The sequence below is a fragment of the Panthera leo genome, chromosome B4 (genome assembly GCF_018350215.1).
Source record: "Panthera leo isolate Ple1 chromosome B4, P.leo_Ple1_pat1.1, whole genome shotgun sequence".
Taxonomy (NCBI): domain Eukaryota; kingdom Metazoa; phylum Chordata; class Mammalia; order Carnivora; family Felidae; genus Panthera; species Panthera leo.
In genome coordinates this window covers 43,518,605-43,662,783 of record NC_056685.1, presented here as the reverse complement: position 1 = coordinate 43,662,783, position 144,179 = coordinate 43,518,605, and the positions used below count along the sequence as shown (strand labels likewise).

The 144,179-nt window shown below is 38.7% G+C and overlaps 4 protein-coding genes and 1 long non-coding RNA gene across 8 annotated transcripts; 2 read left to right on the top strand and 3 right to left on the bottom strand.

The window, feature by feature from the left end:
• Positions 1 to 21,984: 21,984 nt before the first annotated feature.
• LOC122225560 lies at positions 21,985 to 28,508 on the bottom strand. Its single transcript, XR_006205237.1, has 3 exons — positions 28,421 to 28,508; positions 24,464 to 24,676; positions 21,985 to 22,082 (listed from the first exon to the last, which is right to left on the bottom strand). It is a non-coding gene; the product is annotated as an uncharacterized LOC122225560 (long non-coding RNA).
• An 18,676-nt stretch (positions 28,509 to 47,184) lies between these two features.
• Positions 47,185 to 59,716, bottom strand: CLEC12A (C-type lectin domain family 12 member A). 3 transcript variants are annotated; one of them, XM_042945781.1, is made up of 6 exons: positions 59,537 to 59,716; positions 54,437 to 54,535; positions 53,952 to 54,140; positions 52,874 to 53,025; positions 51,383 to 51,489; positions 47,185 to 49,066 (listed from the first exon to the last, which is right to left on the bottom strand). In XM_042945781.1, exons 1-6 carry the CDS (start codon positions 59,625 to 59,627, stop codon positions 48,889 to 48,891), a joined length of 816 nt encoding a protein of 271 aa, XP_042801715.1. In that variant the 5' UTR covers positions 59,628 to 59,716; the 3' UTR covers positions 47,185 to 48,888. The 3 variants fall into 3 exon arrangements, with proteins under 3 accessions (XP_042801715.1, XP_042801716.1, XP_042801717.1); XM_042945782.1 differs by lacking the exon at positions 59,537 to 59,716 and adding an exon at positions 58,671 to 59,256; XM_042945783.1 differs by lacking the exon at positions 54,437 to 54,535.
• Positions 59,717 to 71,206: 11,490 nt separating this feature from the next.
• On the top strand, positions 71,207 to 81,570 carry LOC122224229 (early activation antigen CD69-like). 2 transcript variants are annotated; one of them, XM_042945779.1, is made up of 5 exons: positions 71,208 to 71,391; positions 71,920 to 72,009; positions 76,803 to 76,990; positions 77,942 to 78,048; positions 81,410 to 81,570. In XM_042945779.1, the coding sequence occupies exons 1-5, from the start codon at positions 71,316 to 71,318 to the stop codon at positions 81,522 to 81,524; spliced, it is 576 nt and encodes a 191-aa protein (XP_042801713.1). In that variant the 5' UTR covers positions 71,208 to 71,315; the 3' UTR covers positions 81,525 to 81,570. The 2 variants fall into 2 exon arrangements, with proteins under 2 accessions (XP_042801714.1, XP_042801713.1); XM_042945780.1 differs by lacking the exon at positions 71,920 to 72,009 and having other exon boundaries at positions 71,207 to 71,391.
• A 2,373-nt stretch (positions 81,571 to 83,943) lies between these two features.
• On the top strand, positions 83,944 to 102,777 carry CLEC2A (C-type lectin domain family 2 member A). The gene is given in 7 exon segments (XM_042948274.1): positions 83,944 to 84,013; positions 86,939 to 86,983; positions 86,986 to 87,027; positions 94,399 to 94,473; positions 98,387 to 98,556; positions 100,468 to 100,571; positions 102,346 to 102,777. Coding segments are annotated over 7 exon segments (615 nt in total). The 3' UTR covers positions 102,455 to 102,777.
• A 6,208-nt stretch (positions 102,778 to 108,985) lies between these two features.
• On the bottom strand, positions 108,986 to 123,816 carry KLRF2 (killer cell lectin like receptor F2). Its single transcript, XM_042948416.1, has 6 exons — positions 123,680 to 123,816; positions 120,341 to 120,439; positions 116,420 to 116,467; positions 112,317 to 112,465; positions 111,935 to 112,050; positions 108,986 to 109,377 (listed from the first exon to the last, which is right to left on the bottom strand). The coding sequence occupies exons 1-6, from the start codon at positions 123,741 to 123,743 to the stop codon at positions 109,260 to 109,262; spliced, it is 594 nt and encodes a 197-aa protein (XP_042804350.1). The 5' UTR covers positions 123,744 to 123,816; the 3' UTR covers positions 108,986 to 109,259.
• Positions 123,817 to 144,179: the final 20,363 nt, after the last annotated feature.

Sequence of the window (144,179 nt, the reverse complement as noted above, 5' to 3'; positions counted from 1 at the left end):
GAGAGAGGGCGCGCGATCCAGGGAGAGGCAGAGAGAGAGAGAGCGACAGAGGATCTAAGGCAGCTTCTGTAATGATAGCAGAGAACCCAATGTGGGACTCAAACTCATGAACCGGAAGCCAAAGGTGGACACTTAACCAACTGAGCCACCCAGGCCCCCCACAGTAGGTTCAGCTAACACATTCATCACCTCAGTGGATGGCTCTTTCTGCAGTGTTAGCAAAATTAGTTTGGTTCGTGCAGGGCGAATTGGGTCAGGACAGGTCAAAATTGGGACAGAAGTAATTACAAACCTCAGCTATTTCATTTTTGTGAGCTCGTCCCACAACTCTTTAATGAGAAGACTGGTTGGGGTGGTCAGGATAGACAGGTAATATGCCATTTGCTTTATCTGGCTTGGTGGACATACTCAGTTTAGCTGTGCGCTGAAATTATACTGAGAAGCTTTGAAGAAACACTGATGCCTGAGATTATTCCACCTCTTAGGACTCTGATATAGTTGATCGGGGGTGTGATTAGGTTATGGAAAAAAGAATTTAGGCTGCTCTTAGGATTCTAATTTTCAGCTAGGGTTGAAAACCACTGGACTGAGATCATTCTAGCGACCATTTTGTTGGCGTAGGGCTACCATATTGGTAAAATAGCCAGACGTCCATTATATATGAAGAGAGAAGGTGAGCTAGTCCCATTGGTGAGGAGTCCATGGCCTTGGGACAGTGGGCATGGTGACTGTGATCGGAAGCTAGGGTTGTTGGTATATTCGAGGCTGTATACTGATTGCCCTAAGTGAATCGTGCTTGTTATGTTTGCTTATGTGTGGAGAAAGATGAAAGGGCACATTATTAACACTATTTTCCTCAGGGCAGGTGTGATAGTAAAACTAGACAGGAAGAGGATAGAATTAACTTTTAAAATTGAGAATTCATTGTGAAGCAGAGGACTGAAGAGGTGGTCAAATTTAACAAGACGATCCTGAAGCCAATGGAATTCTGTTCCTCAGGTATGTTAGTCTTGCTGAACAAGTAACTTGAAGAGCTGACATGTTTTTTCCCCCTCTCCTTCAAGGTATATAATATTATCAAGATAATAAAGTGCATCTCCCCTCAGTTTTCTCTAAATATATCTTAGTATGTTTTTCAATAATCAACAAAGACTGCTTGAAATGTACTGGTTCACCCATTAAGCCATTTTTTTTTAAGTTTATTTATTTTTGAAAGAGAGAGAGTGTGTGCACGTGCACCTGAGTGGGGGAGGGGTGGAGAGAGAGGGAGAGAGAGAATCTCAAGCAGGCTCTGCACCATCAGCACAGAGCTTGTCACAGGGCTTGAGCCCACAAACCTGAACCGGAATCAAAGATTCAGATGCTTAACTGACTGTGCAACCCAGGCACCCCCAATAGGCCATTTTCAATGATCTCACAGATCATTTCTAATGTTGTTCCATATGAATAATCTACATTCCTCTTTCCGTTTTCGTAGTCATGGGGTCTAATGGCCTTGAAGCAACACCTCTACCTTGATGCCTATTATGTAGCTCCCCAGCGATTCTGGAAAACATTTGACATGAACAGATATTTTTGGCTATCTTGAGGACCAGAAAAACATGATGTTTCTGTAGGCGATTTTCTTCCATTCTCTGTCTAGAGTATGGAGGTAGAGAAACTGTTCTCTTCACGTTCAGGTTCACAGTTAGAGGTGAGAGTGCCGTGTGTCCTCTCAGTTGCTCAGCCAGCTGTAAGACACGGCGAGAGGTGTAATACTAGAAATAGCGAATGAGTGCTATATGTGGAAATACTGAAGGAGTGGTAATGTCGCTTTGGGTCTATTTACCCAAAAGCTGCTCTGTGTTTTCTTCATGTTCTAATTACCTTCTTTGGGTTAGGATGCATGTTCTACTTGTATACTCAATTGTAATTTTATTTATGGACAGAAGTCAAATCTGTGTAAATAATAAAATACGCTATAGCTGATCTTCATGCTTCCCAGATCTGTTTAGACTGACAAAAATTTCTTAAAATTCCTAAAAGAATCGTGTAGGTGCCTCTGAAACGAATTGTGATGACGACGATAATAATTAATTATAATAACAATAAAAAATATTCAAATCCTCTGAGGAAAAGGCCATCTGTGAAATCAGGGGACCCATTCTGAGAGAGGACGGGAGGATTAAGTTTAACGTCCTGGTTTGGGCACAGGGTTGGTTGGTAGAATAGTCCACGGCATAGGTGGACGTAACCTTGCAGTCTCTCTGCCCTGCCCCTGGGACCTGGAAAGTGTCCCTGAATAGCACTGTGAGCTGACAAGGTAAATCTCCATTTTAAGGGCCAAAATAAGTAGTTTCTGGGAGGCCAAACATCTGTTTTTAAAAAGGCACACCTGGCGGCTCAATTAAGCGCCCGACTCTTGGTTTCAGCTCAGGTCATGATCTCGCAGTTTTTGTGGGTTCGAGCCCCATGTCAGGCTCTGTGCTGACAGTGTGGAGGCTGCTTGGGATTTTCTCTCTCTCCCTCTCCCTGCCCCTCCCCTGCTTGTGCTCTCTTTCGCTGTCTTAAAATAAATAAACTTTAAAAAACATATATATATATATATATATATATATATATATGTTTTTACATATATGTTATATATATATTTTAAATATAAAAACATATTTTTAAAAATATTTTATATATTTTTATATATTTTAAATATTTTTTATATATTTGAAATATAAAAACATACATATGTTTTTATATATTACATATATATTTTTATATATTTTAAATATTTTTATATATTTGAAATATAAAAACATATATATATATATATATATATATATATATTTTTTTTTTTTTTTTTTTTTTTTTTTTTTTAGGTGGAGAAATTCAAGTCATGAAAGACCAGAAGAGGCTTCTAGGCTGCACCAGCAGGAGGCAGCAGACTATCAGTGAGACGGACAGGTACGCACCAGCTAAGGAATTTGAAATTTTTGTTGTCTGACATTCCGGATGTTTCTTCCACTTTTAAGGGATTCTCATAATCGGAGAGAGGAAGGGGTTGTGGGATTTTCTTTCAGCATAAACCAAGATTATAACAAAAACAGCCATCTCCAGACTATTAAACTAACAGCCAAGGGGAAAACTTACAGACACTATGCGCTGTTTTTAATCCGAGCCCTCAAACTCACAGTACTGGGCAAAGGTAAATTATAATTGGCATGATAGAAAGAGCATTTGAATTCTTATTGGATTCGTTTGGTAATGATGACAAGTTATGAATTTCTGGTCTATCTCCTTGATTCTCAAGTCTTTTATAATTGTTTTTATTACAGGAGTAATATTCCTTAAGTGCTTTGCTCCATCATTCAATCAAGTAATTCATAGTGGAATAATCAAAATAATCTACCCTCACAAAATCGGATAATTCTCCGTAAGTACAAAACATGTGGGTACTTAGAGGAGGCCAATAATTCCTTTGAAAACATAAGCACATATCTTTGACTCAATTCTTCCATGATATTTTGTGATTTTAATTCAGAGAATAGAACTTAAAAATATTTCAATTCATGAACACAATTTAAAAACTTGGTTGATAACTTGCAGATGTCATAGTGTTTTATTTTGTTCATTTCTAGGTAATAACTGTAGCAACAACCGCAGCCTGTGAGATAAAAGATTTTTTTAGAAATAAGAGAAATTTTTAAAAATTCTTTTTATTGAAGGAAGAATTGTGATAGACAAATTTTAATATCTGTGCCTTAGAATTTTGGCTGTTTAAATATGGATATTACCTCAGCCTTAAAAAAAAACCCCTAAAATTTACATATAAATGTGGTTTACTGCATTATTAATTCATCTTTTAGTTTAGTGTGTGTTTGAATAGAGATTCAACCTAACAGACAAGTATTTATTTTATTCTATGGATCCAGATCTGAACTTTATCTTTTGGCAAAAAGTGGTTGGTCCAAGTTGTGGACATGCGACCCAAGCGAGGTAAATCTGAGTTCATTGATGAATATTGAGGAGGGCACCTTTTGGGATGAGCACTGGGTGTTGTATGGAAACCAATTTGACAATAAATTTCATATATCGAAAAAAAAATCTGAGTTCATGAGTTGATAAATGGAAGTTGAGAAATAGATTTTTTTTTTAAGTTGCGGTTTTTAGTTGGGTTTGCTACTTGTTGCCGTAACAATCCTCCCTGGAGAAGGTTAACTACAGTAAGCGAGCAGAACTCAGATTCAAACAGAAGCAGAGAATAGCACAGTGCAATTTCATCTGCGGAGACCTGAAATCGGTAGCTCTTTCTTCAGTTTTCTGTACCACCTTAATCACCTTCCCCTCTGTGAGATAACAGATGCCTTCGTTTGTCTAGGCTATTTAAATGGACTCAACTTTCTATTAACCATAACTAAAGAGACCTGACCAATAAACAATTTTTTTTTTAGTGTTTCTTTTTGAGAGATAGCGAGAGAGAGAGAGACAGAGAGAGAGAGAGTGCCTGTGCAAGTGGGGGAGGGTCAGGTAGAGGGGGACAAGAGGATCTAAAATGGGCTCTGTGCTGACAGCAGAAAGTCTGATTCAGGGCTCGAACTCAAGAACTGTGAGATCATGACCTGAGCCAAAGTCGGATGCTTAACCGACTGAGAAACCCAGGTGCCCCCTGACTAATACAAATAACAAATAATAACATACAAATAACAAATAATAACAAAACTCTAATAACAAAACTCTTTCCCAAATTCTATTGGAGCAACATTTAGTCCAAATCTACCTCATCCTTCAAAGATATGTAGGGATTATTACCAATATCAAATATTTTACTACATTCTATAGCCCTGTGGTTATATTACACAGTTATATTACAGTGTTAACATATACATAGCTTTCTGTCTTCTATTCCCATTTAGATGACAGTGGGGTTGTAATTCATTTGGCAGAAATCCAGCATACTGTGAATCTTACATCTGTGCTCTAACTTTAGAAATTCTGACGGCAAGTAAAGTATGAATATAGCTTTTCTTCTGGTTTTCTGTGCCAGAAGAGAAAGTAGGCCTTAGGAGACAATTACATATCAGAATAGCCAAGACGTTACATGCTTAATCATGAGATGAACGAAAAAGATCACAGAAAATGTCTTCTGAGGTATGTGTAGATGTCTTGATTGTAGGTATTCTAACAGCCCCAACCTCACCTCCAAAAATGTTCCCAGGAAAGCACACTTCACATTCTGCATTTTCCCAGAATTTGAAATCGAATGGACCAGAACTCAGTCTCAGGCACTTTGTAAGAAGAGAGGTAAACTAGCGTCGTGCCAATGATTATCATCATGGCCAAAATAACCTTAGTGTTCCCATTATTTTCATAAAATATAATCTGTACACAGAACCTTCTACTTATTCAGAGGACTAAATAGCAAATCTATTTTACGACAACAAACCATAGTGGTTGAGAGAACAGACTGCGGTTCAAATCACAGCTCAGCAGCTTACTAGCCCTGTGATCTTGGGGAAGTTACTTAACATCTGTTTGCTAATTTTTTTTCATACTCAAAATAGACATGATAGTAGTTTTTTTTTTCTTTTACAAGCTTGTTAAGATTAATTAATATTAAGCTTTGAGAAAATTGTCCAGCAAACACCAGGCACTATGTATACATAAATACATATATATTATATAATATTCATACACAAACATACACAATTAGAATGTGTATATATATATATATATATATATATATATATATGGCGCATACATATGACACAATTGGCTCAGAAAATACCATTCACACATGCACACCCACAAACAGTTGAAAATAGAATTTGTGTAATTCGCTCCCCCCCCCCCCCCCCCCCCCCCCCGCCCAGTTCTGTGTATAAGTTTTTTTGTCCCCTAAAGAAGAATGTTTTGTGAGGCTGGAAGTTCCCAAGAAGCCGATGTCCCTTTAAAATATTTCGGTTTTAGAAGGGCCTGATTTCTCTCTCTAGCTCTCTCTCTCTTTGTGCTTCCTCTCCTCTGCCTCCTTTTCTTTCGCCAGGGACCCTGGGGAGGGCAAGGAGCAGGAGAGGCATGATCTTGGGAGAACAAGGCATCTGCCTTATTCCAAGCCCTGTCCTACATGCACAGTTGGGCATGCACCACTGAAGGCAAAGCTGGAGGAAGTAGGACTGCCTGCCGGAGTAGAGGTTGGGGGTTGGCTGCGGTATTCTCCAGTAAGGAACTCCCGAAAGCCCTGGTTGCTAGAGAATCGCAAGAGCCTATCAGGCAGCAAGTTCAGATAGGGACAAACTATTGCCACTTTGCAGCTGCCAGCTGAGAATGATTTTCAGGGGGTAGGTCCCCTCCACCCCGGAGGCTATGCAGGTGGTTGTGATTGGGCTCTACCTCCATAGGTCTAGAGGGGCCCTTGCTTCCCAAGGCCTACTGAAGGGGTGCCATTTTTCCCCTATGCCTACTCTGCCGTGCAGTTCGGTGTGGCCAAGGACCTGGAATAAGACAATGGTCAGGAGAGACTGGGTCACAGGGGAAGGCTTTTGAGGGATGAGGTGCATACCTACTCCAAGCCCCAATCTACCCAATGGAGAATGTTCCCCCTGAAGACAGAGTTCCAGTTTACCCAACCCTTTTGGCCAAGAAGGGCCAGGTGGAGTGACTGGTATAATCACCTGTCAACTTAAAATGGTCAGAAAGGCAATAATTAAGCAAAAGTGTTTATCTGGGATCATAAGCTGCAATTCAGGGTACACGAGTTTGGGTAGCAACCCACATAGTGTCTACTAGGGGGTGAAAGTCAAAGATGTTTATAATTTTTTTTAATGTTTATTTATTTTTGAGACAGAGGGAGATAGAGCGTGAGTGGGGGAGAGGCAGAGAGAGAGGGAGACACAGAATCCCAAACAGGCTCCAGGCTCTGAGCTGTCAGCACAGAGCCCGATGTGGGGCTCGAACCCAGGAACTGTGAGATCATTGACCTGAGCTGAAGTTGGATGCTCAACTGACTGAGCCACCCAGGCGCCCCAAAAGCCAAAGATGTTTAAATACAAAACAAGAATGCTTATATACATTGCTCAAATAATTCTTTTTTTTTTTTTTTTTTTTTTTTTTTTTAGAGAGAGAGAGAGAAAGAGAGAGGGGCACCTGGGAGGCTCAGTCAGTTAAATGTGTGACTTCGGCTCAGGTCATGATCTCGCAGTTGGTAAATTTGAACCCCATGTCAGGCTCTGTGCTGACAGCTTGGAGTCTTGTGCCTGCTTCGAATTCTGTGTCTCCCTCTCTCTCTGCCCCTCCCCTGCTCATGCTCTCTCCTTCTCAAAAATACATAAACATTAAAAAAGTTATTAAAAAGAGAGAGAGAGCATGCCCAAGAGTGTGAGTGGGGGCGAGGCAGAGGGAGAGCAAGAGATAGTATCTTAAGCAGGTTCCATGCCCAGCTCAGAGCCCGACATGGGGCTTGATCTCACAACTGTGACTTCACGAGCTGAGCCAAAATCAAGAGTCGGTCGCTTCACTGACTGAGCCGTCCGGGCGCCGCTGTTCACAAAGAATTTTGGTCACAAAGAATTTTGATGGACTCTGGCAGCAGAAAACTAATCTTGACTAAAAGGTGGCTAGGGCTTTTGCCAAGCAAAAGTTGTAGCAAGTTGCAGATTGTTGTGCAGAGTCCTTGGAATATTTGCGGTTTGGCCCAGTTCAGAAGTTCGTGGTTCCACTTGAGGAGAACAGTGAGGACGTGCATGAAGCCCACATCCTTAATGGCCTCCCAGGTCAGTTTCAAAACCCCTTGACATAAGTGATTCCATTTTATTTCATCTTACACACACACACACACACACAGAGAGAGAGAGAGAGAGAGAGAGAGAGAGAGAGAGATCTGGGAACCCTAGTTGCTGGAGAAGCCCAGAAACTCCATCAGGCAGCAAGTCCAAATTGGGACTGTCACCAATTTGCAGTCACTGACTGGAGTGATATCCAGGTGGGGTGAATGGGAGGGGCCTCAAGCACGCCGGAAGCTATCTAGTTGTTTGGGGGTGGGCCTTAGCTCCACAGTCTAAGAGGTCTAGGCTGCCCAAGGGCTACTAAAGGGGTGCCTAATGCACATGCAATTGCAGCACAGTTCGGCTTAGCCTGTAACAGGGCAAGGGTCAGGAGAAGCCTGGTCACAAGAGGCTTGGGAAGAAGGCATCTACTTAATTCCAAGCCCTACGCTACAAAAAGTGTGCCTATTCCCCAGGAAGGCAGTGCTGGAGAATGCTGGACTGCCTGGCTGGGGTCCTGGCTGGGGTTTCCTTTATATTAAATTTCCAATTCTGATGAATGTATCTACTCATTTCTAGCTGCTGGCATGAGTTCTTGGGCGTGCACTGAAGAGTTGATTGAAGTTGGGGGCAAAATTTGTCTTCTGGGTAAACTTCCCGATTGTTGGAAATCTGCTTTTCACATAAGAGACTGTTAAAAACTGAGAACAAACTGAGGGTTGATGGGGAGGGAGGGGAGGGTGGGGGATGGGTATTGAGGAGGGCACCTTTTGGGATGAGCACTGGGTGTTGTATGGAAACCAATTTGACAATAAATTTCATATATTGGAAAAAAAAATAATAATAAAAAAAAAGGAAATCTGCTTTTCAAAACACAAGATACATCTCCCGTCTTCAACCTTCTCGGGCCAGGGGTATTAGCAGCAGAAATAATAAACTTTAAAAATAAACCGCAACACTTTATTTCTTAGGGAAGTTTTAGCTGTAGAGGTTGATCCTGCCCTAAATGGTGTCTCACACTTCCCTGGGACCCACGGAGCACCGAGCCAGTAAGAAGCACCGGGCAGAATTAGCAGAGAAGGGCAGTCACACACTGCAAGGTGGAGGACATTGCAGAGGTGACAGGAAATGAACAGTGGAGCGAGAAATGGCCATGAAGGCCTCCTGAACAAATCCTCAGACCTATGAAAACTCTGAAGTATCCAAAAGCTACAAAAATATCGTCATGTATGTTTTCATTATATCCTGATTCAGCCAGAGGAAGGGTTAGCATTTAGATCCTATTTAGGGAATAGGATCAATGTTCACCAGCTGAAAAGTGAGCCTTCAAAAATGTATCCATCACCAGAGCTACCAGTACATTTATAAACTAGCACCGCGATAGTTTGTGATTCAATCACTAATTTCATTATATACTTGTATTTTAAAAAAAAAGAAAAAAAAAGAAGATAGTCTCAGAACTCATGGATATTTCATTTTAAACCCCTTTGGCATTTAGCAGACATAACACATGACCAAAACATATTGCTTTTGAGATAAGGAACCAAAGAAAGAGAAACAAAACAGCAAGTAATGTTTAGTTTCAGCTTCACATCAGTTCTGGTTAATCTATGACAGGTGCTTAAACCACAAGACCTGTGAACTTAAAATATTTTAGGAAAAATCTTTCCTTAATAATTTAACTGATGGGGGCGCCTGAGTGGCTCAGTCGGTTAAGCTTCCGACTTCTGCTCAGGTCATGATCTCACCGTCCGTGAGTTCGAGCCCCGCGTCGGGCTCTGTGCTGACAGCTCAGAGCCTGGAGCCTGTTTCAGATTCTGTGTCTCCCTCTCTCTGACCCTCCCCCGTTCATGCTCTGTCTCTCTCGGTCTCAAAAATAAATAAACATTAAAAAAAATAATTTAACTGATGAAGAGACATCAGCAGGATGGCAGAATAGGAGGTTCTTTGTCCCTTAACAGCAACACTAATTTGACGACCATCCGCACATAAAAACGTCTTCACAAGTGCTGTAGATTCCAGGGTGAGAGATTATAGGAAGGAGCATGGATATAAGAAAAGATGCATTGATGGGAGTAAGGAGGACAGCCTCACTTTGTACACATCAGCCTTCCCTGTGCCCAGGAAGTGCAGTATAAGAGAGACCCCCTCCACCTGGTAAAATACTGGTAATCACCTCTAAAGAAACAGAGATATCCAAACTACCTGGCGAAGAGTTTAGAAGGGATGGGAAATGTTTTTAAACATCGTGCATTTGGGGCACCTGGGTGGCTCAGTCAGTTGAGCGTCCGACTTCAGCTCAGGTCATGATCTCGTGGTCTGTGAGTTCGAGCCCCGCATCGGGCTCTGTGCTGGCAGCTCAGAGCCTGGAGACTGCTTTCGATTCTGTGTCTCCCTCTCTCTCTGCCCCTCCCCTGCTCATGCTCTGTCTCTCTCTGTCAAAAATAAATAAACATTAAAAAAAAATTTTTTTAAACATCGTGCATTTGGTGAGAAAACTACCTAACAGAGAAACTGGTTTTTGAGAAATGTTTGATTGGTGGAAGCTACTCAATTCCCTGATGTTGTTCAGATGAACTGTCATTCTCTTTAAGGAGCCTTCCTTTAATCTTCTTCCCAGAAATTTGTCGATTACATTTGGGGTTTCCTACCCTGGACCAGTTCTCGTGGATTTTCCATTCCTGGGCCTGTGCTCCCGGAAACTTAGATTCTCTGTATCCATTTTTCTGTCTCTTCAATGTACTGTGTAGTGACCTGTGACCTCAGTTCCCTCATGGATTAAAGAAGAGCTGTTAATTTTTAATTTATTTAGCTTTTTTTCTTGTTGTGTGGATGGCAGTGATCATTTCTGAGCTCCATATTTGCCAGACCAACACCCAGAAGTCCATTACTAATTGTGTAATCTCAGGCATAATCATTTCTGCAGTTAGAACAGGCTCATTTATTGAATGGATGGACACTGAATAACTAAAAGAGTGAGTATAGTAAGAATTAAGTAAAGTGGAAGCAGCTAGAGTCATGACGTGACAGAATGTTTTTATTCCCCTAAAAACAGCATTCAGTGGATCAACAAAACAATCGCTTTAGTTCGTTTTTTTTTTTTGTTTGTTTGTTTGTTTTTTAATAAGTAGGATTCGTTAGGAAATAGACTCTGAAATTCTGAGATTTCTGGGTAGAAGCTTTAATGCTAAATGCTTTTGGGAATGAGAACACTGAGGGTAAGGGGAGCCACACTGGGTAAAGGAAGAAATTGTGCATCCACACAATGTAGTTGCAACAGAGGTCCCAGCTGATCCCATGGGGGAATTCTGGGACTTGGCTGGTCCTTCCAAGTTGCACTTCTTGAAATAAAAGGGCTGGGTCTGCATACCCCCCCTCCCCCAGCTTAACCAGTCATTTGATTTGGGCTGTCCTGAGAGGGTGACTTTCTTTGGCAGAGAGCAATTCCCAGTAAGAGACTCAATTGAGAGAATTCATTTGCCAACACTCCCAGGAGCTTGGGAAGTAAATACCTCAGTCCTGAAGGGGGTATTCGGGCAACACACTAGAACATCTACTGCAACCTACTCTTGCACTGTTTGGATCTGCTTGGCTAGTATAAAAGTGTTCCATGACTAGCTCCTCCAGCATTCTAGTCAGTCTCTTTTCTTGGTGAAACTTACTAGTGAGACAAACTCTTCACCCTGTCATTGCAACTAACATTTACTACCTTCTTACCTCACTACCCATTCTAGACGCCGCTCACCCTTGACCGTGCTCTCAACTAGTCTAGGTGTTTTACCTAGTGGGGTGACCATGATACTCATTGCTAAGGTATCTAAGACTCTGGCTGCCAACTTCTTCTCAGATCACTTCTACTGAACTTATCTATTAACTGTCAAAATTTAGCGGGGAGCTTGCAAGAGATATCCTAGTGGGTCACCTTGATGACAAACATATGCTTCACCTTCCCTCTTATGCAACAACAGCCCTACATTCTCCTGGTAATCAGACTTAATTAACTTTGTCAGGATTGTGACTCATTGCTTTTCCTGCTGGGCTCTTGGCATAAAAACCCCAGACTAGCAGCCATAGTTTACGCTTTAATGAGATTCTGATTGTTTGCCTGATGAAAGTGCTCCCGGGGTGGAAACCAGGGCTTTCAGACCTGCATATCTTAAAGTTGAGATTATGTAAACACAAATTCCCCAAACCGATGGTAGCAGTGGTAAACAGGGTCAATCCTATTTCCACCATTGGTTCCCAGATCTGTGGATTCTACCTACTGAGACATAGAAACATGTAATAATTGTTGATTGAGAGTGTTTTCTGTTAATCCGATATTCCTCATGTGACTCATGAGTCTTTAAAGACTCTAAAACTATTGAGAAAGGAGGTGACCTTCTAAGTAAATAACCCACATTAACAATTGTAACAGCAATAATGATATTTTCCATACTGAGTTGTGATAGCTAATTTTATGTGTTAACTTGAGGACCATGGGGGCACCCAGACATTTAGTTAAACATTATTCTGGGTGTGTCTGTGAGGGTGTTTCTGGATAAGGTTAATAATTTAATTGGTAGCCTGAGTAAAATAGATCTCCTGCCCTAATGTGAGTGGACCTCATCCAATCAGTTGAAGACTAGAATTTTTTTTTTTTTTTTTTTAAAGACTGAGTAAAAGGGAACTTCTCCTGCTTGATTGCCCAGCTGGAACACCAGCCATTTTCTACCTTTGGACCGAAACTTACAACATTGGCTGTCCTGGGTCTCTAGCTTGCCAACTGCATATCTTGACACTTTTTTAGCCTCCATAGTCATATGAATCAATTTCTTGTACCTATCCTATTGGTTCTGTTCTTCTAGAGAACCCTGAATAATATAGGTTTTGGTACTAAAACTGGTTAAGAGAAACAGAATGTTGAGGATAAAGTTTCTGAATTAGTTCTGGAGTTTCTGAAATTGGCTCTTGATTTGATTAGATTTAAAGACACTAATGACTATTTCCAGTTGTAAAGGGGGCATTGATAGTCCACGGTGTGATGTGGCAATGGATATACAAAAACATCACCACTGGATACTCATCATCAACCACTTAAAAAAAAAAAAAGAGGAAGCTGGGGGACCATGAGACTTTCATGTTTTTTTTTTCTCTAATAAAACTAACAAATATAACAAAACTGGTTGGTTGTTTGTACTGGATAAAGTGGAGAAAGAAAAGGATGAGCTCAGGGATTTGAACTTCCAACTCAACTGCTGCATAAATGATCTCAAAACTTTATGTATGCCATGAAGGACACCCTTATATTCTCCACACACAGGGTCGAGATTGTTGAAAATCCAACCTAGAATCTCATCCTATGATTATTGAATTACTACAGATATTGAAGTCCCAGCTTCAAAGAGTATCTACTGTTAAAGAGAGAGCGTTGAGTGAGGAAGAATGGAGTCCTGAAAGTTGGAATGGGGACATGTGGGAATATCCTGGTGAAGCTGGGGATATTGAGCCTCTAAATTCTGATGGATCTTATTTACCACTGGAAGAGATCTCCCCATCCCCAGAGGGAGCAGCCTTTCACCCTCAGTGGGAGCAGCCTCTCTATCCCCTTCTGAGAGGATTAACCCTACGATGCTGAGGACACTGTACAGACTCCCTGAGACAGCTGCTCAGCAAGACAATTCTGAATATCCTCAGGACCTCCCTTTCACTCTTCCTTACTTCTAAACTTATAACAAGACTCAAGTCCCAGAAGGTGCCTAACGGTACAAAGTAAGATCCATGAGAAGGTGAGCTCTACTTCAAAAAAACAACTGGAGTTTTCTAATTTATGCAGATGAAAATCTGGGAAGCATGTGTGGGAATGAATACTAAGGCTGTGGGATTTTCCCATTAGATAAAAGGAACATGAAGTTGGATTGGGTCAAATTTATTAATATGAGGTCACTAAGCAGAGATTCTGCATTTAATATTGCAGTTTGGAGAGTTAGAAAAGACTCTAACAATTTGTTTAGTTGGTTGACTAAAATATGGACCAAAAGGTGGCCTGTCGTGAGAACATTGGAAATACTAGAGCTGTGTTAGTTTAATGTAGGAAAAGCTGAAGGAGGTTGGAATGTTAGAGTGGATTTGTTATTTAAAACCTACTCACCCACACTGGGAGGGTCTGGAAGACATACATACCCTTCACCATGAGAGATAAATTTGTGAGGGGAGTCCCTAGCATCCTTGAAGGACGCTGAGATCACTCTTCTCTGTAAACTAGACTTACTGTAGGAATTGCAGTCACTGAATTGGGAATAAAAGCAAGGAGGCTAATTGGATCCAAAGTGGCAGTGGCCGAATGGCAACATTCAACTGCAAAGGAAAGCTGAGTGTTGTTACTATAACGGACAGCACAGCCAAAGCAGCCACCAGAATACTCTGACTCACATAGACCTGTGGCCTTGCACAATTAACTAAGGTGTTCCTAGAAGTGAAACAGATGGGAAGCCTACTAAGTCGTCACTCGATCAGTATAAGCAGAAAAGTTCTAGGTCAAGTGAACCAAAGTCTACCTGGATCATTAAAATATAGAGTCATGGTTCTTCAATCGATTTCCAGACTTAAGCCAGTTTACAGACCCAGAATGAAAAGGAGGACCGGTCCCCATGAGGAAGGGTTTCGGTATATTGCCTAAAATTTATACTGTTAATCTTTTCCCCAACCTTCCTCAATGAGACCTACAGCCTTTTACTAGGGTAACTGTGCACTGCGCAAAAGGAAATAATCAGAACTTTCAAAGACTGTCTGTTGGACACTGGCTCGGAACTAATTCCAGGAGACCCAAGACATCACTATAACCCACCAGTCAGAGTAGGGGCTTATGCAGATCAGATGATCAATGGAGTTTTAGCTCAGATCCCTCTCACAGTGGACTGGGTGGGTCTCCAAACCCTTCCTGTGGTTATTTTCCTTTTCTGGAATGTACAATTGGAATAGATATACTCAGCAGCTGGCAAACTCCCCACATAGATAGGTTCCTGGACTTGTGGAATGAGGGCTATTATGGTGGAAGCTACTAGAACTGCCTGCACCTAAGAAATAGTAAACCAAAAATAATACCACATTCCTGGAAGAATTGCACAGATTAGTACTACCCATCATGAGGGACGTAAAAAATGCAGGGGTGCTAATGCCCATCTCATTTTTCCTATTTGGCCCGTGAAGAAGATAGATGGATCTTAGAGAATGACCAGAGGGTTTTGTAACCACCTGGGGATGATTATTCCAATTGGAGTTGCTGTACCCGATGTGGTTTCATTGCTTCAGCGAATTCAATACACCCCTGGTGTTTGGAATGCAGCTACTGACCTGGCAAATGCCATTTTCGCTCTTCCTGTCAATAAGACCAATCACAAGCAGTCTGATTTCAGTTAGCAAAGCCAGTAATACACTTTCACTGTTCTTCCTCAGGGGCATATCAACTCTCAAGGTCCATGTCATAATTTAATGTGCAGAAACAATGATTACCTTTCCTTTCCACAGATATCACACCGATCCATTACATTAATCACATTACATCATTAAGTATAAACATTTCTAATCTGTAAAAAAGAAAAGAAAGTAAAGAAAAAAAAAAGAAAAGAAAAGAAAAGAAAAGAAAAGAAAAGAAAAGAAAAGAAAATTGCTCTTTCCAATCTGTTGTATTAAAACTTTGTAGTTTTAATACCCCAAAGAAAATTATTTTGTTCACTTACTGTATTCGAAAGCAATACGAATTCATTTCCAAAAATTTGTGTACATATTCCCTTTTAACCTAGCCTTAAATATTTGTTCTCCTCTCTACTTATTCTAAACTATATACAGACAAAATTAATATAGTTGTTATGAGAAAACGACTGAGTCATCAAAGGCGTCCTCTGTGCTAATTCCCCCAAATTTCATACTACCTTGAGTAAGTGTCTTAACCATCCTTTGAGAAACCACAAGTATTTCTAAAGGATTCTGCTAGACTGAGTGAGGCAAACATATACCAAACATTTCCTGGACTGAACTTAAATGCATGTTCTATGTTTCTCTCTCTTAAGAGTTCAAGTATTAGCAACCTAAATTGTATCTAGGTATTTGTTTATAATCAGCAAGCAGCTTGCCTGAAGTGGATGGAAGGAAGATAGATATGTAAAATTAAAATACATAAAAATCTTCTTTATTTAGAAACCAAAAGTGAAATATAGCATTTTTTTTTCTTTCTGTTGCTGTTGCAAAGGTCATCACTCTGTTTCTTCTCTTAAGCAGTAACAATGTGACTTAAGTTTATTTTGATTGGCTACAGGATTTCGAGATGTTCCAATACCATTAAATCACCTTCGCTAGGTATGGAAGGATGATTAGGAATTAATCAGGAAAATATCAACATAATATTAAATATAATATGTTGCAAGGAGCAACACAGACAAAGGCTTGGAGGTAAGATATCTATTTGGTGGGTTTTAGAAAAGCAAGCATGATAGGAACTTACATTATGAAGCCATGTGGTACATGATAGCATTGGGGATTTGTTTCTTTCCCATATGATTGAGGGCTTTATATGCAAGATATGCAGAATATTCTGGGAGAGGAGACAAAGGGATGGAAGACATAAACACTAATGTTTTTAAGTTTATTTTTTTTAGTAATCTCTACACCTAACATAGGGTTCAAACTCACAACACCAAGACCGAGAGTCACATGTTCTTCCAACTGCACCAGTCAGATGCCTCAGCATCAAAACTATTTTACGCGAGGAGCGTACGTGGGAAAATAGGGAATAACTGAAAACATTAAGGAGGTGTGAGTTATCTCAGACGAATGGTTTGCTATGCAAATAGTATAAAGACATTAAAGAGTAAGAGGGTCATGTGTCCAGATCGTGGACGTTTATATAACTTAATATGCTTAGGCATAGTTCTATGTATTGATGTCATGGTATATAATTAAAGTCCTTATAAAATATGCTAAAAAGCTCATTGACTAGGGATTTGAAATTTTCTCATGTTCTATAGAAAGATTAATCTAATAAATAGGAGTTAGGATGGCAGAGATATGGAAAACCGCATTATTGGTGGTAAGAGGATTAGGACCTAGAATGAGCTAACATGGAGAATAGAATAGAATAGAGTTAGAATAGAATAAAGTTCCTAAAATGGAAATTATTTGGTTTTACTAGAGGAGGGGGTATTGAGGTAGGAAGCACAATGCTTCTCATATTTCTACACTGATATATAGGAGTTGGTATAACACATTTATCTTTATTTTGTCTTTTTCTTTTTTGTGATTAATCAGAGAAAACTGTTCAATTGGATAGATAAAAAGCTTGCTCTAGAGGTTAGGAGTGAGGTCTACTTGAGATAATGATGTGGCCTTCATTCACATTTAAATAAATGTTAATATATTTGGCATATGAAGAAAAGGGCATATGTAAAAAGACAAAGGTCTAAAATAGAACTTCAAAGAAAAACATTGGAGAGAGAGAGAGAGAGAGAGAGAGAGAGAGAGTCCAAAGAGATAGAAAACTAGTCAAGAAGCAATATGACCACAATGGGGGAGGTTAAAGATGAGAGCATTTTCAAGAGGCATTAGATATCTATACTGTAAAATGCTCCAGGACTATAAATTGCCTAGTTAATTGGCAGTTTATGATCAATGGTGACCTTAAGTGTGACTGAAGTCCCTTTACTGTTACTTTTAAGAATTTTACAATTTTTAGTTAGCTTTTAGTATTTTTCAGATTTTTATGCTAACATAGCCTGTCATTACTAAAAACTGAAAGTGTCTTTAGAGACCTTCAGTTTGTTAATGCACATTTTTCATGAATATTATTTTTAAGTGTGATACTGTGGTTTAAAATAAATATGTATTTTGGTCTTCCATCTACAGTTTCTGGCTTACAGCTCCTAAACTCCTTGGAATTTCCTAACTGATAAATACAATGGGAACATCTTTTATTATAACTTTTGGTCTCTGGTCCTCAATTCCTGAAATCAAGCCACTTCAGAGCCCTAAAGGTAAGATGGGTATTTTGTTATTTGTAACAAGTTCCTTTCAACCAGGAAGGCTTGACAGAGTTTATGTTAATGAGTTGTCTTGAGGAAATCCCCAAGCCTGGGGGGGGGGGGGTTGCCAGGGAAACCAACCACGAAATGAGGGTTGGAACTTTCAGCCCCACCCCTGGACTTTCGCAGAGGAGATTGAATATACCAATGGCCAATGATTTAATTAAGCCTGCCAATGCAGTGAAGTCTCTGTAAAAACCCAAAAGGAAGGAGTTTGAGAGCTTCTGGGTTGGTAAATCAGAAAGTTTCTACCTGCCATTATGCCTGGCCCCAACCCCAAATGCCACAGGAACAGAAGCTCATTTGGTCGGGACCTGGCCGTATGCATGTCTCCATCTGGCTGTTGATTTGTATTCTTTAATATTCTTTGTAATACACCAGTAATCTAGCAAATAAACTGATTTCCTGAGTTCTGTGAACCCCTCCAACAAGTTTATTGGAAGCCAATAAGGGGATTGAGGCACCCTTTGATTTATAGCAAATCAATCAGAACCACAGGTAACAGTCCAGGCTTGCAATTAGCATCTGGAGTAGAGGCAGTCTTGTGGGACTGAGCCCCTAACCTGTGGGATCTGATGATACCTCAGGACAGTGTCAGAACTGAGTTAAAAAAAAAAGAAAAGAAAAGAAACAAAAGAAAAGAATTGAGTTGAACTGTAGGACACCCAGATAGTGTCCAATTGCTTGGTGATATGGGGAAAAAAATTCCACCACATTGTAATTGGTGAGCAAAATCGTAATAAGTATGTTATATTTTTGTGGTTATTATTATTACTATTGTGAAGGACACTTCAGTAGTCCTGAAGATAAGAAAAGTGTTTTGTTCCATCACAGGTCTTGTAGTAGAATCATTTCTATGAATATATTTTCTAATAAATTGTCCTAGCATGACTAGAATAAAGCACGTGTGATAATATCTTAGTCTTCTATGATTCTGAAGGGTTGCATTTGCAAATGCAGCAGAATCAAATTTTCACTGGAACAAAAATCAAATGTGTATGTGTGAAAATACATCTTTCATTTACCTATAATTTAACCTACCTTTCAAGTCCTTATTCCCCTAAAATACCCAGAAAATTCAACTATGCCAATTTGCCAGACAAATCAGATTATATCTGGCCTGTTGTCAGTATCTTACCTCTCATTGGCATATATTCAGTAAATTCACAATTCTCTCATTTTTTCCTTATGACATATCTCACCAGGCAGGTATAGTCAAATACTATATTTTAATATCACTTAAAACAATTCTTATCTTGGTGTTTATGCTGCAAAATTGGTATATATTTATTATTTACTTTAGTTTGGTGCTTTTTTTCTTTAGGAATTGTTTTTTATTTATTTTTTGTTTATTTTTATTTATTTTGAGAGAGACATAGAGAGCAAGTGGGAGAGGGGCAAAGAGACAGAGAGAGACAGAATCCCAAACAGGCTCCTGCTGTCAGTGCAGAGCCTGATGTGGGGCTCGAACTCACGAACTGTGAAATCATGACCTGGGCTGAAATCAAGAGTCAGATGCTTAACCGCCTGAGCCACGCAGACACACAGGAATTGCCCTTTTATGGCTTATATAAAATATCTGTAGGTCTAAAAAAACCAAAACTATCATGTAAATCTAGCTTTTATTATTTCTCCTATCCCCTTCCTTCATTAGTTGTGGTTTACCCTAAAATTTTTTTTATTAAAAAACAATTTTTTAATGTTTATTCATTTTTTCAATTTAATTTTTAATTTTTTTTAATTTACATCCAAATTAGCATATAGTGCAACAATGATTTCAGGAGTAGATTCCTTAGTGCCCCTTACTCATTTAGCCCATCCCCCTTCCCACAACCCTCCCTTAACCTTCAGTTTGTTCTCCATATATTCATTTTTGAGAGACAGAGACAGAGCGTGAGTGGGAGAGGGGGAGAGAGAGAGAGAGAGAGAGAGAGAAGGAGACACAGAATCTGAAGCAGGCTCTAGGCTCCCAGCTATCAACACAGAGCCTAATGCGGGGCTCGAACCCACAGATCTTGAGATCGTGACCCGAGCTAAAGTCGAACATTCAACCAACTGAGCCACCCAGGTGCCCCTATAATTTTTTTCTTCTAAAAATTGTAAGAAAATTACCCATAAGTATGTGTGTATGCAAGTATGTATTTAAATTGTAGCCCTCCCCACAATTTCCTAAGCAAAAGGCTATCTACTATAAATTTTGTTCTCCTCCTTGCTGTTTTCATTTAATAATATCTCTTGAAGACGATCTATGACAATATAAGAAATGGGCTCTTATATATCATTTTTAAGTGGCATATTACTTTACATTATGAATGTACAGAGTTTATTCGATCAGTCACTTATGGGTGCACATTTGGGTTGCTGGTACTTTTCTTATGGCAAAGAACCAACAATGCTGTTAGGAATAGCCTTATGCATATCTTTTTGTTTGTCACTCTACTTTGAGTATAAGATTTTTGGTTTGTCATTCTATTTTGGGTATAGATTCTTAAAAGTAGAATTTCAGGGTCAAAGAGTAAATGCATATGTCATTTTGCAAAAGGCTCCTCACTGGGGATCTCATCATCTTTCAGTTCTACCAGTCACGTATGAATTGCCTGTTCCTCCATAATCTCACCAGCAGAATATTTGTAACACTCAGAAGATTTGTTACACACAATTTTCTTATTAAGTGTGCAATTAACTTTTTTCATATGTAAAACTTAATTGTCATGAATCAGTAAGGATATTTTCACCAAAAGAGTAAGAAAGAAGATAAGGGCTAGATCATAAATTCCTGAAGTATCAGCTTTATTATCTTGAGAAAGCTCTCATAGATTTCTCATTGATGGAAATATGTAGCGGTCTGGGGAAAAAGGTTGATTACATGATTATAAAACATAGCACACCTCAGATGTTCACTTTTATTTATTAATTGAACTTATTTTTAAATATCAGAAATAACACATGTTTACTGTAGAAAATGGTAGGAAATACATGTGATGTTAATGAAACTAGTCCACTTAGCCAGAATCAACATGGGACTACATCCAAAAAGAATTCAATTTTCTTATACATAAAAATTGAAAAAGTAATATTAATTCTAATGGATGTTTTCCAGAATTTTTATTTTGATTACATTTAATTTATTGATGAATATGAGAGGAGTAATACGTTTAGACACTGAAATTTCTATCTAAGAATAAATTACGTTACTCCTTTTGTTCATCTTGCCATCTTTTACTACAATTTTAAATCTTCATCATTTCATGTCCCCTATTAAATTTTTCATCTGAGTTTTATATATTTGTTATGTTGGGCAATACCTTTTCTCTCATTGGAATAATTTGCTTTTCTAACAGTTTTTCATTTGTGTATAATAAGGTATATGTCTTGGATATTTGTCATGAGATTGGCCAACATAACTTTCAGTCATTTTTTTAATGTCACTTTTTCTACAAACCCACAATTAATATTTTGTCATTTATAATCAATTGTCACTAATCTTTTAACTTTTCTCCTCTTCACTTGCTAGAATACTGGGGCAATGTAAATAAGAATGGTGATAAACACATTTTAGTGAGTACAAAATATATAAAATCATCATTTTGTTTCATTTTTGACAATAATTTTATTCTTTTATTTTTTTATTAATTTTTTTATTATGAAATTTATTGTCAAATTGTTTTCCATACAACACCCAGTGCTCATCCCAACAGGTGCCCTCCTCAATACCCATCACCCTCCCACCCTTCCCTCCCACCCCCCATAAACCCTCAGTTTGTTCTCAGTTTTTAGGAGTCTCTTATGTTTTGGCTCCCTCCCTCTCTAACCATTTTTTTCTTCCCCTCCCCCATGGTCTTCTGTTAAGTTTCTCAGGATCCACATAAGAGTGAAAACATATGGTATCTGTCTTTTCTCTGTATGACTTATTTCACTTAGTGTAACACTCTCCAGTCCCATCCACGTTGCTACAAAAGGCCATATTCATTCATTCTATCTCATTGCCAAGTAGTGTTCCATTGTGTATATAAACCACAACTTCTTTATCCATTCATCAGTTGATGGACATTTAGTCTCTTTCCATAATTTGGCTACTGTTGAAAGTGCTGCTATAAACATTGGGGTACAAGTGCCCCTATACATCAGCACTCCTGTACCTCTTGGGTAAATTCCTAGCAGTGTTATTGCTGGGTCATAGTGTAGATCTATTTTTAATTTTTTGAGGAACCTCCACACTGTTTCCAGAGCAGCTGCACCAATTTGCTTCTGCTATCTTCATGTCACATCCACGAATCCAAGCATAAATGAAATACAACATCTGAAAAACAAATGAGGAAAGTCTATTAAAGATGTGATATTGACACACACATATGCATAATAGATATGCACTGATATACTATAGATTAGTATATATATCAGAATTTACAATCATTTGCATTACATATTGAAATGACTAACAGAAGTTATATATTGAGTGAGATGATTGCTTACAATATGAGAGAAGGAAGAGACTGCAATCTGAAATGGAACGGGATTTGGATCTGGAATACTCTGAAGACAGAAGGAAAATCATAGTTATAGATGAAGAAAAATGATGAAGGGATTATTAAAAACACTCAGAGAAAACTTAAGTATGTTTGGAAGGCTGCAACAAGACCCTGGTCCATTGTATTGTATTGTATTGTATTGTATTGTATTGTATTGTATTGTATTGTATTTATTATTATTTTTGTTGCGGAAACCCTATCACTTCACTGTTTCCAATGATCTTTCTATAAGACTCTATTTTAAGTGGTCCAATATTATTCTGTAGCTTTCAGATTAAAATTCAAACTCTCCCCATTATTTATGGGAATACTCATGACATTCTAATTTTATCCATTAGTTTATTTAGCTCCCTGTCAGCCATTCACTTTGAATACCTTGAATTTTCCGAGCACCCCCTGCTATCCCTCACTAATTTTATTGCAATATGCCTCCTCTCCCGGCATTGAATACTATACACCCATCCAGTCTGGACTGTTTTCTCCAACTATATTGTTTCTTACACTATATTTATGCTTACAGGCACTTATTACACTGAATTATAATTTTTTGTTTACTTGTCTTCTTCTTATATCATGTGTTACTCAAGACAAGGGATAGTTATAAAGGTTATGCATAAAACTTTATATTTTCAAAGGTGTGTTGACACATAGAGTGAAGTGATTTCCTTTATTCCTTTTTTTTTCTTTTAATGAAAGAAGGTAAGAAAGGAAACAGTGAAGAAGAGAGGGAAGAAAAATTCATCAGAGGTTATAGAATTTTCAGGAGAAGAAAGGATATGGGTCCTCTCAGAGTTTCTACTGTGATTACTTGTATCACCCTTTATATTCAGCCTCATTTGAAAAGGAAATTTCATATACTCCATCTTTGTCTTCCACCCTTAAAATATCCTGACAGATTTCCCACTTTCACAGAGATCTAATGGAAACACTATTGTCTTAAATAACAGTAGAGTCAACCCACCCCAACTGCCTTATTTCTTCTTAGCAAGGATCATAAGGTATATAAGAGCCCCAACACATGAAATATAATTTTTATGAAAAAAAAAGATGATGAAAAAGAAAGAAAGGAAAGGAAAGGAAAGGAAAGGAAAGGAAAGGAAAACAAAGGAAAGGAAAAACTACCTCCTTTCTCCCAAAAAAGAATTTAGGAAAGAGGAGAGTGGTATTTTAAAATACTCCTCTAATTAATATACTTAGAGGACTCCAAAAGATATTATCTATGTAAGGTACAAACAGGATGCTACAAAAACTAGAACTCTCAAGAATCATATAAGGGTTTATCAGATTAAAAATATGATTGTTGAAATAATAATCAGTAGAAAGATTTTAAAAAACAATCTAAAACCTAAAACAGACAGAAAATACAGAGAAAAGATGCTAATCTGCAAATCTTAATATTTGAAAAAGAGAAGTCATGGAAAGAACAGGAAATAGAGTGGAGGAAAAATAAACCTATAAGTCACAGAGTATATTTTTTCCTAAATTTGAAAGACAAACTTTCAGATTGAGAAGGCCAGAGAGTGCACAGCAAATAAATGATTAAAAAGCACTCATACCCAGAATATCTTAAAGTTTCAGCTCCCCAAATGAATAAAATATCTTTAAAAGCTAAAATCAGGTCATTTTTATGGCATGAAATTACACTGGGAGCAGACTTCTCATCAACAACATTGTTTGCTAAAAACAGTGAGGCAACTCTTGTCATACTCTCTAAGAAACTAATCTTTAACCTTTGAATTTATACCTAGCCAAAATAAAGACCTTTTCAGACATGCATGAAGACAGAACATTTATCTTCCATACACCCAGCTAAATTCCATTAGAGCTAAACTCCATTAAAGTGTGAGTGTAAAATGTGAGTGTAAAAAAAGGAAGAAGGAATTGCAAAAACAAACAAATGGAATCTAACCCAAGAAAGAGTGAGGAAGAAGGAGAAGGATTAGTTTGATAAAAATAATAATTAAACACATAAAGAAACTAAGTCATAAAAGACAAAGAAATACTTTTTTAATAGAAGAATGTGTAAATGATTACAGTATTTTCATGTTTTCTTTATTTCAGATATATTCCAAGATTTTGAACCCAGTAAAGATTAGAGGGGAAAATGGAGAACCCGGTTACTGAGGAGACTATATGAAACCATTTCACTCACAATTTTCCTCCTCCTTTAAGTCTTCACAGTATTTTGCAGTGAAGTTGTTCAGCTTGTGTAATGTGTCTTCTGTCATATTTTTGAAACTGATATGCTCATTTGAGATATTATTACATATATTCATGTATAGTGTTACATTTTTCTCCCATTGTTGTATTATGCTTTGTTGAATGTAATCCACTGTTCTGTTGCCAAAGATGAGTTCTTGGTAATCTATAATTTATATCAGGAGATTAATAACTTTAACATAGTCAAATTTTTCTTGTGACATTATATTAATGTCACAATAACAATTTAAAGTTTAATGGAATACTCCTATTAAAATGATACCTATATATGTGTAAAATACTTAACCATATGTACTTTTAAGATTAAAACTCATTTGAGGTAAAAAATGTTTTATGTTACTCAATGGAGAACTAGTTCCTTGTTTAAGGAAATGCCTGAATAAGCTTAAAAAGAAAAAAAAAATAAAGATTTCTGTGAAGCAGAGATTTCAAAATAAGAGATGATGTAATTCTGTGGTTAGTTTATAGAAATGGACATCACACTTTTGAAATGAGGAGGCGCCATAATATATTGGTGAGTCTCTGTTGTAGTTTGAGTTTCTTGGACAGATATAACCATAATTTAAGGGTGGAGAATTGGTAAACAGCAGTCTCAGGATTAAAAAAAAAGTTCAGAACCCAGGGATCATGTCTCTAAGAACATCAGAAGAGTCAGAAAACTTTATAACTTCTTCATTTTGTAGACTGTTTTGGCATATTTTGGCTTTTCTATGTAGACCAATGTTAGTTTACCTGGGAACCCTGCAACTTAATAGAATCTTTAATTTTTAATTTGAGTTTTATGAGGATTAAATTAGATAAAATCACAAAGAATGGATGCTCAAGAAATGTTAGCTATTATTATAATCATTCTCTCATTTCCTCAAGATGCCTTTGTGCTCACTATTGTAGGAGGGAAAAGCATCTCCTACTAGCATGCAGGCTTGGGAAGAGATGCTCCCCACATATGGAGTGCTTAAAAGAACCTTTTAGGGGCGCCTGAGTGGCTCAGTTGGTTGAGCCTCTGACTTTGGCTCAGGTCATGATCTCACAGCTCGAGAGTTCGAGCCCCGCGTCGGGCTCTGTGCTGACAGCTCAGAGCCTGGATCCTGCTTCGGATTCTGTGTCTCCCTCTCTCTCTGCCCCTAACCCGCTCGCATTCTGTTTCAGTCTCTCTCAAAAATAAATAGACATTAAAAAAAGGGAAGCTTTAGTTATCAAATAAGTAATTAATAGATGTTTAAAGAAACAAATTATCATAGGGTTTGGGAGTTTAGTCAAAAAATAGAAGAAAACACGATCAATGTAGCAAAGAACAGAAACACGAAGGAAAGGTAAAGGGACATTAAAACCATACAGTGTAAGATCAAACGATAGACGGATGATCAAATATTCCCTCCTGGTCACTTCCAGACTACACAGAACTGGAAAAGTACTTAGGGTTCTCTGACCCTGGAAATTAAAGGTAAACATAATCATTCCATCATCAGCTATCACTTTTGGACTTGCCCCTAAAATTCCCTTTACTTTGAGGTCTAATTAATTGCTTGTATATCTGGAAATTGTCTTCCAGGTTTTTCTCAGATGAAGTATATGACTTTTTATTTTGTTAGGATGGATGAATTATATCTTTTCTGAAATTCAAGATAGACAAATGGTAGTTATTTTCTCTCCATACGTATTCAGTACTAGAGGATGTCTAATTATTCTTTAATTATATCTTTGTTTAAATCTGTTCTTTTTTTCTCTTTATGAACTCTTATTACTTACATAATAAATCACTTGGATAAGTTATCCAAGTCTATTATGATTTTCATATCTCTTTAATTTTGAATAATTAAATTTTAATTTCTTATTCAATTTTAATTTCTTCTGTATAATCTTCCAAAACATCCAGTTGGGCCATAATGAGCTCCACTCTCTCTTTTAACTCATCTACTGAAGTCATTGCGGTGAAAGTCACATTGTTTCAATTTAAAATTTTTTGATTCCATAATTTAATGTCTTACCTAATCCTATTATGCTGGTTGTTTAATTTTGTTATCTTTCTCTTCCAGGCATTCTATTTTACTAGTAGCTATCTGTTTGGGGCCTTTGGATTTTTCCTCCTTTGGCCTCTGGGTCCTCTAAAATCAATAGCTATTTTTATTTTCCCTTAGTTTTATTTACTCTGGAGTTTGAGATCAAGCTTTGGAATACTTTGAGAAGTGTCAAACCTACGTGTAATGGAAGTCACACTTGTTCCGTCCGCTATATGTCAATGGCAAGCCACGTGACAAGTTTTAATTCTATGTTCCATATAAAGGGAGACACCTGGTCCAATGCCTTCTCAGACACAAGGTCTAGTACTCTGTATGATTTAGAATTACAGGACCTTTTGTGCATGCCAATTCAGCTTATATACAAAACCTTTGAGATCAGAGAGATGAGCGAGTCCTTGAAGACAACACAAGAAGGTTGGTACAAACTTTCTGCCATAGAGTTCAATAATCTCAAGAGACTAGGGACAAGAGAGGAACAAGAGTGGAGTAAGAGAGCCCTATCTCTTCCCCTAAGTCTTTTTTGTTTGTTTGTTTGTTTGTTTTCTGTGAAAGAGCCAGGCTCTTAACTATCACAGAAGTAAACAAGTACATCACCTCCTTTTTACTGGAACCTTATAAGAGTTTTGGACATAGACATATTTTTTTTAAGTGTTTTTGTTTGTTTGTGTTTTGTTTTGTTTTTTTTAGAGAGAGAGAGCATGTGTGTGCGTGGAGGAGAGGCAGAGGGAGAGGGAAAGAGAGCATCTTAAGCAGACTCCGTGCCCAATGTGGAGCCTGACATGGGGCAACTGACATACTTTCAATGTCTTTTCTATTTCTAGCTCCAGTTAGCGGAGGGACTTGATACTAAGAAATGGGAAGGAAGGGCAGAATAAAAGTGAATTTGGACTATCTGAGATGTTAATGAAAAATCATTGAAATTGATCATTACAGATAGATCTCATTCTTTTACCTTGTTTGTTTTTGTTGTTGTTGTTGTTGTTCTAAAAATTCTAATAAAATAAAAGGAGGATAAAGAAGGCATAGATTCACAATAATGAGGAGAAAGGAAACCATAGAAATGGCGTTTTGGAAGGTGGATAGCAAAAGCTACTGGTAACTTCATGGGCTTTGGGAAAGTGAACCAAAGTCAGCAGTGAGAAAACAGAAAAAAAAAAAAAAAATGCTGACCCTCATTTAAAAATCCCAAAAGCTCTATGAATTGGTGACAAAGTCATACTTTATTATTCCAAGTGGAGGTGTGGGGAAGCCTGAAAACTGGAAAAGTACCTGAGTGTCTATAGATGATTCAGATACTCCTTTTGCCCCATATTTTCTCCCCTATTTCATACAACCGAGTTACCCTCTGTGAGATAATAGGATATATATCTAAGTCTGTATCTGTATCTATACCTGTATCCCTCTATCTGCCCTATTTTCTGTCACAGAGCTTCTAAAGCCCTGATATTTTCCGAAGTAATAAGAACATTAGGAACATCTCTTATTCTGACATTTGATCTTTGACCCTGCCTCTGACATAAGGATCTTAAGTCCTTATAAATTCCCAAGTGATAAAAGCCCTAGGAACATCTTTTGTTCTAATGAAGTGACTCTGAGCAGGCTCATGGAAGCTGGTCACTGGAAAGAGCAAGCCATGATAAGAAGCTTGGAAGTTTCGGCACTCTCCCACCCTCTTGAGAAGGGAGACGGGCTGAAAAGGGAGTCATTAACTCCATCCATCATGCCCATGGGATGAAACCTCCATAAAAATCCCAGAAGTATGGGGTTCAGAGAGCTTCCACACTGGTGAACATAACATCCATAAGGTGACATAACCCCGGCTCCATGGGAATAGAAGCTTCTGGGCTCAGGACCCTCACACGCCTCACCTTATTATCTCTTTATCTGGCTGTTGCCTTTGTATCCTTTATAATATCCTCTGATAAAATGGTAAACCTAAGTGTTTCTTGGAGTTCTATGACCTACTCTAGCAAATCAATTGCCCCTGAAGGGGTAGTTATGAGAAACTCTGTTTTGTCGCCAAATCTGACAGAAGTTGTGAGTAATCTGGCCACCTACTACTTGCCATTGGCATCTGAAGTAGGGTGGGAGCAGTCTTGTGAGACTGAGCCCTTACACTGTGGAACTGGACCACTGTCTCCAGGGAGACAGTATCAGAATGAAGTTGAATTATAGGGCATGCGGGTGATGTCACAGAGAATTGCTTGATGAGGGAATAACCTACAACAATTTGATGCCAGAAGGTCAGAAGTGAAGTGTTCTTTGTGAGTGTAAAGGAGACTCACAGGGAAAGAAACTCATGGTAAAGAAGAACTGTTTGTTTGTTTTTTCCTACAACAGGTGGAAATAGAGTTTTCTCTCAATACCCTCTCTTACCCATTCCAATGAAAAACTGTCTGGGGAAGAGTATTGGACGATTCCTCTTCCAAGGAACTAATTGGCCCAAGAGGGGAAATGAAAACAAACAAACCAATGCAGATATTGACAATTGGGTTCCTCAGTGAAATGCCCAAGTCCACAAACTCTACGTATGCACCGACGTCCCACTCAGTTGATCGGGTATCACACTCTTAAATGAGTATGGGCAACCAAAGATCACCAGATATTTGAAAAAAAGCTGCTACCGTGAAAGACTGAGAAAAAAATATAACACACATAAAATGGATGAAGAAGAAGCAGAGAGAACGCAATGAGAATACTCAACAAGTTCTGTAAGTAAACTAAAACTCTCTTAGATTTCTGGGGGCACCAGGGTGGCTTGGTTGGTTGAGCTCCTGACTTTGGCTCAGGTCATGGTCTCTCAGTGTGTGGGTTCTAACCCCATGTCGGACTCTGTGCTGACAGCTCAGAGCCTGGAGCCTGCTTCTAATCCTATCTCCCTCTCTGTCTGCCCCTCCCCTGTTTGCACTCTCTCTCTCTCAAAAATAAATAATAAACATTAATTTTTTTTAATTTTAAGCTCTTAGATTTCTGATGGAAGTATAAAAATAAAAAACAAAGTTGAAAGTTTCTTATAGTTAAACGTACCCTATCCAACCCAGAATTGTACTCTTATGTATTTATCTGATAAGATTTTTACTTTTTTTACTTTTTTAAAATGTTTATTTATTTTTAGAGAGAGAACACAAGCAGGGGAGGAGCAGAGAGAGAGGGAGAGAGAGAATCCCAAGCAGGCTCCATGCTGTCAGCACAGAACCTCAGGGGGGGCTCGAAGTCACAAACCAAGAGATCATGACTGAGCAGAAACCAAGAGTCAGAAACTTAACCAACTGAGCCACCCAGGTGCCCCTACTTGATAACATTTTTTTAAATGTTTATTTATTTTTGAGAGAGCGAGAGCAAGGGAGGGGCAGAGAGAGAGAAAGAAAGAGGAAGGTGAGGGAGACACAGAATCTGAAGGAGGCTCTAGGCTCTGAATTTTCAGCACAGAACCTGATGCAGGGCTCAAACCCACGAACTCTGAGATCAGGACCTGAGCCAAAGTCAGATGCTTAACCAACTGAGCCATCCAGGTGTCCCCTGATAAGATTTTAAAAAAAATATGTCTACATAAAGACTTGAACATCATAGTAGCTTTATTTATATTAGCCCCAATCTGGAAGCCACTGAAATGTCCACCTACAGGTGAATGGATAAACATTTTGTGTATTCATACTATGGAATACTACTCAGCAACGAAAAGGAATTAGCTACTAATAACACATAATGTGAGTTAATCTCAAACACATGCTTAATGAAAGGAACCAGTCATAAAAACCCATTTATATAAGGTTCAAGAGCAGGCAGAATAGTGCAGGACGACAGAAAGTAGATTAGTGATTACCAGGGGCTAAAGTTGGTGGTGATGGCGGTGGGGGTAACTTTGAAAGGGAAGGTTTTGTGTGTGTGTGTGTGTTTCATCTTTTGTTTACTTTTGGGGAACCCTGATTAAGAAATTTTATTATAGAAAATCAATGCATCTGATGTCTCCAAATAAATTTGTAACAATAGACACACAGGAGACACAGACAGTAGTTGCTATATCATAGCCTTGTTCCTTCCAAAGGATAAAACGTCACTCAAAAATGGGGCGAGGGGGCTGAAAGGGAGAGAGGTGGTTAGAAGAAGTAGGTACCAGCCTTTTTTTTTTTTTTATTTTTTTTTTTTAACGTTTACTTATTTTTGAGGCAGAGAGAGACAGAGCATGAACGGGGGAGGGTCAGAGAGAGGGAGACACAGAATCTGAAACAGGCTCCAGGCTCTGAGCTGTCAGCACAGAGCCCGACGCGGGGCTCGAACTCACGGATCGTGAGATCATGACCTGAGCCGAAGTCGGCTACTTAACCGACTGAGCCACCCAGGCGCCCCGCAGCCTTTTGATTAAAAGTCACACAAAGTGGGGAGCCTCTGTGGCTCAGCTGGTTAAGCATCTGACTCTTGATCACGGCTCAGGTCGCAATCTCATGGCTCATGAGTTCAAGCCCCACATCAGGCACTGCGCTGACAGTGCAAATCCTGCTTGGGATTCTCTCTCTCTCTCTCTCTCTCTCTCTCTCTCTCTCTGTGTGCCCCTCCCCCACTCACACACACACTCTCTCTCTCAAAATAAATAACTTTAAAAAAAAGCACACCAGGTATCTTTTTGAATTGGCAAAAATATTGTATATCTTGATTTTGATGGTTACACAGGTTTATGTTTGTTAAATACAATGAACTATACACTCAAAGTGGGTGGGTGTATTATTTTGTATTTTAATTATACTTCAATAATGTTGAATTGAAAAGACAATTTTTAAAACCTCAGAGAAGTAAGATATGATTTTGTACCTACGCCCAAGAATAGGATGTGATACAAGAAGACTTTAGAAAACAACAAACGTTTATTGAAAATGAATGATGCCAGGAACACATTTTTGAATAGGAAAATTAAAAGATAATTTTAAAAATCATCCATGAAACAGGACAGAAGGATAAAATGAGGCAAAACGGGAGGAAATAATATTATAAAATAGGAGAAATCCGGAAACAGATGAAAATGCTGGGGGTGGATGGAGAAAATAATAAAAAAGAGATGATTTCCCGTAAATAAGGGATATGAGTTTTATCACCTCTTGCTTATCCTCCTTAGTTCCTTTCTCAGATGCTTCCCATCTTGTATCTTTAAAAATAATCTTGAATTTTTATGCCCTACTGTCTCCCACAACAATGCCCAAATTAACTTTCTCCTTGACACAGTGGCTGCCTTTATTCCCTGAGGGCTTACCTGCCTCAGCTCTGCTCTCTGCCAGCCCAGCTCCGCTCTCAACTCCCTCTGCTTTATTTTCAGTTTCACCATCTATCGCCATTGCTGGCAATTCATGGTTATCTTTTCAGGAAAAAAAAAAGGGGGGGGGGAAGGGAGGTCAATTCTCTAGTCTTCTTTTTTTACTCTCTAACTCTCCAGACATTCCCAGGGTCCTTGGTCTGATTCTGATTCTGATGACAGATATATATATTTTTAATTTAAACATTAAAATATTTTTAAATTAAATTAAAGAAAATAATCAGTGAAATTAATTAATTAATTAATTAAAAATAATTTTAAAAGGGCTATATTGGTTTCAGGAGTAGAATTCAGTGATTTCATCACTTACATACAACACCCAGTGCTCATCCCAGCAAGTGCCCTCCTTAATGCCCATCACCCATCTCCCCCATCTCCCCACCTGCTCCCCTCCATTAACCCTCAGTTTGTTCTCTATCATCAAGAATCTCTTGAGGTTTGTTTCCCTCTATCCTTCTCCCCCACTTCTGTTATTCTGTTTTGTTTCTTAAATTCCACATACGAGTGAAATCATATGGATGAAGCAGATGCGGTATATGTACACAATGGAATATAACTCAGCCATCAAAAATGAAACCTTGCCATTTGCAATGATGTGGATGGAGCTAGAGTGTGTTATGCTAAGTGAAAGAAATCAATCAGATAATAGGTATTTTATACAAATATCTTTTATAAAAATAAAATTAAAGTAACATACACAGCTGCATACAAAGGGAAAAAATTATTTTATAACAAACCGCATTAGAGAATATACGACAGAACATAAATTACATCTCCAGCTTTATAAGCAGCTCAAGCCAGTTGCCTATTATATTTATTGGATAGCAAGGATGTTATACTTCTCCTCAGTACTTATAGTGGGTTTGTCAACATCATAGACACAGAGAAGAGGACTGTATTTGGGGCACCTGGTCCTTAAAACATTATCCACAAACCTGATGCCTCAAATTATATAACCAGAGATTTGTTCACAGATATGATTTTTTCTTCCTCATTTGAATATAACATACTTCAGGGTAAATTCAAAAATTAAAACTTCCACACACACATAGAAAGTATCATTTTATATTAAGATCAAAAAGTCTTAAAAACAAATACAAAGAATAAAAATAATGTAAATAACAAATTATTAATAACAAAAAGCAACCCCAGGGAAAGCATAAGAAACCACGTATCCTATAGCAATAAAAAAATTTCAGTACATATGATCAAACGATCTTTCTACTGTTCCATTGTCACCTAACTTTCTAGGAATTGAGTTGCTGGAGGAAACAGACTGGAATTAAGCAGCCTGGGATGATACCATGTAGAGATGAGGAATCTTCAGCCTTGTTCCTTCTCCGCAAGAAGCAAATGTTTATCACATCATCACTGACTAGGATCCCTGGGTCCTATAAATCTCATAGCATGTGTCTATTTTATGTCTTCCAGCAGTTAAATAAAAATCCTGGATAGTTACGTTCATGCTAATAGTGATTTTCCTTCCCATAAGAGTCTGCATGTGAGATCATCCTAAAATGCCTAAAAAACAAGAAATGCTCTTTTGGTGACAGCAGAGACCTGGATTTCCAGAGGCCTAGACCACCATCCTTTTTTTTTTTTTTTTTTTTTTTTTTTTTTTTTCCCCACACACTGTGTACAAAACTAAGCTCTGACATCGTAACTTCACCGTGGACTGGCACTCCGTAACGGGAATCCCTGGAGTCTGGCGGCCTTGAGTTGAAGGCAAGAACTCACCAGTGTAGGTAAATAGTTCTCCAGTGTGTCTGATCCTGCATAGAGGCTCTTACCGGTTCTCTTGAGACGGTAGCTCTCCTGGAATTTCTTCTTCTTGGAAGGATCTGGAAAGTGGAGACTAGCATTAGTCACTTCTTCAGGCACTACTGAACAAATAAAGCACAATCACCGCGTGCGGTGCATCTCACACTGAACTTCACAGAAGCGACTCTTACGGCGTGATCTACGCATGCAGAGGCCAAGTTCAGCGATCTACCTTCGTAATAAACACCAAGCAAAAATACAGTGTCAGAAAACAGACTGTGTCACTGAGAATTTCAGAATTGCTTTGTTCTCACCTGCACGCACATCTCTTTCTTTTCTTCACTTCCTCTAGTAAAATACCAAGTTGAAGCAATGGTCCGGAGAGAAAAATGTGGGTTTTAAATATAAACATTCTTTTTTTTTAATTTTTTTGTTAATGTTTATTTTCATTTTTGACACAGAGAGAGACAGAGCATGAGCGGGGGAGGGGCAGAGAGCAAGAAGGAGACACAGAATCCGAAGCAGGGTCCAGGCTCTGAGCTGTCAGCACAGAGCCCGACCTGGGGCTCGAACTCACAGACTGCGAGATCCTGACCTGAGCCAAAGTCAGGCGCTCAACCGACTGGGCCACCCAGGAGCCCCTCTTTTTCTCACCAAAACTTTGTCTCCTGCCTTTTTCCTTCCTATTTTTGTGGATTGGAAAGGGCTCTTGGAAGTTAAGAGCAGAACAGTGACGGAGTAACACAAAATCAAAAAAGTGGTACTAAGAGCAGAAAAAGCTACATTTGAGCTATGCTAATATTGTCTCCCACGCCCCCGCCCTGCACACAGAACAGCCGTTGAAAAGAAGGGAGGTATATTTTAGAAGCCACAGTTCTTTCTTCAGACTGTACCCATCGGGTTAGGACCTGAATTCTAATAACTTGAGTTTGGGGAGGAAGGTAGGGTATATAGGTATATTAATCTAGTTTATAGATTGGGGAGTCATGCCTTGGTCACAGTCCAGCAGAGATTAGTCAGTGGCGAGCATACTCGGTATCCTGAATATCTAGCGTAGCAACAAACCATAACAGATGTTGTCAGTGCCTTTAGTGGATAAGTTATTAACTCATTCAGAAATAATCACAGCATTGCTCAGTAAAGGGCAGCAGTTACATACCGGCATTAATAAGAACACCTTCATTGAGTTGTAAGAAAGATCGGGATATTGTGCAGTAGTCTGACATAACCACCTCCCACAGAGTTTCTGTTTGTTTGTTTGTTTGTTGTTTTTTAACTATGTAAGAAGTACATTTAGGAAAGAGAGTGTTGGGCAAATTGGTACTAGGAAAAAGACACTGCCTTATACCACAGAGTTTGAAACATATTTTTTAATGTTTATTTATTTATTGAGAGATGGGGGGTGGGGAAGGGGCAGAGAGAGAGAGAAAGAGAGAGAGCGAGCGAATCTCAAGCAGGCTCTGAGCTGCCAGCACAGAGCCCGTTGTGGGGCTTGAAATCACGAAACCATGAGGTCATGGCCTGAGCTGAGATCAAGAGTCAGAGGCTTGGAATCCCGACTGGAGGTTGAGGGTGGGGGCGGGGATGGGGCAGGAAATCTGTGGGTAACACGAGCTTTAGTGCTTTCTCTAAGATGAAGCAAATCAGGGGAGTCTCCAGGCCTCACTTATCCAAGACTAAACACATCGACCTAAAGCTTTTGACCAATTTGTCCAAACTTTGACGATTCTCTTTCCAAGAACGAATGTATTTGATCCTCCTTCTGAAGTCTTAAAACATACGTACATTCACTTGGAACCAGTGATCTCACTGTCTGGACCCCGACACAGAGATAAACAAAGATCTATGCACTTGGCACGTTGATCACACTGTTATTTGTGCGTGAGAAATGATAAAAGAGTTAAATACTAAGCCAAGGGAAAAATTGAAATTCTTGATTATTCAGGTAATGAAATCAGACGCCCAGTGGATGTTTTGTGCCTCTCAACAGAAGACATTGCACAGTGTCTGGATAAAAATGGGATAAAATAAAAATACTACAAAGGTAGAAATTAAGGACTATTTTCACACGGTGTTGAGAAGGAGAAGGTATTTTTTTTTTTTTGGAGGAAAACCACATTCCAATGTGTAAACTTTGATAACGTTAGAAAGCTCCAAGACTCCCGCCGAGATGCTCAGAATTCTCAACGGCTTTAATTTGCTCTGGAGCAAACAGATGTTTCTCCCATCCTCACAAATGTGCTTGTATTCGTAAGCAATTACCTGAGGAAAAAAATCATCCACTTTTCCAATCGTCTTGCTGAAACCTTAAGTGGTAATATATCCCCTGCATCTTCGAGGCTCAGATCTCTTCTCACAGGTACAGACTCTCATCCCCGCCCCAACCTGGTCTCATTGTACTTGGTCTCCAGAAATAGAAATGCAATGCAGTTGATTTCTTAGGTAGGTTCTGCCTCTTTCACTCTGAAAAATAAAATAAGTATTTTTACCTGGGAGTTCAGAAATGTTAACTTACTTATGTATTCGCTTCTTTATTCAGCTAATTAATTGAGTATTTACTGTGTGCTATGCATTATTGCAGAGCGAATGATGGACACGTTTTCGTCCTTAATGTGGCTTACATTCTACAACTCACTTTTTGTAATATGCTTTTATGTTGATGTTTTTACATATTTATTCATGGATGAGTAGTGTGACGTAAAGTAGTGACAGTGCTCAGGACAGGAATAAAGCTGGGAGAAAGGGTGGCAGAGGAAGGAGAGAAGGTTTGTGTTAAACAGGGAAGCCCTCCCTGCAGAGGTCTCATTTGGCACAGAGGACAGAGAATAAGTACAGCAAAAACATTACTCTCTAAAATATGCTAATTGAATACTATAGTATTTACTGCTTTAGGTATTGAAATCATGAGTCGGAATAATTTTTTATTTTTTTTAATTTTTTTTAATGTTTTATTTATTTTTGAGACAGAGAGAGACAGAGCATGAACGGGGGAGGGCCAGAGAGAGAGGGAGACACAGAATCTGAAACAGGCTCCAGGCTCTGAGCTGTCAGCACAGAGCCCGACGTGGGGCTCGAACTCACGGACCGTGAGATCATGACCTGAGCCGAAGTCAGACACTTAACCGACTGAGCCACCCAGGTGCCCCTCGGAATAATTTTTTAAAGTAACTTGTCTGCTCTTTCAGCTTCCAAGTTTTCAGTATTTTTTCTAATGTTTGTTTATTTTTGAGAGAGAGAGAGAGATTGTGAGCAGGTGAAGGACAGAGAGAGAGAGAGAGAGAGAGAGAACCCCAAGCAGGCACAAAGCTTGACATGGGGCTGGATCCCACAAACCATGAGATCATGAGCTGAGCCAAAATCAAGAGTAGGGCGCTCGACTGACTGAGCCACCCGGGCACCCCTAGATTTCAGTATTTTTACATTTCCTCTTTCTTTGTAGTTTCATCATAATATGTTCCCTCTTTTCAATTTCTGGGCCAAACTCAAACCCTTGCCAAATCTGACCAAGGCAGGAAATACGTCTATACTGTGTCGTCATCTGCTCTAAATAGGAATTAATTCAGTTCTCCATCTCTGGACCCACTGGTCTAGTCCCAGGACCTCGATACACATTTGACTTCTTGGGTGTGTTTCACTACCAATAATGCTCTGTCCTGAAACCCCAAATCAGAGCCCCTTCATCACCACTTATACCCAAAGTGCCCAATTCATAAACAAACCCGAGAGGAAAAAAATGACAACAGTCGAGCAAAAGAAGTCAGAAAACGAAACACTGACATATGTAGAATCTGGCTAACTGTAGACAATACTCAGGGGAGTAATGACAAAACGTCCCGGGATGAACGTCATAACAGCTCTTGTATAATGCTAGGCTGGAGACTGGGAAGGAGGGCTCTGAGAGAAAGGGAGGTACCGCAGAAAATACAACATGGCAGAGAATCCAAAAATCTGGAGGATGTAATATACATATTTTTTTTTACAAGTTGGAATGTTAGGTAAGAAGAAAGGCAATTAGATTGTCCAAAGGCAAAAGCAAGTCACTGTAGGATGACTATGTCGAAATGTGGGGCAAGCAAAAATTTGGGACTTGAACAGTCAGTGGTGCAAAATAAGAGATTTCCATTTGAACTTTGCGCTGAGAATATGGTCCTTGGAGGGGCACAGCGAGGATGGAGAGAAAGATTCGTAATTATTACAATGGAGTTAATCGTTATCCAATCATAATATGGTAAAGCATTTTTAAAGTTTACTCTTAAAACCAACCAGTGGTAAAATCATGAAATAATTATGGCTGTGGAATGTATGCACCCTTCAATATTAGTAGTGTAAAAGTAAAGGACCAAATGACAGAGATTACGAAAGAGCGAAACGAGAAGAGAGAGGTGGAGAGCAAAAGAAATAGAAGGAAAGGCCTTAACACCAATCTCCACCTCCTATGCCATGGAGAATTTAGAGATACACTCTGTGGTTGTTTAAATAAGAAGCAAAGGTTTATATTAAGGGGTGAGGGAAAGGAAGTGAGACAGAGTAGCCTTAAATTATATATCAAAACAGGAGGTCAATAGATAATTTCTCTTTTTTTTTTTTTTAATTTTTTTTTAATGTTTATTTTTGAGACAGAGAGAGAGTAGGGGAGGGGCAGAGAGAGAGGGAGACACAGAATCAGAAGCAGGCTCCAGGATCTGCACTGTCAGCACAGAGCCTGACGCAGGGACTCGAACCCACGAACCGTGAGATCATGACCTGAGCTGAAGTCGGCCGCTTAACTGACTGAGCCACCCAGGCACCCCTAGATAATTTCTAAAGTTGATAAATCCACATGGAGTAGTACAGACATATTATTTAGAGATATAAAGATGATCACCATAAGAAATACAAATAATTGGAAAACCATTGCCTTTAAGGAGCAAGACAAGCCTCTGAGGAGAGGTGTTTTTATCAACTGATAAACTTTTCTGGATAACTATTTTGTTTAAGTGTGTACATATATTACTTTGAAAAATGAAAATAATAACTGTGTGACTTATGGCTATTCATGTCGTATGTATTCATGGCTATTAACCAACGTTTTCTCTCCACTTTCATAATTTACCTTCATTCTGGCCCGGTCCCAACTGTTTATTATGGACACTGCCCTCAATTTAAAACCCACTGATTCACATATTGTACTTCCTGCAAGTGAAGTATGGACGTAGATTATAAATTTTATGTTTGTTTTATTTCTGTATCTAGGAAGCTCTATGTGTTGAAATGACAGTGTAAGTATTAATACAAAATTGATACAAACAATGTAAATGTTGCTGCATGATGAACAACTAAACATAAGTATCTTATTGCATTAGAAACACATCCTTTAATGACACTACTGTGTCATTACCCAACTTATCCCCTGCCTCCTGTTCTCATGCTAATACCTGACATATAAGAACTATTTCAACAACATAGTCTGTTAAGGAGGTAATTAAATTGAACAGATTGTTATGCTTCCTTTGAAATGAGTCACATTGATTTGACAGAAAATCAGCGAGTCTATGGCAGACTCAACCAAATCTATCAACCAACCTGATCTGATTGACATCTACAGAACAAGTGACAACAGTCAAAACATATAAGGAACTTCCAGCACTCAAAGTAAAATAACCAAAAAATTACAAAGCGAGCAAAAGATCAGAGCTGATGCATTATTAAAGAAGTTATACAGGTGACAACAAGCATAATGAGAGATAGTCGACAACATTACACGTTAGGAAAACGCAAATTAAAATCATAATGGACCTCCTTGTATAAATTATTGTATTTTTTATAGTCAACACATAATGTTACATGCGTTTTTGATACACAACTTAGTGATTTGACAAGTTTATACATTATCCTGTGTTACCCACAACTATGGCTACCATCTGTCCCATGACATTACTGTTACAATATCACCAACTATTTCTTATCCTCTGCTTTTTGTTCCTGTGATTCACTCATTCCGTAACTGAGGCCCATTTTTTTTTTTCATTTTTTCTCCTCTTCTCTCATTTTGCCCAACCGCTCACCTCCCTCCCTTGTGGCAATCATCAGTTTGTTCTGTATGCATAGTCATGATTCTACTTTTTGTTTGCTCATTTTTTTTGATTCTATTTATGAGTGGAATCGTATGATGTCTTTCTCTGTCTGATTTATTTTGCTTAGCATAAAACCCTCTAAGTCCATCGATGTCTCAAATGGCACAATTGCATCCTTTTTTAAGTTCGTGTAATATTTGATTACACACACACACACACACACACACACACACACATATCACATTTTCTATGTCTGTTGTGTCTATTGTCTAAGTGTCCATTGATGGACTCTTAGGTTGCTTCCATGTCTGGGCTATTGAAAATAATGTTGCAATAAACATAGGGTTGTATATATCTTTTCAAATCAGTATTTCCATTTCCCTGGGTAAATACCTAAGAGTGGAATTTTTGGATCGTATGTTATTTCTATTGTAAATTTTTCGAGGAACCTCCATACTGTTTTCAACAGTGCCTTCCCCGGTTTGCATTCCCACCAACGGTGCAAGAGTGTTGCCCTTTCTATACCTCTTCTCCAACACTAGTTGTCTCTTGTCTTGATTTTTGCAGGTATGAAGTGATATCTCATTGTGGTTTTGATTTGCATTTCCCTGATGACTAGTGATGTTGAGCGTCTTTTCATGTGTCTGTTGGCCATCTGCATTATCTTTGGAAAAATCTCTATTAAACCCACTGCCCATTTTTAAATCAGGTTGTTTGTTGATGTGGCAGTGTATAAATTCCCATATATTTTGGATATTAACTCCTTATCAGATATATCACTTGCAAATGTCTTCTCCCATTCAGTAGGTTGTCCTTTTGTTTTCTTCAGGCTTCCTTTGCTGTACAGAAGTTTGGTTTGTTTGTTTGTTTGTTTGTTTGTTTTTAATGTGTCCCAATAGTTTATTTTTGCTTTTGTTTCCCTTGCCTTAGGATACATATCTAGAAAAATGTTTCTACATCCCATGTCAGAGAAATTACTATCTATGTTCTCTTCTAGAATTTTTATAGTTTCATGTCCTACGTTTAGGTCTTTAATCCATTTTGAATTTATTGTTGTGTATGGTGTTAGAAAGTGGTCCAGTTTAACTCTTTTACTTGTAGCTGTCTATTTTTCTCAGCACCATTTATTGAAAAGGTTGTCTTTTCCTCATTGTATATTCTTGCCTCCTTCACCATAGACTAATTGACCATATAAATGTGTTTTTTTTTTTTTTCATGGAGACTCTATTTTGTTCTCTTGATCTATGTGTCTATTTTTTGTGCCAGAGCCATATTTTTTGATCACTACAACTTTAAAGTATATCTTGAAATCCAGAATTGTGATACCTCCAGCTTTGTTCTTCTTTCTCAGGATTGCTTTGGCTATTTGAGGTTAACCATACAAATTTTATAATTGTTTGTTCTAGTTTTGTGAGAAAAAAAATGCTGTTGATATTTTCATAGGGATTTCACTAGATCTGTAGATTGTTTGGGTAATATGGACACTTTGACAATATTAATTCTTCAAATCCATGAGCATGGGGTACCTTTCATTTGTTTTGTCATCTTCAGTTTTTTCATCTGTGTTTCAGATCTGTGCACAGTTTCATCTGTGTTTCATCTGTGTTTCATCACAGTTTCATCTGTGTTTCATCTGTGTACAGTTTTCAGAGTACAGGCCTTTTCCCTCTTTAAGTTCATTCCTAGGTATTTTATTCTTTTTGACGCACTTGTAAAGGGGGGTTTTATGTGTCTTTTAATTTCTCTTTCTGGGACTTTGTTGTCAATGTGTAGGAATGCAGGGTATTAACTTTGTATCCTACCACTTTACTGAATTCATTTATTATTTCTAGTAGTTTTTTGGTGGATCTTTAGGATTTTCCATGTATAGTATCAGGTTGAGTACCAATAATGATAGTTTAACTTTTTTACCAATATGGATGCCTCTTAATTCTTTTTCTTGGCTGATTGGTGATGCTAGGATGTCAGTACTGTGTGGAATAAAGGTGTTGAGAGTATACATCTTTGTCTGTTACTGGCCTTAGAGAGAAAGCTCTCAGTTTTTCGCCTTTGAGGATGATATTAGCTGTGGGTTTTTCATATATGGCCTTTATTATGTTGAGGTACATTTCCTTTTTTTTTTTTCAATACATGAAGTTTATTGTCAAATTGGTTTCCATAGAACACCCAGTGCTCATCCCAAAAGGTGCCCTCCTCAATACCCAACACCCAACCTCCCCTCCCTCCCACCCCCCATCAACCCTCAGTTTGTTCTCAGTTTTTAAGAGTCTCTTATGCTTTGGCTCTCTTCCACTCTAACCTCTTTTTTTTTTTTTTTAATCTAGTTTTCTGGGAGTTTTTTATCAAGAATGGATGTTGAATCTTGTCAAATGTTTTTCCCACATTTATTGAGATGATCATATGATTTTTATCCTTTGTTTTATTGATGCGGTGTATGACATTGATTGATTTGTGAGTATTGATCCATCCCTGCCTCCTGGGAATAAATCTCACCTGATTAAGGTGAGTGATCTTTTTAATGTACTGTTGTAAGTGGTTTGCTAATATTTTGTTGAAGATTTTTGCATCTATGTTTCCCAGGGATATTGGCCTGTGGTGTTTTGTTGTCATTGTCGTTGTTGTTTCTTTGTTTTTCAGAGTCTGTCTGGTTTTGGTATCAGAATAATGCTGGCCTTGTAGAATATATTTGAAAGCTTTCCTTCTGCTTCTATTTTTGGAATAGCTTAGGGAAAATAGGTATTAATTCTTCTTTAAATGTCTGGTAGAATTCACTTGTGGATCCATCTGGCCCTGGACTTTTATTTTTTGGTAGTTTTTTGATTACCAATTCAATTTTGTTATTTATAATCAGTCTGTTCAGATTTTCTATTTCTTTCTAGTTAAGTTTTAGAAGATTGTATGTTTTTTTAGGAAAGTATCCATTTCTTCCAGGTTGTTCACTTTGTTGGCATATAATTTTTCATAGTATTTCTTTTTTTTAATTTTTTTTATGTTTATTTATTTTTGAGAGAGAGAGAAAGAGAGAGAGAGAGAGAGCACAAGCAGAGGAGGGACAGAGAGAGAGGGAGACACAGAATCCGAAGCAGGCTCCAGGCTCCGAGCCGTCAGCACAGAGCCCGACGCAGAGCTCGAACCCACAAAGCACGGGGTCATGACCTGGGCCGAAGTCAGACGCTCAAATGACTGAGTCACCCAGGCATCCCCATAGTATTTCTTATCATCCTTTGTATTTCTGTGGTGTCAGTTGTTACTACCCTCTTGTTTCAGATTTTATTTATTTGGGTTCTTTCTCTTTTCTTCTTGATGACTCTGATTAAGGGTTTGTGAATTTTGTTTACTGTGGGAAATAAATTTAAGAATTCTCTACGCTTACACCAATGGGTTAACAAGGCTTAGAGTGTAAAACCGCTGCAGGGGGAAAGCTCCCAAGGTTAGCTAGTGAGACGAGTAACTTGCTATCCTTAAAGCTGCATGCTCCATCCATCTTAAACTTTAGACATAACGGCCAATTAGTTGTAGCACCTACAGGAAAACGCTTTCCAACTGGTGTCAGTATATCATTTTATTCTTTTTGGTGCAACTGTAAGTTGCTTTGATCACAACTTCGTACTCCACTTGCCCCCCAAACCCTTTGCTTCTTACACATACAAGTTAATGGTTACTATCTGATTGTTTTCTTCTGCACATTCACCGTGTATGTAAACTCTCAAGATTCTAATAAATACGGAGAAAGGACACTTGCTCAGGGCTCTTGTCTCCCCCCCACCCCCCTGCCCCAGACATTAGCCTCTCTCATTTTCACTTCTGTGTCTGCTCTCTTGCTGGACAAGAGAGAACTCCAGACTCAAAGTCTGTGACAGTTTGTCTTTTCAAAGAATCAGCTCATGGCTTCATTGATTTATTTTTTAGTCTGTATTTATTTCTGTTTGGATCTTTATGATTTCTTTTCTTCTACACACCTGGGGCTTTGTTTTTCTTCTGATGGTCCTTTTAGGAGTGAGGTTAGATGGTATATTTGATTTTTTCTTGTTTATTGAGGTAGGCCTGTATATACTTCTTTCTTAGAACTGCTTTCACTGTGTTCCAGAAATTGTGCACCATTGTGTAGTCATTTTCACTTGTCTCCATATATTTTTTCATTTCTTCTTTGATTGCTCTATCGACCCATTGGCTGTTTAATAGCATGATGTTTAGTCGCTGTGTGTTTGTGCTTTTTTCCAGTTTTGTTCTTGTGATTTGTTTCCAGTTGCATACTGTTGTGGTCAGAAAAGATGCATGGTATGATTTCAATCTTCTTAAATTTACTGAGGTGTGTTTTATGGCCTAATATGTGATCTATTCTGGAGAATGTTCCGTGTGCACTTGAGAAGAATGTGTATTCTATTATTTTGGGATGGAATATCCTGTGTCTGTTTATTATGTCCATATTTGTCAATGTGTCATTCGAAGACATTGTCCCTTCTACATGGAAAAGGTGGAAGGAATAAAGTGAAGCAAAATATGCAAGAACATATAAAATTTCTGAAGGAAGTAGCATATTACTACATCTGTTCGCAATTGTTTGAGCAAATCGTCACATGGCCAAAAGTGACAATTAGCTGAGAAAGTGTACTCCTACTAAATAAACACAGCAAAGGTGGGGATATATAATATTCATAAGAGGAAAGAGCAGAGAGTTGGGAACCATATAATCTCAAATGATGGAAGCTCTCAAATGATGTGATTAGATTTAGGGCCTACCTCGATAATCCAGGATAATCTCCACATGCCAAGATTTTTAACTGAATCACATCTCCATTGATCCTTTTTTTTTTTTTTTCCCCTTACAAATTAACATTTGCAGGTTCCAGGGATTAAGTCCTATTATCCTGAGTTTGTCATTTTTAGTCTACCACAATCTGGACGGGGTAAAATTCCAAGTGGTCAAGTTCATCTGGATTCCAGATTGGGACGGTAAAACAGGAGCTTTAGGAGAAGACTATGGAACCTACTCCTTTGTGGAAGCCATCTTTGAGGGAGATGCTACCTTTGAGGAAGTAATTGTCTCTGTGGAAAATGGTTTCTCCACAAAAGTCACTGTCTGTCAGGAATCACTGTGTCTGAGGAAGCTGCTTTGTGGGACTGAAGTCACATACCTGTTAATAGACCTTAAGGTACTCTTGGTTGGCAGAGTAAGAATTGATAAAGATGGAGTAACTGGGTGTGGAGAAGGAGGAGATAGATGGTCTGGGGCCTACCAGAACCTTCAGCGTCCACCTCCCATTCTGTTTGACTCCAACATCCTTTTGAGATTAATGATCTTTGCCTCAGTTTTATCTTCCAGTTATCCCTTGAGTTCCTCTCATTGCCCATCTCTGACAATGACCTAAACAGGGAAAGGGATTCTGGGACATGTATTTCCCAGACAGGAATTTTGATGCTAATTTGACCACAGAAAATCCAGCATATAACACATTTCTGTTGATATTTAGTGTTGCCAGCCTTCAGTTTCAGCCATTTTGGTAGGAGTGAAATGCCCAGAGTCTAAGAGACCCCCAAAAACTAACCACCAGAGTCCAGAGTCAAAGCTAAGCAGCAAGGGTCATTTATTGCAGGTTCGAACCTGGACCTCTGCGCCCTTGTTGCCGGTGACGCCGAGAGGTCCTGAGAGAGGTTTTTACACCCCTTTTATAGACAGGTACAAACAAGTCATGGGGAAATCAGGAATTTTCCACAGTTACAGAGCTGCGATTGGTTGGTGTTTAAAGTTGGACACTTAACAGTATTCGATTGGTTCCTGGCTTTAGGTCAGACCACAACCGGGGGTAGGGGTATCACAATGATTGATCAGGAATACACGGATGTGCCAGGCAACAATGATTGATCAGGGGTACACGGATGTGCCAAGTAACAATGGTTGATCAGGAATATACGGATGTGCCAGGCAACAATGATTGATCAGGAATACATGGGCGCGCCAAGCAATTGTACAGAAGCGGAACAAGCTGGTTAAGCTTGGTTAGGTTTCAGTTTCCTGTAACTTAAGCTTTTAAGTTTTAATTTTCTCAGGCCTCTCAGGAGTACCAGTACCTCACTGTATTTTTATTTTCAATTTTTTATGTGGCGAATAATGATGTTGAGCACATTTTTTTCCCTATGTTTTCATGGCCATTTGAATGTCTTCTTTCAGGAAGTGACTCTTGAAGTCTTTCTGCCCAATTTTAAAATGTTCATTGCGGGGTGCCTGGGTGGCTCAGTTGGTTAAGTGTTTGACTTCACCTCAGGTCATGATCTCACAGTTCATGGGTTTGAGCCCCGTGTCCAGCTCTGTGCTGACAGCTCAGAGCCTGGAGCCTGCTTCAGATTCTGTGTCTCCCTCTCTCTCTGCCCTTCCCCTGCTCGCTCTCTGTCTCTCAAAAATGAATAAACATTTAAAAAATTTTTTTAAATAATAAAATAAAATAAAATAAAATAAAATAAAATAAGATAAGATAAAATAAAATAAGATAAAATAAAATAAAATAAAATAAAATAAAATAAAATAAAATAAAATAGTAAAATGTTCATTTATTTTGAGAGACAGAGCCTGAGCAGGGGAGAGGCAGAGAGACAAGGAGAGAGAGAATTCCAAGCAGGCTCCACACTGTCAGTGCAGAGCCCAAGTGGGGCTCAATCCCATGAAACATGAGATCAGGACCTGAGCTTAACCTACTGAGCTTAACTTACTAAGGTGCCCCATTTCTGTCCGTTAAATTTTTTTTAATGTTAATTTATTTTTGAGACAGAGAGAGAGAGAGAGTGTGAGGAAGGGTCAGAGAGAGATGGACACAAATCTAAAGCAGGCTCCAGGCTCTGAGCTATCAGCACAGAGCCAGGAGTGGGGGCTCGAACTCATGAGCCATGAGATCATGACCTGAACAGAAGTCAGACGCTTGACAGACTGAGCCACCCCGACACCCATGCCCACTTTTTAATTAGAGTTTTTTTTTTAATTACTAACTTGTAATTCTATCCTGACTATAAGTCCTATATAAATTTGGATATGTGTGTATTATATTCATTCAGCCCAGCACATACATGTCTTTCCAAGGGTAACTTGCATCTTCCCTTTCTTAACACTGTTCTTATTTTTAGTGAAGCCTAATTTTCCTTTCTTTTTATTGTTAGTGTTTATTTCATCCTGAGAAGTCTTTGTCTGTTGTAAAGCCATGAAGATATTCTCTTATGTTTTAACTAGAAGCTTTATAGTTTGAGCTTTCAGATTTAGTTCTATGATCCATTTTGAATTAATATTTATGTATCGTATAAGGTAGGTAGGATGTGTTATTTCTTTCCATGCTGACATTCAATAGATTCAACTCCATTTATTGAAAAGACAATCATTTTCTACCTCTAATGGCAGCGATAACTATTTTTATATACAAATAAGCCAATTGTATGCACATGAGCCTTTTTTTTTTCTTTTGGATTCTTTGTCTAGTCCTGTGGATGTATATCTATCCTGGTATTAAATCATTGTTTTGTTTTGTTTTTTTTACCATGGCATTAAAGTAAGTATTGGTATTCGATACTGTAATTTCTGCAAACATTCTTCTTTCCAATGTTGTCTTGGCTATTCTAAATCATGCATTTCTATGCTAGTTTCACGATTGGCACGTCACATTCTAAAAAAAAAATTATATGAAATGTTCAGGGACTGTATTGACTGTAGAGGTAAATTTGGGAGACTTTACATCCCAAGAATATATAGAGTATTCCAATCCAAGTGCATGGTTACCTCTCCACTTATTAAGGTTTTCTTTTATTTTGTCAGCAACACTTGCACGCTTGGTTTCCCAGGAAGCAGATTCTGAAATCAAGGTTAGCGAGCTGGGGGCTGGTTATTAGGGGGCACCCTCAGTGCAAGAGAGGGGAAGGAACCAGGATTGGGCAGAATGTTTTCCGCATTTTATTACATTTATGACTATTTTATTTTGGGATGCTGTTATAAATGATATTGCTTTTTAAATTTTTTCCATGGTTTACTGCTAACCTACAGAAATATGATTGATGTTATACCCTGACATTGTATTTTGAGGCTTTATCCAACAACTCTGATAAATTATGTATTCTAATGGTTTATAAGTTATATCGTTTTTACGCACACACATACACAAATATATTAGCTACAAATAAAAATGTTTTATTTCTTCCTTTCTCATGTTTTACATATTTAAATTTATTTTCCTTGCCTTATTTTACTGCCAGGGCCTCCAGGTTACTGAACAAAATGCTAAAGGCCATTCTGATCTGGTTCCGGAGCTCAAAAGCAAAACATTCACTTTTTTACCACAAGCATGGTGTTAGGTTTACAGGTGGTTATTAGTCCTTTGTTTGGTTTGTTTTTCTTTTCAGTCTTTTGATGTCACCTTCCTTTAGCAGATTAGGGAAATCTGCTTCAAGTTTCCTGAGAGATTAGGTATTACGTTTTCTCAAATGCTTTTCCACATCTACTAAAATAAATTTTTTCTTTCTCTTTCTTATGTTTTTTTTCCTAACATGTAAGTCAACCTGTATTGTAGCAGGATTCTTGCACAGAGAGTTGTAACACTGAGGCTTTTGAATTTCCAGGAAGCAACTTTATTCGTGCCAGCACCGCTCAGTTGGGTTCATACTCGAAGAACTGAGCACCGAACGTCATGTGGCATAGTTTTCTATACGTTTTCTATTTCTTTGTTTCCCATATACGGCAACACACACAAACATATAGTCGATTAAGTAGTCTCAGTTTACAAGGTCATGAGGGATATTGTCACATAGGCGCATAGCCAGGTTACTTTTTTTCTCTCTCCTTAGGGAGGGGACCCTACCACAGTATTACCAGCATAAATTCCAGTTGCTCGTGATGTATTATCCTTTCGATATAATTAATTCCTAGTTTTCATTTTCCCTGATGTTCTATAAGGTGGGTATTTGCCTTGTTATTTCTGGAAAAGCGGGAAAAGTTAGCTTCAGTTTTCTGTATATTCACCCAACCCACTGAATTCATGCTCAACATAAATTGAGCCTGTATCTAGATGATAAGGTATGACTGTAGGCTCCTGTTCCATAGCCAATGAGGAGAAAGAAAGTTTACAAATGTACATGGTTAAGAGAGAGGCAGAGATTTAGTCTCATAGCATCTGTACTCCATTTGTGTGGGCCACAAGATGTATGCTCCACGCAGTTGCCTAAATGGCAGCATAATAGCAAATTACTTGCACTAATCATATTTTTCATCTGGTATTTCACTCATTAGTGTGTTCTCAATCTTCACTGGGTTAGCCAGCTTCTCACATATAATATTATTTGAGTCAGAGCAGAGTGTATAGGAAACATATATTGTGTTTATATATCCACAAAACATGGTGTCATCTACGTCCTTTGTATTTCTTACAAGCCTAAAAGAGAAAAGAAAGAATGCGCTCAGCAAGTAGAAAGTTTGGAATGGATTCACAGGAAACAAAATTACTTTTCCACCACATCATTGCTCCTGGGTCTCCCTTGTCTAAAATACATTTTAATTATTATTTGGAGCATGAAGAGTATCCCAGCTACTCATATGTATCAACAGATAGGCAATAGCTAATGCTATCTTATTTCAGCATGCCTCTTCCGGTTTTTTACACCTGGAATATTTGCTGTCTTTTGCTTCCAGATGGTACCGCCTCCTTTCTCCAATACTTAATATGATTTAGAGTAATACAATTCTATTAGATTCTCCAGTCTGGCCGCAGTAGTAAATCTTCGACAATGTCTCTTCAAATATTTTTCATAATCACTCAAATCAAGAATTAACCTAATATGTGACACCCTCAGTTCAACATCGTCTCCAAGTGACATTTCCCCCCAAGCCATTTTTCAGAGATTTTATTCCGAAGTTCTGAATAATTACCAGCTCCTAATATAAGATTACTGAGCAAGGACCATGCGTCCAAGACAAACTTACAAGTTGAAAATATTATCTTTTGGAAAAAAAAATGTAGTATCAATGCTTGGGTCAACAAATAATGATCACCAATAATCATTATTAATGATTAATAAGTAAGCTCATCGGTTAATAACAAATAAGTTCATCAGTTAAATTTTCAAAAGTGAAATTTCCTTATTGGAAGTGACACAATATAGATGTCATTGATCACAACCCCTTTCCAGAAATAAATCCCAAAAATAACATTATTAATAAAAAACAAAATGAAATATACATTCATATATACACATGTATATACATTCATATATATTCATACATATATGTATATTCATATACATTCATATATATTCATATACATACATATTCATATATATTCATATACATCCATATATACACATACATACATTCATATATAATTATATATTATATACGTATATAAGTATATATCGTATATATGTTATTATATACTTTTTTATTTTCGTATTATTTCTTAATAATTAAAAATATATACTATGCTTTCTATTCCACCATAGATTATCTTCCCATTAGCAATAATAACAAATAAACTCATGGAAATTCTTCTTTTTCAAAGCAAGATTTCATCTGTACTCTCTCCTGATGTACGCATTACCGTTACTGCTAGTCCTTTACCCCAAATGAGATTTTAAAAATATATATCCTTCTGTCCTCCGTTTGTACACATAGTATCCCCCCTTTATTCTGTCATTGCAAACTCCCAAAGACACAGCTGCTTAGTCTTCCTGACCCATATTCTTACATCTACTATTCCTATCTGAAGGAAAAAAAAAAACAAAACAAATTCATCAATACTTGCATTTGCTTCTGGCCCACTGTGAGGAGTGTGCAGGAATCTCAGGGTATTTAGTGTGGCTGGACCCCAACATAACTGCCCTGCAGTCATACCTGCTTGACGTGTCCTCAGCCGACAAATATGTATAAACGTGTGGGCTTGTGGCAGTATACTGCAGATTGATGTTCTGGCTTCTTTCTTTAGTCTAATCCTGTCTTTTTCCCAATTTTCAGGCATTATAAAATACAAATGGGACTTTTGACATTGTTTTTATATGTGCTTTGTCTGTCTCTCCTCCCCTCATTATAGGTAGAACAAATATAACATATGAATCAATTTATAACGGTATATTTATAAGCACTTTCTTAATATTTTACATGACAAAATATTTTGTGTATGCCATATATATAATATACCATGCCCATGCTCATTATCTTCTTTGCTGGAAGTGTTCTAGTCTATCTCTAAATTTTTCACTCAAAACGGCCATTTTAAATGTCGTTTACAACACAAATTTCAGAGCTAAAATTTAACTTTGGTTGTTCTATGTATTCTTACTGAAGGATTTATCACATTATATCCTTTTTATATATAGAATTGTTTAGTCTGTGCATATAATCAATGGTTAAGTAATGAAGGGAAGAATCAGTCTTTCTTTCACCTTTGAATCTCAGCACTTAGTCAAATTTTAAGCACGAGGGTAGAGCCCAGTGAATTTTGTTGGCCTCTATAATTTTCTGAGTTGAAAGTCTCACGGAAATTCCCTTTTATTGTACTACTACAAATACGTTCACTAGTGACCTGTCAAGATAATGAGAAGACGTTTGTGGCAACGTTTTTGCATCATTAAGAGCATTAAAGATGTTGAGGGTGCAATTTCAACCACAGCTCGTTTAAATTGTAATCTATAATGCTAATGGAGAGCACACCTTTACTCCAACCAACTACAAAAGTTCAATAAGAATAAAGACTTACCAGTCAGAGGAGAAAATTGTCTCATCCACTATCTTGTAATCTGCATAATATTTTCTGGGAGATAACCCCAGCCAGTATTTACGTAAGTTCCTGGATTTTACAAATTCCTACAAGAAATAGAGGTTGAAAACAAAAACAAAAACAATTGTCTCCCATTTCTGTGTATTACTTCACAACATAATTTGTGACAAATTACTGTTTTAAGGTAACATCTTTTGACATTATACTACTGCTTTTTGAGGTCATTAAAAAAAAAATGAAACAAAGTGCCCGTTACTATAAGATTCCCTGCAACACTTATATATCATTTACTGCTTCACATGGAAAAGTATCTACCGGTCCATGCATTACTTTAACTTAGGGTTTGTGAAGTTCACCAACTTCAAGATTCAAATATAGAGCAGTAGTCTAGGGGCAAAGGAGGTGGTTAACCACTAAAACACAAGTTAAGAGAAACAGAAAAAGCAGAAGAAAAACATAGCAAAGTCAGACGAGAAGTGGTTACAGACTAGAATTTAGATCCAGTCCAGACTTTTGTAGCCAAAGTAAGATTTTCTCACTCATATCCAGACATTTTTTTTTTTTTTTGAGTAAATAACTATGAGTGGATCCTTTGAGAAGGACGGGGTGTAGAAGTGACCATAGTTTCCTTTCCCCTGCTGCTATAAAGGCGGACAAAGATTCTCACAGTAGGGAAGCCGAGACTTTTGGGAACATGAGTTTTTTTCCTTAAATAATATTATCCAATATTATCCAATTATTATTCATAATAATATTATGAATATTATCCAAGAGAACAGAAATGCCAAGGAATAAGTAATGATATGGAGATACCACTTAGATATTAGAGAAAAAGAAAATGAATAAATATAAATACATAAATACACACATACATCTTCTACAGAACTCACTTTTCCTGGAACCCAGGGAATCAGTATAACATATCCGCTTGGCACTTGCCTTTGACATCCCATCTTAATCCCTACTTTTTTATACATATGTTATCCAACCTATCTTCTTATTGTAGGTTGTGGCGTTGACTTTTTCTCTTAGTTAAAAAAATACAAAATGGTAGAAACAAAGAATCTTCTCTATGTAAATTTTATGGAATTGGTAACCTTTAAGAATGATTTCCAGGTCTTCTATTTTTTTAGGTAAATTCTCAGAAATTGTGTTCTGAAAGTTGATTCTAAAGTTCTGGTTTGGAAAGCCTCACAGCCCAAAAGATTCTGGGTACCCCAAATCTACCCATCTGCCCAACCTCTGAGATTCCCTGGATGTTAAGGTCCTAAGCTACGGTTTTGGATCACACCTGAGATATACTACCTCGCAATAAACGTACTAAGTGTCAGTCACCTCATACCCTAATTAAAATAAGTGAGAATCATGTCTGGATTAGTACAAATTTTCTCCAACACGCCTCAATCCTCTCTATCCTATGATGGGAAAAGTGACTTCCTTCTTCACAGGCAGAGATACAGGGGATCTTACCAATACACTTTTGTTCTTAATCATCAATAGGCTGGCATTTTGAGCAGAACAGAACATGGCATTCTTTTGCCATGTTACATAGTTCTTAGTTACTAGGTAACAGTTGTCCTCATGCCATATCCACTTCTTTGGGCAAGGTTTACATTTGTGCTCTGAAAGAAGAACATAGTTTCATTTGGTTTGGGTTGATGATCTTCATTACTCTCATTATTCCCATTGTCCTCTGTGTTGAATTTACCAAATTTACTTGTCTTTCTTGCTTTTACATGAAAGGTGAAGAACCTGAATCTTGTGTTCCAGGTCCCTGTATACCACCGCAATGCATCCAAAACATAATCTGAACAATACATTCCAAATTAAATGTCCAGGGTATTTCAGTGTATTTTCCTGACTCCGGAGTCCAGAATAATGATGAATTAATTTACTTTTCTCTCTTTGCCATTTTTTAAATTACTACATGGCAATGAAAGCTAATCACAAAAACATTGTGTGGTAAGAATCAACCCCGCAGCCTGCATCAACCCATCTCCAACTAGGGCGTTTCTGGCTGTCTGACATTGAATACTTGGGGGAGTTTTCAAAAGCACAAAGAACATATTTTAGTTGTAATAACTATAGGAACTTTAGAGATATTGAAAGACCAATTACTCCCAATTCGAATGGCAAGACTTAACTATTTCTTTGCTATTGATTCTCATCAAACATTGACGTTTAGGAACAAGGTCACCTATAAAGACCTTCTCTTCTATCCTTTAAGAAGGATATAAAGACGTGACTTATCCTCTCCTCCTTATTTTCTATTGACCTCAGTGCCGAGAATAATAGTAAATTTCAGATTAGAGAAACTGTATGTGGTCTAATATTTTATTAGTTGTTATCCTCTGATAATTTGGGGCAAACAGTTGTTATTTTCTTATTTTTCTTTGCACAGTGAGTCCTTTGTCAAGTAAGTTTAATTCCTCTCTCCAAATAATGGCATCCCAGGGAAAGGCTGCTAGCTTTTGATGAAATAATTCTCAGTGACTCTAAGGTTTTGTTCATTGTCTAATAAATAGCTCACAGAGGAATATAGGATTACCTGGTTCTCTTTGGTAAAGCTCATGACATAATTTGGTGGCTATTTCTTGCAGTGTGAGAGATAGGTTCCTGATCATCTGGGAACTATTCATGCTATGCATCAATTGTAGAGAAACATTTCTCTGAAGTTCTTCTTTGATATTTTGTAGTGTATTCAATGTTCTCATTTCTTTCTTCAAAGTTATGTAAACTTGAGGTAAAAAAAAAAAAAAAGAAAAGAAATGGCAAAATATTTTAATCCCTCAACCCACCCATCACCTTCTTTCTGCTGAACTAGTATTATGCCCTTGGGCTATGGAGGGAAGGAGTCACTTCACAGGAGTGAGGGAAACAGACTACCGTATTTAAGTACCTAGCTGTCAATACCTTTTGTGGGTATCTCACCTACAACCATCCCAAAGCCTCAAATCAAAAGTATCCTGTCTTGTGAAACTCATAGAATTCTAAGTGCCTTTCCCTTTCCGTCAAAGCATAGGTAATACGTACATACGCTTCCTAAGATTCCTAGTCCAATCAGCAGCAGAAGGCATAGGAGAATCAGAGCCAAGGCTCTCTGATGCCACACATGGGAAGTAGCAGCAGGTTCTGTGGAAAGCAAAATGAGCGAACAGGCCGGAAATGGTATGCATCTTCATTTGAATAATTCATTCATTCATTCATTCATTCATTCATTTTGCCTTTATTTCTTTCTGACTCTGGTAAAAGAGTGAGTAAAAACTCCAGGCCATTTAAAAAGAGCTTTTCAAAGAATAAGTAAAAAACATGTTGCTAATTGTTTTGCACGCAAACTCGTTCTCACAGGAGAGGCCGTTAATTGGTAGGCTGATCCAAGACACAAGGAGGCAAAGATGGGATTTAAAAAGGAGACTTGAGAAAACCAATGTATAATATATAATGTATCTTTTCTGTACAAATTTGGGGGAAAGGGGGAGCTGGTGACTAATAGAGAGGTCAATCAGAGCAATCCTGTCTTGAGTAGATGATTGTGATTGTCAAAGAAAATCATTTGTTATTTAGGTTCTTCCTCCCCAGATCCTGAGAATTTGGCTGTGGAACATAATTGATAGACTGTCTCTTGTAATGTCTCCGTGTGTCCTCCCTTCTGCCAAACCTTAGGCCAGATCGATATCATTTCTACATCCGAATTTCTTCATATTATTAGCAACAAACTTCTGTTGGATGTTTCTCTTTTGCTAAACACAGAAACCCTCGAATAGATCATTTCCCTATTTAAAAAAAAGCAAGAATTGCAAACTTTATATTATAAATTATTCATTATTAAATCACTACCTGATTTAAATTATCATCATTGGTATATACATGGATACTAGATGTTTCCAAAAGTATAATTCAGGAATAACATGATAACCTCATTATATTTCTGATCTGTGTTATGTCCCACATCTCTTAGTTGCTGCTGTAACATTGTGAAGTTTAGAGAGAATTGAAAGTATAATGTAAAACAAATTTTTAGACTTTGAACAATAGTTAACGGTGAAAGAACTGTATAGTCAGGATCTTTTCTAAGGTGAAAAATATGACTTCAAGTGCTATCTTTCATAAGAATTATGTTCTCATCTATTTATGTACTCAATTAGTCAAAAGTTCTGTTCAATAGGAAAGGTTTAATGAAGAAAGGAAAATAATTGAGTTGTGTTTTGCTTGTTTGTTTGTTTTGTTTTTTTTTGGAAAGATCACTGTTACTGCCTCTGGACAACAAATTCATCATAGGGCTCAGTGTTGGAAGCAGGGAGAACAGCAAGAAAACTATTGTAGCATGCCATTTGAGAGAGGATAGTAGTTTGCTTTACTAGGAATAGAGAATGTGATGACCCACGAATCCATTAAGAATACATTTTGAAGTTAGAATCTATAGGACGAATTTATGAAATGTTTCCAAGACGTTTTTTCCTTGACAGAGGCGGTAGATAAGAAACATACACACTTAGAGGCAGTATAGTGAAGTAACAAAAAAAAAAAAAAAAAAAAAAAATGCGCAGCACATTCCTAGGGCTAGTGTGCCTGGGTTTGGTTTTTTTTTTTTTAATTTTTTTTTAACATTTATTTATTTTTGAGACAGAGAGAGACAGAGCATGAATACGGGAGGGTCAGAGAGAGAGGGAGACACAGAATCTGAAACAGGCTCCATGCTCTGAGCTGTCAGCACAGAGCCTGACGCGGGGCTCGAACTCACGGACCGTGAGATCATGACCTGAGCCGAAGTCGGACGCTTACCACCCAGGCGCCCCAGTGTGCCTGGGTTTGAACGCTGGATAAGCTACTTTTCACATGGGACCTTGGACAAGTCATTGAATGTCCCTGGGCTTACTTTCTGCATTTGTTAAAAAAGAAAGCCATAAAATACCAGAGATTAAGTGATCTAGTATTGGTAATACAATTAGAACAGTGCTGGCACATAGGTGATTGTATTTAATATGTATTTGTATTTATATTTATATTTACATTTATATTCATATTTATATTTAGATTATTTATATTTAATGAGATGAGGATGATTAGGGAAAGGAAACAGTTTTAGGGGATTTTTTTTTTAAATACGAAACTTTCAGGTACAGTGTGATTTTGAATGGTATATTTTCCAATATTTCTTAACCTTTTTTCTCCCTTTAGTACTCTATGTGTCTTTCATTTAACTTAACCTCCAAAAGAAATAGAAATTTGGGGGTGATATACGCTTACTTAGTAGAAAACCAAATGACATTTTTTAAAGTTTTCTCTGTCTCTCTTTTTTCTCTCTGTTTCTGTCTTTCAGACACACACACACACACACACACACACACATACACACTTTTCCTTTCCTTTCCTTTCCTTTCCTTTCCTTTCCTTTCCTCCTCCCTCTCCCCCTTTCCTCCCTCACCCTCCCTTTCTTTCTTTTCTTTCTCTCTTCTTTTCTTTTCTTTGCTTTGCTTTTTTTTTTTCTTTTCTTTTCTCTAATAATTAGGCTTAACATACCAGAATTGTGGTGTGTGTATGTATATGAGTATTTTGTAGCCTCCAATAAACATTTTTTTTTTTCCTTTTCTAAATGATGAGTTAGATTCTGGAAACATTAACTGCATCGTATGGCTATAAAATCACATTGAAATCAAGTATCAAACTATTAAGTTCTGCTGAACAGTTCAACCAAAGCAGTCACTTCTTTTTAAATTAAAAAAAATTTTTTTTTCATGTTTATTTATTTTTGAGAGAGAGAGAAAGAGACAGAGCATGAGCGGGGATTGGGCAGAGAGAGAGGGAGACACAGAATCCGAAGCAGGCTCCAGGCTCTGAGCTGTCAGCACAGAGCACAACGTGGGGCTGGAACACACAAACGGTGAGGTAATAACCTGAGTCCAAGTCAGACGCTTAACCAACTGAGCCACTTAGGCACCCCCAAAGCAGTCACTTCTTAAATGCCATATATAAAATGAGAAAATTTAATCCAAAATGTAACCCATACTAGGGGAACTAAATTAAGTAAAGATTTATGAAAAAGAGCTCTATCCCCATTCAACCATAATATTCCCTGAGCTATTATCTCATCATTCAAAGAATGAAAATAGACCTAACAGTAAGCTAACGAGATGTGATATAATCTGATTTTACGAATGATATGTCTAACAGTATAGTAACACGTTCATTCACAAAATTTGAATTTGTAGATCTAAACACTATTATCTCACTCTTTATCTACCGTTATAATTTAATGTTAAAGAAAACTTCCTCACCTTTCAGTCTGAAGTTCATGCACTCCTATGTAATTACATATTGCTACAGAGGACTGCTTAACATCCTTCTCTGAACAAAATTTGATTTCTCAGATGGTAATGGTCAAATTGGAGCAGTTAAAAGTAACAGAAGCTAAATTCCTCTTAATACGCCTTTCCGAAAAATCTTCTTGACCTTATTTATTATTGTCATTCTTTTTGAGAGCCTCTCATTTTCATTTTTGGCACCTGGAACTGAAAAGTATGGTTAACTTGGGGCACCTGGGTGGCTCAGTCGGTTAAGGGATCGACTTTGGCTCAGGTCACGATCTCACAGTTTGTGGGTTTGAGCCCCGCATCGGGTTCTGTGCCGACAGCTCAGAGCCTGGAGCCTGCTTCGGATTCTATGTCTCCCTCTCTCTCTGCCCCTCTCCTGCTTGCAGTCTGCCTCTCTCTCTCTCTCTGAGAAATAAGTAAACATGAAAAAACATTAAAAAAAAAAACAAGTGTAGTCAACTTTAAATATTAAAGAAATATGTACTAGGTTAAATGAATAAGCAAAAAATGATGAATGAAATCCTGGCCAAGAAGAAAACATTTTACGGGCACTTGGGTGACTCAGTTGACTAAGCTTCTGACTCTTGGTTGGGGCTCAGGTCATGAACTCGAAGTTTGTGGGTTCAAGCACCTTGTCAGGCTCTGTACCGGCAGTGTGGAGCCTCCTTGGGATTCTTTCTCTCTCTCTCTCCCTCTCTGTCCCTCCCCCTTTTTCTCTCTCTCAAAAAGAAATGAACATTAAAAAAAGAAAACCTTTTATTGGTGTATTTCCCATCTTTATTTATCTATCTTTCATTGAAACCTCACAAAATAATCATTAAACATGTTAGCCTTTTTCAAAAGGGCACAATTAGCATACACCAAATTATGGCTGCAAGCTCATAATTAAGCAGGTATTGTTATCCTATTTTATAGATGAGAGCACAGAGCTTCAAAGGGTCAAATGAGTTATTCACCTCTGATCGGTTCCAAACCCTCTCCTCCATAATTCCGGCAGGTCAATAAAGTAGAGAGGCTTCCCCAATCCCCAGACATACATGTGACACTCAAGCACACCCTGTCCTTACTGAACCCTTGTTTCTCTGCTGAAAAAAGGCGACGCCCAGGATTATGTCATAAGACAAATAGGATAGTGCTTGTCACAAGGGGGGGGGGGGTGGAATGAGAGCCAGTTTTCTTATTGTATTTGTGACTAGCATTTTCTTAGCAAAATGAAGAATATGCATGACCATGACTCTCCTGGGCAACACGTGCTTCTTGTTCTAAGACTTCATTTCACTGAGGGAAAAAAAAAATGTTTCACCATCCGGTAAAATCAAAATATGAGTCTATCCCAATCATCTTGAGTGTGATGTTAAAACACAGAAAATTCGCAGAAGATGGAGGGTTCGATGTACTAATTAGCACCTTTAAGAAAAACCCTTTATAATCATTTTGTACATTAGTAGCTTTGGTCAAAATGAGAGGCTTAATTTAAAATTTCATGGAGGGGCACCTGGGCGGCTCAGTCAGTCAAGCGTCTGACTCTTGATCTCTGCTCAGGTCATGATCTCACAGTTCATAGGTTCGAGCCCCAACCTGGGCTCTGCGCTGACAGAGGAGAGCTTGCTTGGGATTAATCTCTCCCTCTCTCTCCCTGTCCCTGCCCTGTTTATGCTCTCTCTCTCTCTCTCTCTCTCTGTCTCTCACAAAATAAATAAATAAACATTTAAAAAATAAATAAAATTCACACTGAAGGATCATGGTCAATTCACTAATACCTAAGGCCTTCTACCCTTCCACTCCTACCAACCTGCAACACTTCCCAAGCTCAGCGTCTTACCTTTGATTCCAACTGTGCCAAACTCCTGGATACTTTTCTTTCTACCGGAGTCCTGAAAATTGAGGTCTGCGTAAGTAACCTCTTCAGACATTGAGGCTATGAAAAGGAATCCCCCCCCCAAACTATTACTCTTTTAAAAAGATGAAAGTGAACTAACGGAGTTGAATGTTACACAGGAATTGTGGCTTTGAACTGCTGTGTGTAAACCAAAACTTACGCTTAGAAGCTTACACTTCTCTTTTCGCTGTACCAATCCCGGGAGTCTACAGATGAGCTGCAGCCTATGAGAGGCCTTAGACAGATACAGACACAGTTGCAAGACTGAAAGTATTTTTTTTTCCTTATCTCTTCCTTTTTCTCATTTCTCAATATCTACCAACTACCAAAGTGGCTTTCAAAATTGTTTTGGATATGATCAGTGTCATGCAAGGGGGCGCGGATCACCAGCAACACAGGTGCAGATATACAGAATTTATCGGAGAACAACCTTCCAGCAAAGAAATAACAAAAGGACACAGTCCTCCAACACTCATTGTTCTACAACGATGGCCTGGCACAGACGTTCTCTCTCAGTCCCGGCCTAGGTCCTGATAGGATTTGCCTTTTTGGGAGACCGCACAAACCCAGAGCACCCCCAGGGAGACACAGAGGACAAGCCCCACTCTGTAACTCTGTTACATAGGAATAGGTTAGCCTAAGAGGAGCGAGGGGACATCTAGTTTCTCTAGTAGCAAGAAATAGATTAAGGGATCTGGGGCCCAGGAACCACACCACGGGGTACACATGCTAACGGCCAAGGTGGGTATATCAGAGGCCCCAGAAATTGCTTTGTAGTCCGGGAAAACCGACGTCAGTCTTGCTGTCTCTCCACAGACTGGCTCATTCTTTTGTGAGCCAGCTCTCAGCTAAAGCCTACTAAAAAGGAGATGTAAATGAGTCTCCGGGGTCATGCAGGTCAGGATCTCATAAGGTTGATGCAGTCTTCCTAGGAGGCAGGGGTCCATTCATTTACTGATCAAGTGTAGAAAGTGAAGGTGGAAGTCGGGGCATGATTGTTTCTGAGTAAGTTCTTCCCTCATTCTTATTAATAAATCTGATGTTTTCAGTCACATGATTGAGGAGTTGAGAGACCACAGTGAGAGTGACATACTCAGGTTCAAAAAGGAGACCCACAGTCAGGATCCAAAGACAAAAAGCAAGTATATGCATTAAAAGGGGAGTTTGAAGAGAGTAAAATGAAAGGACAATTTGTAAGATGTGGGTAGGCTCAAAAGAATATAATAATAATAACAATAATATTTATGTATTATATAATATATAAATATATTTATTATTATGGAATATATAAAATTGTTATTATTATTATTATTTTCCCTTGAGCCTATCTACATCTCGCAAATGGTCCCTTTACTTGTATTTACTATTTGAATCTGTCACTGTGAACAATATTAACTGTTGCTTTAGGGGCGTGGGAAACACTGTCGCCAATAGTGACCTGCCTCAATTTCCAACTTAACAGAACCGTGATTGTACTCCTTCTACACACACCAAACACTCCAAACCCTAGTCTGGCAAACCAGCAGCAAAAATTCGTCTCGTGAGCTCTCACGTATAATACATAGAACAGCTACTTCTGCTTCCAAATCAGTTCCCAGACAACACGCTGTGAATATAGGGCGTTGACCATATTCTGACAGGTGTTTTCAAGCATGTACAGTAGGTTATAAGGGGGCGCTCCAAACCCCTACACGACCATCTCCCAGGTTCTTAAGTCTTAAAAAGCATTCCAGTCACTTCCCTGTTCTACCAAGCTACCTGTTCTGAAGAAGTGGGCCATGCATTAAGTCCAGCGAGTTGTTAGTCACGGCTCCCTTCCTTGGCCTTGAAATTAATTTCTTTGTCAGGAGGCATGTTGTAAGAAATGCCATGGAGATTAAGAAATTGATCTGTAAAGCCATGACTAATGGGGCTGTCTGATGCATTGACTAGAAGAAAGACAAATCTGGGTCTGCATCAGTGTTCCAGTTTTTTTTTTAAACTCAATTTTCTCTCGTTTCTCAAATATCCCACACACGCACGCACGCGCACACACACACACACACCCTCCCTTTAGCTAGAGTCTCATCAATCCAGTCCAATCTGAATTCTTCTCTTTCATTTAACAAAACAGCAAAATGGATTTCATTAAGCTCATAGTTAAGATTGTACTTTCACTACATCCATCGAGTATTTCTCATATATCATCTTAACTTACAGGTAAGAAGTTTATCTGGCACAACATTTTTAGGAAAGAGTATCAAAGATAAGAAGCCATCACAGTTCCTTAACTTTCCTTTCTTAGAAGTATTTGAAGCCAATGGCTGCTCCTTTCTCTTTAAACACTTTTCTTTCTTGGATTCCATCTTGCCCTCACTTAATCCTTAATCAAATTATTCTTAATTTCAGTTATTATTTATTTCTATTCTAGGGTTTTCATTCGACTCTTGAATTATTTCCATGCGTTGACATTCTTTATATTTTTTTTCTCTTCACTTAAACACACTAACCATTTTTGTTTTAAATTTCCTGTACAATATCATCATTATCTGAAAGCATTTGCAACTCATTTTTCTTTTTATTAATATAATTTATTGTCAGATTGGCTTACATACAACACCCAGTGCTCATCCCAACAAGAAGCTCATTTTTTCTCAGTTTGGCTTGTCAATTGGTGTTTTGCCAGTTAGCTTTTTCTTTTCTTTTTTTTTTTTTAGGATGCCTCATATTTTTTTTTTATTAAATGCCAGATATCGTATGCAAAAACAGCAGAGATTATGAATATTTTTTTTATTAAAAGGTGGGTTTTGTTTCCTGTTTTCCTGGCAGGCAGGTACAATAGAAACAGTAAGCCTTGATCCGTTCGAGTCCCTCAAGTTCTGTCTTGTTGGTTCTTTTTATAAATTTTGTTCAACCTTTATACTGATCTTTTTGTAGGAGGTTTCATGTGATACCGGCCATGGTTCTATGGCCAGAACCCGAGATCTCCTGGTTGCTCACTGTGTAAAACCTACTGAACACATGTATAAGAGCTAGTGGTCAAGCAATGCATCTACTCCGTTTTTTTTCCGAAACAACCCATACTAGGGACAGTATCACAGATGCAGAAGCATTAGCGGTTACTGTACTTCCCTGTCACCTGTTACACTATAGGGTCATGCACAGGAATCCGGCAGGTCTGGACGTGTCAGACCCCAGGTGGGAGATTGTGACGCTGCGCACGGTTGTTACAGGTGCAAGGCTGGGGAATCCTCAGCCCCGCTGCGGGAGCCAATGAAATTAGCTAAGAAATTTGGTCATGACGTTATGACATCGTGGTCAAGACGTCTCTGACGCTGCTGCCTCAGTATGTTCACCACAGAAACCGCCAGCTCACTCCTTACGTCTGTAACTGGAAGAGGTGTCGTGATTCCTCCCGTCACCCACATGGACTGTCTTAATCACTCGACCTTAGCCGGTTAACTCTGCAGATTCGCGGGAGCTAAAACGGAAGCAAATCCGTATTGGAGGAGGGAATGCTTTCCTCTCCTTCTTGTCCTGACTCTAAAGGGTGGCTGACGTTTATTCCACCGCAGCTGAGCAAACATTTCAACCTGGAAAGGCTGCGACGCTGGATCACTGGGACTGGCAGCCAGCCCCTGGAGGGGAAGACTCAGTTTCACTTAGTGTGTAGAAAGCTGGAAAGGGCGTCACTCCTGCTGTTACAACAGCGTCCGTCTAGATGATCTGCAAAATGCATAACTTCCCTGGAACCCCTCAGAGACCTGAGGTCAAGGGCAGACAGCTAAGCTAAACTTCTAAGAGACAGGGCTTACTTACTTGGGGCAAACACTCAACTCGTATAAGCTGATGTAAAGAATGAAGCTAAAGTTTTTAACAAGTTGCTTAAGAGTGTGGGTTTCTATGATTGCTACAAGACACCAGGGTATGTCATACCCACGTGCAGGCACTTTACAGACCCCACCAGATGCTGGAACTTTGAGGACCGTTGGGGCAACATTAGACAGTTTCCTTTATGTTGAAAGGTTGGGGGGAGGTGAACAGCAGTCACCGTACAAAAGACGTGAAGTCCCATCTGGAAATGTCTCCCCTGCGGAACAAAAGCGTCCCTCTCAGGCCACAAGTGGACTAGGTGCAGCTCAAACTGAGACAAATGTGTCTATACTCCCCTCCCAACGGAGGGGGTGGGAACTGGAAAGAATCCTGATCGTATTCACACCTGCTTCTAGACTTACTCTGCTAAATGATGCTCTAGGCTCTAGTTACTCACAGTGGCTGCTTGTTTGACACCCAATCTGTCTCACTTCCCGTTTCTTCAGTGTTTCTCTCACCTTCCAGAAAACACAGCCTGCACCAGCTTCTTCGGGTCTTCTGTTGCCTTTTTCCATTTTCCCTTTCTCGCGCCCTTTCCACCTTTGAAGGGGTAGCAACGCATCTTTCTTGCATAGTCATCGCCTATCCTCAGTCGCTGGGTTGTGTCCCTATGTGAGGGTTCCCAGAGAGCTGTAAGAAGGGAATCAAGAAAAACCCCACACCAAGCCCTGGAGCACCGACCCATTTCAAAGATAAGAAAAATCGTTGCGCCCTGAATAGGGCTGCCCGAAAAAAGGCAAGACCTCTAGTGCAATCTGAAATTCGGCCCCGAAATGGTTTATTTATGTCGCGTGCAGTGTTTTCATTTGTTGTGTTTGTCATATTTGTTGTTGATCTGAAATTCAAATTTGACCAGGAATTCTATATTTTAATTTGCTACGTCTGGGCACCCCTCCATAAGCGGGGTGGCTAGAAAAATGGAGACAGCCATGTAGAGGTTGCAAACATTTTTTCAGTGGGAAGGAAGGTTTATCCTGACCACTCGACCTACCGTATGTTCTCTCTACGCCCCTGCACACACTTATCAGTCGACGTATCCAATACCCGAGCCCATGTTTTTTCATCATATTTATCAAGTACTTAGGTGTCCAATTAATATTTTCCGAGTCACTGAAAGGCATCGAGAAATTACTGTGTTTTGTTTTGTTTTGGTTTGTTTTGTTTTAATGGAATGGCTTCTTGCTACTTTAGGCTCTGGCCTTCACAAGTCACAGAAAGCTTACTGAATGAGGGAGCCCCACAGCCACTGAGGTGTCTGCCCAGTCAGTTTTCCAGGAAAAGAAACTATATAGCATGAACCTCTAAACCCAGCCTGTCACAACAAGTGGAATAAAATAGTGCAGAATCGAACCTTGTATACTTCTGTACTAGAGAGCTTTATCCGGTAGTGAACATCTCTACCTTCGCTTACGTCTCAAGACAACTGGGGACCTGGTGTGGGACAAGCACTCCACAACTGCAGCACAGAATTTGCTGGAGAGGAGACTGGCCAAGGGAATCTTGCCAGGCAACAGGCTGAAGCCTAGACCGTATTCGGATCATTACTCAGGAGACACTGGTCAAGCTCGTTGCCTGGAAACACTCTCTTTGCCAATCTCACCCTAGCACCTGTTGCAACACCATCTTCTTGGTTCCTGCACCCCAAAGCAGGTGGATTCCATATTTCGCAAAATGTTGCCGTGAGTAATATAATTGCTTTCTCCTTTCTACTTGGTATCCGAAACGTTGAAATGCTCATTGGAAAGTAGCTCTGCTCAACACCCAGGACTGTAAACGTGCAAAATGAGGAAAAAAGGTTTAGAGGATACAGTACGTTCTGAAAAATCTGAAAACACTTCCTTAAGGGAGAGTTAATGAACTAAACAGAAGAAAAACTCAGCCATGAGATTCCAGGAAAACACTGTGTGTATTTCAAACGTAATTTTTACGGCTGGGATATTTCTTACGGTTCTGTCGGCCTTCCCTCCCACCTACCAGGAACTGATCGCCAAGTTTATCGTCAAGGAGGAACCGTAAACCCGCAACCTTCAGCTATGTTCATGAAAATGGGAAGAATGTACAGACAGAGATCAGAGGCTAGGAAAACAGATGAATCTGGTGTTTTGTAAGGACTGTAGCTCTGCGTGTGTGCACAGAAATGAACTTCAGTCTTTCATTGCATAAAACTCTCGGAGACTTTTTTCCCCCCGCACCTGAACAGTTTGGGGTCAGTCTCATAGCTTTTGTGGTTCTTTTCAGAAATCGTTAAGAGTCTCATTTCAGAAATTATTATGTCCAGCAGAATCTCCAAACTCCAAACTCTTCTATTCAAACTTAAATGTAAACCTCATGTTAAAAACACTATTCTCCTCTGCCTGGGTGGCTCCGTCCGCCAAGCATCCAACTTCAGTTCAGGTCATGATCTCACAGTTCGTGGGTTCGAGCCCCGCAGCGGGCTCTGTGCTGACAGATCCTTTGGATTTTCTGTCTCCATCTCTCTCTACCCCTCTCCCGCTCACACTCTGTCTCTCAAAACTAAATAAACATTAATTTTTTTTAAGCACAGTCTTCCTCCAGCCTATACCACTTCAGACCTGGTAGCCCACAGGAGATGGGATGGGCTGTGTGTTTCCAACCTCACATAGTGGAAGAGAAAACTGAAGAAGCATAGATGTGTGCTGCTCAGAGCTACCTTACTGAGTGATTCCGTGGGTTTTTCAGAAATCACCGTATCCACCTGTTGCTTACTTCCTGTCAGAGATTTTTCTGTCTCACCTTTTGGAGTTTTATGGATTCTCATTTATGAGGGTTTCACTGCCTACAGTCCTCTTCGGTACCATTCTAAACATATTTGTGGCCAAATACACGTAATAGAAAATTTCCCATCTTAACTGTTTTGAAATATGTAGTTTAGTACTGGAAAGAGCATTCACACCATTTTGCAACCAGTCTGCAGAACCTTTTTCATGTTGCAAAACAGAAACCTTAAACGCCTTAAATAACAACTTTGCACTTCCTCCTCCCCACCCCCTCAGTCCCTGGCAACTATCATTCTACTTTGGTCTCTATGAATTAAACTACTCTACATACCATATACAAGTGGAATCACACAGTGTTTGTTTTTCTGTGGCTGGCTTATTTCACTTAGCATTACGTCCCCAAGTTTCATCTACGTTGTCAGAATCTTCTGCTTTTTCGAAGCTGGGGAACATCCCACGGTAGGTATATATCACATTTCATTCATTCATCCATCGATGGATCCTCGGGTTGCTTTCACATTGTGGCCATTGGGAATAGTGCTATTATGAACATGGGGTTTACAAATATCTCTTCAAAATCCTGCTTTTAATTCTTTGAGAGTATATAGCCAGAAATAGAATTGCTGATTCAGATAATAATTCAATGTTTAATGTTTTGAGGCACCTCCCTATTGTTTTCCCTAATAGCTGCACCATTTTATACCCCCACCAATACTTACCATAGTGCATACATTGTTGTAATGCATCTTTAATGTGCCCTAATCATCAGATAAGTAGACAAAAATAAGCATAGATAGGAAATATACACGCACACGCACGCACATACACACACACACACTCCATTATGGGAACTCTACCCCCATTATCTCATCTAAACCCAATTACCTCTCAGAAGCCTCATCTCCTAATACCATCACATTGAGGGGGTAGGGTTTCACCATATGAATTTTGTAAGTACGCATTTAGTCCATAACATAGGTATAAAGTATATATGTACATAATGTGTGTGTGTATATACATATATACACATATATATATGTGTATACATATATATATATATAATGTGGGTGTGTATGTGTATATATTTTTATTTTTATATGTACCTTTACAAGAGAATGTATGTATGTGTTAGGGGTGATTGTACATTACTTTTTACGGTCTGATAGGCACAAAATTCATCTATCATGGTTGAGTTAAATACCACCATGTTCCAGCTACATGTTTCAAATTTTAGTTTTCCAGTATAGTTATGCATATTTATAATATATGCATGGTATATTTACTCTAATTGTATAAAGTACAAACTTCACTGCTAGTCTTTCAGCCTGCGAATCACGATGTATAAAGTAGATATGCATGGTGATCAATGACCAATCATGTAATGTCCTTGTAAGTCTGTCAATGACTAATTAATGTGCATCTGTTTTTAGTTAACACTTAGACAATTAAGTGTCATGTTATGTTACCGCTTCATCTCATAATGATAAACTCATGTGATATCTTACAAAAATAAATAAGCAAAAGAGGGAACTGGTCAAAAATCATTAAAATGTAGCAAAGAAACAAAAGTGATAGTGCTGAATGAAAGCGAAAGTCAAGTTGAAAACAGAAAGTCAAGTAAAAAGAAATAGCTGATCATGAGCATATTAATACTTCCACTTTTGGAGAAACTCTAGACATGCAGCCAGAGGAATTTTGTTCCAGATGCAAAAAAAAAAAAAAAAATGAAATGTGGAAAGCCCATACTTAGAAGTATGAAAGTTTAAGAAAGCATAGAAAAGATGCTTGGACCGTGTTATTGGTTACAAAGCAAGAAGGCAAGACTGTTCAACTTCTGTTTTAATGCAAAACTTTTTTTTTTTTAATTTTGTTTTTTTAATTTAAAAAAGTGTATTGAGGTATAGTGGGCATACAATATTGTATTAGTTTCACGTATACAATAGAGGGATTTGACAATTCTATAAATTATCCAGTGCTCACCACGACACGTGTAATTATCATCTGTCACCATATCATTATAATATTATTGACCATATTCCCTATGCTGTACTTTTCATCCCTGTGACTTATTTATTTTATAACTAGAAGTTTGTACCTTACCAACAGCAACCCCCTTCCCCTCCCCTCTGGTATCCCCACTTTTTTATCTATATTTATGAGTCCATTTCTGCTTTTTTTGTTTGTTTATGTGGTTTGTTTTTTGTTTTTTTTTTTAGATTCCACATGTAAGTAAAATCATATGGTATTTGTCTTTCTCCATCTGACTTCTTTAAAAAAATATTTTTAATGTTTATTTTTGAGAGAGAGCAACAGAGTACGAGCAGGGGAGGGTCAGAGAGAGAGGGAGACACAGAATCTGAAGTAGGCTCCAGGCTCTGAGCTGTCAGCACAGAGCCCGACGCGGGGCTGGAACCCATGAACCATGAGGTCATGACCTGGGCCGAAGTTGGGCGTCTAACGGGCTGAGCCACCCAGGCACTCCTCTCCGTCTGACTTCTGTCACTCAGCATAATACTCTCTAGGTCCATCCATGTTGTCACAAATGGCAAAATTTCATTCTATTTTATGGCTGAGGAATATTCTATTGTGTTTATGCTATATCTTCTTTATCCATTCATCTATCTATGGACCCTTCGGTTGATTCCATATCTTGGCTATTGTAAATAAAACTACAGTGAACATAGCACTGCACACATCTTTTCAAATTAGTATTTGCATTTTCTTTGCATAAATACCCAACAGTGGAGGGGCACCTGGGTGGCTCAGTCAGTTAAGCCCCTGACTTCGGCTCAGGTCATGATCTCACGACTTGTGGGTTCAAGCCCTGCATCGGGCTCCGTGCCGACAGCTCAGAGCCTAGAGCCTGCTTCGGATTCTGTCTCCCTCTCTCTCTGCCCCTCCCTGGCTCATGCTCTGTCTCTAAATAAATAAATAAATAAATAAATATTTAAAAAATTTTTAAATGCCCAACAGTGGAACTACTGGACTGTATGATATTTCTATTTTTAATATTTTGAGGATCTTCCTTCCACACTGTTTTCCACAGTAGCAACACCAATTTACATTCCTACCAGCAGTTCACAAGAGTTCCTTTTTCTCTATGTCCTTATCAATACTTGCTATTTCTTGCTTTTTTTATACTAGCCATTCTGACAGTGTAAGCTGATATCTTATTGTGGTTTCGATTTGCATTTTCTTGGTGATTAGTGACACTGGGCATCTTTTCATGTGTCTGTTGGCCATCCGGATGTCTTCTTCAGAAAAATGTCTATTCAGACCCTCTACCCACTTTTAAAAATATGATTATTTGGGGGGTTTTGGTATTAAGTTGTATGAGTTCTTCATAGGTTTTGGATATTAGCCCCTTATCAGATATATCACTTGCAACTATCTTCTCCCATTCAGTAGGTTGTCTTAGCATTTTGTTGAAGGTTTCCTGGGCTGCGCAAAAGCTTTTTAGTTTGATGTAGTCCCAATAGTTTATATGTGTTTTTGTTTCGCTTGACTGAGTAGGCATATCCAGAAACATGTTGGTAAGTCTAATGTCCAAGAGATTACTGTTTACATTTTCTTTTAGGAGTTTTATGATTTTAGGTTTTACACTATGTCCTCAATCCATTTTGAGTTTATTTTTGTGTATAGTGTAAGAAAGTGGTCTGGTTTTATTTTCAGAGCACTCTTCATAAGTTTTTAGGCTTTTTAAAAAACAAAATAAGGGGCGCCTGGGTGGCTCAGTCGGTTAAGCATCCAACTTCAGCTCAGGTAACGATCTCACGGTCCGTGAGTTTGAGCCCCACGTCGGGCTCTGGGCTGATGGCTCAGAGCCTGGAGCCTGCTTCCGATTCTGTGTCTCCCTCTCTCTCTGCCCCTCCCCTGTTCATGCTCTGTCTCTCTCTGTCTCAAAAATAAATAAACTTAAAAAAAAAAAAACAAAATAAAACAAAAGACTTGAATTCTCAATGTTTCTGATGTTTTTTAAAAAAAATTTTTTTGATTTTATTAAAAAAAATTTTTTTAATGTTTATTTATTTTTGAGAGAGACAGAGGCAGAATGCGAGTGGGTTAGGGGCAGAGAAAGAAGGAGGCACAGAATCCGAAGCAGGCTCCAGGCTCCCAGCCGTCAGCACAGAGCCCGATGTGGGGTTCAAACTCACAGAGCTGTGAGATCGTGCGTGACCTGAGCCGATGTCGGATGCTCAACCGACTGAGCCACGCAGGCGTCCCTTAAAATTTTTTTTAATGTTTATTATTTTTGAGAGCAGAGAGAGACAGGTTTGAGCGAGGGAGGGGCAGAGAGAGGGGGAGACACAGACTCTGAAGCAGGGCCCAGGCTCCGAGCTGTCAGCACAGAGCCTGACACCAGACTAGAACCCACGAACCACAAGATCATGACCTGAGCCAAAGTCGGATGCTTAACTGACTGAACCACCCAGGCGCCCCTCAGTATATCTGATGTTTTAAATACAGTGTTGTAAAAAAAATAGCTTTATTGGTTTTTTTATTCCCTGTATGTTTTTGAGGGAGAGTAACAGAGTTTTCAATATTTCAAAAAAAATTTTTTTAATTGAGGAACAATCATAATTTCCCCCTTTGATTATTAGAGTAATATGGCTTGGCTTTTGCCTGTGTGTCATTTTTTATCATCCCATTCCACTGTGGAAAGGGAAGACTGCCTATACATGAAACTAATTTTCATTCAAGCACTAAAATTTATCCAATTGTTCCTAAGCAGTCCATAGGGGGAGCTAGAACTCAAAAACTGAAAAGAATGGGGGTGGGGGGGGGGCAGTATTTGAAAAAAGTAGGAGGGATAGCAAAACCACCTTGTGGCTAGGTTTCAGGCTGTCGGTCCACATGTTGTAAAATTGTCTCAGATTTGAGATTTTAGGGTGACTATATAAAGCCGTCCAAAATGAGGGGAATCGCCCTCCCCTGCCCAGCTGGGGGGTTAGCAGGTGGGAGGGAAGGAGCCAATCAGAGACTGAGTTCTCAGAGTTGTCTCTGTGGTCCAGCCAATCCCAGGCTGTTGAGCCCTGGCCCCTGGGGTAAAGGTAGCGGTTGACGCCTGCCCGCAGGCCGTTACTTCCCCAGCCTCAAAACAGAAGAGCCTTGTCTGTGAGTGAGCCTCCGAGATGGAGGGCAGTAGGGCTGAGCATAGCGATGATACTGATGGGATGCAGGCCATGGAGCAGAAGGTCACGAGGCCAGGTAAGGGGAGCCACGGAGCTTGACCTTGGGTACAGGAACTGAGCCCTCCCATGATTAGCCTACCATCCCTTCTGGATCCCAGCTTGCAGTCCGAGCAGTTTTTCTTTAACTGTCCATAACCTGGCCCTGAAATAAAAGCAGGCATCATTAATAAAACAAAGGATTCAAAGAAACGGTGGATCCACCCCTCTGCACCCGATTTTTTCCTTCTTAGAAGAGGCAGAAATTCATTAAAAAGTCCCAGGATGAAGTTTGGTTTTCTATTCTGGAACCGGGGCAAGAGCACTGAGTCAATAAAATAATGGTCAGAAATGGCGCCAAAAAGTGGAAGCCAAGCACTGCTGAGACTTTTGCTGCTGAAAAGGTCCAGCTCTTAGTACCCTTTCTCATTCTCCCATTTTCCAATTGCCGGGTTGTAAAGCACCTAGAGCAGGTAGAGAAAAAGACAAATCTCACGCGAGTTTTCTGTTTGTTTGCTTGTTGTTTATTTTTCTTTAGAAGATAAACAATGATATGCATCTTCCTTAGGTATAGTAACAAAGAAAATGCTAGTCATATCAAGTATATGTGGAGGCATCGCTTTACTTCTGTGGGTAATGTTAGAATTTCCTAGAAAATGTAAGTAAACGATTTCTGCTAAAACTATGTTAATTGTATTATCATTGATTCAGTCTGGTACCAGTGACTACTAGCCTGTTCTTCTTCCCTGACATTGAACAATTGGAATCAGAAAGCATTCTCCTTGCCAGAGCATCTAATTGTTTTTCAAACCCAGTCATCTGCTTTGCCTTCTAGAATGTTCATTGTCTTAATATCTATTGAACTTCAGGCACGGTGCTAGGTGATGATGTTACCAAGATGAAAAAAAAAAAAAAAGAAAGAAAGAAAGAAAGAAAGAAAGAAAAGAAAAGAAAAGAAAAGGCGGTGGGGGGGGGGGGGGGGCGGTGGATTTTGGCCTGAAAGGAATTAATACTTGATGGAAGAAACAAGTATCTATGCCGATAGTAACTGTAAAATAATTGTTAAATACAAGTATGTTCAATGTGAAGAGGAAGAAAAGGAGATTATGAATCTGCCCTTGGTAGGTAAGACTTTATGAAGGTAGGGGTATTTGCACTGAAACTTAAGGTCAAGTAGGTATTTAGGAGAGAGTGCCTTCGATGAGAGAAAGAACACGAGTGTTAGAGAATCACACCAGGAATAACTGTGATAAGCGTTCAAAAAATTGGAGTGAAGACTGACAGTCGTATCACGTTTTCGCTACTGCGTTAACTCTCTCCCATACATGATTATTTTATACTTTCTCTTTTCTCTCCAGACCTTTCATGCCTTTTTCTTCATCTTCACTCTCGAGTCTATGTTTTGCTTTTCGTTTTACCTCATCAATTATAACAATTACTAGAAAACTCCCAAAGACTCCCATGACCACATCTACTTTTTTACCTCTATCCCTACCCATATACTCTGTCTAGATTCCAGGTACTGTAGATGGAGTATTTGTGCCCCACACTAGATTCTATAGCCTCTCACCAATCGGTTATATTACTCGGGTAATATTCCCCTCTCTCCTACATTATAGTTTTTTCACACTCAACTGAAACGTCTCCATCAGCAATACATGATGGTGATATCTCTCTTACCTTGAAAATAAAATTCATTAGCCCTTACTCCTTCTTTAGCTACCAATTTCTTTCTTTTTTTTCTTCTGTTACAGCAACCACCTTGAATTTTTTGCCAATTTTTTTTCTAAATTCTGTCTTCCCATTTTCTGTTAAACGTACTCTGGTCAGGTTCCACTTCCTTTTCTGTCTACTGAATTTGTCTTTCAAGTTCATTGGCAACTTCTGTGTTGCCGCATGGTATGCTTTCTACCTAATTTATTGGCTTCTTCCAGCTTTACTTTGTTTATTCTTTCTTCTCTCCCTGACCTCTTAACTTTGGGGTGCCTTGGGGCTCAGTCCCTGAGCAGGTCCCCTCTGTATCTACCCTTGCACCCTGGGCAATCTGAACCATGCTTACAACTCTAAATGTCATATAATTCTGATCGCCTCCAAATACACATCTCCAATCTGGGTTTCTTCACTGAATTTCAAATATTTCAATCCACCAACTTGACTGTCTAATACATTACCCAAGTCGAAGTCTTAGTCTGTCTCTCTCCCATAACCTCTTCTATCTGGGTCTTCCTTACCTCAGGAAATAGCAACTTGGTCTTTCCAATTTTCAAACCAAAAATCTTTTTTTTTCCAGTAAAATTTTTTATTATTTATTTATTTTTTATTTATTTATTTTTTATTTATTTATTTATTTATTTATTTATTTTTATTTTATTTTATTTTTTTAATACATGAAATTTATTGTCAAATTGGTTTCCATGCAACACCCAGTGCTCATCCCAAAAGATGCCTTCCTCAATACCCGTCACCCACCCTCCCCTCCCTCCCACCCCCCATCAACCCTCAGTTTGTTCTCAGTTTTTAAGAGTCAAACCAAAAATCTTATAGCCATGTTTGACTCTTTGTTCCAATCCACTAGCCTCCAAAATAACCGGCAAAGTCTTCCTGGTCTTTCAAAATATAACTAGTATCTGAGTCCTTTTCCCCACTTCTACTGTTACTACCTCATACCTTGCCAGCATCCTCTTTTCTAAATGTTCTTCCCTCTCCCACCCTTTCCCTCTTAGAGCAAAGTTATCCACTGAAAATGTGATAGGGACCACAGACAACATTTATATTTTAGAAGCCCCAGTAAGAAAGTGAAAAACAAATGAAAATTGGTTTAATTGTATTTTGTATTTAACCCAGTGTGAAAACTGAAATAATATGGGGTCACTTATGTCAAGGTGTTTTAAAAGGCATCCAGGAGGTCATTAAGGAGGTAGGCCTTATGCACGTCCTCCTGAACAGCTGAACTGGGCCAAACCCCAAATAGTCCAAGGACTCCACCAGAACACCTGCGATGTGCTACAGTAATGGACTTTTGTTCAGTGACAAACCACCTGTGCTTAGCCAAGATTAATTTTTAGCTACCAGCACCAATTAAAATTCTTCGTAAGCAATATATGCTCTCGGGGCGCCTGGGTGGCTCAGTCGGTTGAGCGTCCGGCTTCAGCTCAGGTCATGATCTCGCAGTTTGTGGGTTCAAGCACCACATCAGGCTCTGTGCTGACGGCTCGGAGCCTGGAGCCTGCTTCAGATACTGTGTCTCCCTCTCTCTGCTCCTCCCTGCTCATGCTCTGTCTCTCTCTCTCCTTCAAAAATAAAATAAAATAAATAAAACAAAATAAAATATTTAAAAAAAAACAAAGCAAAAAACATTGCTCTCTCATCTTAAAGAACCCCTGACTTTTGTTCCCAAGTGGGATGCTATTTTGGATTGTACTCAAGTCTGTGTACCCTGAATTGCAACTCTTTGATTCCACAACAATGCTTTTGCTTGATTATTGCCTCCTGAAAAATTCAGGTTAACAACTGTATGGTCAGTATATTATCACCTCACCACATATCAATAGATTAATCATTCATGATATTTAAAAAATTGTTGTAGTCTGTTGTTGATATTCCGTGTGTATTTTACGCTTCTGGGACTTTTGGAATTGGACGGGCCACATTTCAAATGATTGATAGCCACGTGTAGCTAGTGGCCATCGTACTGCTCAGTACACTTCTGCAGTATATTTTAAACACATTTTTTAAAAAACAAATCAGATCTCTTTAAAATGCTGCATTGGTTTTTCATTCACTTGGAGTAATGCCACATTCTTGCAGATGGCCTCCAGACTCTGTTGGGTCCAGTCACCCAATTACCTTTGTGATCTCATTCCCTGCTACTTACTTGCCTCTTCACTCAGTCGTCTTCAGTTGTACCAGCATCCTCACTCTCTCTCTCTTTTTTAAAATTTTTTAACTTTTTAATGTTTATTTGTTTTTGAGAAAGAGAGAGTGCTAGCTGGGGAGGGCAGAGAGAGAGAGAGAAAGAGAGGGAGACACAGAATCCAAAACAGGCTCCAGGCTCTGAGACATCAGCACAGAGCCCGATGCGGGGCTGGAACCCACAAACTGTGAGATCGTGACCTGAGCCAAAGCTGGACGCTCAACTGAGCCAACCGGGCACCTTCAAGCATCCTCACCGTTTTATTAACAAGCCAGGCACTTCACCTTGGTCCTTTGTACTGTTTTTTTTTTTTTTTTCTTTTTCTTCTTTGCTTGGGAAAATCTCCCCCTAAATGTGCATATTCCTCACTAGCTTAGTTGGTTCAAACTTTTAGTAAATATTAACCTCTGGTTGAATCCTATCCTGACTACTGTGTTAAAATTGCAAGTCTTTCCAGCAATAATCCTAATCGCCTTCACTCTGATATATTTTATGACAAACTATATAATTCAGTAGACATGCAAGTCCCATCAAGCAAGGATTTTTTTTTGTTTTGCATGTACACTGTTGTATTCCTAGAGCTACAAAAATATCTGCCACATGATAGAAACTCAACTGGTAGTTGTTGAATGAATGAATGAATTAGTGAATGAACGACAAAACTTGGTTTTCTGGTAACCCAGGTTCTGAACCAAACACTTGAGTTTTGTACAAGCTTTTTATTTCAACACCAAACTTTAACATCATTTTGAGCTTGATACTTTCAGATAATTTTGGTGACCTGATTTTTCCACTTGGTTTTTATACCGGGGCTCATGTGAATAGTCCTACACTGTTGTTTTCTTTCCCATTTGAAGATTCTCTCATTCATAGGCCTGACTATAAACCCGTCATATATTTCAGATGTGAAGAGGTGTCCTTTTGGTGAGCCTTCTGTTTCTCAGGGCTGTACCTTAACAAGTAACTTCATCTATCTAGTTGCAGTAAGTTGGAAAGTAAAAAGTGGATGGTAGAAAACTCGTAAAATCCTGATCTTTATTTCCCTGCATTCTTTTGTGCTTAAGAACAAAGGAAAACCTCCAACTCCTGTGGGAATGTTGTTCTTGAAAGACAGTCAAGTTTCAATTAAGTCAGCAATAGGAAACCACCCCTCTGATGTTATGGATTTATTTACAATTGGTTTATTTACAGTAGAAAGGAAGTGGATGAATAGGAAAGAAATGGATGAATAGAGAAAATGCCAGTAGTATAAAAAATGGGAGGAAACTGGCTAAAGATTAGTTTCTGGATGTTTATTTGTCTATTATTGCTAATCTTAAATTATACATACACCTTCATTCTTCAATGGCGATTTCTTTCATTCTATGTTCTTGATCTTTTCTTTTTTTGAGCTGAGGTTTGAAGTTAAATCATTTGAATTGAATATGGAAGTAAAATACATTTTCTCAATCCAAAATATATCTTTTACCCTAAATGTGAGACTCTTCCTTTGTCCTATACTTTCTTCATTTTTTTTTCTACCATTGTGTTAATTTTAGTTAAAAAGCCAAAGATACTTAATGACAGTACATGCTCTGAGGATGAAACTATATGTCCACAAGACTGGAACCAAATCAATAATAATTGCTTCTTTCAATCTGAACGTGAAAAAACTTGGATAGAGGGTCAAGAAAACTGCATAGCCTATCGTGGATCTCTGGCCATATTCAACTCCAAGAATGAAGTGGTTAGATTTCTCTTTCACAATATAAATCTCATTTAATTTATTGACTAGCTATTATATGACAAGTATACTTCAAGGGTGTGATAGATCAGTCAACAAAACAAAGACTTTTGCCTTTATGGAGCTTAGATTCCAAAGGAAGCGACAGGGAATAAAACATAATCGTAATAAATATGTTAAAATATATTAAATATATATATTAAATATATATAAATATATATATAATATAATATAAATTAAATATATTAAATTACATAGTATTTTAGAAGGTAGTAAATTTTTATATACATATACATGATTTATGGATATGACATATATGAATATGATATGATATGATATGATATATAGATATAGATATATAGATAGATACATAAGCAATATTATGAGTGTCCTAGGTGGATAGGCTGCAAGTAGGATAGTCTTATTTCGTTGAGATGATGGCACTGAGCAAAACTGTAAAGTAGTTAAGAGAATTGGTTAGAGGAATATCTGGGGGATAAGCTTCCCAAGAAGAAGAAACATCTGGAGCATGGACCTTAAGGTAGGTGTATGCCTGGAATATTCAAGGACCAGAAAAAACAAAACAAAACAAAACAGCCAATGTGCCTAGCATGAGGGAGTGAGTGAGGAATGTGGATGATTAGGGTCTTGGAGGCTATTGTAAATACTTTGGTCTTCCTCCAAGTAAAATTAGGGAGATATTGCAGAACTATGAACAAAAGTGAGACATGATCTGACTTGATCAAGTGAGACTTGATCTGACTTGAAAGCATCATTTGCTTTGCTGTGATGAGCTAATGAGTGGCAAATACAAAAGCAGAGTGCCATGCTACAAGGCAATTGGGATAACCCTAGCAAGAGGATAATGGGCCTGGAGAAGGACCATAGCATTAGAGGTAATGAGAATGAGAAAACTAGGAGAGATCCATTATAACACCCTGTATTTCATAAAAGGAAATGTTGATGCCCCATCTGGGAACTTCTTCCTATTGGATTGGACTGAAAAAACTCAATGCAAGCACACCGTGGATGTGGGTAAATGGAGATACATTCAGCAATTGGTAAGCCTTCATGGCATTTATTATTGAATGTGTTAAGTATAGTAAGGATTCTGAGTCTATAATCAGCTACCCCTATAGTTGCCTCCACATTATGTCCCCAAAGACTGTCAATATATGGATGCCATATTCAAACAAATATACAGTCTTTAGTCGGGGTTTGGCATTAAATATCAACATCTACTTCTATAAGGTAAGGTGGACTATATATACGACATATGTACCCCAAGTATTGTTTTTATCCTAGCCTAGAGAAAAATCAAAGTAGTTTGATCCTTGACTATTTCCTCTTGGGGTTTTGCCTTTGTTTGTTGGGGGTCTGTCATTGATAGGGGAGTCTGAGAAAGTATACTCAAGCTTACACTTACCACACACACTAGTGGCCTGAAATGGAAGGGAATGAGTGAGAAAGAGAAAATGTACGCTCTATTTTTTTTTTTATTTAAAAAAATATTTTTAATGTTTATTTATTTTTGAGAGAGAGAGACAGAGAGAGACAGAGTATGAGCCAGGGAGGGGCAGAGAGAGAGGGAGACACAGAATCCGAAGCAGGCTCCAGGCTCTGAGCTGTCAGCACAAAGCCCGACGTGGGGCTCGAACCCACGAACTGTGAGATCATGACCTGAGCTGAAGTCGGACGCTTAACCGACTGAGCCATGCAGGTGCCCCAATGTACGCTCTATTTTTAAATAATAGACCTTTGTTTAAAATTCTTGAACTTCTCGGGGCGCCTGGGTGGCTCAGTCGGTTAAGCGGCCGACTTTGGCTCAGGTCATGATCTCATGGTCCGTGAGTTCGACCCCCGCGTCGGGCTCTGTGCTGACAGCTCAGGGCCTGGAACCTGTTTCGGATTCTGTGTCTCCCTCTCTCTGACCCTTCCCGTTCATGCTCTGTCTCTCTCTGTCTCAAAAATAAACGTTATAAATAAATAAATAAATAAATAAATAAATAAAATTCTTGAACTTCTCTATGTTCCTTAGCTTGAAGAACTGATTGTACCTCTTGAGTCTATTTTTGCTTTTGAAACACTTAAGACATTTTCCAACTCAGAGAGGAGAAAGGAATGGAATATTGAGTTCCCCATGGAGGAAACTTCTAGCTACAGTTTATTTAGCACCTAGTTAAATAGGTACTGTACTAGTTTTATGACATACTGTGCTAGATATGATATGAGGCATATGACATGATAAAGGAAACAGCAGGACTTTCTAAATATAGAGAAACTTATCCTGTTATCATTGTATTTATATCCAATTTGGGGTGAAAATACCCACACAATGATTTGAGGATAAAAATATAGCCAACTTTGAAAAATGTAAGAAAAGGTAGAATATAAATGCAACTTTCTGACTTTCAAATGTAATACTTATTTTCTGGCAAGAAAATATTGGCAGTTTAACATGATATTATATATTATATATAGTCCCGTTAAAAAAAAAAAGGTGAGGAAGGAGTAAAAATAGAAGTTGGTTAAAGATGGTGTATTAGGGACGCCTGGGTGGCTCAGTCGGTTGAGCGTCTGACTTCAACTCAGGTCATGATCTCACGGTCCGTGAGTTTGAGCCCCGAGTCGGGCTCTGTGCTGATTCGGATTCTGTGTCTCCCTCTCTCTCTCTGCCCCTCCCCACCCACCACACTCTGTCTCTGAAAAATGAACAAACCTTAAAAAAAAAAAAAAAAAAGATGGTGTATTCGTTTGCTAAGGCTCCTGTAACAAATACCACAGACTGGACAGCATAAACAAGTTCTGGAGGCAAGAACTACCAGACCAAGGTGTCAGGAGGGCCAATTTCTTCTGGGGCCTCTCCCCTTGGCCTGTAGATGACTGTCTTCTCCTTCTGTGTCTTTGCATGGTCTTCCCTCTGTGCACATGCCTATCTGGGTCCAAGCCTCTTCCTATGAGGACACCAGTAACATTGGATGAGGGCTCACCCTGAAGACCTCATTTGAACTTAATCACATCTTTAAACACATTATCTCTTCATATGGTTGCATTCTGAACCACTATGGGTCAGGTCATAAACATACGAACTGGGAGAGGTACAGAATTAAGCCCGTAACAATTGGCACTAGGGTATGTGAAGGCCCAGAAATATACCTGTGTTTTGGAGATAAGCAGGATGGAATGTTGAAGGCAACCTAGAAATTAGGAGAGTAGGGGCACCTGGGTGGCTCAGTCGGTTGAGCGTCTGACTTCAACTCAGGTCATGATCTCGCGGTCCGTGAGTTCGAGCCCCGCGTCGGGCTCTGTTGCTGACAGCTCAGAGCCTGGAGCCTGTTTCGGATTCTGTGTCTCCCTCTCTCTGCCCCTTCCCTGCTCTGTCTCTCAAAAATGAATAAACGTTAAAAAAAATTAAAAAAAAAAAAAGAAATTAGGGTTTACACCAGTCTTACAAAGTTCCTCAAAAATGAAGGGCTAAAAGCATTTCAGTTGCCATATACCCAGGTATTTATCCTAACAACATTCTCTTTTTCTTTTTTCTCACTCTGAGTTTTCAATTTCGTGTGTTTTATGTGACCTAAGATAAGAACTTAGAAAACCCTTTCTAGATATTTTATTTATGATTATTTACCTCTGTCATAGTCCATCAAGTGAAGAATACTTATTTCACTATTACTATGGTCATGGCTTCAAAAAATGGATCAGGGAACACTTATTTCGGCCTTAAGATATATCAGTGTTTTAAATGTGTGCAGGGGGATTCAAATATCAGTCACACTCTCCCTGTATGTGATCTTTAAAAGGCTGAATATATTTATTTACTTATTCTTATTTCAGTGTATAAAAAGAAGAATCTAACCCTTCACAAAGTGATTTTCCATGTTTACTACATTATAATACAGCATAAATTTCCAGGATTCTTTGTTGTTATTGCAGTAAAGTTGCTTGGTGTTCGTTTCTTCCCCCCCTCCCATCCTGGGGAGAAGTTTGGAGGTTGAAATAGAGAGAAGCAGCTCGTTTCATCCCTCTATTCCTTTTGCATTGCACATTTTGGTTTGATTTTGTTTTTCTTTCTTTCTTTCTTTTTTTTTTTTTAGTGTTTATTCATTTTTGAGAATGGAAATCTGTTCGAGAAAACAGAGAGATACAGAGGGCAAGCAGGGGAGGGGCAGAGAGAAAGGGAGACACAGAATCGGAAGCAGGCTTCAGGCTCCGGGCTGTCAGCACAGAGCCCGACACGGGGCTCAAACCCATGAACTGTGAGATCGTGACCTGAGCTGAGGTTGGACGCTTAACCAACTGAACCACCCAGGCACCTCTACATTGCACATTTTGAAACATAATCAGCAAAGTTACCTATTTTAGGCTGTGCCCGGTTAGTTTTCATGAGGTTCGGTAAATAATCTCCTTATTTTGTTCCAGGTTCAATATTGAAGGAAGTGGAATGTGCGCCTTCATGCTTCACAAGAGAATAAGCAGTGCCAATTGTGATAACACAATGAAATATATATGTGGCAGAGAACCCCGTTGTCCTTAGACAAAGGGTTCCCCAGAATACAGCGAATAAAGTAATGAAAGACAAACTTTTTTATTCATCGTACATTCGTGTATATACGTTTTTCTTCTTATCAGACATATGTTTTAAGATGCTTGGTGAAGTTTTCAATGACTTCTCTTCATTTAAATGGTAATTTAAGAAGTCAAGAAACTACACTGAGGTTTTACATGACGTTGCTAGGCCACATAAGCTGTTGTGTCTAAGCCTATGGGTACGATGGTGGTCGTGTTCATAACTGATTCAACAGCACGCCTCAGGGGAACAGATTGGAGGGTAAAGAGAAGGCAGTGAAAGATTCCTTTACTCCTCTGAACTTCAACTACATCTGCCTACAAGAGATAAGACATGAAGCATGGAGTGAGCATTGGGTGTTCCACTCAGCCTCCAGTGGTATGTTAACACATTTAGAATTCGGAGAGAAGGCCACGGGAGAGGTGTTCAGAGATTAATTAGGGTTTCTGACTTTGCATCACCATCAAAGACCAAATCCCCTGAAAATGAATTTATACTGAGCCATGTACAATTTTTCACGGTTTCCTAGATCTTTATTCAGATTACCGAGCTGAAGAATTGTATCGCAAGGATTTGCTGTCGCTGAAACCACGGAAGGAATCGGGCTTTGGGATGTGGGTCGTGGTGAGCAAAACATGAATATTTAGAGAGCAGAATGTGAGGGAAGATGCCCTTGTGACTTGAAGAAATCATGGAAATCTATCTTTCACAAATCTATGGGATTTAGAGCCCAGATCATATGTATTTTTTAAGGTTTATTTTTGAAAGACAGTGCAAGGGTGGGGGGGAGGCGCAGGAGAGAGGGAGAGAGAATCCCAAGCAGACTCTTAACTCTCAACACAGAGCCCACCTTGGGGCTTGAACTCATGAAACCGTGAGATTGTGACCTGAGCTCAAACTGAGAGTCAGACATTTAACTCACTGAGCCACCCAGGTGCCCCTAGATCCCAGATCATATTTAAATAGGAACCTGAGGGGCAGAGGGAGAGGGTCAACATTCTAGTTTTCAGAGGGTTGATGGGGGGTGGGAGGGAGGGGAGGGAGGGTGATGGGTATTGAGGAGGGCACCTTTTGGGATGAGCACTGGGTGTTGTATGGAAACCAATTTGACAATAAATTTCATATATTAAAAAAACATTCTAGTTTTCATTATAAATCTGTGCACATCTTACTATTTTAGTCTATATTTTCTTTCCTTTTACATTTACAAACGCAATGAGTGATGAAATATTCTCAGAAGAAATTTTCTTAAATTTTTCTTAAACAAATGAGCAAATGAAAGCTCAGATTATTTGTAGGTTTTGTTAAACTACTCAATTGCCTCTGTCAGGCTTGGAGGAGAAAAAGAAACAGTAATTGCAAAGCAAAATGTGAGGTGCTTTAATATATGTGTGTGCAAGGTTGAAAGGGAGCATGTAAGGGGAGAAAAGTTGCTCAAGTTCACTGAATGTCTACCATGTCCTTTCTGTGTCCAGTATACTTTATGCCATCTCATGTAATAGCCTTCCAAGCAAAATGAGGAAAGTATGTGTTTCCACAAGACCTATAAAGGAAGCCAATGAAGGGAGTTCTTGTAACTTTCCAGTAGCCAAAACAACTAGCAAATTCTGGACCCAAGATTAGAATCAGGTCTTCGTGATGCCAAAAATGGCTCTTTCCAGAAGACCAGAAGCATGGACCAACCATGCTGAAGGTATTCAAGCCTCCAGCGTGATTAAATAAAACTGAGGGGATGTCTGCTAGGGTCTGTAGATAAGCTTCTTAATCTTACAGGAATGAACACAGGAATGGCTCTGCACAGAGAGCTGAGACAGGCACACATTTTGGTTGTCATAATTGGGCAAATTTATATAACAAATCCAGAGAAGCATACTGACTCTAACCAGTAAGTGGATCAGTGCTCCAACCAGTGAATGACTTCAAGGTATAAATTTTTAAAAACATAATACAGCTTCATACACAAAATCTTCAAGGAATATATAGTTCTATTTTAGTTCATACATATGCTATAATTCATAAGTAGGTTTTAAACTGATACACATACCAGAATGTGTGTGTGTGTGTGTGTGTGTGTGTGTGTGTGTATGGATGGATAGATAGAAATAGATGATAGATAGATAGATAGATAGATAGATAGATAGATAATAGATGGATAGATAGATAATGGATAGATAGATAGAAATAGATGATAAATGATAAAGAGAGAAAGAAAGAAAGAAGAAAGAAAGAAGGAAAGAAAGAAAGAAAAGAAGGGAAGGAATAGAAAGAGAAAGAAAGAAAGAAAAAGAAAGAAAGAAAGAAAGAAAGAGAAAGAAAGAAAGAAAAAGAAAGAAAGAAAGAAAGAAAAGGAAGAAAGAAAGAGAAAGAAAGAAAAATGCCAGGCATAATGCCAGGCAATGATTATTGTAAGCATTCTCCATGTATAACCTCATTTGATCACTGTAACATTCCTACAGGTAAGTAGAATTTTGCTCTCAATTTTACAGAAGGGAGAACTGAGCATCAGAGTTTAAATAGCTTTCTAAATGTCACACAAGTAATAACTGCATTTGAACCCATATAGACTGAATAATGTGTGGGTGTAGGTAATTACTATTAATGATTTGGCTTTCTATAAAGATGAGAAATGAGATAATTCCAACAAAGAAATATAGAGTGCTATAAGGCGATGGATATTATTTTCCATGTGTTCCACTCAATACGCCACATAGGATATTTTTATTCTTTAAAGACAAAAAGATTTTGCCAATTTCATGACACTCCTTTGCTTATTATGGATGAGTCAACTTCCCACTTATCCTAATGAATCTGTCTATTTTTATCTCTGGTCTGAACTGGTTTGACAGTTTACTCATACCACTTCTCCTTGGTTCAAATGAGCATTGCCAATTTTTCCACTACAGTTGGACGTAAAAGCCTGCTGATTCTTTTTCTTTGTTAGCGATGTATGGAGGTAGCCTTCTAGTTCTCTCCTGTTGATCTGGATCAATCACAGATGTCATGATCACCCCAGAGCTGCGTGATGCGAGGCATGGTAACTGGATATGCAGGAAAAGTAAGTTTCCTTGGGTGACGGAGAATGAAGGGAAAATCAATAAAAAACAAAATATAGGACAGTCTAAAAATGCCGAACTCTTTCCTAAGGGAGGAAAACTACTCAAGTTTATGAGGTAGAGGAAACAGCTCTGTAAAGTAATGCAAGATTGGGGAGAATGTGTGGAGTTTTATATCTGTAAGAGAGTGAGCATAAGCTTGTGAGAATGAAAATATTTGGGGTGAATTTTATGGTGTGTGCATTATATGCCAATAAAAAGGGTTTTTTTAAAATGTACTCTTACAACAGAGAAAAGTTATTTGCCACAGTTTTGCCCAATCCTGTAACTGAGATTGCATTCACTCTCTCAACTAGCACAGACCACGGATGGATTGAAGTAGCTGATGTCTTGCTAAAGTGAGTGAAGATATTTCTAAATGTTTCTGCTTGGGTCAGGTGGATTTTCAGAATCGTTCAGTGTCCAGTGTCTTTATTGTTTCCCCAACATCATCTGGATAAAAGTTGAGAAAATCTGGAAGATGGCTTGAAGATACTTACTAGGGCTGAAAAGGGCTTTTGAAGTGTAAGGATTGACTGAGTCTAAAAATTATGGTAATTTTAACTGGATTGAAATGCAAACAGGCAAACTAACAAATGACAATGAGGCACAATGAAACGAAACAAAACGCCACCATTCACGACAATTGATAGGGTTTCTGTTAGACAACATGAGTGAACCGTTTTGCCAAATTACATGATTGGAATAGGAAACCTTTCAAAACTTCATGAAAAAGACAGTGAAGAGAAACAAATCATTTCTGCAGTTTACCGGTATGAATTCTAATAGCAGCTATCCAGCGAGTCTCTTAATAAACAAATCTAGTAATCTTAAAAGTGGAGGAGACTTCAGTAGTCACTTAATAAAACTTCTCACTTCGTGTGACATTTCTAGCAGAAATTTCTAGGCCAGAATACTTGTAGTGATAACATCTCTATCTTACAAAGCGGTCTGTTTCAATTCTGAGCAATTTTAATTAGAAGTGTCTTTAGCAAATGCAATGTATTATTCACTTAAAAGCAGGTCAAAGGCTAAATTTTATTTTGTTTTTTACCACAATAAAATAAATTCAGTCTTTTCTTTTCAGCATGGCTTTTGAGCACTCATCACGCACACTCGGGAGGCCTGGGTGATTTCTTGAGCACCAGAAAATGTAATAATTGTCCGAAGGCCAGAGGGAAGGAAGCAAAAGCAGAAATCCAAAACTTGCCTTGAACATATTTTCTTTTTTGTAGCCTCACACTGCTGTATCTCCCAAATGCAAGCCCTGAGCCTTATCACTCTTAGCATTCGTGCACACTCATGCACACACACACAATGCTTACAGGTATAAACTAGCCTTAGATCTCCAAAGGGCTTTCTAGCAGTCCCTTATGTTGATTTCTTACAGGTATAAACTAGCCTTAGATCTCCAAAGGGCTTTCTAGCAGTCCCTTATGTTGATTTCCCAAATCTCTGTCTTTCTCCTACCTCCGAACTTTCCTCAGTTATTTTTTTAAGGGTGAAAGCAGATACCTGAGGATTGCCATTGTTTCATCCACTAAGGAATTTGTTCAAGAATGGATTGCTAATAGAATGACTAATTTTTCTTATCAGATAGAATTTGTGTCCTTATGACACTGAATAATTCTCTTTGATATTATTGAAAACTAACAAAACAGGGGCGCCTGGGTGGCTCAGTCAGTTAATCCTCAGATTAACTTGATTTCGGCTCAGGTCATGACTCACGGTTCCTGAGTTGGAGCTCCGAGTTGGGCTCTGCACTGACCCTGTAGAGTCTGCTTGGGATTCCCCACCCGCCCTCTCTCTCAAAATAAATTTAATAAAAAAGAGAGAAAGAAAAATAGTGGGACACGTGGATGGCTTAGCTGGTCAAGCGTCGATTTCGGCTCAGGTCATGATCTCAAGGTTAGTGAGTTTCAGCTCACTGTGCTGACAATCCAGAGCCTGGAACTTGCTTCAGATTCTGCGTCTCCCTCTCTCTCTGCCCCTCCCCCGCTCACACTTTGTCTCTCTCTCTCTCAAAAATAAGCATTAAAAAAGAAAAATAGCACAACAATAAATGTAAGTGATAAGTAGAAAGTTTAGGGGCGTGGTATAGAGACGAGTCCCAGAAAGAGTGAAGTATAAAGGGACGGGGTTATTTTTAGCAGTAGCAGAAGAAAAAGTATCATAACAGAAGAAACCTATGCTCCTCAAATTGGAAAAAGCATGCACAGTGATGAGCAGAAAGATTAAAAGGATGTTTCTGGTAATTTGATAACTGCTACTGAATTTCAAAACATCAAGTACAAAGAGGAAATCTTGGAAGCCTTCAAAGAGAAGGAAAACACACAAACCGGATGAACCCTAAGAAACCGAAAATCCTCCTCTGGATGGTAAGTTTCTCATCAGCGACAGCAGCTGCGTAAAGAGAATAGTGCAACTTCTTCACATGCATAAAGGGGTTTTAATTCAGGTTTTTCACTCAGTCTAGCAGATGTTTGAGCAAATTTTCAGATGTAAAAATTTTAAAATGATTGCGACGCGTCTCCCGAAATGAATTCACAGGAAACAAAATCAAACAAGAAAAATACAAAAAGAAGTAGGGCACAAGAACGATTAAAAAGCCAGAGGACCGAAAATACTAAGTACAAATAAGTGATTTTTTTATAGTACTGCAATGACCTCGGATGAAATTATTAATCTCTCTGAGCATCAGTGTCTGCATTTATAAAATAAGGATAATTCATCTTGTCTCACAGACGTTGTTATGAGGAATGAGTCAGGTTTTCCGTGAAGAGTATCTAGTTCATTGCCCGATAAGTATTCAGTGCTTAGGAAAAGGTAACTCTGCATATATATACACACTTATGCATATTTGGCCTTACACACAGATGGATGAAGCAATAAACTGAAATCTTAAGCACTCTCCCATGCTACCTTCATATCCCTGATTATCTTCTAGTTAGTGATCTTTAACATAGATATGGCACATGTAGAAGGGATGCTCTCCCAACGGCCATGTGAAGCTAACAAAAAGACTGTTAATATGTAATTGGATAGACTCTGAATTCAGAGAAAACATACATTGAAACATAATTCATTGTTAATATGAATTAACAGCCGAAGTTTTGTTTTCCCTCATTCTTGCATGTCCATACCGGGACGAGATTTCTGCAGTCTGCTGTCCTCATCTTCTTCCAGTAACCTCATCAGAATCCTTCATATCTTAACTCTTTCCATTGTGCAGCGATAGGAATCTTTCTCCTCTTTACCCTCGTTAAACAGATCTGTGACCATACAAAGCCGACTGATTTATTTGGCCAAATGTATTACATTTTATTTATTTATTTTTTTGTAACACTGATGTCCAGCGATCTACAATTCAGAATCATTTTGAAAATTCTGTCAGTGTCTGCTTCCTATATTTTGGATATCTGGTGTCTGGAATGTATATGTTTATAATTTGGTTAGATTGCATTTTAATATAGTACCCTTGCAGGCTAGCCAGGAACCTTATTATATTAATTCCTCTATTTCCTCTCCTCACAAACCCCATGGATTGGGATTATAATGTAAAAAGATGGCCTTCCTCAAGTACTGCTTTTTTCATAGCCTTTAAGGTTGAATTCTGGACCAGAGAAGCTTTCCTGTGAGGTAGAAACAGAAAGGGGCTGCCGACAGTAGTCTGTTGTGTTTATAACTCACAGTCTTGCACTCCAAGGTCATGAGGTCTCCTCAAATTAAAACATTGGCCTTCAGTCATGATACTATATGAGGTCACTGATGCCTGGAGAACATGTAAAGTAGCTGGGGACCTGAAAAAGGTAACCCCTCTAAAACACAATAATTCCTAGAATATTCCAAGAAGAAAACTCGAAGAGTTATTATGAGAATTAAAACATAATAAAAACACTCAACAAGATTGGGAAAACCAAGTGGAAATATTAAGCATGGAAATATATTTGAAATAAAGGACATTTTGTAGTTGATCAGTAGAATTGATGCCATTAAGAATGAATTAGTCTAAAACGCAGTAGAAAAGAAAACAAAATGGAAAATACAAAAGAAAAGCTGAGCGATATGAAATGCAAGTAGAAATGCCAACTCAAGAGAGTAAGAGAAGGAGGATCTGAGAAGGAGAGAGAGATGGAGAGAGAGAGACACACACAGAGAGAGAGAGAGAGAGAGATGAAATGGAGGATAAATTAAAGAAAGCCAAACACAGAATTATGGGGTGCCTGGATGGCTCAGTTGGTTAAGCATCCATTCGGCTCAGGTCATGATCTCATGGTCCGTGAGTTCGAGCCCCACGTCGGGCTCTGTGCTGACAACTCAGAGCCTAGAGCCTCCTTCGGATTCTGTGTCTCCCTCTCTCTCTGATCTTCCCCTACTTTCACTGCCTCTGTCTCTCAAAAACATGAATAAAAGTTAAAAAATAACAAAAAAGAGAGAGCCAAACACAAAATTAAAATTGGTATTAGGGGGTGCCTGGATGGCTCAGGCAGTTAAGCATCTGAGTCTTGATTTCAGCTCAGGTCATGATCTTACAGTTCGTGGGTTCAAGCCCAGAGTCAGACTCTACACAGACAGCACCGAGTTGCCTGGGATTCTCTCTCTCCCTCCCTCTCTACCCCATCCCCTGCTCTCTCTATCTCTCTCTCACAAATAAATGAACATTTAAAAACCATAAATATTAAAATTTAATGAAATATTTTGAAAATGATTCATCAGTTGTTACAGGTTGAATTCTGCCCCCCACAAACTCATAGGTTGGCGTACAAACCCCCAGTATCTCAGACTGTGATCTCATTTGGAGATCAAGTCTTTACTAAATTAAAATGAAGTCAGTGGGGGTGGACCCCAATCCATTATGACTGATGTCCTTATTAAAAGGGGAAATTTGGAGATAGACTCACATACAGGGATAATGCCCTATCAACATAGTGATAACTATAAGCCAAAAAAAAAAAAAAAAAAAAAAGCCTAGAACAGATCCTTTCTTTACAGCCCCACAAAGAACCAACCCCACCAACACCTTAGTTTCAGACTTCCAGCCTCCAGAAATGTGACACAATAAATATCTGTTGCTTAAGCCACCCAGTCTGTGGTGCCTCATTAGGGCAGTCCTAACAAAGTGAAATACCCATGCATTTATCAACTTAGATAACAGGATCAATGGATTTTGGGGAAAGATAAAATGCCAAAACGAAACGTGAAAAAAGAAATAAAGTAAATGTGGAAAGGGCACCACCTGTGTACCTGGGTTGAGCAACCAACTCTTAAATTCGGCTCAGGTCATGGTCTCACGGTGCATGAGATCGAGCCCCGCTTCCGGCCCTCCCTGGCAGCACGAAGCCGGCTTGGGATTTTCTCTCTCTGTCTCTGCTCATCCTCCACTTGTGCTCTTTCTCTCTCTTTCTCTCAGAAATAAATAAATAAGCAGTTTTTTAAAAAGACACCTTTCCCCTTTTACTGTGATCATGAAACTGAAGGAAACCAGAATGCGTACCCCCAAATATGTCTCTTTGACATAAAAAATATTCTGAACCGAAAGCAATCAGGAAGCAATGAACGCGAGAGAAACTCACCCTACTCCACCTTTTCCACCTAAAGATATAAATTCTCCTTTCACTACACCAATTCTTATTAGCCCCTGGAAAGCAAACCGTACTCCATTAGCTTCCCACAGAGCGCCACCTTAGGAAGAAGACTAAACCTGCTTTTCCTTCTGCTGTTACTTCTCTCCAAAAGTATTGTTCATTGTGGAAGATGCTAAGTAGGCTGGCTTTCTAAAATCCCCTTGGATTTCCTCTTCGTTTTGGCTTCTCCCATGTGATGGGTCAGTACCTTGTTTTTCCCTTATTAATCTTTTTGTTAAAAAGCCCAGCCGAGGGGTGCCTGGGTGGCTCAGTGGGTGAAACCTCCGAGCCTGGAGCCTGCTTCCGATTCTGTGTCCCCTTCTCTCTCCGCCCCGCCCTCACTTGTGCTCTGGCTCTCTCTGTCTCTCAAAAATAAATAAATGTAAAAAAAATTTTTTAAATAAAAAATAAAAAATAAATAAATAAATAGCTTTCATTCTTTTTATGCCACTATATATGTATGTACATGTATATACATACACGTGTGTGTGCGTTTGTGTGCGTGTGTGTGTGCGTGTGTGTGTGTGCGTGTGTGTGCGTGTGTGCGTGTGTGAGAAGAGATACACACTACCTCTTCTTTATCCATTCAGCAACTGCTGACTGTGTCCATAATTTTACTATTATAGATAATGCTGCCATAAACATTGGGGTGGATATACCCCTTTGAATTAGTATTTTCGTACTCTTTAAGTAAATGGCTAGCAGTACAATCGCTGGATCATGAGGTAGCTCTATTTTTAACTTGTTGAGGAACCTCCATACTGTTTTCCAGAGTGGCTGTGCCAGCTTGCATTCCCGCCAACTGCGTAAGAGGGGTCCCCTTCCTCTGCATCCTCGCCAACACCTGCTGTTTCCTGTGTTATTCATTTTAGCACGTTCTGACAGAGTGAGGTGATATCTCATTGCAGTTTTGATTTGCATTCCCCTGGGGATCATTGATGCTGAGCATCTTTTCATGTGTCCGTTTGCCATCTGGACGTCTTCTTTGGGAAAATGTCTATTCATGTCTTCTGTCCATTTTTAAAATGGATTATTAGGGTTTTTTTTTTTTTGGTTTTGAGTTATATAAGTTCTTTATATACTTTGGAAGCATTTAGTCTATTTATATTCAAAATAATTATTGATAGATATGTATTTATTGCCATTTTATTGCTTGTTTTGTAATTGTTTCTAGAGATTTTTTCTGATCCTTTCTTGTCTTTGTCACTTTTGGTCTCTCCTTTGCATTTAAAGAGTCCGCTTTAGTATTTCTTGCAGGGCTGGTTTGTGGTCATGAACTCCTTTAGTTTTTGTGTATCTGGGAAATCCTTATCTCTCCTATTCCAAATGATAGCCTTGCTGGATAGAGTATTCTTGGCTGCAGATTTTTCCTAGTCAGCATGTGGAACGTATCATGCCCTTCCTTTCTGGCTTCCAAGTTCCTCCTGGAGAGATCTGAATCTAGCCTTAAGGTTCTTCCCTTGTAAGTTAAGGACTTCTTTTGTCTTGGTGCTTTTAAGATTTTTTCTTTGCACTGTATTTTGCAAGTTTAATTACAATGGGCTTTGTTGTTGGCTTGCTTTTGTTAATTTTGATGGGATTTCTCTTTGCCTCCTAGATCTGGATGTCTGTTTCCTTCCCCAGATTAAGGAAGTTTTTAGCTGTTATCTCTTCAAATAAGTTTTATGCCATCTGTTCTCTCTTCTCTGGGACTCCTATAATACAAATGATATTACTTTTGATGGAGTCACTGAGTTCCCTAAGTCTATTCTCATTTTCCATAATTCTCTTTCTCGCTATTGTTCAACTTCATTATTTTCCATTATTTTGTCTTCTAGGTCACTAATTCAGTCCTCTGCTTCTTCCAGCCTGCTGTTCATTGAATCAAGCCTGTGTCCAATCTTGCGTATTGCACTCTTCATCTCTGATACTTTTTTGACTCTTTGATTTCTGTGGCAAGGGTCCCACTGATGTCTTCCTTTTTTTTTTTTTCTTCTCAAATCCAGTTGAATATCGTTATAGTTGTTGCTTTAAATTCTGTATCAAGCATGTTACTTATATCTGTTTCACTTAGATGTCTGGCAGTGGCCTTACCTTGTTCTTTCATTTGGCATTTTGTCTAAGTCTCTGCTTTCTTCTTTGTGTTCGAAAAGCCAGTCATGTCTCCTGCTCCTCAAAGTAGTGGCTTTATGAAGAAGGAGTCATGTAATGTCCAGGGCCTGATGCTTCAGGGAGGATCCCTGGTTTGTGCCGCTTGTGCTCTGCTGTTGTGTTTTGCAGGGGCTCTCCTTGCCTACTGTGGGCAGTGTTTGGTCCCTGGCCTGAATGTGGTGAGTTTTAACTATGTGTGCTCTAGTCTGCTGTGAAATGAGACCTGTCACCACCCGCACCAGAACGGAGGCCCTGCAGAACTCTCTGGTCAGGAGATGTGGTCTGGACAGGCATTTGTGCTGATCTTCTATAGGAGGGGACCAGTGCCCTGGGACTGATGCAAGCATGACTAGGAAGGGCAGTCCTGCCAGAGTTCAGGGGTGTGGGACTTGATGTAAATAAGTCAGACGGACAATGTTGGCATTGCATTGTTTCTTGCAGATGGCTCTGTCTTTATGCTGAGGGGCTGGGGGGGTGGGAGGGGCACACACCAGCATCTTTGTTCCTATGAATGTTGACTCTCAGTAATGAGTTCTGAGAAGTGTAAATAATCTCCCCTTTGTGTGCCCCGGCATTCTTGCAATCACAGTTTCAACACTGTCTCCCTCCAGATTGTTTGCCTGCCTTGTTTCCAGGAGCAGTGCAGTGCCCTCAAGGCTCTATTCCCGCCAAGCCTCCTGACCTTTAAAAATCCAGGCTTTAAGCTCCACTGGTTGCAAGAACTGATGAAATTCAGCCCCTCTCATTTTCCAAGCCAATGTCTTTGGGGAGATGTTCTCCTTGTGCATTCTCCTGTGTGCTCCCCTCTCTCTCCCTCCCTTTCCTGCGACCAGTACTCCCTCCCCTCCATAGCACCCTCCATCTATTTCTCCCTTAAAACATGTCTTCCCACCTTCTTCAATGTGGCCTCTTCTCTCCCTTTTCTTGTGGAGTTTGTTTTGTCAGTCTTCAGGTCAACTTCTAAGGTATTTAGGACAATTTGACAGTTTTCTTTTTTAAACTTTTTTTTTTAATTTTTTTTTAACGTTTATTTATTTTTGAGACAGAGAGAGACAGAGCATGAACGGGGGAGGGTCAGAGAGAGGGAGACACAGAATCCGAAACAGGCTCCAGGCTCTGAGCGGTCAGCACAGCCCGACGCGGGGCTCGAACCCACGGACCGCGAGATCATGACCTGAGCCAAAGTCGGCCGCCCAACCGACTGAGCCACCCAGGCGCCCCTAATTTGACAGTTTTCTAGTTGTGCTTGTGAAATGAGAGGAGCCTGTGGCTCTCCCACTTCTGTCACCGTCTTCCTGACTCCCCAAATCCTTTTTCCTGATATTTAAATGCATGCGAGTGAAAAACATTCTTTCCAGATTGTTTCTACATTTGCTAAGTAAGTGTCAGAGAAGATCACTACTAAAAGTATTACTGTTTGTTTTAATCTCTTAACATTTCCATGAATGCCAAATCGCCTCTCTAATTCATTCTGCTCACCACAAATTACTGCTTTTATCTTGACATTTCCTTGCTTAAATGCATTAAATTTCTCCCTACTGCTTACAGAATAAATAAAAACATTTATCTTCATTTTTCTACTGTCATATGATCCTATGACTTTCCTTTCTCCCCTATCTTTGATTTTGTTGATTTCTGTTGTCTTTTATAGCCACTTGTCTGATCATAGCCCTTTTGTTGAACCTTGGACTTTCTTGATTACCATCCACTATTCACACTATTTCTACCTTTTGAAATAACCTTGCATTTCCTCCCTCCTTCCACCAAGTCTGAGTGATCTCTCCACTGCTGATGCCCCATCTGAACAGCTACAGCGGTCATTGGCACTTCTCTTCTTTGCACTTTATAAGGTCATTGTATCCTTTATTACTTTAAGATGTAGATGCTTTTAATGAGAGTTTTTAAATTGATTAGTATAAAGAGGGATAAACGAAAATAAATATTCAGGCTAGGTTTCTCTGGACATTTTACAATAAACATTTATTTGTTTTGCAGTTCACAAATTGAAAAAAGGCTGGATGTTACACCTTTGTATGTATCTCTTGCTCATACTGGCCATTGCCATACTAGGTGAGTAGCTTAGCTCATAAATTGTCTATGCTTCTCCATACACAGTAGGGCCAAACATATCTCAGACTTAATCTTGGATTTCTCAGTCCTGGAGTAATAAAAAGGTCTTGTAGAGACAAGTCCTCAGATTCCTACCAGTTTGGCAGGTTTTACCATATTCCTTGCCTTTCTCAAAAATGCTCTTGGGGCACCTGGGTGGCTCAGTTAGCTAAGCATCCGACTCTTGGTTTGGGCTCAGGTCATGATCTCATGGTCATGAGACTGAGCCCCACATCAGGCTCTGCTTTGACAGCCTGGAGCCTGTTTGGGATTCTCTCTTTCCATCTCTCTCTCTCTCCCCCTCCCCTCCTCTCAAAATAAAGAAACTTAAAAAAAAATACTGTTGAGTCTTTTCTTCGTGCTATCCATTCTGACTAGGAGAGGTGATATTCCATTGTGGTTTTGATTTACATTTCCCTGATGATTAGTGATGTTGAGCATTTTGTCACATGTCTGTTAGTCATCTGCACATCTTCCCTGGAAAAAATGTCTATTTAGGTCCCCTGTTTATTTTTAAATTGGATTATTTGGCTTTTTTTGGTGTTATGAGTTATTCCTATATTTTGGATATTAACTCCTTATAGGATATATCATTTGTAAGTGAATAAATAAAGAAGACACGGTGTATATACATAATGGGATATTATTCAGCCATAAAAAGAATGAAATCTCCCCATGATGATGACAAGGATGGACTTAGAGGGTATTATGAGAAGTGAAGTAGGCCAGAGAAAGACAAATACCGTATTATTTCACTTATATGCAGAATCTAAAAAATAAAATAAGCAAACAAAAACAGACACAAACTCAAAAAATACAGAGAACAACCTAGTGGTTGCTTGCCAGATGGAGGGAGTTCAAGGAATGAGCAAAATAGGTGAAGGGTATTAAGAGGTACAGACTTCTTAGTTATAAAATAAATAATCATGGAGATTAAAAGTATAGCATAGGGAATATAGTGAAGAATATCATAATAACTTGGAAGGTGACCAATGATAACTGCATTTTTCACAGTGAGCATTTTCTAATGTATAAAACTGTCAGATCACTATGTTGTACACCTGAAACTAATATATGACCATACCTTAGCTAAAAAAGTGAATTAAAAAAATTAAATAGGGTCACCTGGCTGGCTCGGTCAATAGAGCATGTGACCCTTAATCTCAGGGTTATGAATTTGAGCTCCATGTTGGGTGTAGAGATCACTTAAGAAAAAACAAAAAAAAACTAAATATTCTAAATATCACAATACAGTCATCTTAATCTCAAAGTACAGTCATCGTCTTGAATTATAGTTCTTAGTCTTTTTTTTTTTTAACGTTTTATTTATTTTTGAGACAGAGAGAGACAGAGCATGAATGAGGGAGGGGCAGAGAGAGAGGGAGACACAGAATTGGAAGCAGGCTCCAGGCTCTGAGCCATCAGCCCAGAGCCCGAGCGGGGCTCGAACTCACGGACCGCGAGATCCTGACCTGAGCCGAAGTTGGACGCCCAACCGACTGAGCCACCCAGGCGCCCCTAGTTCTTAGTCTTTGAGTAAGATAATTATAAATTCTCAAATGACCGCCAGATAACAACACCAATAGTCATGTTCTTTTCCCAATGTTTGTTTGTTTGTTTTTTATCTTTTAAAATTTGCATCCAAATTAGCATATAGTGCAACCGTGATTTCAGGAGTAGATTCCTCAGTGCCCCTTACCCATTTAGCCCATCCCCCCTCCCACAACCCCTCCAGTAACCCTCAGTTTGTTCTCCATATTTATGAGTCTCTTCTGTTTTGTCCCCCTCCCTGTTTTTATATTACTTTCGTTTCCCTTCCCTTATGTTCACCTGTTTTGTCTCTTAAAGTCCTCATAATAGTCCTGTTTTTTTAATTGAGAGTACTTTGTGCAAGTTAAAGAACCAATATTAGTGACACCTGGGTCGCTCAGTCAGATGAACGTCTGACTTTTTGGTTTCTGCTCAGGTCATGATCTCACGGTTTCATGAGTTTGAGCTCCGCATTGGGTTCTGCACTGACATTGTGGACCTTGCTTGGGATCCTCTCTCTTCCCCTCTCTCTGCCCCTTCCCCACTCCTTGTTTCTCTCTCTCAAAATTTTTTGTTTAAAAAAGAACAAATATTACATACACTATGCTTATTATTTTTATTTAATTCTCACAAGGCCATGACATAAGTATAATTATGAAATCCATTTACAGGCACAGAAATAGAAGCCAGAGTGAATGAGCTGCCTCTCACAAATGACAAATTCCAGAGCCAGAATGGAAACTCTTGTCTGTCTGGTTCTAATTCCTGATATTTTAACCACCATGCAATATTGTCTATATAACTTCTATATTTCTTTGCTCTAATTTCTTTTGGATCAAGATTAAGTTATATTACTAACAGTTGTTCTAGGAAACATTTATGATGTAAAAAAAAATGTCATAATGGCACAAGTGATTTGTTGCAAGATTTTCTCTGTTGGAGCAGCTTTGTGAAAATGAAGATTTTCACAATTTTCTTCTGGACACTGTCGGTTCGTTTTGTGAAAATAAGTCAAAGGTAGATTTTTAAATTCCTGAGCAGTGACTTAATAGTCTCAGAACTTGATTTTCCATTGTACGCTTTGCTTAATACAGCACTTAATTTAGGACTTAAGTTAAAGTAACAGCACCCTTGGGGCACCTGGGTGGCTCAGTTTGTTGGGCATTCAACTCTTGATTTTGTCTGAGGTCATGATCCCAGGGTCATGGGATCAAGCCCTGCATTGGACTCTGCTGATTGTGGGGCCTGCTTAAGTTTCTCTCTCTCTCCCTCTGTCCCTCTCCCCTGCTCACACTTTCTCTCTAAAATAAAAACATAAAAAAAACAGTAACACTTAGCACTCTTTATTCTTGTTTTCTTTGTCATTCACAAGAGTGCTGATATTCTTTTTTTGTATAGCTTTCTGTCACTATTAGAGTCCTGGGAGTGCAATGTTACTGGTATCTAATTATCTGACAGTTAATATATTTATAGAGAAGTGTTTCTATAAGAAGTCTTTACATTCATTCATTAATTGATTATTTAAAAAAATTAAAACACAATATATTTCATTACCTATCTGTGGTAGCCTGAATCTGCCTCTAAGTATTACCAAAAAAAAAAAAAAAAAAAAAAAAAAAAAAAAAAATTTCATGGCAAAGTGAGGAGAGAAGGCTTTGGATTTGGCCTGACATTTAAACATTTACTTGGTTCTTTGCTAGTTACATTAACTTATTCAAACATTTGGAGGGCAGGGACTTTATCCTTTTCTGATTACTCATCACTTACCTAAAACCTTGAAACATAAAATTCTCAAAACATTCTGTACAGAAATAAATTCACCATTATTCCAGCTTCTTTGGCACTGAATATTGGTGAAGGAGAAAAAATTTTTACTAACTCATATTTCAGTGATTTGTTGTCATTTATGGTGAGTTTTACTTCCCTGTCTTGGATGTCCTTTTATGTCTAGGACCATTCATTTCTGTAAGGAAAGACAAGCCTTCCTTTATTACCCTGGTCCGTGAGACCGAAATGGTATTCATGTCTCTAGGTCTCTGTCGAGTGCTAAATTTTATGCATTTTGGGAGGACGTCAATATAGACTATGAGAGGCTGGTAGTTCCATTCTTCAGAGTAGAAGCCAGGGAAATCAGATGAACTATGGACTGCTCAATCCTTGAATGGTTTTCTTTACAGACAGCAAGGACTGAATTCATCCATCATTCCATGAGTGAATTTAATTTTAGAGACTGCAAACTGTGGGGGTAAAAGTGAAACTGATTCATCAGAATGAATAGAAACTCTCTTTAACTTATTTTTTGATTCTTTCTTTCTTTCTTTCTTTCTTTCTTTCTTTCTTGTAGCAACAAAACTTTCAAAGTGTTCCCAAACTATGGCATGTGAGGATGAATGGATTGGATTAAGAAAAAAGTGTTTCTATTTTTCCAGTGATACCAAAAATTGGACAGCCAGCAAAAGATTCTGCAGTTCGCAGGGATCAGAACTTGCTCATATTGATACACGAGAGGATATGGTAAGAAAAGGAGAAATTTCTCAATCGTTTCAGTGCTTAAGTGTTACTAAGAGAGAATTAAAATGATAAAAGTGAATACTCTATGATGATATATACCAGACAGTGTTCTAAGCACTATAACTATAAAAACTCATGCGATCTTCAATCCTGGTCTATGAAGTAAATACGTAAGTACCCCTATTTTAAAGATGAAGAAAGTGAGGCACAGAGATGTTGTGTAACATAGCCTTTGTCACAGAGCCATAACTTGGTGAACTGGGATTTGAACCCACACAAATTAGCTAGTCATGCTAGGTCCTTAATCACAATGCATATTGTTTATATAGCTAAATGTCTTTATTTAATGTTTTTAGATTATTAAATAGATTGTTTTAATACTTTTACATTTTTATTCTGCCGAGAATAGCCTGGAAAAATTAAAACAAATAAAAAAGATATGGCTCTTGGAATTTAGGATAAGGATCTGAAGGAAATAGCACAGTTTGAAGAAAATGAGACAATGAATAGAAGTGAAAGAGGGCAAAGGAAGGGAAACTTGGGCTGCGTGAGCACTGAGTGAGGAAAAGGGTTTGTTTATAAAGAAAGTTGACTAAAGAGTTTGTGGTCCAATACCAAGGAGCCAAGAGAAGAGAAACTAAATCCATCACTCAATATATTTTGTTGCAATAAATCATATTCATCCAGAAGTTAGTTTGATTTCTGATTATATGAGAAAGCATACAATAGCAATAATATTCTTATTCTGGTATCTACTCAAAGGACAGTTGACCCTTGAACAACACAGGTTTGAACTATACAGGTCCACTTACATGCAAATTATTTTCAGTCATTACAGTAGGGCACTGAAAGTGTATTTTCTCTTCCTTATGATTTTTTTAATAACAGTTCCTTTCTCTAGTTTGTTATAAAAAAAATTACATAATGTATGTAGCATACGAAATGTGTCAGTTGTTTCCATTAGCAGCAAGACTTTCTGTCAAAGGTAAGCCATTAGCAGTTAAGTTTGGGGGAATCAAGGGTTATACTTGGGGGTGCCTGGGTGGCTCAGTCGGTTGAGCAACAGTCTCTTGATTTCAGCTCAGGTCATGATCCCAGGGTCATGAGATCAAGCCAAGCATTGGGCTCTGTGCTGAACATAGAGCCTGCTTAAGATTCTCTCTCTTTCTCTCTCTCCCTCTGGCCCTCCCTTGCTCATGCTCTATCTCTAAAATTAAACAAATACATACATAAAAAAATAAAATTGAAAAAAGAGTTACACTTGGATTCTCAAGTGCATGGTGCCGTTGTTCAAGGATCAACTGTAGTTTATGACTGAGTTTTCCCATTTTAACAGTACTTATACCGTCCATTAAACTCTTTCCCCCTGAAATCCCTCCTCTAGTTTTTGAGAAAGGACCTGTGGACAAAACAAAATAGAAGCATTAGTTCTCTGTCACCCTTAGAGAACATTCTGTGCTGGTTCCTACAGAAAGTGCTCACCTCCCAATTTTGTTATCCAAACAGACATAGCATCATATCAGTTTATGGTCTTTGTTATTCACTCTGGAGCTAAAACGTACTGGTGGTCTATGCATTCAAACTTGAAAGAAAGGAATTAAAATATGTTTTCCTCCTCAATAATGAGAAATAGAAATCACCCCTAAAGATGACCCAAGAGAGTGTAGCTCAGAAGATTTAAATGACTTGGTGGAAGTCACTCTATTGCTTACAAACATTTAGGAAGTATAAGAGCAAAGTGAAAATCTTGCTGATAAAACTAATCTCAATATCCCTACCTGTTGCTATAGAAGCAGGAGGGCATGTAGATTAGGAGGCCAATCATGAAAGATGGGATAGTGGGGGTGAGAAGCATGTTCAGCAATATGCTCGAAAATATTCAGCAGCAGATAATGCCCTGACTTTTTGTGAAAGAATTTTTTGAGGAAGCACGCAGGAACTTCTATGCACTGGATCGGATTGAACAGAAAACAAGGAGAGTCTTGGAAGTGGACCAATGGCACCATATTCAATCCTTGGTGAGTTTCCAATTTAGTAGGAAAGGTTTTATGGTGGTGTTGTATACAAATTTAGACCATTTTAAGTTGTATTATTACAAAGAAATCTTTCTATTTGTTACGTGCAACTGCCTTCGTTAGTGTTCACCCTGTAACATGTGCCCTTTCACATTGAAACATACCTTAGAGAAACCCATATCTCTTCTACCTTGTTAAATGACACACAGTGAGGGGAGCCTGGTAGCTCATCAGCTAAACGTCCAACTTTGGCTCGGGTCATGATCTCATGGTTTGTGGTTTGAGCCTCCCGTTGGGCTCTGTGCTGACAGCTCAGAGCTGGGAGCCTGCTAAGGATTCTGTGTCTCCTTCTCTCTCTGCTCCTCCCCTGCTCATTTTCTATCTCTCTCTATCTGAAAAATAAATAAACATTAAAAAGTAAATAAATAAATAAATGACACAGTGAATTTTTTTATTTTATTTTATTTTATTTTATTTTATTTTATTTTATTTTATTTTACTTGTATTGCCAGTCTTGCTAATAAACACCTCTCTTGATAATGCAAATTCAACTCATTTGCAAATTCTATTTTTTTTTTACGTTTATTTATTTTTGAGACAGAGAGAGACAGAGCATGAACGGGGGAGGGTCAGAGAGAGGGAGACACAGAATCTGAAACAGGCTCCAGGCTCTGAGCTGTCAGCGCAGAGCCCGACGCGGGGCTTGAACTCACGAACCGTGAGATCATGACCTGCGCTGAAGCCGGATGCTCAACTGACTGAGCCACCCAGGCGCCCCAGCTCGTTTGCAAATTCTAAACCAAACCAGAGGTATTACTTGCACCTTTTGAGAACTAATTGTATTTATACAAGATCTCTTTGTTTTAAAGAATTAGTGATCACATAGTTGTCTTTAACTTTCCATATGCCCATCATAAACAATATTATTTAGTTGGGTAACCATTATTGAGTGAATGTTGCTTTCTCACTTATGTACTATTGCCCCTGGAAACAAGGGCTGTGTGACTCTTCTCTTGTAGCCATGTACTCCTGCCTTAGCATTTCATTAAGTTCTAGATAAACAATGGAATGAATTAAACAAATACTAAAATATGTGAGACGTGACAAATTACACTTACTACAGAAAATGGAAAAATCGATCATCAGCAGAGCAAATGAATAGAGACGATTGCAATTAGTCTCTTTGGGTTCTATCTCAGTATGTGTCAAACGCATCAAATGAATATAAAACTTATTCCTTACCTTCAAAAAGGAACATCAGCTAAAAACATGCCAAGAAAATGCTTTAAAAAAAAGACTCTAGAGATCTTTGGATTTAGCAAACACAGTCTCTCCTGATAGATGGATAGAAATAGACATAGATAAATGTAGACAGATATAGATATGGATATAGATATAGATATAGATATAGATATAGATATAGATATAGATATAGATATATAGATGATATAGATACAGATAGATAAATGTAGGTAGATATAGACTTATATCTACCTCTATGGCTTATCCATGTCTATCTATATCTATATGTATATCTGCCTTTCTACTTATTATCTTAAATAAGGTTACAGTTTATACTAATAATTATAATAATTAAGTATCTACCTTCAGTCTTCTATTCCTTTAATGTAGCAGATATTTTTGTATAGCATATAGTGATGGGGGAGTACGGAGCTGAATGTTTTGTATAAAATGTCCCAGATCACTTGAATCTTAATTTGATTTTTGATTACAGCTGTCAGTGGTTCCCAAACTAATTTTAATTATTCCTTTTCAGGTTTGAAATTAGTGGGAATGGATCCTTTGCATTTCTGAATGCTGACGGAGTCCGTAGTTCTAGGGGATTTATTGATATCAAGTGGATTTGCAGCAAACCTAAGTTTTAATAGAGCAAAGAACTGAAAAATGACCGTGGTACATCTAATGGCTATACCGTGGATTAGGAGATTATAGGGAATGCATTGCAAAGCAGAACACTGCTTTCTGGCCATGCTGAAAACAGCTTATCTAGTTAATGTATATCCAGGGGGGACACTACACTTTTCTCATCTAGTTAATGTATATCTAGGGGTTAAGTCTTGTGTATGCTCATAAATTCTTTAGACCATGGTATCACACGGAATATTTTATCCTATCTTAGCTTGTTTTCTGCACATTTTTGATATGTTCATTCTGGCACGTAGCCCACTGATGTATTGCACATTGTTTCCCTGAATGCATGCTTAATAAATATGGGAGCTTGAAAGCAGCTCCGGGAGACTTCCCTTAGTCTTCCTGTCACCTCTTTTGATTTGCATGGAGTCTTGAGTAATCCTTTCTGCCATCTTCCGTTTTGCTGGACGAAGCCAAAACCCAAACCCACAAATGACTATCACAATAAAGGAAAGGCCTAGATAGGCAACACTTACTTCTCACTTGTTATGCTATTGAATACAGAATTTTGTGGGGCGCCTGGGTGGCTCAGTCTGTTAAGCATCTGACTTTGGTTCAGGTCATGATCTCAGTGTTCATGAGTTTGAGCTCCGTGTTGGGCACTGTTGATAGATCAGATTCTGGAGCCTGCTTCAGATTGTGTCTCCCTCTCTCTCTGCCCCTCCGCTGCTCATGCTCTGTCTCTCTCTGTCTCTCTCAAATATAAATAAACATTAAAAAAAAGATTTCAGAATCTTGAAAATATTAAACAAAGACACTAAAACCTGTTGAATAAATGAACCTCATCGATTCAAGATGCATAGCTTCCCATGACAAGCCAGGAAGCTTCTACTAAAAAGAACCAAATATAATAATCACAAACAAAGTGATAACCTATACCTAAAATGATGGTTATAAGCAACTTTAAAAAGATTGATATCAGTAGGCCAGCCAGCATTTACACAGCTTAAAAGATAGACAAATACATGTGCTCTGTATGTGTAAATATTATAAAATATTAACAATGGTAACTCTGGTTTAAAGAAATGTTACAAGAGGGGCGCCTGGGTGGCTCAGTCGGTTAAGCGTCCGACTTCAGCTCAGGTCACGATCTCACGGACCGTGAGTTCGAGCCCCGCGTCGGGCTCTGGGCTGACGGCTCAGAGCCTGGAGCCTGCTTCTGGTTCTGTGTCTCCCTCTCTCTCTGCCCCTCCCCCGTTCATGCTCTCTCTCTGTCTCAAAAATAAAATAAAAAACGTTAAAAAAAAATTAAAAAAAAAAATAAAGAAATGTTACAAGAGAAACACCCATGAAAAGACACTTACTTCAATAATATCCTGAAAATAAGGAAAGACCCACCAAGAAGGAGCCTAGTTCTATCAATATGAATCGCTGATAAATGATCAGAATTATGCATTAAATTATAAAGCTTTCTCAAAGTAATCTACAGATTGAATGCAATCTCCATCAGAATACAATGGCATTTTTCATAGAACCAGAACAAAGAATCTTATTTGTATGGTATCATAAGAGACCCCAAATAGCCAAAGCAATCTTGAGAAAGAAGAACAAAGCTGGAGGAGGCACACTCCCTGACTTTGAACTACACTGCCAACCTGTAGTAATCCGAACAGAGAAGTTCTGGCACAAAAACACATGGATGAGTGGAATCGAATAGACAGCCCCAAAACAAAAGCCATGCTTCTATGGCCAATTAATCTAGGACCAAGGAGATAAGAATGTACAATGGGGAAAAGACAAGTCTTTCAACAGATGATGTTGGAACAGCTGGACAGCTACATGCCAAAGAATGAAACTGGACAACTAGCTTACACTATATACAAAAATAAATTCAAAATGAATTAAAGACTTACCGGGGCGCCTGGGTGGCTCAGTCGATTAAGCGTCCGACTTCGGCTCAGGTCATGATCTCACAGTCCGTGAGTTCGAGGCCCACGTCGGGCTCTGTGCTGACAGCTCAGAGCCTGGAGACTGCTTCAGATTCTGTGTCTCCCTCTCTCTCTGCCCCTCCCCCGTTCATGCTCTGTCTCTCTCTGTCTCAAAAATAAATAAACATTAAAAAAAATTAAAAAAAAAAGACTTACCTATAATACCTCAAACCATAGAACTCTTAGAAGAAAACATAGGCAGTAAGCTCTTTGACATTGGAATTTTTTTTTTTTTTTGGACCAGTCTCCTCAAGCAGAGGCAAGAAAAAGCCAAAATAAACAAATGACATTACTCAAACTAAATAGCTTTTGCACAGTGAAGAAAACCATCAATGAAATGCAAAGACAAATTACTGAATGAGAGACCTTTGGAAATCATACATCTTGTAGGGTTAATATCCAAAAAACATAAAGAACTTATACAATGTAATATAAAAATGATTAAAAAATGGACCGAATAGACATTTTCCAAAGACACTCAGATGGCCAGCTGGCACATGAAAAGGTGCTCAATATCACTCATCATCAGGAAAATGCAAATCAAAACCACAATGAGATAGCATCTCACACCTGTCAGATTGGCTATGATCAAAAAGAAAAACTAACAAAGTAAGAATTATGTTGGCAAGGATGTAGAAAAAAGAGAATCCTTGTACACTGTTGGTGGGAAGGTAAATTGGTGCAGCCACTATGGAAGTCAACATGGAGTTCCCCCCCCCCCCCCACCATATTAAAAATACAACTACGGTATGACTCATCTATTCCACTTTGGGGTATTTTCTGGAAAAAAACCCACAATTCAAAGAGATATATGTACCCCTATATTCATTGCAGTATTTACTGTAGCCAAGATATGGAAGGAACTTAAGTGTCCATTGATAGATGAATGAATAAAGGTGTGGGATATATATATATATGTATATATACGTATATATATATATATATGTATATATACATATATATATATATATACGTATATATACATATATATGTATATATATATATGGACTATTACTCCATATATAGATATATATATATATATATATATATATATATATCTATATATGGAATATTACTCAACCACATAAAAGAATGAAATCCTGCCGTTTGTGACATGAGTAGACCAGGAGGGTATTATGCTCAGTGAAATAACATGACAGAGAAAGACATATACCACAACGAGTTCACTTATATATGGAACAAAAAACATTTTTTTTTGTTGTGTCTGCAAAACAGAAACAGACTTATAGATACAGGAAACAAACTGTTGGCTGCTAGATGGGGGAGATATGGGGGGGGGCAGGTGAGATAGGTGAAGGAGATTAAGAGGTACAAACTTTCAGTTACAAAATAAATAAGTTATGGGGATGTAGTGTACAACATAGGAAATAGAGTCAATAATATTGCAAGAACTCTGCATGGTGACAGATAGTAACTAGATCATGGGGATCACTTTGTAATGTTCAAAAATATTAAGTCACTATGATATACACCTGAAGCTAATATGATATTGTATGCCAATTATATTTCAATTTAAAAATTACAAAGCTTAGACAATAGAATATAAACTAGAAAAATGACATCAAAAGTGACCAAGCAATCCAAGGGATACAGGTGTGCTGTTTCAAAGGGACACATGCACCCCCATGTTATAGCAGCACTATCAACAATAGCCAAAGTGTGGAAAGAGCCCAAATGTCTATCGATGGATGAATGGATAAAGAGAATGTGGTATATATATATATACAATGGAGGATTACTTAGCCGTCAAAAAGAATGGCATCTTGCCATTTGCAGCTACGTGGATGGAACTGGAGGGTATGATGCTAAGTGAAATTAGTCAGTCAGAGAAAGACAAATATCATATGACTTCACTCATATGAGGACTTTAAGACACAGAACAGATGAACATAAGGGAAGGGAAACAAAAATAATATAAAAACAGGGAGGGGGACAAAACAGAAGAGACTCATAAATATGGAGAATAAACAGGGTTACGGGAGGGGTTGTGGGAGGGGGTGATGGGCTAAATGGGTAGGGGGCACTAAGGAATCTATTCCTGAAATGATTGTTGCACTACATGCTAACTAATTTGGATGTAAATTTAAAAAAATAAATAAATAAAATAAAATAAATTTTTTAAAGTGACCAAACAATAAGTTATTAAAAAAAAGAATCAGTTTCCCAGGTAAGGAAAGGAAACGGGATGGGCTTAGGACATATTCCTGAGTGAGGTCATAAAATTCAAATTCTGCAGGGCATTTGAAAAACTATATCAGAACCACCTATGTTACATTAGCTTGAGTTTAAATTCTTGCCTACGTAACTAGGAACTACTATGAGTAACTAGGTAACTGTAAATGACTCATAATCTATGAGTGCAAGAAAGAATGTGAATGTAGGCAAAAGATAAACTGTTAGAGTAGAGAGGCTGGGAGAAAAAGAGTATCTACATTACAAACACATTACAAGCATACAAACAAGTTCTCCTCCCACATCTTTAACTGAGGAATACTTCTTCAGTTAGATACAGTTGGAACTTTCTGATAAATTAAAAGGAGGGGCGCCTGGGTGGCTCAGCTGGTTAAGAGTCCGACTCCTGGTTTCAGCTCAGGTCATGATCTCACGGTTCCTGGATTTAAGCCCCGTATCAGGCTCTGTGTTGACAGTGCATAGTCAGCTTGGTATATCCTCTGTCTCCCTCTCCCTCTCTCCCCCTCCCTGCTCTCCCTCTCTTTCTCGCAAAAATAAATAAATAAACATTTAAAGGGAGATTTAAATGTGAGTCTACTAGTCAATGTTGACCCCAGTACCATATGGGAATACAAATGATTTGGCAAATATCAGCATGTTTTCAAGTATGTTGTCACCAAGAAAAGTGGGAAATAATGAATTTTGGGATGCCATTGTGTATTGATGTATTAAATTCTGGCTCAGTCTAAGTTCCAGTTTTACTTGATTCATAATACAGGTTTTATTTTTAGTGTTGGTTCTTGGTTACAAATTAATTTTGTAAATTGCTTAGCAAATTAGCGTAAGCCATCTCCTTTTTTTTATTTTGATTCACAGTTATTAGGGTATAAATTCTCCATGGCTTATAATTTACTATAGGCATCTTGGAGGAGTTAAGTAACTAACTACCTCACTTACCTGGTGGACACAAACTGTTGCATTTATTTATTTATTTTTTAATTTTTTTTTTTTTTAACGTTTATTTATTTTTCAGACAGAGAGAGACAGAGCATGAACGGGGGAGGGGCAGAGAGAGAGGGAAACACAGAATCGGAAGCAGGCTCCAGGCTCTGAGCCGTCAGCCCAGAGCCCGACACGGGGCTCGAACCCGCGGACCCGCGGACCGCAAGATCGTGACCTGAGCCGAAGTCGGACGCTTAACCGACTAAGCCACCCAGGCGCCCCTGTTGCATTTATTCTGAAATACAAATGTGGCTCTGTGCTGACAGCTCAGAGCCTGGAGCCTGCTTCAGATTCTGTGTCTCCCTCTCTCTCTCCCTCTGCCCCTCCCTGCTTGTGCTTTATCTCACTCTCAAAAATAAACATTATTATTTTTTTTAATTTAAAAATAAATAGGGGTGCCTGGGTGGCTCAGTGAGTTAAGTGGCCGACTTCGGCTCAGGTCATGATCTCACGGTCTGTGAGTTCGAGCCCCGCGTCGGGCTCTGTGCTGACAGCTCAGAGCCTGGAGCCCGTTTCAGATTCTGTGTCTCCCTCTCTCTGACCCTCCCCCGTTCATGCTCTGTCTCCCTCTGTCTCAAAAATGAATAAACGTTAATAAATAAATAAATAAATAGATAGATAAATAAATAAATAATGAGAGGAAAATAAGAAACTTCAGTTTGCACAGAATTTCAGTTAGAAAAGAAACGGAATGGGATCATTCATAGCATAATAATTTTAATATAAATTTAATTAAAGGAAAATAAATTGTGGAATCACGTTGAAAACAAGATCGTGTATTACCTCAAATAGACATCTCATGCTTGCAGCATCTGAGTACTTTATCACCAGTTGAAAGTTTGATTTCTTTTTGATAAAAATTGAAAAACAACCTTGGGGAAAAGGCCCACCATGAAGAAAAAAACGGTATATCTGTCTGCTTAGGCTATTTCTTCACCAAATGCTCAGGATTTCAAACCCAATAGGACACAGACAACGAATAAGGCAGGATTACAAGTTGAAATTTAATTATCTTTTTAGACATTGAAACAATAGGAAAGAGTGTTTTCTTGTTTAAAAATAAGTTATATTTCATTATTTTGAAGGATTATTTCTATATGGAGTATTTGAAAATTTTTTGTTTGTACTGTGAAAAAAGAGACAACAGGCCCAAAATGGAGTCATTCATGCTAAGCACCTGTCATGAAACCAAAACTTAATACCTAATCTGACTGCAGTTTTGATCTCCCCAAGAATACAATCTTAACTGGTCAGTCAAGAATGTTCTGGTCAACCCTAATAAGGCAATCCACCTGATGGCCCATTTTCATGCCCTAAAGAAAGGTGACCTTGCCCCAAATAATCTTTTTATTGTTTCTGATTTCCTTCTGTCACCCCATCTGCCTTTAAAAAACCTTTCCTTCTCTGTAGCTCATTGGAGCTCTTTTTTTACTTGCTTGGTGGGATGCTACCCAGTTCACGAATCATTGAATAATGCCAATTATATCTTTAAATTTCCTCAGTCGAATTTTGTTTTTTAATAGTATAGAAAGGAAACAAATTTGCATTCCGCTAAAAAAAAAAAAAAGATAGGCACTATTATCCATATGCATTTGCTTCAAATCTTTGTTTAAATGCACAGATTTGTTTTTGTTGTTCAGACAGCGTCTCTTTGGCAAATGCCACTAAAGTTGGAGTTACAGTCTTCAGAATACACCTGATTTCTTGTTGTGACAGCACAGCTTGTGTGATCCGTTGGTCCAATCATGAGAAAACTAGGAGATAAAGCATAGACATTAGAGCATTTCTCTTAAAATAACGGTCCCATTTCTTTTTTTTTTCTTTTTTTAAAATTTTTTATTTTTAAAATTTTTTTAACGTTTATTTTTGAGACAGAGAGAGATAGAACATGAACAGGGAAGGGTCAGAGAGAGAGGGAGACACAGAATCTGTCAACACAGAGCCCGACGCGGGGCTCGAACCCACGAACTGCGAGATCATGACCTGAGCTGAAGTCGGACACTTAGCCAGCTGAGCCACCCAGGCGCCCCTGTGGTCCCATTTCTTAACATTTCCTCCAACCCAACTTGTATAGGCAGCCGAGATGGAATGTTCCAGAGGTTTTAGAATGGACCCTTCTTTTGTGGTCAATGGTTGCATTTGGGCACTCTTGATTTGCATACCCTCCACACCCTCTCTTTTGGGATGTCTCTCTTACCAGAGGAACATTACCATAGAACCTCAAGCCCAAAGATTACAAGCATCCCTGTCTCTTCCTACCCCCTCACCTTTTCAAATTGCATGTACCAGCAAATTCTGGTATTCTACATCGAGATTGGTCCTTATACCCATTCACTCCCAGCCTAGGCTGCGATTGCCTCTCCCTTGTCTCTGGTCACAGCCTTCCTACTGAACTTCAGTTTCAGTTTTGCTTCCCATCTATTCCTTCTCCACACAGCAAAATAATTTTCTATAAAAGGTAATTAGACGTTAAAATGTAAGTTTTGGGTAATGACTGCAAGGTGATAGATATCTTATACCAATGGGAGTTACAAAACAGTAACCCGCGGGGGAAATGGCTTTTAAGTTAAAGTAAAACCTGTTTAGATGACTTAAATTCTTCCTTACCTTCAATAGTATGATGAGGAACATATGTGAAGAGAATATTTTTGGAGAAAACTATTTCCTTACCTATACTTTCTAGTTGCGATCACAGCTTTGAGATTAGGACCTGAGCCGAAATCAAGTCGGACACTTCACCAGTGTCCAACCGAGCCACCCAGGCACCTCTAAATAAAAGCTTTATATAATGCTCCAATAATATGTTGGTTTCCAAAAAAAAAAAAAAGTCTAGGTATTCCTTACCAATTTTTGTCTTAAGATCGCTAGCAAAGCAGGGCCCAAGAATAAATACTGCTTCATACTTGAGTTTTATGTTCAGGAAAGATGATACTCTGTGGAGAATGGAAGAGTCTAGGAGTACATAAATAGCCAGACCAAAATGGACTATCGCTCCATGGCCTTTGCTTCAAACTTGCCACAAGCCGGGTGCTCTAGTGATGTGTAAAGAAAACAGGGGCGCACAAGAGAAAGCGTAAATATGTGTGAGAGTTTTAAAGCACCCTTACATGCATTACCTTATATTGGTCACACAAGAACATTGTGAGGGAAGCTTTGCTATTCTTTTCATACAGATGAAGAAATTGACGTCAACCAATTGGGAGAACACGCAGGGAGCAAGCTTTCAAATTCACACTTTCTCACTTCTGAGACATTTGTATACATTCTGGATGCTTTTATTTATAGGGGCATTTGATCTGCGCATTTACTATATACAATAAAAATTATTTTAAATGAGATTTAACTTGGCTTAAAAATTATAAAGTCGTTATTATTTCCTGACCATGAAAATTTCCAGACGCCATCGTGAGCACTTGCTAGCCCTGTTTCTCATTAGTGCATGTTAAAAGAAAAAAAAGGGGAAGCAAAAAGAAAGAGAAAAAGGCCTGAAAAAGAGAGATAGGAAAGGAAAAGGGGAGGGGGGAAGAAGAGAGGAAAGGAGGAAGAAATATAAAAAGACTGGAAAGTATGGAAGCTTATTAAAAATACTTTGGGGCACCCGGGTAGCTCAGTTTGTTGAGCACCTGACTTTGGCTCAGGTCAAGATCTCACAGCCCATGGGTTCAAGTCCTGCATCAGGCTCTGTGCTAACAGCTCCGTGCCTGAAACCTGCTTGGGATTCTGTGTCTCCCTCTCTCTGCTCCTTACCTGCTTGTGCTCTGTGTCTCTCTCTTTCTCTCAAAAATAAATAAACATTTTAAAAAATTTAAAAAAAAAAAACACCTTTGTAGGGGCGCCTGGGTGGCTCAGTCTATTGAGCCTCCAACTATTAATATCGGCTCAGATCATGATCTCAGGGTTCGTGGGATCGAGCCCGGGTCAGGCTCTGCACTGAGCTCAGAGCCTGCTTGGGATTATTTCTCTCCCCCTCTCTCTGCCCCTCCCCCCTCGAAATAAATAAGTAAACATTTTTTAAAAATACTTTGAAAAATACTATCCTATAGGGGAGTCTGTGTGGCTCGGTTGAGTGTTTGACTCTTGATTTTGGTTCAGGTCATGATCCCACGTTCATTGGATGGAGCCCCATGTTGGGGTCCTTGCTGAGTGGAGCCTGCTTAAAATTCTTTCCCTTTTTCCTTCCCAACCGCCCCCCCACCCCCACCCCACGCTCCGGCATGCTCTCTCAAAAACAAAAACAAAAACATAAAAAAACCTGTCTATAAATAAGGCAACATGACTGCCACCATTCTTTCCCCCCAAATAATTACTTACTTGTTTTCTTCCACAAAAAGGTGTTTATTTATCCACATCCATTGTTTTCCTGGGGATGCAATATGTAGTCCAATCCAAGCAGGATCTCCAGGTTTTAAACTCTTCTGTATGAACTCCTATCAAGGACATGGTGTATTCATTTATAAATTTATTCAAAAATATTCCAATGCCCTCTATAGACTAAGGCACTGTGCCAGGCACTGATGGAATGGTAAATAATCATTTATTTCACAAATGATAGGGTTTTTTTAAAAATAAACAATAGTAATTATATCATGGCTACCGAACGTTCAAAAGCAATGATTCTAAACCACCCACACTTCTTATAACTGCACCTAGAAAGTCTTCCTTGGGTACTTAGATCCTGTTTTCGATTCCTCACCAGCTCTTTCAAACTTTGGATCACCGGTAAATGTGCCTGTAGGTATGCACAATCATGTTGACTCTCATTCCAAGTTTTGGAAGGCATTGAAAACCTGTAGCATTTCCCTTGGTTCAGCAGCCAGTCTTTTGGGCACCCATGATTATTTCCTGAAGGAAAATGTAGAGAAAAAATTAGACTCCACCCTGAATAAAGTGTGAATAGTATCCTGTATGATTCAAAGGCAGCTCTATTAACAGAACGAGAATGAGATTGATTCATTAATATGTCTATTTCTGGAATGGGGGCAGGTTACTGGGTGAGGAGTTGGGGAGAAAGAAGCATGCGAATTCTGACCCCCACAACTAGAGGACACCAATATGTAACATTTTGCTTATTCATAACTAACAGAAGTGAGAGCCTGTTGTTTAAATCTCCCTACTGTCTGGTCTATTTCCTTTTTCTTGAGGTCGTCTTCACAGCCTGGATTTCATTTCTATGAGATTACTTACCATTGACATTACTTACATGATTGCATTGGATAGTTTGATCCTCTGTTCAATTGCATTTCCACCTCAAAAGTAAAGCCTTTAACCAGTCATAATTTCTGCTTCCTATGGCCTAGTCATTTGTGAACGTCTCATTCCTTGTCTTTTACCTGCCTGGAAGGTTGTTGAAGTGACTGTCTTTGACTTTCCTATCATCTAACCCTTCTTAAAAACTTTCTTAATATTTATTTTCGAGAGATGGATAGAGACAGAGCACCAGTGGGGGAGGGGCCAGAGAGGGAGACAAAGAATCAGAAGCAGGCTCCAGGCTCTGAACTGTCAGCACAGAACCTGACACAGGGCTCAAACTCACAGACATCGAGATCATGACTTGAGCTGAAGTTGGCCACTTAACCAACTGAGTCACCCTCGTATAACCCTTTTGATTTAATGGCTGATTTAATTGTTGATTGGTGATGACTGAATTAAATGCCCATATGTTAAAGCATGTCATATTTTTCATTGCTAATATTTTAGTCAGTGATAGATAAGCCTAAATCTTTGTAAAAAAATTATTGTAGGAAATTGAATGTATATTGTCCAGCTAAAATGGAAAATAAAAGTAACATCAGGAAATACTACTTAAAGAAAACTATCCAGGAATAGTTTTCTATATATAAAACTTTACATATATTCTTAACTCATTAATACATTCTGTACCAGGGCAAGTATTGCCAATCCTGAATAATTACAGTTTTGCCAGAATATTTGAAGACTCAGGATAACTGGAGTCTCACTCAGTTCTACCAGTACATAGTTGTGTGTTAAAAAGTATAAAATGACCTCAAGTATCCTTTCCAATTTATGATTTGAAAGGGGCTATCTATTCATTATTATTATTGAGAAAGAGGCATTAGGACTAAGTAATTGCATTACGTGGCGATTGACAGTGGTCAATAAAGTACAGCTGTAGAACTACGAAGATACTCTAAAAATGCTCCAAATGATCAGTGTCAATGTTGAAATATCAAAAAAAAATGATGCAAAATGTGGATATTAATTGTCGAAAAGAGTTCTTACAGTTAATTCAGATTCAAGTGCCATCTTTTAAAACAAGAAGAGGGGCACCTGGGTGGCTCAGGCGGTTAAGCGGCCGACTTCAGCTCAGGTCATGATCTCACGATCCGTGAGCTCGAGCCCCGCGTCCGGCTCTGTGCTGACAGCTCAGAGCCTACAGCCTGTTTCAGATTCCGTGTCTCCCTCTCTCTGACCCTCCCCGTTCATGCTCTGTCTCTTTCTGTCTCAAAAATAAATAAACATTTAAAAATAACAATAAAAAAAATAAAACAAGAAGAAATATCCTAGGGATCAAGATGGAGGAAAACATTTAGTGAGCAACACTTTGTATCAATTCCTGTATCAGATGCTTTACATAATAATAACAGCAGACACATAGAGTCACTATAGTGGACCAGGCAGGTTTCTAAGCACCTAACATACTTAGTTTTTAAAACTACTTGATAAGACAGAGGAACATGTTAAATGGACACGAACATATGAATAAATACCATGGCCATATGAACAGAAAAATCCAGAATATGAGAAATGATACATAACCACAATCCGGTTTTTTTTTCTAACAAATAAATGACAAAGAAACTATGAAAGGGAGGTAAAGAGGACCTACAGATTAAGTGGCTGAAGAGACATTTTAATCAAATGCCAATTATGGTCTTTGTTCTGAGTCTGATTCTAACTAATCACATGAAAGAAAAAAAGACATTTAATTTAAAAAAAAATTTTTTTTTTAAAAAAAACCACGAACCACGAGACCATGACCTGAGCCGAAATCAAGAGTCTGATGCTTCACCAACTGAGCCACCCAGGCGCCCCAAGGGAAAAAAAAAAAAAAAAAAAAAGACAATTTAATGATGATTGGATCATAGATGATCTTAAGAAGATATCGATGATTTTGTCTTAGGAATTAATGGCAGACAGAAGTCAAACGTTCTTAGGGAAATTTTAAAATCTCCCCCAATTCCTAGCATACCTGCTGTATGAAATTCACTTTCTTTGGGTGTGAGTCAACTCTCTGAATATGATCAGATATCACTCCCATGATTAAGTTATATCGTAGGATAAGATGAAAGAGTCTTGAAGACTAGAGAAGGATCCCCAATCAGTTGATTTTGAGTAAATGAAGAGATTATCCCATGTGGGCCTGGTTTTTTTGGTGTGTGTGTGTGTGTGTGTGTGTGTGTGTGTGTGTGTATGTTTATTTTTTTTAGAGAGAGGGAGAGGCCATCTCAAGTAGGCTCAGCAACAGAGCCCAACGTGGGGCTTGATCTCACAATGCTGAGATCATGACTGGAGTGGAAATCCAGAGTTGAGTGCTCAACCCACTGGGCCACCCAGGCACCCCCCACCCTACATGGACCTGATTTCACCAGGTACCAGAGCTCAAGAAGGGGACTGGGCCTTTTCTAAAGAGAAAGGTAATTTCGATTTTCTTCGAAGCATTACGCTTTCACGTCTTGAGGGCAGGTGCAACAGTGACACGATGCACGGAAACGCAGGGGCCCTTTTGGAGACTAGAGCAGCCCTGGGTGACAGGCAGCGAGAGAGCCGTGATCTCAGTCCTACAATTCCAAGTAACTGAATTGTCGCAACAACCACGTGAGTCCACAAGAGGAACCTCAGCTCCGGAAAGGTGTGTGATCTCATCAGCACCTAAACTGTATCCCGTGAGACTCGGAACAGTAGACTGAGTGGAGCCGTGCCCAGGCTCCCCTGGAATGTGTGAGGTAATTAGTAGCTATTGCCTTAAACTGTTAACCGAGTGTTAATTTGTTACGCATCCAGAGAAAACTAGCACAGGCTGTGTGGCGATATCGCGTTTGCGTTTTGCAAAAGGAGCTGGGAACGGTAAAAATCACGTACTGATATATTTAAGCATTAAGCTGTATGATATCTGACAATCGCTTTTAACGGAACCTGGTCTGGAGAAGTGATGACAGGAGGAGACGTAAATAATATTATGTGCCAGTAAATGTTGATGCTGTTTGAAAGGGAATTATGGAGCTTCATTATAACAAGTCTCTACTTCCACTTTTATTTTCCATCATAAACGAATCTAAGAATATGATAACAGAAAATCGTATGAAATAGCTTTTGTCATCTAATGTGCGGAACAGGCTGGCAAGCTGGAGCCCCAGGGAAGAGACGATATTGCTGTTTGTGTCCAAAAGCAGACTGGAGGTCAAATTCCCTCTTCCTTTGGGGAACCTTCGTATTTTTTCCTCTTAGGGCCTTCAGTGGATTGGATAAGGCCCACGCACATTGTGGATGGTAATCTGCTTTGCCCAAACTCTACTGATTTATATGCTAATCTCATCTAAAAAGTAATTTCACGGTAACACCTACGCTAGTTTTTGATCAAACATCCGGGTACCAGTATGTGGCCGAGATGACACTCAACCATCACATTGGATTTAACCGACGCTACATATTCTATGGTGTAAGTATTATATCCCCACTTGAAAGTTGAGAAGACTCATGGTTAATTTGCCTGAATTCACGTGACCAGTTGGAATCTCTTCATTCAAGCATAGAGCAGACAAAAAAAGAGAGCATTACCTGCTAGACGGCTGATATTTACTTTCTGGGAGAAATCCTTTTTTTCCTCTGTACTCAGTGCAAAGAAAAAAAAATACAATGAGAAACATGCGAAAATGAATAGCCATCTAGGTATGTGAGAATAAAAACAGTAGCACAAAACGAAGACACGCAAATAAAAATTCACTCTCTTCTAATCTGCCTCCGTTCCTGTCTTTGCCCGCTTTTAACCATATCTTTAGATGCCAATCACAATTCTAAATATTGTATGCATTCTTAAACCTCGTATCTATTACTCTTTTGTAAATTATTTTCTTCTTATCAATGAATTTTTTAATTAATGCTATTTCTTCTTGGTCCGGACCACCCTCCCCCCTCCCCATCTCCCTTTTACTATATCAAGTCCCTTCAGTATCTTGTAGCATCATTTGTAGATGGTTTTTGTATAGACTGAAATCATTGCTTTCCAGGAACGTAGAACACCTGATAACCTGAAATGGCTTTTTACCACATTCTTGGGCTGGCTTCAGTCTATCTAAAACCAGCATGCACACACACACACCCTCTTTATTTGTTTAAAAATATGCATTGAAAAATTATACTGCTTGATTACTCTTTTTTTAAAGTTAGGTTAAAATCAATTTAGCTCATAACTTTGAAGGCATTGCTACAACAGTGTCCTTTTATGTACATTTAAAACTCCTGGTGCCAATATGTTTCTCTTTGTTTAGGGAGGAAAGCAATTCTTTATGTAAAACTTTAGGGTCATGTCTTTGTCCATGGTGCCCTAAAATATGATGAGGATCTATCTATCTACCTATCTATATCTATCTATCTATCTATCTATCTATCTATCATCTACCTATTTCTATCTATCCATCCATATCTCATCTTCTATCTATCATCTATCTATCTATCATCTACCTATATCTATCTATCCATCCATCTTTCATCTTCCATCTATCTATCATCTATCTATCATCTATCTCTACCCATCCATCTATCATCTATCTATCTATATCTATTTGCATATCCTATTCTGAATTTGGTAGGCTTGCATAAGCTGGAAACTCATAGTTTGGGGTTTTGCTTTTCCTCCCCTGAAATTTTTTTAAATGTATTCTTTTATTATTTCACATCTGCTTTCCCCCCTGTTCTCTTCTTCTGGGAATTTGTTAGAGACATTATCTTTTCTAGATGGACAATATTTTGTGTTTTTGTCTCGGATTACTTACAGGTGTTTATATTTATCGATTTTTCTTCTGGATGCTTTTCTGTACCCTCCGGGGTATTTTGTTCGCTATCATGAATTTTTAGATAGAAAGAAGACAGGAAATAGCCAAGCTATGTGGAAATCAACACACTGTGCCCCTCTCCCCTTCCGGTACAAAAATAAGGGGACACATGCTTATTGCACCAACCACCACTCTCGAAGTGACGAGCCCTAAATTGTTCTGGTGATGTATCTCATTGTTTCTTTTTTTTTTTAACTTTATTTATTTTGAGAGAGAGAGAGAAAGAAAGAGAGAGAGAGAGAGAGAGCATGCCAGCGGGAAGGGCAGAGAGGGAGGGAGAGAGAGTCCTAAGCAGGCTCCACGGTGCCAGCACAGAACCTGATGTGGGGCTCAAACTCACGAACCATGAGATCATGACCTGAGCCAAAATCGAGAGTCGGAGGCTTAACTGACTGAGCCACCCGGGCGCCCCTGTATCTCATTGTTTTACAAGGATTTGTTTTTGTTTTTATTTTGGCATGATATAGTAGCAAATGCTACCGTGTGAGTGGAGTAAGAGGTTGTCAAGACAACAGTCTGAACGAGCATTCCCTAGAAAGTCTTCTACCTACTTATTTCCCTTTAGACTTCTCTTTACACTCTGTACTGTCCTTTCTGAAAAGAGTGCTGCCTGGGTTTTGCCGTGAGGAATAATTTCATCTACACTGAGCCGTGTGCTGTGCCTTCTCTACACTGATTCTCTCCGTTGATTAATCCAATAGCATTATCCTGTCTGCTTCTCATTTCCTTTCCAATTTTCTACCCTTTCCATTCTTTGTGCCTTTATTAATTTATTCTATTTTGATGTCTTTTACTGTTCTAATCCAGAATCTCAGGAGAGGGCAGATGTATGTATGTATGGTCAATACTTTGTTTTGAACTGGAGGCCATGGAAAATATTTTTAAACTGGTAAATTGGAAGCACAAGGGACGCCTGGGTGGCTTGACTGGTTGAGCCTCCACCTTTGGCTCAGGTTATGATCTCACGGTCGGTGAGTTCGAGCCCCGAGTCGGGCTCTGTGCTGACAGCTGGGAGCCCGGAGCCTGTTTCGGATTCTGTGTCTCCCTCTCTCTGCCCCTCCCCCACTCATGCTTGCGCGCTCTCTCTCTCTCTCTCAAAAATAAATAAGCATTTAAAACAATTTTTGTAAAGCGTAAGCACAAATTTAATATCACTAAATATCACTAAAACAATATTACTAGAAACATATATTGTCCCTACTAATATTTCATCAATGAGTCAAATTCTATTCATCTCTTCTCAATAGCATCGTTTTCTAAAGCAATGATTATTGCACCAATTATATTATCATTTATCTTCTACAGAAAAGATAACTGAGTTACAAGAGGTCAGTGGTAGCCTATATATACCATATTTAGTGTCTAACAAAAGACCATTTGCTCCTGAATTTTAAGGACTTAAAAAAACTGATAATTATTACAGTATGTACAATTTCTTAGAATTGCTGGTTAAAAGACAATAATACTTACGGACTTATAATTACAGACAATAATACTTATGGACGTATGAAAACCAATATTAATAACCTAATATTGACTCTCAAATAGGCTGAGAATCTCATTTTATTAGTTTGATTTCAATATAAATTTGAACACATTTGAAAGATATGATTGGTTGGCAACTTCGCGGCCAAAATGTTGTGCAAAGTACAGAAAAACTAAATTAATTAGAATATTCATTTGGTCTTAGAAATAGCTGATATTTTCCCCCTGCTCTATCAGGAAAAAAAAAAAAAACTAATTTAATCGCGTGATACAAAAATAGACTGTTTATTTTTCGTCTCCCTCAGGGAAGTCGCCTTGGGGCTCACCCATGTTTAGCCCTCTCCTCTCAAAAACCACAAGTTTATGTTTCCATGTCAGCATTACACATAAAACAGAGCCCCTTTTAGCCCTACATTTTTAAGAACGTTTCAAAGAAAAACAGAAAATTGTCGAAATCCATGTATCAGTCTAGTTGCTTCAAAAAGAACAACTATAGATTATGCACATTAAATATCACTTCAGGAAAAAGAAAAAAAAACAGTACAGAGGTACATCTAAAATGGTTTTCAAACAGGTTCTTCGTCTTGTTCAACCATCACATTAATCACATTAGTACATTCAACCATTATCTCTGAAAATAATACCAATGAGCATTTTATAAAAATACATCACTAATTTTTTTATAAAATAAGTTAACTTTTTAGTAACTGCTCTTCATAAGAAAAGATGCCGAATAAATGTTAATTTTATATTTAACTTTCTTAATTTTTTAATTTGAAATAATTTCGAATATGACATATATGGCTGGTCAGTTTAATTTACCAATTTGGGGCTACAATGTGGTGTTGATCTTGATAGTAAGAAGAATTAAAAATCGGGGCACTTGGGTGGCTCAGTCAGTTAAGCGTCCCACTCTTGGCTTTGGCTCTGGTCATGATCTCAGGGTTCTTGAGACTGAGCCCCATGGCAGGAGTGCAGGGAGCCTGCTTGGGATTCTCTCTCTCCCTTTGCCCCTCCCTGGCTTGCACACGCGCGCTCTCTCTCTCCCTCTCTCTCTCTCAAAATAAATAAATAAACTTAAAAAATAAAAAAAAAATAGAAGAATTAAAAATCAACATTTATGTTCTCAAAGTGTAAAAGTTAATGAAAACTCCATACTCACCCCAAAAGTTCAGGCAAATCAGTGTGATCATGATAATAAGGATCCCAGTGCAGCCACATACTAGCAGAAGACAATAATACCGTGGATACAGGGAACATTCTGAAATATTGAGTTTTTTTGGTGAATTTTAGAGTTCATTTGATTATTCACTTTATAAATATTTCCCTGTTTATTTTGATTACAAAAATAATCTATGTTCATTTCAGATATGGCACTAAAATTATGATTAATTGAAAATTTGAAATTAAAAAATATTTATAGTCCAGACACAAACAGATGTTACCGTTATTTAATGTGTTGGATTGTATTGTCATTGTCTTGCTTTGTTAATTATTTGGCAATGTTTTTGATGACTTAAGAATGATTTATTAAATTGTATATATTATGTATTAATATCATACACAATTTATAGGTGGAGTGTTATATATATATTTATATTGCCTATATATAATATTATATATTATATAATATCAATATATTACATATAGAATAATTAATTCTATATAAAATAATTCTAGATATAATATATATAATGTTATAATGTTATAAATGGAATTGTTTTTATTAATTTTATTGTTGGACTTTTTATTGTCAAGTGTATATATGTTATATGTATTATTTAATTTTTATCACAACATGATTTTTGTCTATTTCTGCCCTATTTTATTTTTTTAAGTTTCTTTTTATGTAGTATTTATTTTAATGATGCACTGTTAGAAATAAGAGAAGGAAAAAAAAAACATGTACTGAAGTTCTATTATGAACCAATCACGGCACTGGTGATGTTCATGCTATTTCACTCTTACATATGCTATGTAGTATTTTCCTGGCTTGACTTTTCAGACAAGAATCGGTGTCAGCCTAAAGCATCGTAGATCTTTAATTTACAGGTACTTGTATAGAAATTATGCCATAGTACTCCGCTGGATCAGAGTTGGGAGGAGTGGTCTCTTTACACAGGAGATAACAGGGAGCATCCAAAGACATTAAACAGGGATATTTGTTATTATTGTCCTTCAGTATTATCTATTGTCTTCCACGTCTGAGCACTTTTGAGTAAGTTAGATATATACACTCTTTCCACAAACGAAATCCTTTTACATGCAGATATCATTGGAACAGTATCTCAAACTGGCCATTCTAGCCCATTTGGCATCCGGATGGCCAAAGAGAAAGTTGAATACTCTGATATTCAGATAATTATTCCCAGTTTCATCAGCTTATAAATAAACAAGCACTTAGTTCCATAACCTTGGTTGTACATTTCACAAATAATCTGTCCTCTAAGTCGTAATGAAAAGTGCTATTTCTCAAATCTGGGTAATACGTGTATGTTTTACTTTCATTTTTATGGACTTAGTGCATCTGATTATATGTACTATACACACAGAATGTCCTGTATGCAGTAAAACTTCCGAAATTTATGAAACAATTGTCGGTATTACAGAATAAATCCAGAATACGTTTCTTTTTTTTCCCTTAGCCTATGGGTATTTATTCTACTTAAGCAAAAGTGAAAAGACCTCTACTGAGCTGAAAGTACTCAAAATACATTTCTGCAATTTTATAAGAGACACCAGTCCTAGGCATACAGATTTGCAGTTAACTGGTTCCATATTTGCTAGAAAGGGAAATTTTAAACTCATTCCCAAATATTATAGCTATAAATTAAAACATGATTTTTTTTATATATAAGCCAAAATATAGATGTTGTATAAAGCCAGGTGAACAGAGAGCTGAGTGCATAGCATGGATTGCCCTGGCCCTTTCTGGAATCACTCAACCGGGTGCCATTGGCCTATGTGGGGTAATACTAAGAAATCACTCTGAAACCTGTTTTTGCTCCTGCAAGAGCACTATTGTGTTATTTGTATCTGCTTTATGATGGGAAACTTTTCTTTTTGTTTTTAGTACCAAGATTAATCATATGTCTTAAGTATAGGTGTAACTCTGATGCAAGCTGAATAATTAGCAAGGTTTTTCTTATCAAAACAAAGAAGCTTAGAAACAAACTTACGACAAGCATAAACATGCTTATATGACATAGTTTTTACTTGATTGCAGGTCTCATTTATGTTTCCAGCCCTATCCTTCTTTCACTCATAATTTAAATGTATGTTTATTTCATATTTTATGTACTTATACTCAGATTTCATATATTTTTACTCATTTTATTCCAAGAATTATTTATTCCATTGAATTAGAAATTCAAAAAAACCTAGTAGTTTGGTTTAACACCCACATAAGCAATCACAAGATAGATCTGCTTTATTATAAGTGAAAATTATGGATTTAAGAAGACAAAAGATTTTCCTCAAGGTGGTCCACTTAGTCTTTGGGCTTTGGGGTCCAATTTAGTCAATTTGACTCCAATGGTCCTATTTTTCACTACATCAAAGTCAGTTACTGGTGAAGAAGGAAGTATTTGCATCAAAATTGAAACTACGAGAAAGACCCTAAGCCTTCAGATGATGAGAAAAGTATCATGTTTTTGAAAACAAACAAAAAAAAAAACACTTAAATTTGCGAGATGGAAACTGGAATAGTACATAAAGATCTTCAAAAGAAGTCCACATGGCAGAGCTGTGGTTGTGACCAGTAATTCCAAATCCCTGGCCCATGTCATCCCTGCTTGGATCATGGCTATTTCAACACAATCATTATACAAATTCATTTTAGACAGACTGCACTTAGATGTCAATATGTTATTTCTTAAACTTACCTAGAGAACCTGAGACAGATCTGAAAACAAGGATGTGCAAAAGCAAACCTTGACCCAAATATAGCAGCCCTAAGTAGTGAGGGTTAGTTTTATTTTGCCCTTCTCTCATTTCCAATGGACTATCATCCTGCCAATCTTGTGGATCTTTTGTGAAGATTAAAAAATACAATACATATACATAAAAATGCTTTTTATGCTGTAGAACACTATAGAACTATCCCCATCATTAGCACTGGATATTTACCTTGCCAATATATCATGTATCTTCATATAGATACCATACCCAAATAGCTTCCAAATACCTTATATTTTGTAAGACATATAATTTCTGTAAAAATACTATTTTTGACCTTTTACCTGAAAGTTATACTTTCCTTTTCTTATGCTATAACATTGGGGGAATTATACATTATTCTATTCGCATTTAGGCCCCATGGTTACAAAAACACTGCCTTTTTATTTTTCAGGCTTTCATGAGTCTAAATAACCTTAGACAGTTTTTAAGTCCAAGAACATAGTTAATTTTAACTCTTTAAAATATTCAAAAATAAGAATCTTCCTAAGAGAATAATTCCATTTTAAGCTGCAGTCTGAATGGGGGGAGACAATCTTCCTACCTTTAGAGCTGGATTTGAAACGATTCTTGGAATCCAGGACCATATAGCCATCTTCATTCTCCATCTCCTAAAATATTTTCATGTGATAATACTCAGAAAATAATATAAAGAAAAGGGAGAATAGCCTTAGCCTTAGCTATTTCTCCTAGACGCAACTGAAAGGAAGTCCAAAAATACTCAAACTTTACTCAGGCATGGCTGTTGAAAACCACACAGGATGTGTTGGTAAAATACAAATGGATAGCCACGTTAATTTCTGGCTAAAGTTCTGTGTCCTCCAGGTAAACGTGGCTATTTTATTTCATTTTTTTTTCAACAGATATTTATCCTACATTTACCATGTACCAGTCACTTGTCTGCAAAGTAGTAGGAACATAACAGTGAACAAGACAGATATGCTTCCTACCCTCATGTCCTTTATATTCTAGTAAAAGAAAAAAAAATGAAATAAACCAAGTACATACCAAATAAACAAAAGAACAGTGTCTAGCTAGTTAAGAATAAAAAAATTTAAATAAAAATTTTTTTTAAATGGTCATTTTGCTATTTGGAAGCGTATAAAATGTTAATAGAAGCAAGTAGAGGAGACAATAGGGCTTGCGTGAGGCAAAACAGGAAAATAATAGATCAATCAGCCTCAGATTGTTGGGAATTACTATGAATACAATAACGTCAGAAATGATTTCCAGAAAAATTCCTCGCAAACAGATTTTTCCTTCAGTAAGTGTGGTAGTCAATTTTATGTGTCTGTGTGCCTGGGCTACGGGGCGGCCAAGTATTTGGTCGAACATTCTGAGTGTTTTTGTGAAGGTGGTTTTGGATGAGACCCGCACTTAGAGCAGCAGACTCTGAGGAAAGCAGATCGCCTTCTATGAGGAAGGTGGAACTCATCCAATCATTTGAAGGCCTGACTAGAACTAAAGACTGGCCTCCTCTGAGCAAGATATTCTCCAGCAGTCCATTGTGTGTTCCTGCTTCATCTGCAACATTGGCTTTTCCTAGGTTCTACAGCAGATGACCATAGCAGTTTATATTTTGGAATCCTCCAGTCTTGTCGAAGATCATCTGATCTGCCGATTTACCCCTCCTGCTCTTCCCTATACGAGCCTGACATGTGGTTGCTCTTGTTTCAGGGGCCTTATTATAAAGAAAATTTCATCCTCCTCCAGCATCAGCCCACACGAACCTTCTGGCACCAGTTTAAAGAAAATCAACTCATTTAAATCATCTATGACTTCCCAGATGCTAATTACACTACATATATCTCGTATATTATCTTTTTTTTTTTTTAATTTGAGAAAGAGAGAGAGACAGAGATTGAGCATGGGAGCAAGGAGAGAGGGGCAGAGAGAGAGAAAGAGAGAGAGAGAGAGAGAGAGAGAGAGAGAGAGAATCTTAAGCAGTCTCCATGCTCAGTGTTGAGCCCAAGGCAGGGCTCTATCCCACGACCCTAGGATCATGACCTGAGCTGAAATCAGGAGTTGGACTCTCAACGGACTGAGCCACGCAGGCGCCCCTCAGCCCTTATCTTATCAGAAACTCAGAATTATGAAACTTTTGAAAGAGAAAATCCCTTCTGTTTGAAACAGTCTTCTCAATTTTGTGATACTACATTCTTCTGGTATTTTTTTTATCTTCTCTGACAGCTTCTTTTTTGAGGCAGATTTATCTTTCTTTCATTGACAATATACTGTTAAATTCCCCACCATCTTAAATAATTTCCTCTCCTCATTCCACTTCCTCCTCAAGAAATTCTTATTCATAACCATGGCCTAAATTAGTACCCATTTTTCAGCTTACCACTGAAACTTCCTTTGTGCTACATATAATACATCCAACTGATTTCTTAGTCTCGATGGCTCAAAACAAGTATTTCTAAAATTGAATGATGATTCGCTCCCCCAAACTGGTACTCATTCAGGGTTTCCTATCTAACCAGCTGTGAAAAAAGTTGTTACTCCATCCTTCAGCCCTAATTCAAGTAAGCACCAAGTCCCGCAGATTTTGCTCCTGAAATATTTCTCTAATCTATTTACTTCTCTCCATCTCAATAGCCTTATCATAGTACAAGGTACCCTCATCCCAGGCCTCCAATATTTCAATGACCTCCATATGAGTCTTCAGGCATTCAGTGTCGTCCCCTCGGGGACCCAGCATCTGTTTTCCTTTCTTCAGCCAGCCAAATCTTTAATAAACTTATTCAGCTCCCTATCATCTCTTATTAGCTCTTTCAGTGAATACAAATTGCTTGGCGTGAACTATAAGCACTGTAGTGTTCAGCAGTGTTTTCATTTCAAGACCCTGCTTTCTTCCCCCAACCCCACATAAGGACATCATCTATACTATTCATGGATTCACCTTCTCTCCAAGAGTAGCTGCCCTTGACCAGATCCAGGCACAGCCATTTCAAGATATTTAACACTAAACACATTAATTATTGTGTCCATCATTTTCAGATTTTTCTCTATCAGACTTTGCGTTACATTCGTGAAAGTCTGGAAAATGCAGACAAAACTTAGCCTTTATTCACTGCTATATTTTTACAGTTCTGTTACGTTGCAACCTAGTTTCGCTTTCACTAGCAATTTTTCCAACTCTTTTTCTCCTATGAAAATTCCACCTATTTAGCATGATGTTTAGCTACTATTCTTCCCAAATATTATAAAATTAGAAGTGTTTCCCTTTGGTCCCAAATATCTGCCTTTTCTTACTGTGTCTTATTTTCCTTTTCCCTCCAAAATAAGTAATTTTTGACAGTGCTATTCCTAGCAACAAATCAAAAGTTGTCACTTATAAAAGTTATGGAACTATCCCTTGCGAAATCAGATATCTGTGCTTTGATGACTCATTTAAGGGATGGTGAAACCCAAGAATAAGGCCTTTATATATTACAACGATTTCATCGACTCTATTTTGCACGCAAATCAACTGTTGTTCAGACAACTTAAGTAATTTTACATACACCCACACACAAATTCTACATTACAGAACTAAGATCTAGATCTAAGCCTTCTTTGTTCCCATCACCACCTCTCTGAGTCGGAGCAGACGTTAGCTATCTCAGGACTGTGTCATGCATGGCATCAGCTTTGTCTTCCAATGGCCATTTGATGGAGTCTGAGATTATCCAGATCCTTCGTGCTCATTTTCCGTGAACACACCCACAATAAGAGAAAAATTAGCTTAAAATTTGCAAAATTGCATCTGCAGAAACTTTGGCTAGTGAGTTATAGAATAAACAGATCTTATTTCTAAGATAAGATCTAAGATCTAAGTTTCTCAATACCTATAATTATAAATTTTGTGTGTCATCTTCACTGGGACATGGGACGCCCAGATATTTGGTTAAATTTTTTTTCTGGGTGTGTCTGTGAGGGTATTTTTGCAATAAGTTGGCATTTGAATTGGTAGAACGCGTAAAGCAGATTGCCCTCCCCCAATACGGATGAGCCTGATCAAATCTGTTCAAGGATTAAATAGTTTGAAAAGGCTGAGGAAGTTAGGAATTTTCTCTCTCCATATCCAGTTTGTCTTTGCGCTGTGATATCAGTCTTCTCCTCCCCTTGAGCTAGAACTTACATCAACAGCTCTCCTGGTTCCTGGGCCTTCAGATCGGGACTGGAGATACACCGTCATCCTCCGTAGAGGTCTTCAATTCACCAATTGCAGATTGTAGGGCTTTTCACATTTTATAATTGCATGAGCCAATGGAGTTTCTGGGATTGGTTCTTTTACATGATTAGAATGAGACACTAATGACTCTATTTTCAGTAGTAAAGAGAGTAGAGTACTGATAATCCATGGCAATAGAGATATGCAAAGTATCTCCATGGATACTCCTAATCAACTATTTATAAGAAACCAGGAGCTAGGTGTTTGCATATATGATACTTTCATTGATGATATGATACAGATATTCTTGGAAAACTAACAAATATAATGAGATTGGCTGGCTGCTACTAATGTTGTTACTCAGTGTGATGAAAGGAAAGGATGAGCTCAGGGATTCAGATTCCCAGCTCAAGCTCCACATGAATGACCTGAAAGCTTCTATGTGTGTCTTAAAAAACATCCTTGGCTTCTGGAGCTGCAGAGTTGAAATTACTGAAAACCAAATACAAAATCTATTGGGTGGGACTGGATGAGGGACAACACAAGTTGACGACCCAGCCTTGCAGAGTGTCTACTGCTAAAGTGAGGGCATTGACTGGGAGAGAATGAGATCTTGTTAGTTGAAATGGGAACATATGAGAAGACCTTGGTAAATCTGGTGACCTATTTGGTCTGTGCTGAAGATAGATCTTGGAGAATGACAATGGTTCACATCGAGCCTCTAAATTCTGATGAGTTTCCTTACCAGTTAAAAAAGTTTCCCTACCCCCACTGGAGTGGCCTCTACAATACCAATGGAAGTGGTTTCTCTACCCACAATGGTATCAGCCTTGCCACTAACGAAGGTGTAGGCTTTTCCACATCTGTCTGAGGGGATTAAACTTGCATTGCTTGAGGAAGTGGTAATAGCCTTTTATGAGGAAGTTGGCATGCGAGACAATATTGGTTCTCTTCAAAACCTACCACCACCATGTTTTTTGCTTCTAGACCTATAACTAGACTCAAGTCCCAACAAGCTCCTAAAGGTGAGGTACAAAGTGTGGCCCATGAGGAGATGCATTACACTCCAAAAGAACTACTTGTGTTTTCTGATTTACACAAGCAGAAATCTAGGGAACATGTGTGGAAACTAAGGATATGGGATAACGGTGGAAGAAACAGAAAGTTAGATCAGGCCAAATTCACTGACATGGGCTCATTAGGCAGAAATCATACGTTAAATGCTTCAGCTTGAGGAGTTAGAAAAGACTCTAACAGGTTGGTTGGTTGGCTGAAACATGGACCGAAAGGTGAGCATTGGAAACGATGGACCTGCCTTGTATTAATGTACAAGAAGGAATCCAAAGTACTAGAGAGATTGGAATGTCAGCTTGCCTTGCCCTTTTAAGACCTATTCACCTACCCTGGGAAGGTCCGGAAAAATATCTCTCACCAATCTGTGAAAAACTTCACCAAATGAAATTGGCGAAGTAAGCTCCAGCACTCTTGAAGAGCTCTGTAATTGATCTTTTCTGTAGGCAAGACTTCACAGTGAGAAGTGATATCACTGAACTGAGAAATATAAATGCAATGGGACTACTTTGATCCCTGAGTGACAGGGGCCCCGTGGCAGCAATCACAAAAGGCAAGGTGGGTGTGGTTACTGCAATGGACAGCAGAGTCCAGACAGCAGCCAGAATAGTCTGACCCTAATAGACCTATGATGGTATCTAGTTGATTATGGTTTTCCTAGAAATGAAATATATAGGAAATTTATTAAATTCCTGTTTGTTCTATATAGTTAGAAAAGCTCTAGGTCAAGTGAACACAATCCCAACCTCAATCATAAAAACAGAGTCACAGTCTTTCAATCAATTCCCAGACGTGAGCCAGTGTACAGACCCAGACCCCTTGAATAAAGAGGAGGTCAGGTTCACTTGAGAAAGAACCCCAGTACCAAAATCCCCACCACCCAAAATTGACAGTGTTAAGTTCTTCTCCCAACCTTCTCCAAAAAGACTTATGGTCTTTTGCCAGGGTAACTATAAATGGGGGGACAGTAAAAAAGTCTGAACTTTCAGAGAGTAATGGACTCTGCCTCTAAACTGACGTTAATTTCAGGCCACCTAACGTGTAATTGTGGCCCACCAGTCAGAGCAGGAGCCTACAGAGGTCAGGCGATCCATGAAATTTTAGCTCAGGTTCATCTCGCAGTGGGCCCAGTGGATCCCGGAACCCTTGGCTGTGGCTGTTTCTCCAGCTCCGGAAAGCATTACTGAAATAGATACACTCAACTGCTGGCACATTGGTTCCATGATTTGCGTAATGGGTGTTACTGTGGTGAGAAATGCCAAACGGGAAGCCACTAGTACTGCCTTTACCTTGGAAAATAATAAAGGACAAAGACAAGGGGGTGCAGAGATTAGTGCCGTCACCAAGGACTTAAAGATGTAGGGGTGATGATTCTCACTACATCCCCATTCAACTACCCTATTTGGTCTGTGCTGAAGATAGACGGACCTTGGAGAATGACAATGGTTCACGCTAATCTCAACCACTAGGGCTCCTGCAACTGACGCACCAGATAGGGGTCCATCGCTTGAGCAATCAAATGTCTTTTTCTCCATATTTGTCCACAGACCCATCAAAAGCAGTTTGTTTTCAGCTGGCAATGCCAGCAAGGCATCTTTCCTGGCCTAGCTCAGCGTTGTATCTATTATATCATGTATCAGTCTGCCGAGATTTTAATCACCTTTACCTTCCACAGGATATCACACTGGTCCATTACACTGATGCTACTGTGTTAAATGGACCCAGTGAGCAAGAAATAGCAGCAACTCTCGACTTAATGGTGAGACATTTGCATGCCAGAGGGTGGGAAATAAATTTGACTGAAATCCAGGCTAAAATTCCTAGAGTTCCAGTGATGTGGAACGTGTTGAGACATCTCTCATAAGGAGAAAGATAAGTAGTCCCACGTGACTTTTCTCGAAATCTAGAGAGACGCACAGCTCCTAGCCAACCTCTTTGGATTTTGGAGGCAACATATTCTTCATTTGGATTGTTACTCTACCCTATTTACTGTAGTTTTGGGTGGGGGAGGGCGGGGGACAATGGAAGGCTCTGCAACAGTCCACTTTCTCGCTTGGGCCTTATGGTTCAGCAGATCCTCTGGCACTTAAAGTGGCAGTGGCAGATGGGGTTGCTATTGGGAGTGTTTGGCAGGCCCGTATAGGTGACTCACAGCACAGACCCTTAGTATTTTTAGAGAAAACCACTGCCATCCTCAGCACATAGTAATTCTCCTTTTGAGAAACAGCGCTTGGCATACTGGGCCACCAACCCATAAACTTGGGCAAGGACGACCGCACTCTATCATCAGGTGGAAGTGGTATTTACTGGATTGGAGCTGAGCAAACCCCAAAAGCACAAATAAGTTACGTGAAGAAGGAGCCCCAGGGCTCATGGTCCCCAATTCTGTTATGTTTAATTATTTCTCCCACCCGGTGCCTACGACCTGCTGGGGGGAGTTCCTTGACGTCGGTTGACAGAGCAAAAGAAGACGTGGGCCTGGTTTACAGATGGTTCTTCATGAAATGCAGGAGGGCACTTGAGAGTGGACAGATGTCACCCTACAGCCTTTTTTTTACCCTCAAAGACAGCAGTAAAGGGAAATCGCCCAAGGGGGCAGAATGTGAAGCAGTGCATCTGGTGACTCGTTTTGTTCAGGAGAAATGACCGGATGTGCAATTGTATGCCAAAACATGGGCCGCATCCAGTGGTTTAACTGGATAATCAGGGGCAGGCAAGGAACATAATTAGAAAACCGGTGATAAAGCAATTTGGGGAAGAGGTGTGAAGATAGATATTTCTAAACGGGCAAAAAAAAAAATGTGGAGGTATTTGAAATGCATCTGAAATGAATGTTCACCAAAGGGTGACCTCAGCAGAAAAGGTGTTTAATAATCAGGTAGGTAGAAAGACCTGTTCTGTGGGTATCAGTGGGCTTCTTTCCTTAGCATTTCCTGTCATTTTCTAATAGTCTCATGAGTAAAGTGTCATGCTAGCAAATTTGGAGGCAACGCATGGGCTTAGAACATGAACTTCCCCTCACTGAGGCCAACCTGGCCACGACCACTGGGCATGCCCAATCTGCTGACAGCAAAAACCAACACTGAATCCCAAAAGAACACCATTCCCCATGTGATCAGCTGACTGGTTATATTTGACCACTTCCACCACGGAAGAGGCAGTATTTTGTTCCTACTGGAATACACAGTCTGGTCTCAGACTTACCTTCCTGTATGCAGTGCTTCTGCCAAAACCACCATCCATAGACCCACAGAATGCCTTATCCACCATCATGGTATGACTCCTGATCAAGGAACTTATCTCAGAGCCAAAGAAGTGCAGCAGTGAGCCCATGTTTAGGAAGTTCACTGGTCTTACCATGTTCCCCACCATCCTGAAGTGGCTGGCTTGATAGAATGGTGGGTGACCGTTTGAAAATTTAGTTACAGTACTAGTAAGGGACAATACCTTGCAGGGCTGGGACAAAGTTCTCCAGAAGGCTAGATATGCTCTGAATCATCATTCAGTATAAGGGGTTGTTTCTCCTATAACCAGTAATCATGGGTTGACGAATCAAGATGTAGAAATCAGAGTGGCACCACTCACTCTTATACCTCGCAATCCATTAGCAAAATTTTTGTTTCTGGTTCCCATGACATTATGCTCTGCTGGCCTCGAGGTGTTAGTTCCAGAGGGAGGAATGATTCCATCAGGAGATCTCCTGAAATCTCCTGATTTCATTGACTTGAAACTTAGATTTCATTGACTTGAAATTTAAGACTGCCACCTTGGACTTCTCATGTCTCTGAATCAATAGGGAAGAAAGTTACTGAACTGGCTTGAAGGGTTGATCCTGACTACCAGGAGGAAATTGTGTTATTACTCCACAATGGAAGTAAAGGAAATTATATTTGGAATATAGGAGATCCTTTAGTATTAATCATGCCCTGTGAGAAAGGTCAAAGAAAAACTATAATAACCTAATCCAGGTAGGCCTATTAATGGTCCTGACCCTTCAGGAATGAAGGCTTGAATTATTCCACCAGGCAAAGAATTTATGACCAGCTGAGGTGCTTGCTAAATGAGAAGGGAATACAAAATGGGTAGTAGAAGGATAGAAGGAAACACCAGTTATGGCCAGATGACCATTTACAGAAATGAAGTTTGTGATTGTCATACTTTATTTTGTGTAAATGCATTTATAGACAGATAGATGATAGATGGATAGATAGATAGATGGATAGATAGATAGATAGATAGATAGATAATAGATAGAAATACCTTTAAAAATATCTTAAATATATCTTAAATACTTTAAGATACCTTAAATATCTTAAATACCTTAAAAATATATTTTCTTTCTTCTCTTATTTATCATGTAACATAAGATGTATTGACTTTATATTATAGTATTTAAGTACCATTAATTTCACACCATGATATTTAAGTTATGATGTATCAATTAGAAGAGTAAACTTTACAGGGCGCCTGAGTGGCTCCGTCGGTTAAGCATCCGACTTCAGCTCAGGTCATGATCTCATAGTTTGTGGGTTTGAGCCCTGCATCAGGCTCTGTGCTGACAGCTTAGAGCCTGGAGCCTACTTCGAATTCTGTGTCTCCCTCTCTCTCTGCTCCTCCCCGGCTCATGCTCTGTCTTTCTCTCTCCTTCAAACATAATAAAAATTAAAAGAAACATTAAAAAAAAAAAGAGTAAACTTTACTCAAGCTCTTTACTTCTTTTTCTGAGAAAGGGGTTAGTACATTTTCAGTTGTATACAGGATAATTATGTACTGTTAAACAGAATTATGACCTTGTGAATGTCTTTATTTGGAGATTAAGCAGGGTTTAAGGAGGGGGAACTGGGTGGCTCAGTCATTTAAGCTCCCACTATTGGTTTCGGCTCAAGTCATGATCTCACAGTTCGTGGGTTTGAGGCCCGTGTTGGGCTCAGTGCTGACCGCTCAGAGCCTGGAGCCTGCTTCAGATTCTTTGTCTCCCTCTCTCTGCCCCTCCTCTGCTCTCACTCTGTCTCTCTCTCAAAAATAAATCAATGTCAATAAATTCTTTTAAAAAATATAGGGTTTAAGGAGATGTGTATGGGTGCCAGCCAAGTTGACAAGAAATGGGCTTGTGATAAGTTAATTTTGTGTCAACTTGGCCAGGCCATGCATTGCCCAAATAATCAGCATGATTTCTGGATGCATCTGTGACGGTGTTTCTGGATAAGATTAGCATTTGAGTGGGTAGATGACTGAAGCAGATTGCTTTCACCAAGGTGGCTGAGCCTTGAGGGGCTGATAAAAAGGGCTAAGGGAATGAGAATTCACTCTCTCTCGTCTTTGAGCTGTAACATCAGGTTTCCTGTCCTTGGACTGAAACTTACATCCCTAGCTTTCCTGATTCTCAGGCATGTGCCCTGAGATTGTAGTTTACACCAGTGACTCTTCTCAGTATGTAGCTTGCGGACTACAGATCGTGGGACTTCTCAGCCTCCCTAACCATGTAGGCCAGTCCCTTACAATCTTTCTCTCTTTGTCATTTATTTATGAAGTTGGCTTGAATTTTCTTCTTCCCAGAAGATTAATGCTGCAACTAGTAAAGTTTAAGAATTTTGTGTTTAGTACCCGAGAGTGCTTTCTTAAAAGTGTGCTTCGCAAATTCTGGCATTTCTACCTCATTGAGGGCAGATCCCCATATGTTCCAGTTTCATATAGCCAACCCAGCAGATTATTAGACCAGATAAAAATTTCCCTAATGAGCATGTAAAGTTTCAAGTTATGAATGAGGGCCCCCATATCAATATGATTTAAGCGTCTCTTGTACAGCCCTATGTTTCTTCTCTCCTTACACCACACGACTCCATACATAATATCCCAGTTACTGCCAGGCCCCATAATTTTTTTCATCATGTAAATTATTACCTCTCAAAACATATACTATTCTTCCCTATTCAGATTATGTTCTTTGTCATCTGGAAGTTATCATCTAGAGGCATTGGCAATAAGGAGAAGACTCATCCTACGAGGTACCTGCTAAAGGTAAGATTATTAAATGGGTTCCAGTCGTAGAAAGACTACTATTCTCTGGCAGCAGATTTTTTAAAAAGTTATAGTTTCTGAGGGCACAGAGGAATTTTGGAATCCAAGATTCACAGACTCATCTGGCCTAATAGTCACATGTCAGGTCTCTGGAACACGATATTCATTTTTTCTACTCAAGGCTAATTTTTACTGACAGGCATACATGACTTTTCCAATGGGGTTTTGAGCCAAATTCTTATCACAGTCTACCCTGAAGATCCAGAACAGGAAAATTTTCATCAGAGCTGCCTTAGAGACACCGCAGATTTTGTATAATTCATTCAATTTTCAGCTAGCGACTAGAAGCTTTCATTTCCTTTTTCTAAGTTTTCTACTAGCCAGCCCTCACCACAATGCCTATCATTACCTCCATACCAACCACGGGCCACACTTTCATATATCCCAACTCTTCATCTTCCACGCCACTCACAGAAATTGACGACAGGTAAATATCTTATTGTTTTGAGTCCTCAATGGAGTCCTCCTTGTCCTCACCCTGACAGTTTAATTTCAAAATCCCATTTAGAAAATCCACTTCTTGAAACCACTCAGTTACCAGTTTTTCTAAGAAGTGTGGTACCTAGAAAAAAAATGCTGAGTCAAAGGCATCTAATACTTTTTGCAGAAGTGCAACACAGGACAACAGGAATGAGTGCAAGGGAAATGAGATAGGACAAAAGAAGGAGTAAATAGAAGGGGCACATTAATGGATATCAAGGGTGATTTTTTTTATCTCAGGATCATCTTTAGAAAAGCCATTTAGACGACTTTGTCTCAGGAGCGGAAAGCAGAACAAGGGAGGATAACTTATCCATAGCTGTAGTCTCACATTGGTACAAAGTTTACATGCATGCTACTGTCTTTACCACATTTGTGCTCTGTGCATGCATGCACACGGAGGAAAATGTCACTCTTCCGTGGCAACTGGCAAGTCACAGGTTGGGAGGTGAGGAGTACATAATGAGGGCACGAGAAAAGGTAACCTCAGGCATGCTTTGAATCAGTTGTCCTAACAATTAGTCTAAATAATTGTCCAGAATCCCTGAACGAGGTATGGCCACAAGGGTCTGAGGTTCTCAAGGGATGGTCAGTACAGAAACGACGGTAGAGTGACTACAGGGGAGATGGTTATCATCTGTCGATGATAACCCTGAAGAAGATCTGTGGGTCCCAAGGCAAATTCTTTTTTTTTTAATGTTTATTTATTTTTGAGACAGAGAGAGACACAGCATGAGCAGGGAAGGGGCAGAGAGAGAGGGAGACATGGAATGTGAAGCAGGCTCCAGGCTCTGAGCTGTCAGCACAGAGCAAATTCTTTAGAAGAGTATGAGTCTACCTTATCAAACATAGTGTTGCCCCATTCAATATCATAAAGTGTCAGTGTAATCAGTCTGCCACCAGGCTAGCCAGCTGTCCCACCCTGAATTGGTATTTTCTCTGAGACTCAGATTCAGCCTCTGTCTTTGGTAGCTTAGGCATTCATCAATTGCAGGCCATCCTTGGGTAGTAGAAGACCATGTTGATTTCATGAATTGTCTGCTATTCATAATTGTCTGTGTGGCCACTCCATATTCGTCCATTGATCAACTGTCAGTGTGTCTGAAGAAAGAAACTGCTAGATGGCCACAGCACATATCATTTTATCTTCCTGATTATTGAGAGTGCCCTCCTCGATTGTGGATATAATTTGTTGGAAGTTACATGGGAATGAGTATCTTCACAATTTGTGTCCATTCGAATCATCCTTATATATTCTTCTCTCCCAAATTTCTTTGTCCCTAATTTTCCGATTTTGTTCTTTTTGAGTTCTCAACCAGCCATCTAACCTGTCAATCTCTGACAGTGAGTCAGTTTAGATTTATATCTCTAGGTATTCATCTTTCCTGCCAGATGGACAACCAGATATAACACCCAAATCTCTACTGAATGTGAAGATTTAACTTCCCCTTTGTCTTTCAAAGTCACCCCCCAAATGGACCGTGGTGTGGCATCTATTTCTAGCTGGCGTATTTTTCATTTCCACTGACAAAGATTTTCTTTTTACTTCTCCACATATGAGCATATGGAACCTTTTCCAAAACCACATCCGACCCTACCCCAAAGCCTGATACATGGTTGGAGTGAAGAGAGAAAATTAATACAAGATGTACCATGGGAGTCTGAAGCATCTCTTCATGCAGTTTACTGAACCTTTTTAGAACTGCTCAGACCTAGACTCCAATATAGCCCTTTTGAGTTTATGATAGAACACGGCTGTGCATTTCTAAATTTAGGGTCCCCTGGGTCAAATTGGTCAAATTAGATCAGATTCTTGCTGGTGAACATATACTGTATTAAAGTTATAGGATGTTTACTGCTTATTGTTCACTGGATACAATTAGCATAATGTCATCATCAAAGAAATAAATATATTTTGGCAATAATTTCTGAGCTATATCAAGACGATCTAGTTCCTTCTGGGATATCTTATGGCAGAGATCAGGGCAGCTAATATATACTTAGGTTAGACAGTAAAGAAGTGCTTATGTTGTTTATGCTTGTAAATTAAAGGGAGCAATCCACTTTTTCAGAATGTAATCATCCAAGATAATGGCTGGAGGTTTTCTTTCAGGCTAGGTTAGGTTTGGGGGAAGAAGTGTCATAATGATACCTGTGGCCATGTTACAGTGTCCTCCAACAAAAAGGCTCAGTCTGTCTTTTTCCCAAGTGAGGGATTCCTGATCTGGAAAGAGCTTCTGATAGTAACTATGTAAGTGAGGGACTGGATAAAGGACAGGGAGTCCTCTCTCTGAAAATTTAAGTTTAGATTCTGGCCACTATTTCTAGCATCTTCTCAGCATATCAAGCAGCTACTTAGTCCTCCCCACCAACCCCATTTCTAGGAATCAACCCCAAAATCAACTATCCATTGTCACAGATCTCTGTGAATCAACACCCTGATTACCAGTCAGTCTCTCTGACTTATTGCAGAAATTGAATACACCTCACCTTTAAAACCAGCTAATTACCAGTGATCAGAAACCTGATTCCACTGTCGCATCTTCAACTGTATCTCTGGTCTCCAAAAACAGTCGTCACAACAGGCCATCACCAAATGGGTTCTTAAGGTGTTGTTGCAAAGTATGCCCTCTGAGCCCTCCAGGGGAATATCACTAAAAAGTGGTTGAGTAGGTTGCACAGATTAGATTCATTTCAGCATAATAATTTCCCGGAGACTTAAGATTCTTTCCTATATGTTGTGCTCTGGAATTTCCAATATTTAAGCGTCATTAACTATATCCGGGTTTTTAGTAGCCAGCCAAGCTAATCATTAATTCACCTCCTAGATGATGAGGCAAACATTACATCCTAATTCGGTGTCAAAAATATTCATCTCTGTCAATTCACCTATTTATCCCATTGCAATGACATTCTTAGAATTCACTCTGATGTAGACTCTCAGGCTCTTGGCAATACAAATTAGCTAGTTGTGTGATCCTACCTCATAAAAAAAAATCCTTTATCTTCTCTGTTCAGGCTCTGTTGATATCTAATTCTCTAACAATGAGTCTGATTATAATAAGAGTCAATGGGATTGAATGCTGATATAGCTCAGAGATGTCTCATTGAGAGAGATCTCTATTTGAACATATCTAAAATTTGTATCATAATGATTACCCCAAACTTTAGATTTATCCAGCGTTTTCTACTCAGTTAGTCATAACATCCTGTCAGTTTAATCCCCTGCACATTTCCCTAGTCAATTCACCACTGCCCATCTTAAGAGGTGTCATTTTAGTACATCATCCACCTTGGTCAACGCATATGCTATTTCATGGTAACATTTAGTCTACCTTGGTCCTGTCCTCTGGTTGACACGTGCAAAACAAAAGACGGAGCCATTCCATACTAAATGTTATACCAAATCAATGTGATGATAAAGAAAAGATGGTAAAAAATAAGTTTCTGAGAGGCTCCTGGGTGGCTCAGTCGGTTGAGCGTCCGACTTCGGCTCAGGTCATGAGCTCGCGGTGCATGAGTTCGAGCCCAGCGTCAGGCTCTGTGCTGACAGCTCAGAGCCCAGAGCCTGCTTTGGGTCCTGTGTCCCCCTCTCTCTCTGCCCCACTCCTGCTTGTGCTCTGTCTCTCTCTGTCAAAAAAAAAATTGTTGAAAACTTACACCTTTTACAAACTTCGTGTCATCATTTATGAATTAGTCAGTAGAAGAAAGCCTTTATCCTCTCCAGAAATGTTATAACTATATTCCCACTGAAATTGAGGGTTTCCCCACACCCATACCAAATCATCACTTTAATCTTAAAGGCACATTTTTTAGTCTGATAAGCTGTTTTATCATTCCACTTTACATTTCTCGGATATCTCTTGTGTTGAAACACCTTTGTCTACATTTATTGACTATATTTATTTCATTATTTGGGTAAACTATTCATTCCTTTACCCTTGTTTGTTACTAACTTCTTAATCCTCATTTATATATATGTGTGTGTGTGTGTGTGTGTGTGTGTGTGTGTGTGCACTCATCATATATTAATTCATTCAATAAGACTTTTTGAATACACATACACATACACACACACACACACACACACACACATGCACACACACACATAGAGTTCCAGGCGCTGTCCTAGGCACTGAGATAGACCAATAAATGAAACAGATAAAAACTTTTGATTTGGAACTTCCATGTTACTGTAGGAGACACACAATCAGCAAAATGAATAAGTAAATATGTAATCACACCATATATATGTACATGTTCCTGGCTGGAATTAAGACTTACCTCTGTGAGTAGCAAGTGGGGTTAGCTTGAGTTTGCAATTTAAATAGAATTATCATGAACAACTTCACTGAGAAGGTGACATTAAGCAAATGCTTGAAAAAGTGATGCAATGAACCTCATTGCTGTTTGAGGACATAAATCTCTAGGCAGAAGGAAACTCAAAGTTCATGAGACCGTGAAGTCACTGTGGCTGGTGTGGACTGAGTAAAGGGTAGAATTGTTGGATCAGTGAGTCCATGAATATAAAACTAAAATATGATGAGCACTTTGGAGGAAACATGTTTGGTCACTAATGAAGACATTATTAAGCGAAGAGGCAGGATGAAATAAGAGAAAGTTCACAGTCTTCTGGGGTTCTGGAGAGCTATTCAACTATGAACACACTTTATCTTTGAAGAAAAGAGAGGGGTAACCCTAAAGACTATAAGGGATCATCAGGGCCACCACTCTGACTGCAAGCCCGGAAGATACAGCAAAAGGAGGAAGGGGGGCAGCGGGGCAAAGCTGTTTCCTTCTCAACTTCAGAGTGTGATGCCACCTCCTGAGTTTCAGAGGCCCCTACTCAGGGCCTCAGGGACAAGACTGCCCCCCAGAGCTGAGAAAGCAGGGCCACCACCTAGGACCCTGGGGATGACACTGTTGTCCCAGGGGGACCACAGGGCAGAGCATTCAGCCAAAGAGAATTACCCTTGAGCCCTAAGAGTGGTGGAATTTTCCTAAGTTTTAGACTGGCTTGGGACCTATCACCCCTTTATTCTTTCTGATTTCTCTCTTTTGGAATAAGAATGTCTATCCTAAGCTTGTTCTACCATTGTATCTTGTGAGTATATAACGTACCTGTTTCAGTCTCACAGCTAGAGGGTTGTTGTGTCCCAACATGAATCACACTTGGAGGTTCACCAGACATAATTTAGATAAGACTTTAGACTTGGAACTGATGCAGGATAGGTTAATACTTGAGGCTATTGGGATGAGATAAAAGTATTTAACATGCAAGAAAGATACACAGTTTGAAGGGCCAGAGGATGGAATATTATGAACTAAATCTTGTCTCCCCAGATTCATATATTGAATCCCCCAAGGTGCTATATTTGGAGACAGGGCCTTTAAGGAGATAATTAGGGGTAAATGAGGACATAAGAGTTGGGACCTAATCTGACATGACCGGTGTTTTCATTTTTTATTTATTTAAATATTTTAATGCTTATTCATTTTTTAGACACAGAGAGACAGAGTGTGAGCAGGGGAGGGGCAGGAGAGAGGGAGACACAAAATCAGAAGCCGGCTCCAGGCTCTGAGCTGTCAGCACAGAGCCCGATGAGGGGCTCAAACCCACAAATCTTGAGATCAAGACCTGAGTGAAAATCACACACATGCCCCATGACTGGGGTTTTCATAAGAAGGGATGAGACAGCAATGAGATCTGTTTGTCAACGCATGCATGCAGACAAAAGGTAATATGAGGAAACAGCGAAAATACAGCCATCGGCAAGCTAGCAAGTAAAGTTTCATCGGACATCAATTCTCTGGTAGTTTGACCTTGGATCACCAGACCCCAAAACTGTGAAAAAATTAATTTCTATTATTTAGAAATACCACCCAGCTGGTGGTATTTTGAAATGGCAGCCTGAGAAGACTAATATAAATAAATCCCTTTGGGATTGGATTGAGGGAAGCAATATGGTTTATACTAGCCATAGTATGGAAGGGGTCTTCTCTCTGAGGACTTGCCTTTTTCTCTAACAACTGGGTCCTGAGTCAGAAAACTGACTCAGCAGAAGTAGGACAAGGTAATAGTTTATAACTTTGGGGGAATGGTTTCCCTTAACCTAGTGATCACCCAGTTTTGATTTATTTTTATTGTAGGTGTTGAGCAAAACCCAGTGGTATGCTTGCAAGATCTGATTGCTAAATTTTCAGGATCTTGTGAGCCAGTCATTAAATATAGTTGTCATTAAAACTTACATTATCAGGTGTCTAGGTGGCTCAGTTGGCTGAGCATCTGACTCCTGATTCTGGCTTAAGTCATGATCCCAGGGTCATGGTATTGAGCCCCAAATCGGGATTTGCACTAGGTCTTTTGGGGTGCCTGGGTGGCTCATGATTTTGCAGCTCGTGGGTTCCAATCCCGCATTGGGCTCTGTGCTGACAGCTCAGAGCCTGGAGCCTGCTTTGGATTTTGTGTTTCCATCTTTCTATGCTCCTCCCCTGCTCACACTCTGTCTCTGTCTCTCTCTTTCTCTCTCTCTCTCAAAAATAAACATTAAATAAACATAAAAATTTTTTTAAGTTAAAAAAACTTTTAAAAGATCCTCTCTCTCGCTTCCTCTTTCTCCCACTCATACTCTCTCAATAAAAGAAAATAAAATAAGATAAAATAAAATAATAAGTTACAGTATCTAACCCTAAAATTAAATAAATTATATTTTAAAAAAGGTAATACATACTTAGCATAAATCAATTTTTGGTTATTTTTTTTACTGTATTTTACCATTATCTACACATGAAGTTTTTTACGTCTCCTATGTCTATATAATAGAAATACTATATAACTATAAACTACTGCATATCTCTTTTCAACTTTGGTGTTACATCACAGAAATCAGAATTATACAACCTTTTTTTTTTCTTCTCTGTTAGCACCGGGTTAAAGACCAGCACATAAGTAAAAATATCCTTTTTAGCTCAAGACAGATCAATCTGTCTTGCCTCAGGAACATTTAACGTATCTATAACTTTCTCTTGGTCAGTAGTCTAGATGCTACTCCAAACTCAACCCTCATTACAATATTGTGACAACTTTGTTTTAGAGTTGAGCTATGCCATTTGACCTTTAAGACTCCAAGATCCTATCAGTCTCAATGCTGTCCATAAATCCAATTCTGTGAAGACATCTACTATTGTAATCCTTGGCCTGGGAAGGAAAGCTTCAGTAAGCTTCTTCCTGATGCTTATGTTCTTCTTACATTCTTATCACTTTAATAGGGTGTCCATAATACCATCCCATAGAACATTTGGTGGATTTTCTGTCCATCCAGAGCATATCAACTATGGAATGCCAACTGCTCTAAGTACTGTTGTATTTTTATCTTCAACTAACTCCCATAGCAATTCTGGCATTTTACTCTGCTTAGCATGAACTGTTACTTTCTTCAATCTTCTTTGAGTTATTTCAGCAGTTTTTCAACACTGTCTCACAATATGTTGTCAACTTATTAAATTTTATGACTAAGAGAGGACCCCATTGTTGATAAAATCTCCCTCATCCAGCTTTGTGTTTCTCTCTTGATCTAGCACCCTTGGAATCCAACCCCATTTTGTACTCTCTAGGTTGTCATTACATATTGTTAGGTCTGAATTTCTCCTGAGTATCAAGGGTAACAGTTAATCTTAGTTATCAGCTTTATGGTCAGTAGGGGAAGGAAGGGATCTTCATAAGGAAGGTGTGTATTTTCTTTGATGACAGAGGATTCAGAATCGTATTTAAGCAAGGATAAACTCTAGACTTTAACAATGGAGAATATGCCACTTTCAAAGGTCTACAGAACTCAACATTTACAGGGTTCTAGTTTTTTTTAAGGTTTTTGAGAAAGATTTTGTGAAAAGACACTACAAATGGTGGAAAGTATTTTTGTGTGTGTGTGTGTGTGTGTGTGTGTGTGTGTGTGTGGCAAAGGAATTATTTCCATATTGTTTAAATACTATTTTACAACTCATTATATATATTTTATGGGATTATTTGCCTTCTTTTTAGTGAGCTGTAAGATATAATGGATATAAGATATATATCTTACACCTCACTAAAAAGAAGGCAAATAATCCTGTAAAACTGGTGAAATATTTGAATACAGAATTCACCAAAAAAATATATATTAATTGCCTTAAGCATATGGGAAAATGCTCAACAGGTCTTCAGAGATATGCAAACTAAAACTATATTTAGATATCACCACATACCTACTGGAATGATGAAAATGAAAAAGATGGACCAACCACATCAACTTTTGCTGTTGATATAGAGCAAATGCAACTGTTGTACGTTAATCGAGGGAATAGTACAAACTCCTTGGAAGATATTATATGTCTATAAAATTAACCACATATTTTATTTTTAAGAACAGCTTTATTGAGGCATAATTTATATACAAAAAAAAAACTATACGTATTTAATGTGTACAATTTGATGCATTTGGACCTATGGAAACACCCATGATACCATTGCCACAATCAAGGAAATAGACATATCCATCATCTCCCAGATGACATGTTGAGTGTTCTTATCACAAAAAAGAGGGAGAGATACAAATATATTTTCCATATGACCTAGGAATTCCACTACAAGGTATTTCCTTGAGGGGCGCCTGGGTGGCTCAGTCAGTTAAGCATCTGACTCCTGATCTTGCCTGGGATCATGATCTCACGGTTTTGTGAGTTCGAGCCCCACATTGGGCTCTGGCCTGACAGCACAGAACCTGCTTGGGATTCTCTCTCTCCCTCTCTGTCTCTCCCTCTCTCTTTGCCCCTCCACCCCCTCTCTCTCAAAATAAATTAATTAACATTAAAAAAATTTTTTTAAGGTATTTCCTTGAAAGATTAGAAAATAAATGTCCACAAAAAGACTAACAGAAATATTTATGCTGCTTTTAGTTATGATAGTCAAAATGTGGAAATAGCCATATGGAGTAATGGATAAGCAAATTATTATATATTCACACAATGAAATTCTCCTCAACAATGAAAAGGAATGAACGGCTGGTCTGCCATAATATTGATAAAACTCAAAAACATTACACTGTGCAAAAGTTACCAGACTCACAAAAGTGCACACTGTGTGATTCTGTTTACAGAACATTCTAAAACCAGCAAAACTCATCTCTGTTGATAGTAGGTTAGTGGCTGCCTCGTTCTTGGGATGAACCGCAAAGGTACATTAGCAAACATTTTATGGTGTTGGAAATATTTTATATTTTGAATC

Bases quoted from the DNA above. Each gene is read 5' to 3' on its own strand.
- KLRF2 (XM_042948416.1), bottom strand. From the start codon at position 123,743: ATGGAGAATGAAGATGGCTATATGGTCCTGGATTCCAAGAATCGTTTC. The intron at 112,466-116,419 runs GTAATGCTCTCT...ATTTTCCTTCAG, and splicing joins AAATATCAGCCGTCTAGCAG to GAAATAATCATGGGTGCCCA. The intron at 109,378-111,934 runs GTAAGTAATTAT...TTTATCTCCTAG, and splicing joins CTTTTTGTGGAAGAAAACAA to TTTTCTCATGATTGGACCAA.
- LOC122224229 (XM_042945779.1), top strand. From the start codon at position 71,316: ATGGAGGGCAGTAGGGCTGAGCATAGCGATGATACTGATGGGATGCAG. The intron at 71,392-71,919 runs GTAAGGGGAGCC...CATCTTCCTTAG, and splicing joins GCAGAAGGTCACGAGGCCAG to GTATAGTAACAAAGAAAATG. The intron at 78,049-81,409 runs GTAAGCCTTCAT...ATTTTGTTCCAG, and splicing joins GGAGATACATTCAGCAATTG to GTTCAATATTGAAGGAAGTG.
- CLEC12A (XM_042945781.1), bottom strand. From the start codon at position 59,627: ATGTCTGAAGAGGTTACTTACGCAGACCTCAATTTTCAGGACTCCGGT. The intron at 54,141-54,436 runs GTACGTATTACC...TTTTACCTCAAG, and splicing joins AGGAATCTTAGGAAGCGTAT to TTTACATAACTTTGAAGAAA. The intron at 49,067-51,382 runs GTAAGTCTTTAT...TTTCTCTTTTAG, and splicing joins ACAATTTTCTCCTCTGACTG to GCTTGTAAGAAATACAAAGG.